Genomic DNA, 105,398 nt, shown 5'->3' on the forward strand with positions numbered 1-105,398 from the left:
TGCATCAAGACACTGACACGGATTGTCTACAGAATACCACTACTTATACCTTCGACACAGTTGCTCAAATATAGTACAATGCCCATCTTGGGTAGAATAGGATATTCTTGGTAAGGTCGTAAAAGTTATTCTGGTCATTCTTTGACATGTTTGTCAGACAGCCTCCAGACGTGATGGAGCCGCTGGAATATAGTCAGCAGAAAATTCATACTAACACTTATATTATATTTCTACTGCAAAAACCTGCTGGCATTTATTCCTTATTTCACTCTTAGTCCAGTAGTTTTAATTTAGCAGCATCTAGCAGAACAAACTCGGCAGAAATGTAATATATCATTCATACGTATGTTGTAATTAGTGTATAATCAATGGAAAATAATCAGTATTTCTTGAGCAGATGTTTTTGTACAGTGACAGAGTGAGAGTGTTGAATCAGTCTGTCTGTTGAAATGGCCATTTTAGGCAATGTGTCATTGATATTCAATAAACCTGTTAAAATGTCTTATTGATGACTAGTGGGGTTGGTTTTTTTTCTTCTTTTTTTGGACTGACGGGGGTTGTAGTAATGCACTGTCAGCGAGGGTGCATGCAAGGGAAAGCATGGATTGCATTCCTGGTAATGGTATTTGGATTACTAATGGGGCGCAAGAACAGTTTAGTGCTGACTGTAATCTGTTGCTGCAGTCAACACTGGTTGGCGTGAGTAGAGACTACAAACTATTGCCTTCAGGTGGTCATAATGTCGTCATATTTGCAACTTATTCTAATAAAGTGGCTTTTTTAAACTTTCTCACTGCATGTGATCCTTTTACTTTTTAAGGAACCAACATTTATTAAACTTTTATGAGCAAATCTTTCCTTCAGTTAGCTAAATGTAAATCATTGTCCAGGAGAGGTTACCCAGAAGCCCACTGACTGAAGCGGTGGGAGTAAACCTAATCTACTGTGATGATGGGATCCACTTCACACACAGGCAACTTGCAAGGCAGACTTTGATGAATGGCTGGAAGATAGCTGGTTGGCTCATTAGCAAGTGAAATCCACCCTTTGCAGTTGTGGGTAGAGCAGGCCTCATATATCCCCTAGAGGCCACTACACTGATGCACTATGGCACAGTGTTGCTGCTTTTTACGTCTGCATGGATCACTGCAAGAACTGACTTTAATGGCACACTGGAAATATGACACTGCCCGCCAAGATCATCTCTACTGGTGAGTTCCCAAACTGTCTACTTTGAATTTTGGCTTAGTACTGAGAGCAGCTGAAATTCAGTGATAAATGATAGGCAACATGATGCACTCCAGTCATAATAACACAGCATAACCACATCATAATGCATCCTCTATGGCTCGCTATTTGGCAGGACTTATTAAAAGCTCATCCCATGAAAGTAGACAGCCAGTGACTCCGATAGCGCCTCAGACAGAAAATCCATAGCTCCCTTTCTTACTGCAACTGGGAGATGGTACAAGCGAACTACCTTTCCTTAATGTGCTTTAGACGGGCCCTCAGAGAAGAGCTTTTGTCCAGCGCTGTTACTTTGATAGACAAGAACACTTAGATTTTGTATGGGCCTATGGGTTTTACACTCAGTGCTCTTAACCTATTTGTATGGTTTGTATTTATGTGCACCAGTTAACAGCAAATTCTCTGCCCAAGACTGCCTTGCTTTCAAAAGCAAGTAGCATGGATATTTAGTCCAAGCACTGAGGTGAAGCCTAGCGCGGAGAGGGAAAATATTCCAAAAGTGCAGCAGCATATCATTAGTGCAATTTATTGCCAAATACTGTAACTGGAAGTTCATTTCTGCCAGGAAAATAAAATAATTGGTGAGAAGTAAGTCATGAGAAAAAATAAATACTGTGACTTGACTTACTATACTTACAGATAGTGAGTCAAATGTTATGCTTGGTATCTCATTTAAAATCTTAAATACCCTTTTTTTACCTTTTCTCTTCTTTAAAGTGCCATCTAATAATTTTGACTTTTTTATTTCAATTGTTTGAGTTGCAATCTCATAAATATCTCAGCTATTGTCTTTTTGACTTAGTAAAATACCATTTTGACTTTTTATCTCAAAATCTGGATTTACTATCTCATAATTCTTGCACATACATGATCATTTTGACTTTCTATCTTATATTTTGACCCACCAATAGCATTTTTATTGTGTCCAATGTCATCTTTTTAAAAAAACCAAAACATTTATATTTGTATTGATGTTTGCTACAAACACAAATAATCTCTATATTAAGATAAGTATATACAATGACAATAAAAACATAGACATGAGAAAAACAACCAAGTAAAAAAAAGAATAAACTATTAACTTCCAAATTGTTTACTTTTCTCTTCCTGGTGAAGATGGACTAACACATTTAACACTTTTGGTGACTAAGCAGGAAAATGACATGAGATTCAATCGTTGTCTCACTCTTACAGAATAAAAATTGATTTTTAGGTCACCTGGAAATGTTAATGGCTTTTGACAAGAAATTGCATTTGCTTTAGCTCTGTGGGCAGAGCCTTGATAACACTTGCTTTAATCCTTACAGATTCATCCTAAACAATAAACAATAGAGTGAATTGAAATGCAAAAGGTGAAGGCAGTATCACTTTATGCAGCCTCTGGGCTTTCTTGTTAATGCCACTGTGGTTTAAGACTACTATTGTCATTCTAAGCCTTTTTTTAACATTACAAGCCAATTAACCTCTATTCACACAAATTTAGAGTCAGTGTTTGCAGTAAAGGATTTAACAGCATCAACAAGACTGCAGTAAGGCTAACAGATACATTTAAATAAACCAGACTGTGATGATCGGAAAAGAAATGTTAGTTAATGTATCATAATAGAATCTACCAATTTTGACAAATAATAAAAATAAAAATTAATTAAAGGGACAATAAACATGTTATAACTCACATATCCACTACAACCAAAACAGCCCAAAAAAGCAAATGAAATTGAAAATATAGATAACATCTTGTACAATTCCATATTTTCTTCTAGATGACATTAATGTACACTATTGTTAATAACATGTTGCCTGATAAGCTTTCTTTCTTCTTCAAATAAAAAATTAACTAAATACCAAATCAATAGTAGAGCAGTTTTTAGGACAGGACAGCACAAGTGTCATGCTGCAACTACTGTATTTATTTAAAAAAGGGCAAGTTCTACCATAAGCTCTATCATAAAATCTGATGGATGTGTTTCACTAATTGACCTTTCTTTAATTAAGCTTACTTCATACAGGCCAAGCAGACACAAACGTGTGTGTAAATGGCTCAGATAGCCTGTGCAAACAACAAAATCCCCATTTGTAGCTGTAAACTCAAAGGAAATCAGGGAAATAAGTCATGTGAGGCAGTCAAATGTAGCCCAGTTAATAAATATCTGTGACAATAATGCTGGCAAGTGAATGAAAGGGAGGGGTCATGCCTGCCATACCCCCAACAGGGACCTTTTTCAGTTGAGTTTATTTGATGTGTAAAGCAGGAGCATCATTATTTAAGCCTGTTAGAGTGCCTTTTGCAAGCATATCATGTATGCCCCAAATCTGGCTCACTCTGCAAGCAATTTCTGCATGACTTGACCCTAATACATTTTCCTGCTTTGTGCCTGGTTGTAGCTGCTGTATAAATTATTCAGGAAATGATTGTGGTGAAAGGAGAAGGGAATGTTTCATTCAAAGTAATGAGGATGCTGGATCAGATGTAGGACTGGGGCAGCATTGCAACTTCAGTTTCTCGTGTCCTCATCCCTTAAAGATGATTTTTTTTTTTGGGTCACAGTGGTCTCAAAAGAGATTGCGAGGATGAAGATTGTACCCTCTACAGAAATAGCCCCAGATCTGTACCCCCCCCCCCCCCCCCCACCACCACCACCACCCGTGTACAAACACACACACACACACACACACACACACACACACACACACACACACACACACACACACACACACACACACACAGATATAACTACCCCTCCTGCCATCTGCCATCCCTGACCCTGTCACTCTATGTCTAAGCAGCAGCACCCTCATGTTCTCATGTCACCCACATTACGCGTAAAGGAGACAGAAAAGTGGGAGAGAGATGGAGGGCGGGGCGATGGATGAAAGGTATCCCAGGTGATTAGGTGTAGAGGAGCTCTCCTCTCCTTACAGTCATTGGAAACCGGCTTAAAAACACACATTTGTTCGCTCACTCATACACGGAGAGACACATGCACACGCTGCTATCAATTCTTTTGCGAAAGACAGCCCATTGAAGGAGTGGGAGGAGGCAGAGAAGTAGGGAAGTGATACATAGAGACAGTGAGAGAGAGAGAGAGAGAGAGAGAGAGAGAGAGACGAAGGTGGGAGGGAGTGTGTGTGTGTGTGTGAGAGAGAGAGAGAGAGAGAGAGAGAGGGGGGGGGGGGGAGAGAGAGAGAGAGAGAGAGAGACAAGCCAGGGAAGAAGAGGGAGAGAGGGGGATGGAAGGAGCTGTATGGGGCCGTGATATTCTCTCCTCCTGGATGCTGCCTTTCCTCTTCATGGCTTTGTCCCTTCCTTTGTACGGTCACCCTGTGTCCCCGGGAAAAGGCACCGGTACACGGACCAGCACTCAGACACAGAGCCGGGGATGAATCAGCCCCAACAAAGAGCCTTTGAGATGGCAGTGTGCGCGTCCGCCTGGAGGGAGGAACGCATCAGGCTTTCCCAGGCAAGCAGCAGCCTGCAGTGCGCGCTTGCTTGAGAGACAGCCCTCCTCATCGTGGTGTGCATGAGAGAGAGAGAGAGAGAGGGAGAGAGAGAGAGAGAGAGAGAGAGAGAGAGAGAGAGAGAGAGAGAGAGAGAGAGGAGAAAGAGAGGAGAGAGAGAGAGAGAGAGAGAGAGAGAGCGTGTATGTCCGTGTGTGAGTGCTATGTGTGTGTGAATGTGAGCGTATAATAGTGTATGCGAGTGTTTATGTGCGCACTCTCGCTTCCAATCCTTCCCGGAGGAGAGAGGCTCTCCTCTTCACTGGACGGCAAGGTAAGGGGGATGACTGATTTGTTCTCTCTCTCTCTCCTATAACAATGATTTATCCCCTCCAAAGCCCAATTTCCTCTATCTACAGCGAAGGAGGGGGTGGTGGTGTGGGGGGTATAAAAAAAGGAGGCTTAACGTCATTGATAAAGAGCAGGCTAGTGTATGCCGTCGGTAGGCATCAGTCGTGGTGGAGGAAGAGATGGAGGAGGTGGTGGAGAGGCTGTGAGCAGAATGCAGTGCAGCCAGGTGTTGATGTGAGGGCTGAGAGCCAGAAAAAAGAGAAGAAAGGGGGAGACTGAGAATGTTTAGTGACTGCATCTCAAAAGAAGAGCCTTCACCTTCTGCTCACCCCTCCTCCTCAAAAATCCCTCACATCCTCTTTCCCTTTCTGTCTCTGTCGCTCCCTCTGTCCTCAACCTCTGCTTCAAGGAAAATGCCACAACAGTCCCTGAAACATAGAGGTCGTCTTTCTAGAGATGGACCACACTTCTGACAAATGCAGACTTGTGCCATCGCCATGGGCACTGTGGACAGAAGCTTCCTGTTTTTTAGTAATTGTGTGTGTGTCTGTGGTGTCTCTCTCTGTGTGTGTGTGTGTGTGTGTGTGTGTGTGTGTGTGTGTGTGTGTGTGTGTGTGTGTGTGTGTGTGTGTGTGTGTGTGTGTGTGTGTGTGTGTGTGTGTGTGTAGGCTGAGAGTTCTCAGGTGATCTTACTGGTCCTGCCAGTGCATGAGTATTTCAAGCTGCTGTGTACACACTTCAGTAGATGGATGCTGTGGGAAAACAGGCACAGGAGAGGAGACTGACCATGTGACATATTTTACTAAAAACATTTAAATTCAGTGAATTTAATAGCTGCAGAACCTGTTGTAAAATAGTTAGCATAAATGTGGGAGGCAATGTTTGAACTGTGTTCTGAATTTAAGGCATAAAGAAGCAAGAAGTCTGCTCAGTGTCCTAGAAAATAGGTTTGTAAAGTCTCTGCATTAGATGCAAAATCTTCAGCAAAAATCAATGTAAGGAAAAGGTGTTTTTAAGAAGTGTATAGATTTTAGTTTTAATCCAGTGCTTTCACATTGCTGATGCCCTCATTCTTTCAACAGCATCAAAAAATTCATGCACTTGCTACTAAAAACTACGCTTGACCCCCTGTTTTGAGTTGGGACTATTATCCGGGCATGTGCCCTATGAACGACACATCAGGGATTAAGTGCTTTTGACATATTTGTATCAGAACATTTTTCTGAAAGATTTGTTCATTTCATCACTCTGATGATGATGTAACTGAGGCTCTGCAAGTCTAAAACCACCATGTGTCTCAGGTTACTCATTGATATTCAAGGGGAAGGAGGAGGGAAAGGGTAGAGGAGGTGACAGAGAAGGTCTCTTTGGTGCATGCACACACAGTCCCAAAACACACACGCACACACAGCTGGACATCTGCTGAGGGTGATGTGTGCAGTCTTGTGTCCTCCCAAGTTATTTCATGTTGCCCATCTTCCCTGTTTGCGCACACAGGCTCACAGTGCAACTAAAACTGGTAGCAACATTCATATCTGTACTGGGACACTGACAGGAAGTGATCGGGGCCTCACATGAACGCAGCACGCAGGTATAGGCGGGACATAATTTTTCACATTCCTTGTTGTGTTCGTGATTGTGTCTTGTGTCATGTTCACGTCAGCCGAAGGAGGGGACAGTGTGCATTACCAGCTTAGCGCAGCCGACATCCGTGAGACGTCAAGCACTAAGGATTAAAACGGGCTCTGAGTCCAAATTAGGACAGCATGCCATGAGTCCTCACTCTGGGTTGAAACAGCACCCATGCTGGGTGACGGAGGAGGGCAGTCGAGTCGGTACAGATTGATACCACAAAGGAATCTCAGGTTAAAAATGGTTGCCGCTTTGTCCCTGGGAGAGACACGCTGAGGCCTGGGCTGAAAAAATATAAATCAAGGCTTTCATAAGCACATGCGTGTACAGTAAAGCTTGCACAGAGGCCCAGCACATCAATAAATTAGTCCCAAGAGAGAAGAGTTAGGCTCGTACCATTGGTTGAAGCTGATCATACGTCTCTATCAGCACAGCGTCAAATTGTTCAAAGCACTTGTGAAAGCCAAGAGGATCTTTAATTAAACAGAGTGTTGGTCAGTGCTGCATTTCCTTACTCTTCTGACTCTGGCCCTCAGCATACATATTGTTACACTGCACGGACAAGCGTTCCTCCTGAGTTAAGAGTGTGTTTTTCTAGTGATGTGTCAGCATCAGTAGAACATCCCATGAAGGCCCCCAGGACAGTGAAAGTGTTGCTTTTACAATGTCATTATGTTAAGGTATTTGGAGTAGATAGAGACTATAGCTTTTACTACACATTAATGTCCACGTTCCTCGCTGCAGTACAGAACCAACCGCGTTCTCATCCCCGAGAATCAGTGCCAATATGTCAGGTGACAGAATGATATATGCGCTCTGTTGATGCAATTGTCCTGTCCTCAAATTCCCTTTTACTGTGGCTTGTTTACTGCAGATAAAGCTGGCCAAAATGATGGAGAAAAGTGGTAACATCGCCAGAACGGAGAGGGCCAAACCATTGTGACACAAAAAGCATGTGGGACATTATTTGTAAGGACATTGATAGCTTCTTTTTTTTTTTTAAATTTAAACTTTTTCTGTCTCTACATCTGAGTGTCAAGACTCTGCTTTCATCCCTTCACTTGACCTCTTATTTCTTGTTTCCTCCTTTCAATATTAACACAGGACTGACGTGCACTCCTGCACAGATGTCTGGCCTTGAAGAACTCACAGCCCACATTGTTGGACGCAGACATCATATTTTACTACACATATCCCTAGGTCTCTTCTTACTCATTGAGCGCATGAGAAAATGACAGACAAGCTTTTCGATTGTTTACTTTCTCAGAATCGGATTGACCTGCATCTTGTAAACATTTCTGACTCGCACTACTTCATGTAAGGTTTGAGTTAAATCCTACACATGACGCATCACTATGAGTTATGTGACATTTGAAATACTCTAAGATATGTCACTATCAGTGAACTCACTGGATGAATATGGGTCATCCTAGCTCAATCTCCAAAGTTACAAGACTGAAAGAGAAATGCAGAATTTGGCAAGTTCACTGAATATTACTTGCCCCATATCATTTATTAACATAATCATTTGCACACTTTCTGCACTATAACTTCCTGTGGTACTTCACTTCTCATCAACTATATACTGAAAGTAGCCCATAACAGTCACTTCACATGCCCTTGGGTGTGCTCTGCATTGTGTCCTTACCTCTGAGTGGATCTTTTATTAGAGACACAAATTCATCAAAGACTGAGAAAGTTGTTTGACCACTTGAGAGGAAAACTGGCACAGTGCATCCTAACCTGCACTTTTCCCTTAACTCCTGAACCTCCGTTGCTTCTGAGCAGCTCAAATTCATGCATGTGCAATGTTTAGAATGACTTGTTTTTACAGTGTATGCTATTACAAAACCCTGCTTACGTCTGTACTCGCATTTTCACAATGTGTGACTTTACAGGAGTAGTGGAAGCGTGCCATTTTCCAACATGCCATATATTCCAAGCACTTTGGTGTGCATGATGTATCAGACCGCTAGCATGAAATATTCATGGAAGCAACGTGTTATTCCACGTCATTGAATGCAGCTTATTACATCACTTGTCGTCTCCTATTGACAATCCTTCTATGTTGGCAGAGGTGACTTCAAAGAGAAAGCAGACATCAACTTAAATCATAAACACTACTGCTATTGTACTGTCCGGTCACGTCCAGCACTTGTGTCCCTTTTTTGAATGCCCTCAGATGGTGTGTGTGTGTGTATGTGTATGTGTGTGTGTGTGTGTGTGTGTGTGTGTGTGTGTGTGTGTGTGTGTGTGTATGTGTGTGTTTTACAAAGCACAAAGAAAAGATGACCAACCAAGACCCCCCCTCCTCCCTCTTGAGAGGCAGTCTCATTACACTCAAAGGGCAAAACGGTCATCATAATGAAGCTGATAGAAGAGCAATCTCTAAGCCCTCACCGCTGCACTGCAGAGTCCAAAAACAGCAGTTAAGACCTTGATGCTATCTATGCCACTGTGAAATAGATGTGGCCCCTGTAATTCAGTATATCTGGATTATGCTCATACATGCATTGACAAACACAAAAAGAGGATTACCTCATTTTCCATCGTCTCCCACCCTCACCTCACTATTTGACATGAATCCTGTACAAATAAACACGTGTTTGGTGCTAGAGAGGGTGGGTGGGGGGGGGGGGGGGGGGGGGGGGGGGGGGGGGGTAGAGATGTGATGTGTCCTAAAATTAGATCAGTGAAGGACTGAACACCATACTAATCCTGCAAGCACAGTCACCTGCACACTCACTCCATTTCTGCATGCACGCCAACAAAAAAGATAGAAGCAGAAATCAGGGCAAATAGAAAAAAAAAATCATTCAACAGAGCTCGGAGCACTAACATCGAGCAAATCCAATATCTCTCTTATCTCTCGATCCCTCCCACTCATCCACAATTCCTGCTCGGGGTGATTTGAACATGAGAGGAAGGCGAACATGCCCTCCCCGTTTCTGTCATGTTGTCTGTGGGAAACATATGGATTGCCTGGTTGCATTTCTCCATGGCATGAGAGGCCTGCCAGGTGAAGAAGCTGTATCTGGTTGGGGGTAAGGCTGTGATTGGGCCTTTATTTTAGACTGGAGTAAGAATGGACTTCTGTGATTAAGTGGTGACTCTCTGTATGGGAATGGGATCTACTTGTTTTTCACAACTTGCTTGCTTAATTTTCTTTTTGTTTTGTTAGGTTTGTCAGACTATACAAGCAGACCTTTTACACGTGATTTTCTGTGATTGTGCAGTTTGTGCGTTTACAGATCATGCATTTGGATCTATTTCATTTTTTTGCTCCTGCACACAGTCGCAGAGATGGAAATACCCAATGTAGCACAATTTCGGAGTGACCTCATCCTCTTCATATCCCTGACAGCAGCTGGCTGAGTTTTGCCTCAGCACTTTGATAGATTCAAGACAAGCCACTGAGGCATAGGGTCAAGTCCCTGCAGTTTCGAGGGATGTGACCAGACAGCGTGATTATGCACTGTGTAAGTTCAGCTCTGTGCATATGTATTATACGGTGGGCTTAGAAATCAATAGCATATTGTTATCAAGACAGTCATAAGCTTGGCAGAGTCAGAGGGGTCAATATAAGTTGCATGTGATTAAAGCTTGTAAATCAATAATTGCATCAACTTTTCAATTCATTTCGCCTGGGCATGAATCAACAAAGTGTATGAGTGTGTGTTTCTACTTGCCTCTGGTATCACAGTGGTTAGTTTGTATTTCCAGAGTCTTCAGAGGGGAACAGTGGTCCAGAATGAATAATGAATACTGTGGTATGTTCTGTTCTCTGCTGCTTTGAACTGATGGAGCTTGATAAAGTAACAGACAAAGCAGTCATCCTATTTGTGTTGGTATTGCCCCATTATTGCTGGCAGTGGAGGACTGTAGCAGTTTGCATTTCACTCATGAGTAAATATTGATTGATCTGCTTGTAAAAGGATACATGAGCGCTATGTGTAAATATTTGTTCAGGCAATGCCAACATCTGCACGTTAAACAGCTATCTAAGCAGATAGTTTCTTGTGCAGCGGAAAAGATCATAATCTTCTGTTTTGCAGCTTGTTTTCTTAGGCGTCCGTTATCCAAAAAGCAGCCACAATCTTTGGTTAAAAGCCTTTCTGTGTCTGCAGAAAGGAAACTGGGTCCCTGTCTCTCTAATACATCCAGGTCTGACTGTAGTCTTGGCCACAGTCCCTCACTCCCCCACCTCCTGAGAGCCCTCACACCATAATGTCCCTGTCAGATAGAATTAAAGTCCTTCCCAGCACCACATTATGTACATAGGGAGAGCGCAGAGTGATACGCTTATGCAACACTTAACATATTAGCCTCGTGATTGAATTATCCTTGGAGGGTGACATGTCTCTCCAAGCAGTGTTTCTCCCTTCCCCATGTCCTAACCCCAACTTCCTTCAAAGAGGCAGGTATGGCTGATGTGACCGGTTGCCCTGATATCTTTTTACCCTCTGCTGATGTTGTGGGGCGCATGGCGTGGTTAGTCACCGATACAGCTCATAACAGGCGCCGCTGATGCCGATTAGAGCCATGCTGATCTGAGGGTGGAGGTGGGGAGAGGAGAGGCTGCCGGCGCAGTTGCCCGCTGAGCTGCGGACAGCTGCAAAACTCATTTCCTCAACTCCCACCATTTCACAGTGCATGATGGGAGATTGTATCTGGTCCTCTCAGGGCACCTTGTCAGCCTCTGCATTGGCTACATACAGTACGTGTTAGCTTTTTGGATGTTAGGTGGTTTCTTTATATTCTGCTAAAATGCGAGGGCACTCTCCATACCGTGAGCTACATGTAACAGTGCTAATACTAATGATGAGACTTAGATATTAGCGTTTATCTCCCAGTACAGCTGTGCAGCTGAGGAAATGAGATGTAATGTATTTAATTATTTCCCTGCACTTGAAAATAAAGCTGAACATACAGTAAACCCGAGTTAGTGGCTCGCCAAGCACAGGACCATCCATCCAAGGATTAAGTGGTTACCCTCCCTGCAATCAAGGGCACACAAGCTACTAATTAGGATGGAATATGAAAGGGCTGTAAAGGGGTTATGAAGGATATCCTACCATAGTGTATTTGTGTTTGTATATGTGTGTGTGTGTGTGTGAAAGATTGTGTGTTTACATGTTGTCCTGCTAATGCAGTGAAAGCCTGTGGGCGCTGGCCAGCCCTGCCTCGTGCTCATCAGTAAAAGGGCACAGTGAATGAATAAGCCTTAATTGACCAGATATCCTTCATTAGACATGTGCTTACAAATCCATCCACCCTTCTTGGAGCCTTCCTCTGAGTCATAAGCTCTGACAGCCGGTGAGGCAGCGTGTACATACACATCCCAAATATGAAACTGCTTTTAGGGGAGCCATTTGAACATTTTTGTACAGTGTTTCCATGTGAAAATATCATCTATAAGCAGATTTTATTGGAATACACCTGGTCATAAAGTGGAGGGTAAAGGAGACTCATCTGTTTGATCACTGGGGCAGAGGAACTTTGCTTATATTCAAATGTGAAGATTGCAGTTATTTCCACAAGTACTGCATATAATGTTGGGTGCAGTTGATTAAAGGCTGAATACATTTCTCTACAGGGACATTTTGAAGTGGGCAGGCTGCCGCCCTTGTGGACCTGAGAATGTTTCGCAAGAAGAAAAAGAAGAGGCCTGAGATATCAGCGCCCAAGAACTTTGAGCACCGTGTCCACACCTCGTTTGATGCCAAACGCGGCTGCTTTGTGGGCCTGCCGACCCAATGGCAAAGCCTGATAGAGAACCTGCGCAGGCCCAGACCCATGGTAGACCCCTCCAGGATCACAGAGGTGGAATTGAGGCCAAAGAAGGTATACCACACCTTCCATTCAACTCTTGATTGATTCTCTCACCCTACCTTAAACTAATCCACTAATGACTTCCACGCAATTTGACCAAGCCCTCAGTTAGCTGTCACAATAACTTTAATCTCAGAGAGATTGTGGCAAGATTGTTTTGATGCAGTGAAGGTGTCCCTCGGTGCTGCAGAGAGATCATGCTCTCTCAGAAGCTGCCAAAATCCAGTGATGACAACATAGAAGGCCTGCTCCCCTCCCCATCTATTTGCTTTCTTATCTATCATGGGGCTGGGCTAATGACCCTGCTGTGTACACTGGCTGTACAATGTTGAATACTCAGGGGGGCCACAAGATTTATTACTCCATGCAGGCAATTAATAACAGTCCATGTACCTTCCCATAGATGTCAAGCAGAAGGGATAAAAAAGTGCAGGTACAGCAAAGGAAATGCCAGTGAGTGATAAAGCCAGCAAATCTCAGGATTTCTACACTTCACCAAGCATATTGTCGGTGCTGTTTTGGCCCCTGAGGAAAAAAGTAAAGAAAAGACAAACTGTCCTGATGTGATTGGTGCTGTGCAATATGAGAACCACCATGCCAGCTTTTAGGTCTGATTAATGGTTTTAATAACGTCATCAAGATAAGTTTGGTGTTGCAAACAAAACTTCCCCTTGAAAAATCCCCTTCAGAGTTAAGATCAGCTCTGATTCTGACAGGAAAAGAGGGGAAAAGATGTTAGTCATTTCAAACTATTATTACAGCATCTTCTAAAATGGGTTATCTTACCGAGGCCATTATCACTTGCCACTCTCTCCTCTCCGAGAGGTGCTACTGTAGGTGAGATGTCATCTGACCTCTACCCCCTGTGCAGCTGTAATGGCACAGAACCAGAGAAATGAGAGAGGCTGTTGACTGGCTGTGAACTGAACATGGCTCTACCCTGAGACTGACTAATGAGCCACCATGCACTCTCTCTTAGTGTTGCCACAGTAAAACTCTATTCCGGCAAAACATCTGAAGTTTGTCTTATCATTTTCCATCAGGGCAGGTTTAGGCCCTTTGCCTTTACATGCCTGCTTAAAATGAATAATAGGTCAGAGAAGCTGTTCACTGTTACATATGAATTTGCAACATTGAAATAATTATAGAGGCTCTGCTTTGTAGTGTGTCTCCTGAGACATTTGCACAGTATATTTGTCAGTGTATTGTCAGAATACTAGGGAGATGATTTAAGTTGCTGTCTTTGAAGAATGACAAAGATGTCCTTTACAGATTCTCATGTCTAAATTTAACTTGGCTCTGAGCTATGATTATGTCACCCTCATTATTCCTTTCAGTCTGAAATCTTTCTATAGTTTGATCGTGGCATGTGCAATGACATAAAGATAAACGCCTTTCTCTTTCAGACTATTGTACGTGGGAGCATGATCGGTCACGGAGACTACATTGCAGCCATGATCAATGACATGAGCCGCCTGTCTGTGACCAGTTCTAACTCTTTGAGAAAGAGCAGCCCTTCAGCCAGGAAGAGGGCCCAGTCTCTGGGAAGGCTGGGAGAGGTCAACGAGGGAGACACCTACCAGTACGAGGGCCTGACCCAGGACGAGGAGGATGACGAGGATGTGGCTCAGGACCAGTGGAGGGACAAAGCCAGGAACATCCACAGCGAGACCAACACTCCCTATTTAGGCATGAAGAAGAGCATCACTCTGCAACTTAATGGGATCTTACCAAAGGCCAAGTCCACCTATGAAGTCAGCGTCAGCTCTCTGGAGGGACCCTCACAACCGGCTCAGCACCAGAACTTCCAGGTGCCGAGCCACGGCTCTTATATGAGCAGTGAGGTGGGCAGCCCTCAAGAGAGAGTGATATGGAAGAGAGATTTCCAGCTGCCCAGGGGAATGCCACCAAATCAAAGACCTATAGCGTGTTTCTACAGCCCAGCTATGACTGTACAACCACCACATGGAGATCAAGGCACAGTCACCACAGAGCTCCGGCCCAACGTACCGATGTACATGCACCCCCAGAACAGCCCAGGGAGGCCGTTCTCCTCCTATGACCTGAAAGTAAGACTGACATTACAAGAGTTTCTTTGCACATCTTTGTGGCCATTGAGTATATGCATATCTCTGCTAACGTTATGTCATATCATATCATATCATTAGTGCTCTGCCTGTTTCTGCATGAACTGTGAATCCATTAATTTCTTTGTCAAGAAATCATTGGGGATTATTTTCATGCTTAGGTTGTGGAAACTTTATAGAAGCAGCATATTGGTTGACTTTACACTAAAGGTGATTAAAGTTCTAGGTTTGGGTATTTTATCTAATTCTAGTGTTAAAGAATGAAATATGAGTTTATGGTGCCAGTGCAGTTGTTGTAAATGTTGAGAGATGGTGTGTTTGGCAAGATCTCAGTGGGACATTCGGGTCCCTATAGCAACATCTTTACATGGGTCATATCGGGTGAAGTGGATGCAGAGTGAGTGGGAAGGACTTGATTTACATTCAGTTTTAAAGGAGGTCTTGAACCCCAGGCAGGCAGCCAACTCCTTTTCATCTCTCTCTCTCTCTCTCTCTCTCTCTCTCTCTCTCTCTCTCTCTCTCTCTCTCTCTCTCTCTCTCTCTCTCTCTCTCTCTCTCTCTCTCTCTCTCTCTCTCTCTCTCTCCCTTTCTCTATGTTGCTCACCCTTTTCCTCTTATCGTGCAGGCAGAGTCGGTAGTGAGGTACCACTCCGGCTTCCTGCCCACTGGCACCAGCAGTCCTCTTGTGAGTGGCATCAGACCCCAGCGGACGGTGCGCTCTTCAGCTAGCTACACCCTTGGCCTGTCTCCTAACATGGGACTGAGACCCAATGGGCCGGACCCTTTCCTCAGACACTCTGGATGCCCCAATCCTCCTTACCCCCGGCAGGACAGCCCATCCCAACCTCGACCCTCCCCTACAGGCTCGCTGGCCACTAGTCCTCCAGGCACCTGTTCCCCTGCATTCAGACCTCCACAACACCCTTCACCCAGACCACCGCCAGACCCACCAAAGGTGACCCATGAACAGTTCAAAGCTGCCCTGCAGATGGTGGTAGACAAGGGCGATCCACGCTCTTACCTAGAGAACTTTGTGAAGATTGGGGAGGGTTCGACAGGAGTGGTGTGTATTGCTACAGAGAAGCACAGTGGCAGACAGGTGGCAGTGAAGATGATGGACCTGCGGCGGCAGCAGAGGAGGGAGTTGCTCTTTAATGAGGTATGGTATGCAACTCGGTACAAAAAAATACCAAACAAATAAACACAAACAACTCTAAAATATACATACAAACAATCCATGCTCACTTGTAAAAACATAACTGAGAGTTCAGGACTGTTATTATGTGTGGTTTAGTCTTACATTTACTCAGGAGGATCAGTTTACCTATCATAGGGACTACTTCTCTGTCAATGTAACAGTTATATGATGTCTTGTGTGGAAATGGAGGGAGCAAATAACTTTGATGATGTCATCAGAAACCCTGCATTTCTCACTAGGGGTGCTGAGTTTGAAAGACTTGATATTAATGTAATTTCTCTACACTGGTTTTAACCACTAACACTTCATAAAAGTGCAATAATAAATCAGTGGTGAACCCCTTCAGTGTTGCAGAACCTAAAATTGTGGACAAATGTTCGGTTATGTCTTTGGTCCCAACATGAATGTTTTCTGTGCTTCAGGTGGTAATCATGAGGGACTATCAGCACAGAAACGTGGTGGAAATGTTTAAGTCCGCCCTGGTGGAGGAGGAGCTCTGGGTTATCATGGAGTACCTGCAGGGTGGTGCGCTAACCAACATTGTGTCTGAGACCAGGTATGAACAGAAACCAAGAAAACTGCATGAGGTGCTTTTTGTCTGGTTATGAGATCATCTTTGATAACTAATTCAACCACAAGGGGGTAGTGTGGTATCGAGTGGTGAACGGTCAGTGTTGATCCAAGACTCACAAAGGCTGTCATTGCTCTTATCATTTTTCCAGGGGAAAATAATATTTCAACATTACCATATCAGTGCATGTTTAGATACAATGTGGAAAGTTAATCTTGGGTGAAAATATGATTTACCAACACTGTCACATTGTAAGCAGTGCATACATCAAAAATAAGGGAAACATGTTGGCCAACAGCATGGAGCTGAATTTTGTCAAGGTGTGTGTGTTTTGAGCTGTCAATGTATTTTATATTATCAACAGATGGCTGGCTCGAGCTCCATAGGATGATCCTTGGGTCAGATCTCCTGACCCAAAGGGATGAATAATTTTCTCTTGAACTAATTGAGCCAGCTGTCACAGCCACTGCTTGTTAAAAACTAATATAATCAATATATTGACAAGTCAATTAGGAATAAGATTCTTTTGCTTCATGGAATTTTTCTGGCTGCAATCTAGTGTCTTTTTTTTAACGTTTTAACATCTTCCTAAATTAAGAAACAGTGTGACCTAAAATGATGCAGGAAGATTTTTTTTCCAAATGTAGTTTAACAAGGTTTGTTTTTATCTATAATGAAAGTCATGTGCTGGAGAATATAGCAGTATGTTGAGTAATTGTTACCTTATGTCATTTTCTTCTCCAGTGAGCACCTGACCTTGCAAGCTGTTTGAAAATGGCTTTTTGTCTCCTGGCTGTTAATTTCTTTATGATGCACTTGTAAAATATAGAAGTCAGACAAACATTGTAGAGAAATTAACATGTTTTGTTAGTCATTTTGCTGTGTGGGAGTTGTTGTTTTTAACCCTTCAGCCTTTATCATTGCCTTTAATGTGCAGTGATTCATGGATTGCAACTTTGGGGGCTGTCGTAACTCGTAATGGAAAAGTGTGGCTACAAAATTATAAAATGTTAATTTACCATTTGTGCGTGTGTGTGTGTGTGTGTGTGTGTGTGTGTGTGTGTGTGTACGCTCATGCTTGTGTTGTCTTGCAGGCTGAGTGAAGAGCAGATTGCCACAGTGTGTGAAGCTGTTCTGCAAGCCCTGGCCTATCTCCATTCACAGGGTGTCATCCACAGAGACATCAAGAGTGACTCTATACTCCTCACATTAGACGGAAGGGTATGATATGTTATTAATGTCTTCATTTCTTCCATTCATTCATTTTCAAAGTTTTATCATTGCAATAAAGTGTCTCTCCTGTCCCTCTCAGGTCAAGCTTTCAGACTTTGGCTTCTGTGCCCAGATCAGTAAGGACATCCCCAAGAGGAAGTCTCTGGTGGGAACACCCTATTGGATGGCCCCAGAAGTCATTTCCAAATCACCATATGGCACTGAGGTGAGAAGATGCATGCTCAAATCCACTCACGCTGAATAACAGGGGTTATCTCTGTCACGCAGCGTCACTGCCAACAGTGGCAATCTGTGCTATAAGGACTTGTGAGAGCCACTTGGGTTTGGTGGTTTATGTTTTTGGAATGTTTAAATTTATGCCATAGTTAATCCACAGAATATGTACAGGTCAAGTTTATTTTGGAAATTATAGGTAACATTTTTGGTGTTTGTGACATTTGGTAATTTTATTTCATGTGCAATAATGCTGCTAGGAGGTAGACTAATCTGAAAATAAGTTTTAAACAAGACTTTATACAACATGTAACATATACAACGTGTATAGTTGTGTAAAATGTGTTAATGTGCACATCGAGATAGTCGGTGTGTCTTACAGTTAAGAATACAACATCAAGTCGGTAATGGCAATCCATTGGAACGAGTCAAAAATTAGCTTCTCTGCAGATTAAGTGGTGCAGGAACTCGGAACAACCACTATTGTCAACATTTTACTGTGTGATGGTGCACCAGGTGGATGTTTGGTCGATGGGTATCATGGTGGTGGAGATGGTGGATGGAGAGCCCCCGTACTTCAGTGAGACTCCTGTTGCAGCTATGAAAAGACTGAGGGATGAAGTGGCTCCTACTGTTCGAAATGTCAGCCAGGTACGTGAACACACAGGGGGTTAGGAGCAGATACACATTCACACTCCCAACATGTTCTTTCTTTAAAGGGTCAGTTCACCTAAATTACAAATAACATACTTTCTTACTTACCTTCTGTGGTAGGCATGCAGATGGTTTGGTTTAGTATTTATTTGCCTTTATTTTTAGGTATCATTTACACCCAGATATACAATGAAGATGAATGCATTTTTGTTTGTGGTGCTCACATCATTTTAAAGAGGATCACACTTTAAAAAATCACGACAGCAACATGTCTTTTCATAAACAGCATCCATCTTGCTCTGTAGATTCCAGACACCTCGCTGTTTCATTTATCACACAAAGTTTTCATTTAAACTTTTCTATATAAGAAATTGTCTCTCAGAAAACTGTTGACAGCATGATCTGTATTTAAGCATGGTAAAAAGAGACAATGTTGAGTTTTTTAATTTAATTTAACTTTTCATTGCCATGGGCACTATTGTATTTGGGTGGCAACAGACGTCTCAGGAATTATATCTCATAACCTGGTGCAAGTAAACCAAAAATGTCTGCATTATAGGTGTGTGAGAACATATGTTTAAAGTGTAATTTGGGTGAATTGACCTTTTAAGGATGTTTTGCTATAATCAGAATAACTGCTGCAACAATTTATAATGTGCCCATTGTCGCCCCAATCTTTTGTTAAGATCTCCCCAGTTCTAAAAGATTTCCTGGACCGTATGCTGACTCGGGACCCCCTGGAGCGGGCCAGTGCCACTGACCTGCTGGAGCACCCCTTCTTGCTGCAGAGTGGTTCACCTCAGTGCCTGGTCCCGCTGGTCGAGCAGTATCGTAAGCGCATGTCCCGCTGCTGACCCTGTGGGGCTCCCGGTCCCCAGCACCCACCTTCAGTTTGACCTGTCCAGGCCTCAGATGAGGACCAGCACCGGGGGTTTAACCCCTCTAACACCCTTGCCAATGGGCAATCAGCTTCAGAGAAGCAGACCCAGCCAGCATGTTGCCGCCAGAGTGATGGTGGCAATGAACGGCAAGTTTGGTTGACAGGCACCGCATGGTCTCGGGCATGAGAGAAGCACTTTAGGAGTGAGTTAAGGGCAGCATGCAATTCCTCACCTCTCAACTCGGTTTGATCCGAATATTGATTGGCTTCCTGTAACATTCAGTGGGATTCAACACAACACAACATTGTGCATATCAACTGAAAGTCAATATTTCACATAACTATATGTAATGCACATGTGCTACTCTGAGGATCCTTTCTAGTGTTCATAGTGGGCATTTTTGCTAGCCATGTAAAGCTTAAAGAGCTGGTGTTAAGCTTAAACCACAGTAGCTCATTGTGACAATATTAAGGAAGGATAAAGTTACCTCTGCACAGTCACACTCCCTGTCATGGAAACTGGACGGCAAACCTGTCAGAACCCTCAACAAACACAAACAGTCGACTCTTTGCATGGTCAAATGGAGGCACACCTGGCCTGATGTGAATGCTTGAATATGTACCAAACGGGGATGTGAAAGACAATTCTCCTTTATTAGCATAATAAATGGGTAGATGAAAGCCCAGCTGCTACTATTGGGCTATTGGAAAATGACCAGTACCATATTCCTCTTTTTCATGTTTATTCTTTATTTCCAAAAGGTGTTGTGGGTTGTTTGTATGATGTGAAATTGCAAATAAGGTTTAATTATTATTATGGACTTGAAGCATAAGCAGATAATTTAATAATGTAAATAAAAACACTGAATATTAGGTCCTTATACCTGCTGATCTATTGCAGTAAATTATATGAGATGAATTCCGAATTCTACTTTCTTTACTGAAATGTGAGTGTATAGTTGTGTGTGCGTGTGTGCGTGTGTGCGTGTATGTGTGTGCGTGTGTGTGTGTGCGTGTGTGTGTGTGTGTGTGTGTGTGTGTGTGTGTGTGTGTGTGTGTGAGCACCTGGGTGTGCGTGTGATGACATCTCAGTGTTTGCTTCTGATACAACCCTCTTTGTATTGTGAGACTTTTTTTAAAAATACCACAAGATGTGTGTGTTGCCCTTCATGATGTGTATGACTGTATTTGCATTTGTTTGCCTAGATAAAGCACACAGGCCTGGCATGTGATGCTGCAGGACGTCCACCTGCTGAGAAACACTTTGCACATAGTCTTTGTATTCTGACACGGATACATGTTGACATGTTTCATGTATTTCTATCTCTGTGTGGATCATTCATGAAAAAGAGAATTACACATTATTTTAATTTTGTATAAATTAATAAATGATGCACATTGAATTTCAGCTTGACAAGAATTCTTTTAATCCATTTTTACTCTCTCTCTCTCTCTCCCCCCTCTCTCTCTCTCTCTGTCTCTCTCTCTCACACACACACACACACACACACACACACACACAAACACACAAACACGCATGCATAAATACAGACTGAATAAGCTATTGTTGTAAGGCATTTATTAGGTATTTAGCATGAATTATACAGTGCACTGTCACTGAATATATTTAAGCAAAATACATCCATTATTTCTTATAAACACAGAAGCAATATCAAATACGATAATTTTTTGTACAATATAAATCTCATATATGTGAAACTATAACAATTATATTCAGTAGCTTGCAGGCTGATAGTTAATTTATAAATTATTTCAACGATAGAATAGCAAAATGATTGTATGCAACATAGCTTGAAACATTGAGATGAACATTGCAAATACCAATAAACTAAAACATAAGCAAAGTATTATTATTTCTGTTAGTATATAGAATTTATCATCAAATTATCAAACTGCATTGTCAGAAGTGTAAGTGCTGTAAAAGTGTCACTACCAGCCATTTCTGTTGCTTGACATTGTCCTTATTCTAATCGAGGGTGGACTGAGACGAGCAGCTTTCAAACTCACACTTCACCCCACTGATGCTGTCAACGCTTGGCTGGCTGTTGACCTGCTGATGTGTGTGAGAGAGAGGGAAGGTTTCGGAGCGGGACATCTGCCCTCTGCCATTTGAAGAGCCTGGTGAGCAGTCTATCACCATCCTCATGAACTCTGGTGCGGTGAATCGACGCAGCAGTCTGGTCCCCAGGCCCATGAACCCTGGCGTGCGGCTGGGGATCTTCTCTGACTCCATCTCCCCTCTTGCAAACAGCAGTTTGTTGTGTCTGCCGGTGGGGCCAAAGCTTCCCCTCTTGTGCTGCTCTCTCCTGCTTGATGCAACTATGTCATTAGCCTCTTCATTCTGTGATTTTGCATTCTCCTCAAGTGCTCTCACAGGCTGACTCTTGCCATTAAAAAGAGGTTTTGACACTGAGACAGTTTTGTCAGCAGTGTTTGTCAAGTCCCGGATGTTCCCTTGACATTCTATCTTGTCTATCAGGCATCTCTCATCCTGTAGTGAGGCTCTCTTTAATTTGCTGACTGACAGGCTAATGTCAAGCACATCACCCTGATAGGATTGCTTTCTGCTGCTCAGAAGGTCCAGGTTAAATGACTTTGCTTTTCCCCAGAAAGGAAAACTTTTTTCTTGGAGTCCAGTGTCTCGGTGGACATCTTTCTGGCTTGGCTCAGGCAGAGAGTTCAGTGTTTTAGCCCCTCTTACGTCTCTAAGCTGGCAGTTTTGCAGTTGTTTGGCAGTGAAGCTAACACTGTGATCCCCCTCGATCTGGCTTTTCTCAAGTTGAGTAGGCAGAGCCCAGCTTTGGTAATGGTTGTCCTCTTGAGACTGGCTCCTGGGACACCTGAAGCGGTTCCACATCCCACTGCTATCCCCAATCTTCAGCTGTCTCTGAAATACCCCAGGCAGTTGGTCATCATTGTTATTCATCTGCTTGGAGAACCTCTCCATGATGTGCCGAGGGAGCCTGTTGGGCAGCCGACACTCTCCGTCTCCACTGGTGCCTGCATGAGCAAGTGGATCATCAGTGCCCACGCTCCTTCTGCAAGGAAAGTTCAGAATCTGCACACACTGGTTGTGTCCAAAGAAGTTGGCCACCTCGATGGCTGAGTGACCGGCATTATTAGTTCTGTCTAGCCTCAGTCCCATTCTTTTGAAAGCCCGAACCAGGAACTCCAGAACCTGGCTGTGCCCAGAAAAGGCAGCATACATCAGTGCACTGTTACCCCAGGCGTCAGAGATGTCCGGATCTGCATTGAACTGAACTAGAAGTTTGACCACGTCCAGATGACCCATCTCACAAGCGTGACTCAGGGCTGTGCGACCATCCTCATCCTGACAGTTGACATGGGCCCCTTTTTCCAGCAGCAGCCGAGTGAACTTGGCCCTGGTCCCGGGGTCTTGTAGGCAGACAGCATAGATAAGTGGGGTTCGGCTGTTTTCTGTCTTAGAGTTGATGATGCGTCCATCCAAGGCATCTAGGATGAAGCGCGCGAGGTGAACTTTACCCCCATGCATGGCATCTAGGAAAGTCTTGGTGCCAGAGCCCTGCCGTAAATCTTTTGGTCGCATCATTCTTGAAAAGGTTCTACTGGAACTTAGCTTTCAAGTGGGTTGAAAAAGAAAGGTGGCAAACAGGGAGACAAAGTGTGTAGCAAGTTCTCCGAAGCTCTCTGTGTTGACAGCAAGTGCATTTACCTCAGAGTAAGACTCGGAGAGGAGCTGCCAGTGTTTTTATACCTCCCTCTCCACATGCCCTCCCCACGTTGCCTAGGAAACAAACGTCTGAGGACCATTCTGCAGTGGCAGCATCCATTCAATCCAAGCACTCTCTGCCTGGAGAGATATATATGCTATTTGAACAGAATAATTACTCAAGGAGAAAAACATGGCCAGTGTTTTTCATGTGTGGTCTGTGAGGTTAAGTTTAATGCGCCATTTTTACTTTTCTGCGATGCAAATTAACTAAATTAACAAATTCTTGCTGCTGATAAAATACTAAAAATAGAAACGGACAATCCAGCATTTTGTGAAATCTATGAATAGTGGATTGTGTTGAGTCCCATTTACATTCATGACCATATTTTTTTTATCAGGATTCTAACCAAAGGTTTGAGAGAAGATTGAAGTTGGTCTTTGAGACCTTGCTTCAAAGGGAGGGAGGGAAAATTAACATTTACATTTATTTTCTCCCCAATATGCCTTTTAAATGCTGCATCCATCAACCCTGTATATCTGCTCACAGTTTGCTTCAATCACAAATCATGATACAGTGCAACAAGTGAAAATGATGCTCTGCTATTGTGCCTTGACTCTCTCAAGGTTTTATAATAATGACTTTGCCTGATGTTTTTTTTTTCCATGGAAAATGGTAAATCCAATGAACACAAAAAAAGGTAGGGAAAGCCTTTTTTTATTAGCTCCTTGAATTGAAAAGCTAAAAACATTGCCCAGCTGATGTGGCCAGGCGGCTTTTCGTCTTCTCACTGACTTGGATGCCTTTAATCACTTAGATTTACAGACAAGACCACTATTTGTATGATAATATCTGCATGATTATCTGTTGCTTTCTGAAGCAACACAGAAAATAAATGTCAAATGCCCCTGTGATTATGGACTGTTCCTCTAAATATAACCGTTCACAGCATAACTCATTACAGCTCTGAAAATAGTAGCGTTCCTTCCTTCGCCTTGTTAAACACACAGGTAATTCTGCTCTATTACTGTGTTTTAAGGTTTAATTAAGTAATTAACATATCTTAAATTCACATAGACCCCTTATACATTTTTTTTTATTTACTAAATTTTCCAATATTGATGTAAAAAGCACCAAATTTAAACACTTTTCCCTCACATGCTTTGTACAAGACCAAAATTTAATTTTAATTGCTAATATATATCTCAGCAGGACCCAAACTGTGCCAAACAGTGGAGGTGAGAGAAACATTGCCACCTTTCTTGCTGTTCACCATCAGGCTTCATCAAACCCTCAGTCCTTTATACAAAAGCGAGCGCCTCATTTGCTCATCTAAACATGGAGGAAATTCATCAGCAGACTGACACATCCTCATGCGTGTCTTTCATTGGATGGGAGCTTTTGAACACAGACATATCTTTTTCAGCATAACGTCATATGATTGACACATATTTTTATAACAAGGTCATATCATGGCAACGTCTCAATAGGTTTAAGTTCTTATGATGCCAGAGATGCCACCTCCACAATACGCAGATCCACAGGTGTTATATCCTCAGGATTTACGCTCTTCCTTCATAGTGTATATATCATTAATGGAAAGGAAGTCATAACTCAGCTCAAACGATAAAACGAGGAAAATGAATTACTGATAGAAGGAGGCCTGCAAGTTGAATGAAACATAAAGCTTTGAATAAAGATTTATGAATTATATTTATATAAAATGGCCACTACTGGGATATAACTGCTCAGTTATAGCAACTCTTTTCTCCACATAATCTATTCCACAAGCGAGGCAGCATTTTTATAAATCCATTAGTAAATGTATTGCTTTGCATTTTTATACCATTTTCTGCTAAACATTCATACTGCATACTGTACCTTCCATGTTCATCTGAATTTAAATCTGCAGACTGAAAGATGTTGGAGTAAACTGAAATTACTATCATGTTCCATCTAGTAATGAGGACTTTAGTTAAATTGTGCATTTTCTTATTGAAAGTACACCTTTGAAAAATTATCAGAATAATAGACTTTGGCCTTGAAGGGATCCATGTATGCTGTACTGAGCTATACATCACCATGTAACTTCACAAAGATGGAGCCATATATTCATACTGGCAATGTCAAACTCTCACCCTGAGCTCCAGAATACCATAAGAGAAGTGTACGGATGTATTAAGGCAGAGCTCAGCAGTTAGGTTCAACCATGGGCAAGTTTTTGTCAGCCCACTATGTCGTACTATGAATTTATTCAATAATATAATTGATTTATGTAACAGTTTCATGGTTGTATGTAAGGGCAGATATTCCTGTTAGTCAGTAAATGAGGGCGAACAGAGTTACAGCAGTTTATTTTAATATTGATTTAGCAAAAAATGACTCACATAAACATACAGAGACTAGACATGTTATTAGGAAAGGGTTACAAAACAATTTCAAAAGAGTTTGGACTCCACCAGTCAACTATCAGGCATATTGTGTAGAAATGGAAGACATCCAACACCAGTGTTACCCTACCCAGAAGTGGTTGGACAACAAAGATCACACCAAGAGCAATACATGTAATAGTCTGGGAGGTCACATGGGACTCCGGGGACTCAAACATAAGAATCTCATCCCATCTGTGAAACATGGTGATAATAGTATCATGGTTTGGTCCCGCTTTGCTGCATCTGGACCAGGACAGCCTGCAATCATTGATTGAGCTTTGATCTCTGAGTTATACCAGCAAATTCTACATGACAATGTCAAGGTATCCATCCATGAACTGATGCTCAACAGAAAGTGTGTCATGAAAAAAGACAACAACAACAAACACACAAGTTGTTCTACCAAAACGATGGTTAAAGTAAAAGAAAAAAAAAAGTTTGTTTATAATATTTTGGAATGTCTGAGTCAAAGTCCTGGCCTTAATTCTACAGAAATGCTGTGGAATAACCTGAAGCAGGCAGTCCATGCCAAGAAGCCCAACAACATCTGTTCTGTAAGGAGGAATGAGCTAAACGATTTCCAAGCTGATGTGCAGGGATGACAAACAGTTACCAGAAATGTTTTGTTGAAGTTATTGCTGTGAAAGATGATCACACCAGTTATTGAAAGCAAGGATTCACATTATTTTGCCTCACATAAGTAGGAAAGATAGAAGAAGATTTTTAATCATTTTCCTCAATAAATAACTGAATACAGAGCGCCTTGGTAGCTGAGTGGTTAAGGCACATGCCATCCTTGGTTCGGTTCCGTCAAGGGACCTCTGCTGCCTATCATTCCCCCCTCTCTCTCCCTGTTTCCCGTCGGCCTCTATGCCACTTTCAAAGACAAATCAAAGAGACTTGTGTTTACATTGTTATCTACTGTGGATTTATGAAGAGTCCTGAAAAAGATTTGATTTAATCTACAAAAGGGAAGACTTCAGCTTTCTTCGGAGCAAGGAGCTACCAAAAAAGGAGGGTGGGTGTTGCCTTTCACACTAACTAGCTTAGACTTGACGCATGCACGCTTCAGCTAACATTTACTACTTGAGCTTAATTGTATTGACAGGGAACGTATCATAATTAAAATAATAATTAAATTAAAATAAAATTAAACCTATCAAATGTTATGACAATAGTCCAGCTCAGTGTTAGTCCTGACAGCAGCAGGTGAACGATTTGTCAATCACAGTCAATCAGTGTCCAGATGGCACACCAAGCCCAGTATAAGTCTTCAAATCTTTATTAAAAGGAGCAATAATTTCCTAAATGACTACCAGGACACTTCTTTGAGGGTCCAAAATAAGCAATTGGGACCATAAAGACTTGTTGAAAAAGATTATTGATTTAGTATTTTTGGAGAGAAGTTGCCGCTTTTTGAATGAGAGTCCATTGGTTAAGACTTTTTTGCTTCAGCCGTAAGCTTTGATTGCTGCTTAGCAGCATCCAGTAGTCCGTACAAGGAACATTTAACTCCTTAGTCTCAAGGGTTGTATTATAGAGGTGATGCGTTCCTTCATTTTTAAATATGCATGCAAGTGCAGTCAGGTTCTTGACTGTGACTGTGCAAATGTCTCTGGTCACCTTTCACCGATAATTAACTGTAGCACACTTCCCATGAGACCACACTGATGGCTATCTCTTTCTCTGCCTCCTACACAGTGAGCTTAATTTATTACATACATTTTCCAGTCTGTTGAACTCTACTATGTCGATACAATCACAAGACACAAGACTGTCAATAGAATACTAAAGATTCCACCATCAACTCAGTGCTGTAAGGCTGAACTATACAACAAATAAGAAGCCACCTTGGAGATAACACTTATGCTCTCTATAAGACCAGTTATCAGGTGTTCCAGTTTGAATGCTCTGAGACTTAAGCTGATTTTTTAGAGGACAGTTTGTCCAGAGATAGATTTGAGTCACCTGGACTGCAACCTTTCAGGCAGGCTGCAAGCTGTACTTGAGTTATTGTGTTGGCCCCAACACTTTTGGCTGCTGCTGATTATTTGTATGTGAGGTGAGAGTTTATTCTGGGGCAGTTATAAGACACAGAATAGAAAATAGAAAAATCTAGTTCTGATATACTTTAGTTCACAGGGTATATTTGTACAGAGTAATGTTGTAAGTTTAACCATATAAAAACAGAACAATCATATTTTGTAATGGATTCAATGTTTGGATTAAGTATTTTTCCATGCACCTTTGGGACAAGGGGCTGAGCATTCATTGTAGAGCACAAATTAAGTGATATTTATGCTTTTTCCATACTTTATTAAATGTATTAAACCCCAAAAGTGAATATTGGAAGAGATGAGTAAGAGTGCTTAGTCATTATCACAGCAGTAACAGCATATTGTCAAAGACCTATAGAAGTAATGATCAGTACACCTCTGTACATGGCATAAAAGCACTCTACTGTCCGTTCACACAATGTGAAAAATGAACTGAACAGAAATGAATGAAATGTGGATGAAATATTCAGAATGTGAATGAGTTGGTGCCATGAGACTTGCTAATTAGACAGATGTATGCAATAAAGCAGAGATGTCATGGTAAATACCCGATCTCCCATTCATTGCGGACCTGGCCCAGGCAGGACCCACTTTGAATGCCTGATTAGAAATTAAAGCTCGTGTCAAGTTAAGGTGTTATCTGCAGCCCTAAGTGTCTTAATTAGTCATTGGGGAGAATGCACTTTCAATGCAACAACACATCTCTCAAGGTTCTTCAAGAAAAACTTATAAATGGAAACAAACCACTGTGCTAAACTCCCTCGGTAATTCCAATTAGCTACTAACACCTGGGACTAAATTAGTGTATAAGCATAAGGTAGGAAGTGGAGTTCATGCAGGACTAGATTCAACAAGGTAAATTCATTGTAACTAAAAATGTTTCCTTACCAGTGACTCAACATGCCCTCATCCTCCATGGACTACTTCATCTTCTCTCTGTTAATTGAGCACACCTGAGAATGATGTGGTGAAGGCCTTGCACTGTGAAAAACAGCATTCAACTTGTGGTAACATTCGTTTTCCATTGCCCGAACAAATTTGGCAGCTCAGGCACAATTAAAATAATCAAGTTATAATCTCAAACCTGTGATGTCACCTTCCTAGAACAAGTCAACATTATTACAGACCTCTTTTCAGACTTCTTGTTTCCTCCTCATGTCCAAATATCAAATCATAACAAAACACAATCTGATTTTGTACCCTCGTGGTTACATAACACCTTAACATAGGTAGCTTTGTCATTTAAGCAGTGGGAGATAACAACTACTGCAGGGTCAAAAGCATTAAATGGATGCATTTGTACTAGCAAGAATTTGATTCGTCTAATGCCCTTTGATTTGATACAAGGACTAAGAAACCTTAGGTTGAATGGAGATTTCACACGCCTGCTATTCCAGGAAAAAGGCAGCAGCTGGCCCGCTGTCACAGTGTAACCATGGTGTGTTTGTATATTGTCTCTGTGGTTGAGGCAAGGTCACTGTGGTTGTCCCATAGAAAAGAACAAATGTCATGTTAAACAGCAGATTTTCTTTAAATGAACTCCCAACATCAATGAAAGTCACATTGTTGTTATACTCAGAATGTGTTTCCAAAGGATAAAAACATGCCAAAGCAGGACATATCAAGGCAGAGCAGAATAAGATAGGACAATTACACTGAGTTACAGGGTTGCAGCTGAAGTCTCTGACAGCACACCAGGAGCTGCCAGTCACTGGGGCCACTGATATGTTATTGGCCATGAGGCGGACCCCTCAGTGATTTTGCTCCCTCTGCTCTCATCAATTATCGCCCTGACTCAGACCTGCCAGGCTGCCACAGCCAGATGGTAAACAGTAGGCTGTTCTTTCAGCCTTTGGATCTAGGGGGCTCTAATATCAGTTCTCAGAAGGAGACATTTTGGACAAGGGAGAATTAGCACCTACAGTACACTGTGACTTGCCTGTGTTCTTTTGCCACAGCCCCAGGTGGATGACAATAGTTCAAGAAGGAAAAATCGTGACAGAATTTTTAGATCATAGATCAAACAATTAATGACTTATTGAAACAGAGTGTCTCCACAAGCACATGATCTGTTTTAGCCAAATGTACAGCAGGACTCTTAGAGAGACAATGACAGTCAGTCCCACCACTTTGGCCTATACATAAGTGTTTCTATTGGATTACCATGAAATTTTATACAGACAATTATGTTCCCCAGAGGATGAAGCCTAATGACATGACTTCCTCTTGGGATCCCCTTAATGTATCCCTACTGCCATCACCAGGTTAAAATTTCAATTTGTCATTACCATCAGCATCAACTTCAGTGTTGAGTGCAAACTAACATGCTAAATGTCAGCATGTTGGAAGAATATTTGACATTTTGGGAAACACGCTTGATAACATAAGATCAGTATCACTGTCATGTCTGTGTTAGTATTACCTTTGGCTTTGCAATAAAGAAAACAGTACAAATGGAAATGTTTCTGTACATTTTTTACATAAATGATGAGTTGTGGTTTTAGGGGGACGTTTCCTTCTAGGCTCTTTTTTCAAGTAAGCCATGCCAGCTGTTTTCCCTTGCTTACAGTCTTTGCTCTACACAAAGCTAATCAATTTCAGGCTGTTGTCAATGCACAGACACAAGAGTGGTATTGACCTTCCTTCTCATCTCAATCTTTGCAATAAAGACAATTAGCATATTTCCCAAAATGTCAAACTATACCTTCAACATTGTCATTGTGAAATTGTTAGGATGCAGATGTAAGTATTCAGCTCAAAGCTAAGCTCTGCCTAAATTTATAAAGAACCTGTTAATAAATATGTGTTTTATGATGTTTATCTGAAAACACACAACATGGCATGTCTGAGACGTCAGGTAATCACACTTGTCACTGGTTTAGTGTTGAACAAGAGGACTTGAATCTGTGTCAGCAATACCTTCTGCCATGCTGAGCCTCAGTACTGTTTCCCATGAGCCACCTGTGCCCCCCTCCTTAATCTATCAGGTCTGATGGAAATTCCTATCCTGCAATGATGCGGAAGAGATAGAGGGCCTGAGAGCTCCCTCTCCATCTCCCATCTGACAGGGCCTATTTGTGGCCTTGCAGGCCCACTCAACTCTGACGGCTCAATAAATTGTACAAATGGATAACAAATGTATTTGTTTGATGGCCACATTGTGAGGAGATGGGTAATACTCAGTCGCACCTGGAGTAAAGATCTGCCACACAGTCATATCCACAAAGAAAGCTGCAGCGAATGGCACGTTTGGCAGGGTCAGAGGAGAAATCAAAAAAGCACCAGGAGGCTTTAAGACAATAACAGATGCCAGGTTTCATTTCACATGATGTCTCGACTGCTGATGTGTCGCATCTCTTGTCCATAATGCCCTCAGTCCATCACTATAAACTCTTAAGTTTAAAGAAGACTTCAACTTCAACAACAGAACTTTATAAAATAATTTATTTAATGATCATTTTAATTTAAAAAAAAAAGAAGCAATTAACACATTTTATACAGAATGTTGAAGGATAACAACGTGAACAACAGAGGGCCATATCACTCAAATCTCACCTCAAGACACAAAAACTCTTTTAATGGCAACCCTCTATGCTCCCAGGAGGAACGTCACTTCTTTTTAAATGAACTAAAGGCCCTGAGGCCATGGCTATCCATTCTCTCCCCACATGCTCTGCCACTCACGTTGCTCAGCATCCACCTTCTAACTGCTAACACTGGCTCCTGTGGCTCTTTTTTTAGCCACTCGCAGTAGTAAATTTAGCTTTGAGTAAAAGCACAAGTTTCACATCATAATGAGTCCTAATCCTTTCAAAAGAGACACTTGGTGACTCATCTGTCATAACAAGTGCGTAACATAATGTATGTTGCCATGACATTGTGGGTGTTAGCTATTTCACACGCACCTGTCGGCAGCCGCTTCATCCAGGAAACAACGCAAAAAACTAACAAATGGGGAAATTAGTAGATGAGTCGGGCAAGCTTGAACTGTCGCTGCAACCACCTGTAGTAAAATAATAATAATAATGATAATACATTTGATTTTTACAGCGCTTTTCTGGGTACTCAAAGACATTTTACAGTAAGTAAAAATGATCATTGAAAACAATACACTAAAAAACATAAGACACACATCATCAATCACACATTAAAGCCAACTATAAAAAAGTTAATTTTCATTAGTGATTGTAACGTGGACAGATCAGTGCAGTCTCAGATGTGTTTGAAGAGAGCGTACCAAAAGGATGTGGCAGTTATGGAGACAGCTCTGTTGCCCTAGGTCCGGTGCTACGTCCTGAGTTGTGGAAACAGGAGGTTAGCATCAGAAGAGCAAAGGATGCAGGGAGGAAGTGCGATGGTGGAGTGGGTGAGCAGGTTTGGATGTATACTGGAGATTATAAAAAATGCTGTTGCAGTTGTAAGTCTGGATGTAATGAAAGCATAGATCAAAGTTTCAGCAGCAGAGAAGGAGAACCATGGGTGAAGACAAGCTATTTTTTTAGGTGGAAAAAAGTAGTTCTGGTGATTTGTTTGACGTGGTGTTCAAATGAGAGGTTGCCTTAAAAAATGACTCAGAGGTTGTGGATTTGTAGGGAGGGAGACAGGGTAGAGTTATTGATATTGAGGCAGAAGTTGTGAATGGATTTGGTGAGGGATTTTGGACCGATGATGATCATGTCTGATTTATCACAGTTTAGTTTGAGGACGTTGGCTTGCATGCATGAGTTAATTACAGTGAGGCAGTTGGATAGGGTGGAGTGAGTTGTAGCAGTGATGGATTTAGTGGAGATGTAGAGCTGCATGTCGTCAGCGTAGCAGTGGAAGTGGAGATCATGACAATTACAATACCGTGACATTACAATGACAATATTACCGTGATGGAGCATGTAGAGGATGAACAGGAGAGGACCAAGCACTGAGCTCTGGGGGACACCATGGGACAGAGGAGCGGTGGAGGATGTGCAGCTGTCGATATTAATAAACTGTTGTCTGTTTGTGAGATGTGACTTTAACTAGGAGAGGATAGTATCAATAATCTTAAGGGAGCATTCAAGGTGAAAGAGAAGGATAGTGCGGATGATAGTGTTGAAAGCTTCAGTGAGATCAAGGAAGATGAGAATGCTGAGGTGATCAGAGTCTGAGGAGAGAAGGATTTCATTGGTGACTTTGAGAGGGCTGTTTCATGGCTTTGCTGTGAGTGGAAACCGAATTGAAATGGTTCGAACGAGTCGTTGGAGATGAGGTGGGTTATGCATTGAGAGGTGACAAAATGTTCCAGTATTTTAGAGAGAAAGGAGATTGTAGATGGGCTGAAAATTACTCAAGATATCAGGGTTGGGGTTATCAGTTTTTTTGAGGATGGGGGTGACATCAACCAGTTTGAGTGTTTGGGGAACTGAATTGGAGCTGAAGAAGGAGTGAGGAGATACCTGGAAATCAGTCCTTGACTAGATTGGATGGGATGGGATCTCATTTCTGCCATAAAGTTGGACAAAATAAGTGACTTCATATATGTGTCAGTGCACTTTATAGGGTAGCCTCTCACAGAAAGAATGAATGCTGGTTCACTATCGACTAGGATTGCACATCTCTCTGTGATAAACGATTTGATATGAATCTAGACACACAGGTTACGAATCGATTCAAAAACGATATCCTTTTATTACAGACGGATTCGATACGAATCGATTCGATTCAATACAGTGTAAGAGCGATACGATTTGATTCTACGGTTAATATTTGTTGTAGATATTTTAGAAGCCAATTATCTCAACAATTGCTTAACACAGGGACAAGTGCTTTATGTAAAAAATTAGAGAAAATAAATACATATGTATAAAATAAATCAAACTGATGCTTTTTGACCTGGGAAAGGTAATCTGATCCAAAGTGCTGCCCTACATTTATATTCTCATATGCATACATCGCGCTAATAAGCGGTAACACAGAGCTAGCTGTGATGTCACACACAAGTCTTGCTCATAGGCCTGCACTTTAAAATCAGATTTTCAATAAGCAAAGAGAAACTTTCTGCTTTCAGCAGATTAATGTGAAAGCAGCCTTCCAGTGTCAAACTGCATATACATCTCTCTGTAGAGTGAGGCTCAAACATTCAACTGTATCAAAAAGAAGAGAAAACTAATTTTTGACTGGAGGGTGAGTTTAGTGCTTGAGTGCTTTAGTTATTTGATTACCAGCACTGGTGGATAACACATACATTTACTTCTCTGACTTTTCTCGCCATTTGTGGAAAATTCAACAGTCATATCTCACTTTACATCATACCATCAACTTAATGAACACGACAGAAAAAAATGAATTGTATCTATGATTCTGTAGTCATTTGCAGTTCAAATCAGGCATCTATACATTTACATAATGTCAGCTGCTAGTGTTTTGATGTCACTCTTGTTTCTCGAACCTCTTGAACTCACAGTAAGACAGATGCTCTCCCCTCAGAGTGGTTGGGTCTGTAATGGGGATATCACCAGGCAACAGTGATTCAAAATGATACTAGAGCCATACCAAGAGCAGAATAAATCAACCGACCTATGCCTGACAGCATGAATTTTAGCACCAAAAAAACAAAGGTGAACATTAGAAAATCAGAATTCAAGTAGCCATGAATGTGCTGTCTGGTGAAGGCTTATGTGGGTGTGTGTAATTGTATGCGTCTGTGTGACTGTGTTTGTCTAAATGTAAGCCCTGTATCCTCCTCACACGTAGGAAGTTATCATTTGCATCTCTGAGAAGGTAGAGGTGCCTCTCATGGGCTCTCAGTGCTCATGTGACACGCAGGAGAGGATGACTGACTGCAGGCAGATGAGCCTCCTGAAACACTCATTAAGCTGCTAATCCCATGCTATATTCAATGGTGGCATATAAAGTACAGTAAGTGGAACGGTCCAACACACACACACACACACACACACACACACACACACACACACACACACACACACACACACACACACACACACACACACACAGAGTATGTGACAGTACAGCCTCTTACAGCAGGTGGTGTATACATATGTGGGTGGTGTGGGGGCTCAATATTCATCCAGGATGGCACCCTCTTCAAGACAGGATGGACTATAGATGCTGACTCTCCACCGCCTGTGGTTCAAGCCCGATTCCTCACTCATGAAAGCAAGAATAGGAAAAGAAAAATACTACTACTCTTCAATAAGTGTCCTCATTTATGTGAATATCTGACAAAAAGTACACAATTTCTATATTCTGCATAATATACTTCTAATCTTGCATGGTAAACTAGAACATTGTGCAGAGCCTGAAATTGCAGTGTTTAGTTTCTTAGTTGTTGTGGGATTAAAATAGACCAACTGAACAGGCTGCAATACACAAAAGCTTGAACTGTCTTTTCAGCCCCTGCCAAGATTCAGTTGCACTGATGGTTGCCTTTAACAGCCTTTATGCTTTTCATTTGTGATATTTTCTCAAAGGAAAGTTTTTTCTGTTGAAATGAGATAAATATAAACTCATAACAGGTAAATTATATGGTAGAAAATGAACTCAAACTACATTTAATGTTTACAAAGCATTATATAACACAGTCATTTTCCATTTATTCTGTATTTTAACATGTAATGCATTATTTTGGCATGGTGTGTGTATGTGTGTGTGTGTGTGTGTGTGTGTGTGTGTGTGTGTGTGTGTGTGTGTGTGTGTGTGTGTGATCCATGGATGTGTGATCAAAAGCACTTCCTACTTCCTTTGTCTTTCTCTCTAGTGTCATTGAGCAGCCATGTGTAGACTGGTGGTTAAAGATCCTGCTCAGGCCATCCCTCTCCAGCTGGTATGAGACAGAGCCTCCGGAGTTGTTTTCTTATGTAAGATTATCAGCCCAGTGATTCAGGGCTGACTGGTTTCACACTCTCGAGCTCACAGTTCATCTGTGTTGTGCATGAAATGGCAGGACTCTCAGGCACAAACTGTGTCTCCGAGACATCCTCCAATTTTAAATGTCAATCATGCCATTTGATTCAGAAGAAGGGGTGTCACGAAAAAAGGAAGTAAGAGAAAGGGCCAGATTGGATGGTGAGTCATAGAAACGCTGTGTTTTCAATAATGAATGCATACACGTGTGAACACTTAAAGAAATAAGTGCCTCTTATTGATGTGTCAGATTGCCTGGTCCTTGTCATTTAATGAAATATATATAGAGCTGAAATTTTGTTGGAACATTTCTCAGTTTCTGAGAGATTTTAAACAATATTACCAGCATTTCCTCTGGTCCACGTGCCTGTATGATGGCTTTGTTTTAAAAAAGGGCACATGATCCATCACAGATCTCATGCTAGTTGGAGAGAAAAGACAATGCTATTAGGTGGTATTTATGAGTCAGTCACGCGAGAGAGAGAGAGAGAGAGAGAGAGAGAGAGAGAGAGAGAGAGAGAGAGAGAGAGAGAGAGAGAGAGAGAGAGAGAGAGAGGCTTGCTCCTCAGCAGTCATCATCAGTTTCCATGTATCAACGAACCTTTGTTCACATTTGAACTGCTGATTGAACCACTGTACACTGACAGTCTAGTTAAAAATAGTACTTTGTCCAGATTCTGCATCTCTTGCCTTCAGTTTTTTGTTTGTCAGTATGCGCTTTTTCAATATGTACCTACTTGCTGTGGCTTATCATTTAACACACTCACAAAGTACATTAAAGGAGTAACAAGATCATTTCCTGGACCAGGAAGGAAGAAAGAAAAAATAGTACTCTGCCACACAAAAATATGTTTTATTTTTCAGACTCCACGTTTTGCCTCTTCAGTCCTTAAATAGTTTGAACAATGAAAATCCTTCTGCATTTGTACTTGTCACATCTAAGACATGCACTATCTAAACAGGGGTTGCAAGTACAGTAGGCATTTGTCTGAATTAAAGGTTCACAAGCCTGAAAAAGGTTGGGGTAACAGTTTCATTAAAGGGTATGCATGTGTGTGAATATTAACAGGACAGTCATGAAAAAATAGCGTTTCTTTAAGAGAGTGTGTGTACATGCACATCATCCTGCTTATGATCAGGTTTTTAAAGCAATTCTTTCATATTTTGTGCATGTATAAATGATATTCTGGCTAGCTGCTGTACTCTGACAGAAACATGAAAGTTGTGGCATATAAACACCATATCCAGGTTTCGGATCATTCTTTGCTGTGCAAACAAGTGCATCCTAAACTCAAATGAAATATTATTGGGTAAAACAAAACAAAAAAGGATAGTAAACATGTAATTATGGTCTGTATGCTGATCTAAGAGTGAAAGTGTGACATGTAGAGGATATTGTTGTTGATATCTTCTGTTACTGATGTTTAGATGGAGAAACTAAATGTAGAAGAATGGTAAATCCAGCAGAGCCCAGGAGGGCAACTGCGGAGGCAACTCAGTTAGTACAGATATCGCAGATTTGTTGAATGTGACGGAGTCATAAAAGACACACCTGCTCGGATGTAGATGATCAGAAACATGGATTTTGTTATAATCATGTAAACAGTGCTATGAATAACTGGATATCACTGTAATCAATGTAAACAGCATATCCTGAATTGAACCAAACCCAGGATGCTAATGTGCATATAAATGTACTCAGAGAAACAAAGGGCGAGATACACATTAAAGAGTAAATTAAAAACTTTTCATCACAAGAGTAAATAACAAAAATCCTTACTGCAAAGGGAATATTAATGTATTGGTGTTGTGTGTTGTGTATTGCATGTATTATGCCTCCAGGGGACCTTTGTCCTACTTGAATGTACCTTTTATCCATTAAATCTCCTTTGCAATCACCACATATCTTAATATTAGTCTCTGAATCAATGCTCTGCTGTGGCTTTATGCAGCATCACAGAAGCATATTTAAGTTGAAGAAAGTGTGTTTCAATTCAGTCTGTACACTCTGTTAACTTGTTTTTAGTGCCATATTGTTCTTGCTAAATGTATTCCTATTTTTAACTGGAAGATATTTTAGGTGTATAGCCAAATTGAGGGTATCACTTTGTGTGTGATGAAAATAAACAGAAAGAGTCAAATAGAAAATAAAATAATTTCCAAATCGTCTAAACTTATCTCACTTATCTATTAAAACATTATTATAGCTTCAAACTCCATAAGAATACAATGAATAGCACCTCTAAATTAAAATTTCACACAATTTCCCTGATTGATTAATCTTCTACAAATATGGTCAGATTGCAGGTTATGTAAGAGGTTGAAACAAGATGGAAAAACAGCGAAACGTTTTTAAAAAAGTTGGGAAGGGGCTAAACCGAGGGTTCAGGGATACAAAGGCACACCTAACCCAAGAAGACATCTCCATAGAAGCCCACTGCTTCCACCTTATTGTCCCCAGCCTTGTCGACAAGTTCGGGGAAGTGAGACCCCACACAGGTATTGACAGCTTCCCTCACCTCCGCTGGCAGAGACCTCATTTTCTGCTCGTGCTCTTTCAGAGCCTCCTGATTGAGCTGCAGACACAGTAACCAAAGGTTAGTTTGAGGTTTAAGGCTTGTTGAAAGGACAGGTTGACATTTTTATTTTATTTTTTTTTCTGTCAGGTGATTATCATAATCTTTAGAGAATGGATTTATTCATTGGCACAAGTACAAATAAAGATCAATGTTAACCTTAAGATAGGTAACTGGCTTTATTATAAACAAGAGTTATAAAAAAAAGGGCTCAATACTAAATCAAGTTATACTATATATATTATATATTATAAGTGATGTTAAATATATCCTGCAAAGATTAACTTGCATGTTTAAAGCAATAAGTTATCCTCATTTGTCATATTATTTCTCAGCCCTTGCTTGAATTGCTGTTGCTGCCTCTCTCAATAAAAAAAACTGTATTTGTAAGTTAATACTACACATCATCCAACTGGCATTCACACGTCAACATCTGAAATATTTAACACCTCTTTTTTCCATATTAAATGGCAAGATTTGCCAAGGACAACAACGTGCATAATTTGGAGAGCCAAGATAGATGGTTTGAAAGAGGAGTGAAGGAGGTGATCTACATCAAAGTAGAGAAACCAGTCCTCAACAGTGAAGGAGGTCTATGACACCACTTATCCCCCACCCACAATGATGTCCTTTTATCCCTTCACAGGAGACTTAACAACCATTGCATGTGGCCCTGTGTAACAACACCAACGACTGTCACTTGGAGGTGACTCCCACAACTCTAATGACTGCTGTGACTACAGCCAGGAGCACTAACGAACCAAGTTGTGTCAATGAACTTGATAATTACCCTACAGAGGTTAGAACTGAAGAAGACCCTCAGATGAGAGGCAGAACTATCTGAAGTATCTACTACCAAGTCCAGTTGCCATTGTTTCAACCCTTCTTGGATGTTAGGATTTCACAAATTCAAAGCGAAGCATTGTCATAAAAAGTGCTCTGACATTATTTAAGCGATGGGAGCTTTGCCTCTACTTTATAAACAGGATGTGCAGTCACTAAACGGACAGATGGCCACATTTGACAGTGTAATTGAAAAACAGGGTATTTGTTGGCATCGAGTGCAGTGCAAATGCCTGTGTTTGATTGAGTTTACATGTTGTCTTGTATAAATCATGTTTGGGGACAAATGTCACATTGTCTGCCTTTTGGTTAAGGTTAGGGTAAAAGTTAGTAATAGGAATTGTTTGCTTATGGTTACAGATAGTGAAAGTCTCCAGGAATTAAATTTAAGTAGATGCAATATCCTCCCAAGTGTCAAAACCAAGTGTGTGTCCTGCTGTCAGTGTGTGTACCTGATTAGTCAGCGCCTTGATCTCCTCCAGTGTAGCAGCCTGTTTCTTCATCAGAGCCTCTTGCTGAGGGCTGTAATCTGAAGACTGTAACAATACAAAGGGATACAACATGTAAAAGTGCAATAAAACATGTAGCCACTCAAAAACACTATCGATTTGTAGGCTATAAGCAGTTCATCTGCTCATGTTTCTCTCTGAGAGGCCCTATGTGTGTATATCTAGAGAGGAATGCACCCATGGGATGCAACCTGAGCGGGAGAATCAATACAGTTAAATCGCAGCAGGTTAAGCTTGTCCTGTTTAGTTACACAGCCCTTATTGCACCAGGCTATTCATTACTGAGGCTGTGCTGATTAAACAACTGATTGTATTATAAATAGTTGCTGTAATTAATGGGAAAACGCTGATTAAGTAGACCAAAATGAGCTGCAATGTGACCCTAATGTGTCGAGGGATGAGGGCGTTTGCTGCCATGCAGACAGTCGATCGTAGAGGAGCAGACTGAAATGGTCAGGTCTTTAACCCAGATACAACAGGTCTGAATCTTGATGAGCCAACAGAGGAACAAGAGCAGAGCTCAGTGAGTCATCGACCACGCATGGATTAGCTCGTAAACAGCCTCTGAGTAATGGTCAAGCATGGCCTATGGTCAGGGCCCACTACGCTTTACTCAGTGGGTAAAAGGGTGTGTGTGCATGTATGTAAGTGGTTTGTGGTTGAATGGGTGTGCGTACTCACGTGTGTGTGGGTGCACTTATAGCTCAACACTGTATGTGTGTGCTTGTATATCAGAAAGCTACATGTGGGTGTATCTGAACGTGTGCAGATGTATGAAAGGAGAGCGCTGTTACATGCCTAAGGTGATATTTCTTTCATGTCTGTTCAAATATTTCGACATTTTCTGCCTCTTTGTAACCATAGTTACTCTGTGTAATATAATATGTGTTGGACAGACCAGTGGAAGTTGAATGTGAGCTGTGAAATTAATACTATTATAGGTACACGTGTACATGCAATAATACACAAGTGTGTAGCTTCAGATATAATTCAAATTGAGACGAGGATTTTCATGTGAATTGCAATTTCCTTCAAATGAAAAATTGTTGGAAATATGCCTAGAGTGAGAAGAGAAGTTTGAAACCTTTCTTATAATATGTGAGCACAAAATCCGCAAACAGTTAGCCTTTATGGGCTTTAATTAGTCTCAAAACCTGCGCACATAAAAAACAGGTGTGCACGATACGGGTGCAAAGACATGCTGACATGGTTTTTCCCACAATGACCAACACTAAAGTCCAGCCTACATACTTTGAAAAAAAAAGGCTGTTTGCTAACATGATTTTTTGTCAAAAATGGGAAAAGTGTCCCCAGGTATTTAAATATTTACACTGAGGGTTTTTTGTTATTTTTTTGGCTGGTGTCTCAACTATTTCATTAAGGTACAGTTACTGAGGTCCACCTTTTAACAAGCTTATGAAAACATCATGTTAATAAAGTCATCCTGTATTAAAAGATCTGTAAGTCCTTTTATAGCATGTTTCAATCTTGTGCTTTGACTTTTGATCGTGGGTATGATGTTTTAATAAGTCTCTGGAGTCTTCTTGGTAATCTAGTCCAGATTTGACAAGTTCGTTCATGTTCTAGACCTGGTCCAATGTGGCCTAGTTGGTGAAATATCAGTGAAATCACCATTTATTCTGTTTTCATACGCAAAATAAACGTTTCATAAATGTGAATTAATTAACAGTAATTAAGCAAATATTAAGCAAATAAGCTTATTTCACAATATATCAAACTACTCCCTTGATTGTACATACATCCTTAAAAATGTTTTTATTCACCACTTTGAATGGGATCAAAAGAAACTGGGTTTATACTTACTCCACCATCAGACTGACTAGTCTCATCCAGCAGCTCTGTGCTCGCTGCCTTTTTCAGCCTGAGAACATAATTATAATTTTCAATTAGACCTCTTATACATAATGTTTCAAATTCATCAAATCAAACTTGTCTTAACGTGCAATGCCATGTGGCAGAGGAGTAAGATGCTGAGTTGCTCATCATATTTTGTCCTCTCACATGTCTTTTCATTTTGGACAAAACACTGTAACTCAGAGAGAAGAAAAGCAATGAATGGAAACACACAAAGTAACCGAAGGCAAGGTCCTCCTTTGAACTCACTTTGCTTTCTGCGAGGATGAGCATTTTGAGAGAGTTTTCTTCTTATTTTCTTTGGTTTCACTGCAAATAAGACAAAGATAGAGAGTAAGGATCCCTACCTGATTAAAAATTTTAAAATGAAAAATGACCCCATAAAAAACCTTTTTCCTTTAAACAAGCGCTGGAGGGCTGCGTGTGTCTGATGTGACCTTTTCTTTACAGTGAAACGAAGGCTTAAATGTGATGTTATAGTGTCTGTGTGGACAGGTAGATGACCGGGGTTGCCTTCGCTTCCCCACTGCTGTTTAAACACCTGTTGGATAATGGTTGTCCTGAGCTAACCATCTGCCAGCTGGGGACTTGGGATAACACACATACACAGACTCAGAACGCCATAAGCCAGCCAAAGGACACTGGATGACCCGCACATTGAGGTGATTCATTCATTATTTGAGGTATTCTCTTTGCAAAATGTCATATGACACACACAGAGGCAGTGTCACACAAAAAAAGCCCTCTGCACTCTCAGTGTGTACAGCATGTGCTAAATGAGTTGTATGTGTGGTCACACCTCTCCAGGGTCTTCAATTCACTGACGTGTCTCTCTGTGGCCATCTCCAACAGTTTGGCCAGTCTCTGTCACATTGAAAGAGGAAGTAACATCACAACTATATCACAATCAAAAAAGAGACTTAAATGGCTCTCAGTAATAATGTTGAATTCAGTGGTCTGTTGTTAATTTGCATGAATTCTGGCTTTACATTTGATCAGAGTACTTGGCTGTATGTAAGATGCTGTCACCCCCTCCATAGCACTTCTACTGCACGGTTATCACTCTGTGTAGTGAGGTGGCAACCTCTGAAAAATAACCTGATTGACCTCTCAGTCTCATGCAGATTCAAAGCTTATAGTAGAGCACCCCAGAGCGCCTGGGTCTGATATATAATCAATAGGGTCTGGCTGCTCGCCCATGATCACAGACCCAGACAAAATTAGACACTCTATTGGAGATGTGAATGCACCCTGAGCCATGGAAATGAATCTATTTTGGGGGATGAATCATTAGATTTAATAAAAACAGCCAAGAGATAGAAAGTGTGGAGTGACAGTTGGATAAGCACATGGGAACAGGTTGTAATAGGACAAGGAGCAGATCTTGATTTTCAGGTACTTTCTTTCCCAACCGGTCAAAGCAGATGGTCGCCCACCTAGAGCCTGATTCTGCTTGAGGTTTCTTTGTTAAAGCTAAGTTTTTCCATGCAGGTACTTGCTCATAGGGGAATGTTGGATCTCTGTAAATTAAAGAGTATCGTCTAGACCTGCTCTATGTGAAAAGTGTCTTGAGATAACTTCTATGGTGATTTGGCACTATGAATAAATTTACTTGACAGTTGGTTCATCACACAAGACATTGTTATTTGATACATTAATATGAAAACCATCAATTATAGCTGCTTTAAAGTAAATGTAATGATCTGCTTTTCACCATTGATGTCTGGTTTCTGTTTTTTTAAAATAGGAAACTACATTTAAATGATCCACCTTTAAGTGCAGTTTTAACCATGAATCTGGATTCTACCAACCTCTGTAGCACACTGCTCTTTCCTCTTCTTCAGCTGATCACACTGCTCTCGCCACAAAGCTTGCAGCTCAACCTGCATTTTTTCCTTGTGCTCCTGCACCCGCTCCGTCTTCACACTGCACTCAGACGTGTTGCCCTCTCCCCTGGAAGTAACGCAACACAATTCAAACACAATAGGACATGTGCAAGGGGAAGAGTTTATCGACTAACAGTCACTGTCCCTTGATGTACAGAAATGTGAAAAAAGCGGGTAGTTACAGGAAATCATACAGCAATGTTCACTTGGCCTTGACTAACATGTGTTTTGTCCTGAGAGCTTAGTGAGGACTGTAAAAAGCACTACAGCCTGTATTAATTTACTTGATCTCTTCATCCTCTAATATTCAGCTTCAGCTAGAAAAACACATTAACCGAGAAATACTCTCTGTGCGTCTAGATATTATGTCATTAATGACACTGATCAAAACAACAACAACTTGTTTAGGGTCAGTATTAACATGCTGTACTCTGAAATGATTACGCTAACCACTTTTGTACTGTAAAACATTTTTTCCTCCTATATTTCAGCTAGATACTGACTCTAAAATGAATAATGACAACAAATAGAGGAAAATTAAACCGCCTTACTCTTTTTTCTTCAATGAGGCCTTCTTCTTGATGGCCTTGAAGGAGTCCGAGTATTTCTGAATCAGATCCTCTCCTTTTTTCTGATATTTCTTCTCTGCTTCTTTCGTCTCTTTTTCCTGACGCTTGATGACCTTCAGATAGTTCTTGTTCTGTATCAGTTCTTCAGTAGTCACAGTCGAAGGTTCTGTAGCATGAACACACAGGGCTTTGTTGTGAGATTCTTCTGCTTGTGTCGGCAGAGGATATGCATTTATAATAAATCTACTAAAAAAAAACAACCTCTGAATTGGTCTTTATTTTCCATCTCAGGGTCCTTTAACTACTGTGTAATGACAAAAAGGAAAGCTGTGTTGAGTGCAGCACATGAAGCACTTCAGTATTACCTTCGCTACTTGTCGGCGGCTGAGATAAGTCATCTAATCCTGCAGGCTCAGCTGATGCACTTGCTGGACAGGGCACGGCCACAGCAGCGGGCTCCTCTTGAACCTCCTCAGCAGTGCTGGGAGCTTCTGAAACAGGCTCAGGATTTGCACTGGAGTTGGTGCTATGCTCCTCTTTGTCTTCGGGAGTTGCCTCAGGCTCTGGGAGTGCTTCCTCCACAGAGGGAACTTCTTCAGGAGATTCAGGGGGAGTTTCAGATGTGGTGTTTCCTGCATCCTGTGCTGCATCTTCAGCAGGAGGAGTATCAGGAGTTTCAGTAGGCTCTGTTGTAGGTTTTGGAGTCTCTGATGTGCTCTCTTCTGTAGCTTCTTCTGTACTTGTTTCAGGTGGAGACTGCAGTGATTGTTCGTTGGCCTCAGTGGGTGGTGTAGGTTCAGATGATGCCTTTTCTAGAAATGCGGAAAGCTCAGCAAATCAGCTAAGTCTCTAAACCCAGACGTGAAGCTGCATTTCAGGAACTTACTACAAGAGTAATTTCAAAGCTCAAAATCTTTCCTGTCACAAGCATTATTACCTGTAGTGAGGTCTTCATTTTCCTTAGCCTTCACAGTGGGGGTTTGGACCACAAGGGGCATCTCATAAGGAGAAATATAGTCTGAAGATGACTGCGTGGGCACAAAAAGGACAGGAACATCACAATATAGCAAGGCTGGTTGTCTTCCAGGAAATTAATTGACGCTATTAAGGTTTTATGGGTGAACTGGGGACATTGCTGATGTATCATTATCAGTAGATGATTGGATCATGGTCGTGGTGGAAAGTAACTAAGTACATTTACTCAAGTACTGTACTTTAAGTACAATTATGTGTTACTGTATTTTACTTGAGTATTTCCATTTGATGTTACTTTATACTTCCACTCCACCATTTTCAGAGGGAAATTGTAAAGGTAAGGGCAATTGTACTTTCTACTCCACTATATTTATTTGACAGTTTTAGTTACTTTTCAGAACATCTGACACAATAGATAATATAACAAGCTTTTAAAATATGACACATTGTTTAAGATTAAACCAGTGGTTTCCTACCTTTTTGGCTTTTGACATCTTACAAAAAGCAGTGTGTAGTCAGGGTCACATTTCAGATGTCTATGGGCTGTTAACAGCTCCACCAAATAGTGATTTTTCCCTCTAAACTTCTCACATGGTTTCATTTCAATAAATCTTCAAATTATCCAATATTTCAGCAAAAATCAAAGATTAAACAAAAATTCCAAAAACTTTGTCATCTCACAACCCCTCAGATTTATCTGGTGACCCTTTGGAGGGGCCTGACCCCTAGGTTTGGAACCACTTGACTAAACTAGCTAAGAGTATATTAAGTAGTTGAAACTAGCTCCACCTCCAGCAGCTACTGTAACATGCTGCTTACATACTGATGCTTCAGTATTAATAATCTAATGATGTCATATATAATATCAGTCAGAGGGACCAAACCACTACTTTTACTGCAATACTTTAACTACATTTTACTTTTAATTAGGATTTTTTTGTAGGATTTTTAATGTAGGACTTTTACTTGTAGCGAAGTATTTTTTCATTGCCGTATTGATACTTCTACTTAAACAAAGGATCTGAGTACTTTTTGAGGTTGAATGTAGACTCCCACCAGTGCTCATGGTTAAGTTTCCTTTAGCTGCTCTTTGTTACCTCCTTTGGGGTCTTTGCTGTCTTCTCTGTGCCCTTTGTTGGGTTAAATAAGGCATCTGTGAAATCTGAGATATAACCCAATGTCAGTGCACAGTAATTCAGAATAAAACTTTCAACAAATTAAAATGTGTGAGAAAACTATGCTACCAAGCTCCCCACATTCCACCTAAATCACAGTCTTTTCCCTGACTGTCACTCTAGCAAAATGGATTCAACTGCAGCAGTTTTTTTTTTCAAAATCAAAAAATGAAAAGCCAAGCACCTGCGAAGGCAGCAGGGATGTAGTCCTTGACCTCAATGTACACAAAGAGAGCAGGCAGAGTGAGCAGCATGTTGCTCTCACTGCGCAGGCAGATGTGTTGGAAGCCTGCGGGGCATAAAACCTCTGTGAATTAAAAACCATGCAGCAGCTTCCCTGATCGACAAGCTGGCTAAAACAGGTTAGCAAACATCCTGAGGCCTTGGATGACTCAGTGATGTTTTAAATTATGTAAATGATGAAGCATGTAGGGTTTTTTTCTCCATGTTAATTACCTGATTGGATAGCATCAAGAGGGATAATCCGGTGTCCCAGGAATTTACCGTTTTCTTCATGGACTACAATTCTCAAAGAGGCCATTTCTGGGAGGAGAATCTATCATTGACAACAACAACAACAGATATATGAAGACCAACAGCAGCAGCAGCACAGCAGGTCATTAAAGAAATAAGCTCACGCAAACACATTCACTCTCTTATGTACTTGTGCGTAATTGAACGTGTTTGGTGCACTGACACACACCTTTTCAAAGACAAAAGGCTCCTCATTCCACACAGGGTTGATGGCGTTCGGAGTGGGGGACCACTTGGTGCGATATTTCTTCTTGGGGTCCCCTGGCAACCCAATCACCTCCACCTCAACCCCTGTTTTGACACTCTTGTCAGACAGAAACTGGCCCGAATAGATCTGGTGAGACAGGTGAGCAAGACTTGATGACCTACATGTACGAACTGATCAACAGAATGGACGTGCTCTGTGGATCCATGTTCAGGACACAGTGGATAAAAATAGAGCTCAGTTTTTCACTCATGCAGAGTCTCCTGAATACCAGGAACCGTATATCAGTCGCAGCAGGAATCTTGTATTATTACGGACTCTGCATCCAAACTAGGAGGACAAGCAAACGTGGCTTCACATAAACAGAGACTTTCCAAGGCTGTGTAGGCTAATTTATTGCTCACTTTCAAAGAGCAAATATGCCATAAATTATAAAGCTTTAATATGTGAAACCTGCAGCTTACAAGGGGTCATTTTCACCTTTATTCTTATTTTCTTTTTGTTTTCAGATATCATAGATACTGGCACCCTGATGTTCAGTAATATTAAGGCAGTGAACCTGCCTTTATGGTCAACGTGCTCGCCACAACAGTGTCAATCCTGTCACAGAAAGGGTCAAACTTCTTGTCACTGCGACGCAGAACATCATGCTTGAGCAGGTAGCCCGTTCTCCCGTTGAATTCAAACAGAGACATGTTCAGCTGCATGGGGAAATCTGAAAGTAAACACAGCCCATTCATGCCTCCAAGCCCTCTCCTCCTCAGCACAAGGAGGAGCAGTGAGCATTTGGGATGCAAGGCACAGACAGCAGAGGCCGGTGCTCCTCTAAAAGGTGCAACACTGACCTGCTGTGGTGAAAAACAGAAGCTCAGGTTTAAAAAATACAACAGCACATTGAACATGTTAAATTTAAATTGTAACTAAACAGCTACTGTGAATTGTTACATCCTTGCAGTCATGTTGTATTTTATGTTACTGAAAGAGGTTATCAGTGTGCATGTCTACTTATACCCATGGTCTGGTAGTTGAGCGCCACCATCTGGCAGCCTGCATTCCAAAACTGCTGTGGGTTGTAATTGGATGAGTCCATTCTTGTTCCTTTGGGGTAAATCCTACTCATCTGCCTTTTGTTGTATCTGGGAGAGATTGCTAAGGAAGCATGGATTTATATCACTGTATTTATATGTGTCTCAGTATACCTTTCTGACTGTGTAAGACAACATATTTTGGATGAATTTAGGTTGCTTTTTGAACATGTTCACCCCACTTAAACACAGGTTGCCATGTATTGCAGGATGACAACATCTGCAGCGCTCTTAAAGGATACTCGACAAATTCAACAGCAGTCTTGGAAATCATGGTCTCCCCTTTGGTCTCCACAAAAGATGAGATGACATAACTCTTGTTTTTCTCTGTGAAGGGAGAGAATAATAAAAAAGATTGCATAACTCACACTGATTTTGATTGAAGTACATGTGAAATGTTTGGGGTTAAATTTAGGAAGCAAAGATGTACTTCTGGCATTGTCAAAAGAGATGAATTTTTGAGGTTGAATGTAGTTGACCAGAGCTGACATTTCCTCATACGCTGTTACTTCTTGTCCAGCTGTGCCCTGTGGGGGATTGACAGGAAGTGTATTAATGTCTGAACTGTTCTTGCTGGACACAGATGATGTAAGGCCATAAAACTGTCACCACAATTGTCATTCTTCCACCTCATCGGATGTCTTCATTTTCTCCTCATCCTGTTCGTCCATTTCCTCTTGCTCCTCGTTGTCCTCCACAGCTGCGTCCCCCTCTGATTAAACATATAAACATAATGTCAGTAACACCTAAAATGACTAAACAAGCCTATTTTTGGAACGTAATCAGATTTGGCTTGAGTTTCATCTTATCGCCTTGGTTCTCCTGGGTGCTGGGTGCTGCTGGGTTAGCAGGATCCTGGGATGTGGTATTTGGGTCCGGGGTGGGTGCGGCTGTGGTCTGGTCGCTGACTGCTGTGCTGTTTTTCTTAGTCTGGCTTGGCTTCTCATGGCTGCCCTTTTTGTTTTTGATTAGGATCTTTCCCATGAGCTCAGACGGGCTGGGGATCTGCTGGCCTGGTTTCAGCTAAATATTTAAGAAAAATAGGAGAACTACCAACAACTAACTCAGGGTAAAAAGTGAATAAACAAAACTTGAGCACAACAAAGTCATGGTGTTTGTGAGAGTGGGCGTTTAAATGACCTCAGGAGGCCTTTACATTGTACAATTAAACACAAATTACACATGGTAGCTTTTAGGCTGATTTTGATATTTCTGACTCAAAATATTTAAAGGTTATTTTCAGGTTAAATTAAATCTTACTAACAGATGTTTAAATAATTATGCTTGAACTTTGAGGCAAAGATGTAGGCAAAGTAGATACTTAAAAAAAAAAAAAAGTCAGAATTAAAAATGTACTATTTCTTTACCAGAACTGTATTCCTTACATTGTGGAGGGGGCTTTAAAACATTTATATTCAATTTACAAAAGAATACTAATTTAATAGTTATCAACCCCTAAAGTCCTTGTTTATAGAAAATTACCTGGCAACTCAATCCCTCTAACACTGTCAAGGTATTTGATTAAAAACCTCAACATGGTGATAAAAAGTCAGGAGGTCACCCAAAGTAAATTGGCCTAATGAATAAAGGTCTGCACCAAATTTCATGGCAATTTGTCTGACAGTTGCTGAGAATATTTCAGGATTGACCAAAAAAAACAATAAGAAATAAAATGTGTTTGCCGGCTTGTCAGAAGTGTCTTAGGTGTGGAGGGTTAGGGGAATTTTAGCTCATGACATCAAATCTAAGCTACAGCTCTGATATTGTTTGAGACGATTAAACATCTGCTCTCTCTGCCTCAGGAATACAAACACACACCCCACCAACACACACAAATACAGAGCACACACAGCACACATACAACACAAACAACTGAGAGGAAGAGAACAGACGTTGGCTTTTGATATAAATCAGTTAGATTGGTACGGGAGCCTATGAGGATCATGTCTAGCACAGATAAGAAAAAGGACAAACGGGAAACTTGAACTTTGCAATCTATTCCCTTCATGCTAATGTGGTTAGACTGCAGATGTCAACTGAGTCACACGGGATGATAATCCTTTATTTAATTTATCAGACAAATTGTTCTGTTTAAATACAAATCCACCTCATATAAACTTTATCTAACTCTATTATTTCGACGGGGAGCTGTGTTGTGGCAGTGTACTCACAGGGTATTTGTCCAGCGGGTCTGTCAGCAGGGCATCACCAAATATGGTTTTGCAGTAGTTGGCCATCTTTTCCTGCTGTTTCACCCTGGAACAAAGCACCGTAACACCTGTTACTGTCCGCTATTGCTGCCACAACAAAATATTAAAATACATCCTCAATCTGTTCCATCAATATACCATTTGGGATGATGGCATTACAACATCATTACATTGCATTAATAGCATTACATGGCATGAGTTAATGGAAAAGCTCAGTCTTACGAGTCAACATGGTTCTCGAATGAGAGGATAACAGGGTACTGTGAGGTCTTGAAGGCACTCTCAGCAATGGCCTCAATCACATCCTGTCACACATCACACACAAAGACACAGGCATTTTTCTTTTGATGTATGTATTTAACCAGATTTTTAGTTTGATTGGGATTAGAGAAGAAGAGAAGCAACAGAAAACAATAATGAGGGAATGACGCAACAGCAAAGAGCATGATATACAGTACATATACTGACATACATACGCTCACATGTTTTATACTCTTATCCATTACCATTGCTTCTTTGTTCTAATGTTTTTTTTCTCTTACTGCATTGTCGAGAAGCTGAAACCTAACATTTTTATTCTCTTTTGCTTGTGTAATGAGTCATTAAATCATGAAAATCACCAAAACAAAACAAAAAGCTTGAGACCAACAGACTGAGCCAGTCATGACACTTCTCCCAAAACATGAAGAGAAACAACATGACAAACAGCAGAGCTATTGCCTGCATGCAGAGGCCATGCAGTCCGCTCCAAACTTATCACATCTGGAGGCTGACAGTAAACTGAACTGAGGTGTTCTGTCTGGGCCCTTGGGAGTGCAAAGCTCTGGCTGCCCTTAAATGGAAGTGTTGAGTGCAAGAGGATGACAGGGGTGCCTGCCTGTGTGTGTGTATGTGTGTGTGTGTGTGTGTGTGTGTGTGTGTGTGTGTGTGTGTGTGTGTGTGTGTGTGTGTGTGTGTGTGTGTGTGTGTGTGTGTGTGTGTGTGTGTGTGTGTGTGTGTGTGTGTGTGTGTGTGTGTTTCTCTGTACTTTTAAGCCTTCACGTTCCTTTGCTCTTTGATGCTAATGTGCATGAGTGTGAATTAATGGTTATCAGTTAATTTGTCTTATTGTGATGCTTACACTCTGGAGTCAGCTACTGGCAAGTGTGTACATGTAGATGTCATTTTGAGACAATGCAAACTGTGCTCACAGGAAGCTAGGGGATGTCCAATTACTAGAAAAGGCAAGAGATTTATGATAGATGACAGCAAGGAAATATTTACCGGACATGGGGGCTTAAGTCGGGAGCTGTTGGAGATTACCTGTACTGCTTTCTTTTCTGGCTTGAATAGTTTTCTACTATCATATTTTAATGAATCCTCAAAGGTATATTTGTAAGTAAAGCTGTCCAGGAATTACATTCATGACAACACATTGTACCCATTTTACCAGAATTAATCAAATAAAAAAGCATTTTTTGTATTTGAACACCACCTTGAAAAAAAAGTTTTAAAGTTTTAAGTCTGCATATTTCCGAGTGAAACAGGATAGACAGGCATAATTTTGGGAGGAGTTTGATTTGATGGTTAAAAAGTGGGCATGTCATAATTAATCTTAGCTCTGTGCTGCTAACAGTTGAAGATTGATTGATGGGTGAATGTCATGACATTATTGGTTGAAATTAGTTATTTCAAACCTATATAAGCACACGTCATATTTAGATTTAAAGCGGGGGGAAATGTTTTATATAACAACAAACTTTTACAAAGAAATTGTTATTTTTTGGCATATCAATTTAAATGAATATCCAGGGATGTGATCTAGACGGGTTAAAAAGACATTTTTCATTTAATCTTGATTTTAGTTAAAAGCTGTGAAACTGGTGGTCCAGTTGGAAATGGATAGTGGAAATAGAGCAGTGGGAGTCAAAATAGTATTAGGGCATAAAGCATGACTTTCTTTAAAAAGTGGAGGTCATTTATAGAAAAGGAGGATGTCCAGATGAATGTCAAGTTGGTTTGATAGATAGAAATTTAGTGAACTATTGACAAAAAAACTTCTCTTGGTCTGTTGGCATACACTTTTGAGGCAGTTCCTAACTTCAACTGGTCAGCTTTTGAAAGGATGGTATTCATGCAATGGGGGCAGGTTGAATGGGGCCTCAGAAGGTGTTTCCAAAACTATATGTAACAACCTTGAAAAGGATCTCAGTTGTCATGGTGAAGCCGTGGGTGATAATAGGCTCTTCATCTGGAGGTTTTCCCTTCCAGCAGTCCAGCTCCAGACACCGGCAGCCAGACAGCAGACACTGACGGTACATCTCTGGAGAAGACACGCCAGAAAACTGACCAGCTGCAGGGGGAAAGACAAGTGCTGATGAGTCTTGTCAGTACGTAATGGTGATCAGGTATGAGAATGTGTGAGCTAAAATCAAAGTTATGTGACCTGTCAGGTATGTGTTGTGGGAGGACTTGACGAAGTAGTGGGGTATGGGCTGGGTCATGTCCTGACACTTTGCCAGCCTGTCCTGAATGACTAGTGAGGTCTCTGGCCCCATCAGGAAGCATAAAAGGCCTTCTGGAGAAATCAGACCTGCAGATGAACAAGAAAAATACACATTGAAGGATTCTGACAAAAGTACAAGTCAAGTTTGTCAGTGCTCCATATAACTGAACTTCACCTCTGTTACAATTATTGGAGCAAGGTTCATATTTGTCAATTAAAGCCTTGATCTGGTCCTGCCGCAGACGTGGAAACAGCTCCTCATTGAGGCGGGAGTCCCTCTGTTTCTCATTGAGGAACTTGGTGAAGTTCTCCTTCGTCATGGTGGGTTTGTTGGAGCTGGAGGGCACAGTGAGGCGTGACAATCACATTGCTACTGCACGTTATGTTACTCGTGCCCATGATGGCCATATTTGCCACCTGAGCCCATGTGAGACAGCTAATGCATGAACTGAAGGTTCAGACTGGCCAAGCATGAAGTGTCTCTGGCTTCATGCCAACAAATTAGAGTATGCATAGAAACATGTTTCTGGCTTCATAACCATAAGATACAAAATTAACTTTTACATTATGATAGTTAGATGGAAGGGTTCACAACAAAGAGAAAAATTATGATGATGAAGACAACAATTACAAAATTGAACAATTTTTTCCCCTTAATACTCTACAATTGTCTTAATATCAAGTAGAAGTGATCCCAAAGAGGTATGATAACTATTATATGGAAAACTACTAATTATAAATTAACGATAAATCATATAAGGAGGTGATAAAGGAAGCATAGAAGAGGCTGACTCACTAAGAAGTGAAGATCTCATAGATCTCAGGTCGAGGGCAGAGATTTGAAAGGAAGGCCTTGAAGGCGGCCTCAGTGAAGACATCAGGCTTTATGGTATCATACTGAAATATGAACACATGATATTCACTTCAGATCATTTTCACAAAACATAAGCACAAACTAGGACCTTTTCACTGAGATACAACAACAGTCAAGGGTCACAGCACACACCAAGTGATAGCTAAAGGGAAGAAGTAATAAGAACACAGACATTTCAAAATGACCACCAAACAGCCAAAAGGTCTCATTTCTAACCTTTCCTTTGGGAAGATTTGCTGATGCTAGAGCACTGTCCACCCTCTTCTTATCCGCAGGGAACATCTTGTAAATACTGAGAAATGCACAGTGAAATATTGAGAAGGATATTTGGAAATCTACTTTACAAACAAACAACTGCATTCCAGCCAACACATTCAGATGGTTGCAACCTACTTTTTCACAGGGATCTTGCCGTCCTTGTTGGTCTGAAGAGAAATCCGGATGTATCTATGAGATTAAATGCGCACAAGCTCACCATTAAGACATATTAATCCAGTACTGTCACAATCAAATAAATTGGTATTGTGTTCACTCAGACATGATGTCATGATCTCCACTTACATTTTTTCCAGGAAGACTTGTCTGCATGCGTTGTTTCTTGCAGCGTTGTAGGCAATTGCAAGAATGTCATTTGCCCAGTTCTGGTGTGCATTAAATTACAAATACAAATGTTATATTCAGTGTCAACCTGAAACGTAATTACCCTCAAAACCATTTTACACAAACTCACCACTAGGGGCTTTAATACAATAGGAGCAGGAAATGACAGTAGTGCATATTGAGTTTGAACAAAGCACAATTGTGATTTCATTGCAGCTGATTTAATCCGGATATTGGAGTCATGAAGTCTAATAAAGACTAAAAGGGGGAGAGAGGGCACCTCATTGGAGGAAGCAAAGGCTCATTGTGTATGGCTAATGGCCTGTGGGCTGTGTTTGAACAATCAGAGGGGATCAGTGACATAAAGGGAGAATTTTAAACAACTAGAGGAAGGACGCAATGCTAGTAACACACAGTCAGTGTGTACAGTACAGTGGTTTATTACCTGTGTCACTTTCTCTTTGGATGCAAAGAAGTTATGATAGGTCAGATTCACTGTGTCTGGACCTGATACAATGGTCAGGATTTTGGCGAGGTGGTTGCTGTCCGGGAAATCCAGATTGAACACATTGCGGACCTTTGGGTGCTGTGGAAAGCAAAGCAAGAATGAGAGTCATGTGAAATATGTCGACCATATGTTTCATAAGCAGTTAGATTGCTCTGGCATGTGCAATTTTAACTTTTGTCAAAAACTTACTTGATCATTTTTTGTTTTTAATCTTTATTTTCTTCCTTTTTTGCGTAAATAGGAAAATATTCATGTCTGCAGCTCTTGTTCTCTGCCCTGATTGGACACCTGGGACCACAAGCTTTTTCAACATATGCAAATTGTTGACAAGAACATGCAAACATGTGCACATACACACTGAGACTCGTGTTCTCTCTCTGTCTGTCTCTCCCGCTCCCTCTCTGTCTGTCTGTCTGTCTGTCTGTCTGTCTGTCTGTCTGTCTTTCTGTCTGTCTGTCTGTCTGTCTGTCTGTCTGTCTGTCTGTCTGTCTGTCTGTCTGTCTGTCTGTCTGTTTGTATGTCTGTCTGCCTCACACACACACCTACACAAACCTACACACACACACACACACACACACACACACACACACACACCTAACCCCAAACGCTGACCCAAAAATTAACATTTTATCAATTGGGGGCACTGATTTTGTCCCCAGTTGCACAAGCCATCCCCAATAAATTGGTTTCTCAAATGTGTCCCCAAAAGTAGCTTATGACAGACAGACACACATACACACACACTAATACACAAACAGAGGCTTTCATATGCAGCACAAACTGTATATGAAAGAGAACCCATGCAGATACCTTCCTGTATCGGCTATCCTACAATCAATCACTTCTATGCTACATTGAGAATTGCAGAGCTGACACCAGCACTCAGACCAGCTTCCCAAAACTCCTCAGGGACTCGAGAGTAGGATGTGCTGGCTTCCAACAGCCCCCCAACTGGGATGATGCAGTGCTCTGCGCTCTCCCTGAGGGGAACAGATTTCAGATTTCACCTCTGAACCCTCACTGAGAGATGATGATGTGTGCATACTGCAACTCTCTGTGGAGGCCAGTGAGGAGTGGAAAAGAACTGAAACTACAACTGTCAGCTCTCCCTATGAAAAAACAAACACAGGCTCGCTCACAGAAATCTCAGATCATGACTCAGTGTGTGGTGTGGCGTGTTTATGTTTGTTTGTGTTTGTGTTCATCTGTTTGTTTCTGTAGTGGGGGAGTAGCCTGGGTACATGTGTCCACTGCCATTTTTGCAATGCAAATATGCCTCTCATGCTAATGGGCAAACTAAGCGCTTGACTCTATTTGCATGCCTGCTGAGATTCTTGCACAACAAACTCACCAGCCTGGCTTAATTGGATCAGAGAGGGGTTACTACATTAAACAATAACACTGCACTCACTTTGGGAAGTTTTGCATATTTTCCTATTCTGGTATCTCTGATGGTAGCAACATCCAGGAACGTTGTCTCCTAGAAACAAGAAGCAGATAATCATCTCCAAAACTGAATTCAACATGTAGGCTCCAAACCAAATATGGATCGAGATACAAGTCATCCTTTGGCAAAGAGCATAAACTTTGTTAGTGAGAAGAATTTTTGACAACATTGTATTTGAACATCTTGTTGCTTTTTCATTTAAAATGCACATGAGCATTTCATAATCCTCAACAGCATGATTGAGCCCAGACACATATGCTGTAGCCTTCACCAGTTTTCTGATGTGGAAAAAAGCAAACCAGAAGGTGCCTCTTTGAGAGAGGGAGAGAGAGAGAGATGGATAGATAGATAGATGGATAGAGAGAGTGTGCATCACAGTTCAGCTGCTCAGTGCAGTAGGATGATGAGCCCACATCAGCACCAATCAATAATCTCCCAAAGCTGCTGAGAGTGGAAGATGTTCTTAGTAATCCCACAGCTTTGAAAGATCCTAATTACATGCACATTACACACACACACACACACACACACACACACACACACACACACACACACACACACACACACACACACATGCAACCTGACTGTGGATGTGATTCACTGAAACATGACTTTCTCTTTTTGTTTTAATCTGTCAGGTTGTGTTTGTCTGATGAAAGAAAAGCCATGCCATCTCTATTACCAGTTGCATGCTAGTCAACACTGCTCCACACCTATGAAATATTGAGCAACTATATTTTTTTCTCTCACAGACTCTTGATATTGATTACCTTGCTTTGGTTGATCCAGTAGAGGTAAAACCCTTTCTGATCCATCTTCATAGTGACAGGATAAGTCTTTGTTGAATCCTTGATGGAGACAAGGGAATTGGCATTCACACATTTTGGACTGTTTAAATCTCTGAAACAGAGCTGCCTGATAGTGATGTGTTCATGTTTAATTAGATCATTTCTACTAAATGACTAGTGTATGAATTGAACGTCAGAAGTTAAAGTTGATCAAATATTGTTATAATGGTATTTAAATTAATTTCCCATATTGCGCATCCGACAAAAAAATCTTAGAATTGCACATATTTGAATATCTGAATATATATCAGTATTTCCTTTCACCTGATGTTAAATAATCACCAGTTCTGAATTTACTGAAATATTCACTCACCTCTGACCACTTGGTAAATCTTTCTCCTTTGAGGAGGTAGTCTTTGATCTCAGGAGGATCCAGAAAGTACCTTTTCTTATTCATTTTGCCCTTTTTTCCAATAACATCAAAGTTGATATATATCCACTGTCTACATGTACACCATGGTTGTGGCCATTGACTGGTTTAACCCTCCAACTGTATCCAAAAGAGGCACAAAACTGAAGTTTAGCTGATAGATCCTGCCAGTCCTCAGGAGGACGCACCCCAAGAAATATGCATTGCAAATGAAGTTGACAAAAAAAACATGTAACATGAGTGAAGGTGAGTGTGCTGATGTCAAAGTGTCTCCAGTCAGAGCTCCAGATTGAAAAGACTGAATGAAAAAAAAGATTGATTGAAAAAAAGGTTGGTTCACCTAAATAAAACTCTCACACTTAGTGAACTTGTGCATATTTGTGCATTGGCCGAGGACTTATGATATGTGTGTCTGCTGCTGCATTTGTATCACATACCTCCATTGTACGGAAGTGAAAGCAGAAATAATTTTGTTCTTATAATAATGTCACCTTATTTGGTTTTTCAAGAGTCTTCAGCCATATCTTTTAACATTCATCACATCACCTAAGTATAGAATCATGAAAACTACTATCTCCATAACAACAGAGCAACTCCACTCGCTGATAAAGGTGACGGGATGAAGCTGAAAGCTCTGGAAAATAAGAAGTAAACTGACCTTGTGATAAGATTTTTGTTATTGTTGTTGTAATTTGGGTGAACTGAACCTTTAAGAAGGGATGTATCATAGGTGATTTTCACGCATTAATTCAGAGCTGTCGTTTGCTATCAGCATATGAGTTTTAGGTTTATAGCTGCAGAATTAAACATTAAGATAACTAAACTAATGCAGTACAGTCCAGATGCAGGCCTTTGACTGAAACTACTTACTACTGCACTACTAACTGTGAAAGTTCATTTAGTTACTTTGATTGTTTTAATTGTACAATGTAACTAAAGGGCTCCACTTGGATAATAACTTACATTAAAAGCAAATCACCTGGAATTCATTTGTTCATCAACTGATTTGTTTATCAAATTATGTAACAACCACCTGTCCAGGGTAATAATGTGGTGCCATTTATTACTTGGGACAGGACACTGGCGGCTGTTTCAACAAAGAATTCCCAGTCATTTGGATATCATCATCATCACCATCATCATCATCAAATAAACCTTCAAACCATGCAATATCTATCGCAAACGTTCAGCTGGGTAGCAGCCAGAGGAGTGACATCTGGGAAATCACCGCAGGGTCAGTTTGAAAATGAAAAGAGACAAGAACACTGCACTGTCAATACAGGAACAACTGGCAGAAAACCCAAATCCCAAATCAATCTTCCTCCTGACATTATGGACAATTAAATATAAACCATGTATTGCTTTTAGCCATCCTCTTTGTGAAGTTGTTCCAACATAGTCATGCTATTTATATTTTATATGGATTTTGTGATACTGGAGACTCAACATGATACATAATGATCCAGCAGTTGGATGGTTAGATGCAGTGAGGGATGGTAAACTCATTTACAAATAAAAGATTTTTCATTCAATTTTAGGAAATTATAATGAAATGAATGATGAAAACCTACATGTAGGCTATATGCATAAAGTGAAATATTTCAAAGCTGTGATAGGATAGGATAGGTAGGATAAATGTTTGAATAAGAAAAGTTTATGCTTTGGATGTGAGATTTATGTTCATCAGCACCAAGAGGTCATGGTTTACTACTTTTTAATCTTCTGTCTTCACCTTTTCACCTCATCAGTCTCCCAGAGCACATGAACAATAATAACCCTGTCGCTGTCCGTTGTGCTGAAATGACGCGCTCCAAATCAACCCGCCAACAGGTAAGATGAAGTCAAAACTGATCCCAAATTAAGCACGTGTCTGTGACAGGCTCTTGGTTTCGGTTAATAGTTCATTAACAAATTGGGTAAACATAACATAATTCATAAATTTCGGTCAAGATACCTTAATAAGGACTTTCTTGGCTCATGTATCTGACATGCATTCTTTCCACTTGGGTGTGCACAGTGTAAGGTAAACACTTCACAGCGTCACTTGGACAACACTCTTTCATCCCACCCTACAACATCCTGCTTCCATGTGCAACACAAGTGTCCTGGTATGGAGGTGATGTGTGGGTTTTCCTTTTTTTTTTTTTTTTCTTCTCGGGCTGCTGCACAGCTGCTGCTGCTTCTTTAAGAGCCACCGCCCGCCCCCTCTCCTGTATTTTTAGCTGAGCCAGCCACTTCATTTGCTGGATAAGACAGACAGTTGTGTGCCGTATGATCTCACTTAATCGTTTTAATAAATGACATCAAATCTTATACTGCGGATTCGCCACCGGCCTGCAACCAGCTGTTCCCTGGAAATGTCGTATAGGGTTGACATTTGTCCCGTCGCCGTCGGATGCTGAAACGCGCAATTACTCTGTGGATGCTTGATGTCTATTATGAAACGCAATGCTGTACTGGGTACCGAATATTAGGCGCAGTGATTTGGAGATCAAATAAATTACAAGAAATCAATTTAACAAAACAATCCTGCGGTGCGGACGGTTCAAGGTGGTTCAGCATCTTTCTCCTCAGCCCGCTGCTTCCTGTCTTCTCTTGGATTGTGGATAACAAGAAGCCTTCAAGACGGAGGGGGTGGTGGAGCATCGAGGAAAAAATAGGGGCAATATGAGAGAGCGGGACTTCATGCCCAATATGGAGAGGGGCAAACCTGCTACTTATACGGGGGACAAAAAGGCTAAGATGGCTGCTAAGACTAACAAGAAGTGGGTGAGACTAGCCACTGTTTTTGCATATGTATTGTCCGTGTCCTTAGCAGCCATTATTCTGGCAATTTACTACAGCCTGATCTGGAAACCGACCAGTGCATCCTCTTCTGCCGGGAGGCCGGGGGTGCCTGGAGAGGTCACCCCCAACGCAACCATCTCAACTAATATTTCCACAATCAGCAACGTCTCAGAGTGGAACTCTACACAGACAGGGCTACCTTTCAATCAGACAAGGCAGGGCACAACCCCGGACCCCGGAACCACGTTTCAGTGGGTCGACAGAGCCGAGAATGTGGCTGTCTCCCCGCGCAGTGTTGGAGGAGAAATTGCGCTCTCGCAGCAGGAGGAAGGACTCTACGCATCTTCCCACGGTCACACAAGCAAAGGAGCCACGGGGAGATCTGGCACTTTGGTTAGAGAGACACATGCGTCTCAACCTAGAGTGAGCCACCACATGCCGTCAAGCTCCGGGGAGTCCGGCGCTGCGCTTAATGAGGACGGCACGGGGATGGAGGCGCACAGACAGGGCGACGGGGGGACTGACAAACGCAACCCCGAACAGAAGGCTGCAGATGCTGCCACAGTTCCTCCAACATCCCCGACGAGCCGGGCTGGCCAGAGAGGAGACTGATAGGGCCTCATCCCCTTCACCCCCTCCCCCCCCCTGACACACACACACACACATACACACACACTGATCCAACAAGTAGTGTTTTACAGACTCAGTGCCGCAGGTCGGATAAAACACATCTATTTTGCAGAGCCCCTTATGGATGTTGAACTGAACACATGAACTGACATCTTTCTCTGAGGAGACCTCGCTCTATTCCCCCTCAATACTAACTAGGCTAAGCTGTTTTTTTGTTTGTTTCTTTTAGGCCATTTGTATGCCTTAAATCCATGTGTGTCTACTTTACCTCGGACAGCTTTTGAGGCCACTAACCCGCCTGTACGTGTGGACAACACTGATATTTTGTTATATTAATCGGACACAGCCTCCAGAGATGCTTCTTGCTTGCAAGACATAAACATGTCTCACAGGCATACAGCGCTTTACATCATTGCCATTCATGGGCTGGTCTAAATCAATACTGCATTATCGCATTTTAACATAGGCTGTGTTTTCTGTCATGGATCAAACCTGGATTCCGAGTAGAAGAACCTGCATTATTGAGTTATGCTCAGGTATGTGCATATAACCATGTAAATGTATTGTGTATTTGGTTATGTACATATAGGGCAGGCATACATCTTTTTGGCCCTTGATGAACTTTTAGTGTAATTAGATGATTTTTATTAAAGGTACAGTATGTATAATAGGTATAACTATATCACAAGGTACAAATAAACACCCTTAGAAAATGATTCATTTCTATTGTTTTATAATAGATTTCTGTAAATCATGATTTAATCACTGCCATGTTACTGTATGTTAATAATATTTTATTTATTCAGAGTAACAATATATATTCAAATAAATGTTAGGTTTTTTCTTACATCTCGAATTTTGTTTCCATAAAAAAAATCAGATGTAAATGAAGTCTTGCTCACTTAAGATGATTAGAGAGAGTGACTATAACATGCAAAGCCCATATTGATTGATATGAAGAAGCAGGTTCAACAAAAAATAATTAGCCAGTACAAAGAGCACTCAGTTTATGGTCAGTCTTTTGATATGGGCACTTAATCAAATCAAAATAATTACAGCAGAAAACCTGTGTGGACTGTCCAGCGTGTGACCAGTCTGTCTGCTGCTCATTGAAAGAGAAGCACTCATGTCCCAGTCTGCCCCAGTTCAGCTGCTGCAGCTCTCACTGAAACCTTTTCACACAGTCACATGTGGTGAAGTATGAAGTGGAAATAAGACCAACCACCCCGTGCGCTTCCTCAGCAGCATGTGAGGGAGGTGTATCGATTCGAGAGCTCTGTTGTTGCGCTGTACAAAACAGAGAAGAACACATTACACAATACCACTTGGTGCTATTTTGATCCAGCTCTCTCTGAGCAGGACTGTTTGGCTGAAAGGTTTGGTTCTTATACAGGTGGTGGCAAACGTCATTCATTATCACACTGAAAATGAAACCATTTGATTTCCGCTGAGCAGCCACAGCACCTCAGTAATGTTACACCATAATGTAGATGGTGATCACTGTTGTGTTAGGTGAAAGATTTTCAGAAGCAAAGCCAAGGTATGTGTCTGCTGTACTAAACAGGAAATCCATCCATCAGGGAGGACAGCACAAGAGACAAACATCCCCCATCGGAAAAATGTAATACAGAGAGCGCATAACACAATGACAAGCCTGTCAATGCTGCAGCGGCCTCTGTATTAAAGGACAGCCTTGACGATGTGTCCCCAGTACCACTTATGGCTTCCTTTGATATATGAGAGGATAATGGTCAAGCTATTGATGAAGGAGTTCATCAGTACTGACAGTTATTGCTGAGAGCTCAGGACATAGGATCTGACCTTATGACTTTTGAACCCAGTCACACAGGCAGATTATATTATTTAATGTGAAATCACTTATATGTTACATTAGAGTTCAGTATGAGATTCATTAGGTTTGTAGCTTCAGGCAATAGATCACATGCTATTTTTAAACAGTAACAACTTTAAAATATATTATATTTATCAAAGCATAACAAAATATAAAAGCTAGCTTTCATAACTTCTCATGCTGGCCTTTTCATATTACAATTTCTCTTTATCTTTGTATGGTGGGAATTGCAGCTGTACTGGTCACTTATATGCTAAATTTGTCTCAGTTTGGATGCATAAAGAAGATTATAATCCAGATGTATTATCTGAAATGTTAATCACAAATTTACATAGAATTAACATGAGACAAACTGTAGAGAAAGGCTTATCAGGAATAATATGACATTTTATCAATCACTGGATAAAATATACATAAAGACGATTAAAGTTCTGCTTTCAAGAAACTGAGGGTTACACACAAAAAACAATGAGGCACTTCCACCAAAGCTGGAGGAATTAAAGGCCGTTCAATATAGCATTGTTTGAGCAAAATACTGTCACAAAAGATACCAAATATTAACATGTAATCCTGCAATACAGCCGACCAGCACAAAGGCAGGCAACAATAGGTTTTTCAGTGAGTAAAAGGGCAGAGGTAAATGGACTGATGCACAATGAAACAAAGGAGGAAATATGTGTATAGATAGGCACTGTGTTGTTAGTTTAATAATAATTTAGTTTTATTCTTCTTTTTTTTTAAATACATGGCAACCAGTTCCAATCATTGCTGTTACTATAGCACAGAAACACTCATGTTGAGGTGACAGACACCTGATAGCTGTGTATTTCTCAGATACTGGGTTGCAGATGTTCAAGATTGATCTATAAGCACACAGATATGTCAAAGAATAAAGCCACATTATCACATGGGATCCTAAATTAAACTAGATTGAGAACATTAAGTCTTTCTATCAAGGTCAACAGGTCAATAAATGGGCCCAAACTGGAACACGTGTCTAAAGCTATATTGTGTATCTGAGAGGCATGATATTATGCCTCAGGACATTTTCAAGCACCTACTGATTAAAATTTACTTCATTAACAAAATTAGGTCACAAGCTAGCTGCAATTTAGCTTTTGACATGCTTTGGAATGGGATTATTAAATAATTCGAACAAATAGGACTAACACCAGATCAATATGGCAGACAGCACATGGACGCCATGTCAGTCCAGCTTCTTGTCTCCAGGCCAGAGGAAGAAAGAGAAAGGGGGGGGGGAGCACAGTCTAAGGTGCGGTTGTTACATCCTGAATCATGACAGGAGCAGGGGGAATGACGCACACGCTCAGTGGGGAATGCCGACCTGTCTGTGTGAGGTTGTGGATAGGTAGCAGAGCCGGGGCAGATTTCGCCTCCACTTAACCTACATCCATCAGGTGTAATGAAACACCTCAAGTGCCTCCGACTGTTACCTTGCTGTGTTTAAATCATGGCTAATAGAATTTAGCATCACAAACCCAAGTAGGACTTGTGGGTTTGACTTAAACTAATGGTTTACCACAGCAGCCAGGTGTCATAGCTTAAAGGTCATTTTATGAGCCATAGCCATAGCTAAGTCATACTGCACTCAAAAGTTAATATTAACCTTAACCTGAATTTATTGACAGTATTTTGGGGTATGGATGTGAGAGAGAACTTCAATCCACGCATTTTAAACCCAACATTCAAACAAAAAGCCTGTTGTTGAACACAAAGACAGATACGGGTCTGTGATCTGTGATGAAAGACCAAAGCACCACCTTGCTTGCACCAATTTCTGAACTATTTTTTAAATGTTTTCCTCAGGAAGGCATGCTTCTAAAGCTGCTCTCTGCTGCATTATGTCAGCTGCTCTCAGTGCAGCTGACATAATCCTACACTGCACTTCAATCCTCTAATACAGCCTACAGGACTTATTTCCATAATATCAACACCCCCACTGTGGTGTACTCTTGCGTCAGACCCTTCAAACGAATAGCTTAGCTTAGCACCAAAGTGATCCAGGAGTGTTATGGACTGAAATGTTGGGTTTTATCTTCTCATTTGGAGGAATCAAAAACTTTCAGGCTTGCATTAAAAAAAAAAACTTTGTCAGTTCATTTTAAAAGAGAGATGCTGTGCACACTGTAGAGCAAGTCTGTGGCCTCAGTGACAGAAGACTGCCATGGAGATTGCCTTGAGAGGAGATAATTAAAATAGTAGCACCTATGGGAGGTCCCACCTGTAGGACTGAGAGGGAGCCGTTTCCAATTCACCAGCTCTGCAGAGAGCTCATCTGAAATTAATCAAATCTATCATAATCCATCATCATCCGTCACTGGACCGAGGTCAAAAGTCATGGGCTGTTGATGCCGCAATGTGCTCTACATGTATGTCACATCTGCGCCCTTTCTCTCTGAGACTCACTACAGTGACCTTGTGTTTTTTTTTCATCTGGAAACATAAAACCTCTCCAGAGATGAGATCCATATACATCTGTGGTGTTATCGCAGGCACATCAGTCAGTAGGGAAGGGAGAGGGTAAGAAAGAGTAAGATTAGAGTCTGTAAATACAGAAAAAACTTTATTGATGTTCTGTATGCTTCCTTTCAAATGGTTCTACAGTAGGTTCGGCTATTTTGCACACAGATTCAAATTAGCATGAGCACTCTGAACAGTAAAAAGCTGAGATCACACCTTGACATACACACACTCATACACAGGCACACACAATTATTCCTTCCTTATGAGTGCGGACAGCAACATGGAGGACAGCAGTGGACATCCAGAAGCAAAGTGATAATGTCTAACAACTAAATGAACAAGTGCAGATAGAGGACAAACTGCTCTATGATTGTAGGTCATTCTAAATGTCTAAATGTCATTTCACTATCTTGAATCCCACAGGGAAGTTTAAATGTTTCAGAGGTTAACTGTTTGGCCTACTTTTCAAACAGATGCCTCATTTACCATTAATTCAAATTCCATATATAATATAGAATACAGAATAAGGCAACCTACTCAAAAACACATTTTCTGTCTTGATTTCCCCAGTGTGCTTCTGCTTCCTGATGAATTGTGTTTTATGTAACCGCAGTTGAAGCCAACAGGACCCTGCTGCTCAGAGCATGTCCACTAAATTCTCTAGTAATGGTTACATAACTGTTTACTACACTGTAGCATAAACAAAAGCCAAAACATCTTTGAGGACAGAGTTCTTGTAAGGCTTCTTATTGTAGTTGTCACTTGATACCAAAAACGAAATAATAGAATGGCAATAAATTAAAAAAAATCCATATATGTCACATAGGGAAAAAAACAGCTGCTATAATTCACACAAACATTATTTTAAAACAGTTTTAGATTTGCAAAATCTTCCTAGTTAACATTCTGTTGTCCAACCAGAGAGGCAAATAAATACAATCAATACTGATGCTGCACTGTTAGTTTAGTACATGCAGTGTAACACTATGTTATGATACAAACCATGAAATAAAGGTACAACTTCAATATCTGAAGAGGCCAATATGCAAGGCACAACAACTTATAGGATTCTCGAAGATGCTTTTTAAAAGTATGAGTTGTCTTTTACAATTACATGGAACATGGAACAAATTCAATTCAACAAAACTGAATTACAGCTGAATCCCAGTATTGTTGACTAAGTGCTGAACCCTCATGGACCTGGATGATGTATTTTCAACATTTCAAGTCAGTTGATCCCGAAGGTGCCATAAACCTCCATGGAGAAAAGTGTAGGAGACTGCTCCACCCTTCTGTACCAGGATTGTTAACACTGGCTGTTTAAATACAGCAATAACTAACTATAAAAACACATCCGTTTTTCAAAATTGTTTTTTGCTGCTTGTCCATTGCTTACGTTTGTAATGTTACGGTTTCATATTATGTGCCCAAGATCACTTGATGAGTGGCCAAAAGAGTCCGAGGAAGACCAGATAACTGGGATTCAGCTGTAACCTGTGCTGACTTTAGAGAACATAATAACCATGTGTTTGTTAAAGGGCACATTTGAGATTTTAGTGAAACTGTAAGTGATCACTTGTCAAAATTTCTTTTATTTCTCTTTCTTTTGAAACATCTTAAAGTTTTCATGTGTCTTTTGCTGTAACACGCTGCTACCAGAGGTCCATTAAACCAAATCTGCAACATGTAAAGTGCAATTTTCAATACCTTCTCGCTTAGTTTGTCAAGTTTCACTAAACACAACAAGCATCATACTTAAAACAGATGCATGAGCATGCCAGAGCCCTGTAGGATTTGCACATTTGTGCAGTTTCCACATGACGTGATGCTGTCACATTTTGCTATTTGTGCGTAAGCAGTGCTCCCAAAATCTTAATTGTTTAGATTATCTCAAAGATTATCAAAAACCATAGACAGTACCAGTCAAAAGTTTGGACACATTTTTGACTGATACTACATATGTCAGAGGTTACATCTTGGAAATGTAACAGTGCCTTGATCAGTTGCCAAAAACAGTAATTCTCAAATGTGCCCTTTAATACTGTACTTGTATTTATTTATGGTTCATAAAAGGCCATTGACTGATGCTGGAAGCAGTTAATAAATAATATCTAATCACACAGTTTTGAGTGTAGAAATACAAACTCTACTGTAGGTCTACTGTATCATCATATAATACAGACTTTATTCCATTATTGAAAATACCTCAAAGGCAGACTCAGGCACTAAATAATTGGACTGTGGCTGAAGTTTACTGTCAAGGTCTCAGATAACTAAGTTAAACTAGCTAAGTCAAACCGATCAGCTAGCCTCCTGATATGTACCTTGAAAATTTCATACAAATGTAAACATTCAATGATATTGCACTCAAGCAGCATACTAAGATACTGAATAATGTGTCAGTACACATGCTTTTATACTCATAAAGTGCTTGGATGTAAAAAAATAAATAAAAATAAAATTAAAAAAAATAAAATAAAAAAAAGAAAAGGATTTGAACAAGAAAAATGTTTTGAAATGCTCCTCACCATTTGTATGTCCAATTTTAGATAAAACTTCACCAGGTGGGACATGCCACATCAAAATGAAACCATGGTTTTGTGTGTAAGCCATAAACGTGGTATCTCGAATGAGCTACCTGAAGCGAAACAACACATCCAAATACAAAGAGGCCAGGCTCTGTGTCGCTGTGTTTTGGTTTCGGTATTTACATCCTGAAAATGTCAAACAATCTTCCCATGCTCTCTTGCCTGCAAAAAAAAAGAAAAAAGACAAAATGTATAGTTATAACTGTGATTTCTTTTCTATAATTTGCATTGCAAATTTACATATCTCAAGCATACTACTTTTCTACAGTATATGACCAGTATAAGTAGGCGGTCACATATTATCACAAAGTTCCAGTTGTGGATGAGATGAAGAGGGTTTTTCTCATGAGACTATTTTTCCTGCACTCCAACAGGCCTCAGAGGCGGTGCATATACTTAAACTGAAATTGGATATTGCACCGCTGCAGTGCAGATACACTGCCGATCTGCCTCTTCATCCATTTAACTCATCATCCATTTGCACTTTCCTCCATCAGTCCATTTACACAGCTATTGATTCCTCCATCCCTCTTCCTGTCTCTCACACTGACCTTGTCACTGCTGGTGGAGTGTGCTGGGTGTGTTTCTCCTGACTCCAGGCTCAGGACAGACAGACCCGAGTCTATTAGTTCCTCTGTGAAAAAAAAGCAATATTAGCTCAATATACCATCTAGATATAGTGTCAGGAAAACTAGACACTGCAGCCATAGCATACCTGTGTTTGTGTTGCTAATGTTGCACTTGGCAAGCTCTACAGGCTGGACAGAGTTCTCCTGTAGAGAGGCACAGGCTTTTTCAGCAGGGGGGGAGCTGAGAGCAGTGGGGTGGGTGCTGTCTTTTTTAGTACATTCAGTTTCAGAAGCCTGCTGCTGGGCAACGGGAGTAAAAGGACCATCTCCCTGATCCTGAGGACTACCACAATCCTCCTTGGCACTTTCAAGAGGCTGCTGTGGCCCCTCCACCTCACACTTGATTTCGTTAGGTGTGGAAGCTTTTAAGGAGCTTGGACTTGATGCTGAGCTGGCAGTCTCCTGAGAGCTTGTGATTTGTCTTGTATGAGCGCACTGGATGAGGTCCTCTGAGAAGCGTACTTTTTTCTCCGAACCCCGAGGGGGAGCGGCATCTGTCTTCCCCTGAATGGGGGTGTCCTTTCTCGAGCTAGCAGCTGACACAGAATCTGTGGATCCACTCACTTCCTCAGATGTATTCAGAGAATCTGGGCTGGGTGATAACTTCATTTTTGAGTCCTGATCTTTCTGATCTTCCGCCTCTGCATCTGTAAGAGCATCAAGCTCCTCCAGGAATTCCTCCAATGTTGTGTCAGAGGACTAGGAAATGAGATGAGGAGAAATAATCAGGTGTTTTTACTTCTTTAGTGACATTTACCAACCAATGCATGATTCATATTCACAGCACAACTCTGATTTGACCTCTCACCTGTTGGTTATCTCCTTCTTCATTTTCTTGCCACCTGAAAAATGAAGGAACTTAATAAAAAAAAATCTGTAACAATGTAGAAACCGTGGATGGCCAACGTGTTATTATTTTGCTCTTTACAAAGTGCAACTTACAGTGAATTCTTCTGAGAGCATTAACCTTTTGGGAAATACTTGCTGAGAGTTAAATTAAACTCTCATGTTTGTACGGTAAATATGAAGCTACAATTAGCTTAGCTTAACATAAAGACCGGAGACAGGGAAACAGGTAGCCTGGTTCTGTCTAAAGGTAAGGAAATCTGCCCACCAAAACCTCTAAAGCTCACTGAATAACACATTATAGCTCACTTGTTTCATCTATACAAAAACCAAGGAAGGAGGTCACTGCATCCAGCCCGCAAATAATGCCCCACAGAAAAACGAGGATTAAACAAACAAGATATAACTAGTGAGCTAAAGAGATGCTAATAATGGATTTTGTTTCCTTTGAACAGACATAGAGACAGAAAGTCATTTAGCATTTTACACTTTCAAATTCACTCTCACTTACATTTGTGGTTTTATGGCTTTTTGAGATCATTATCACTTATGTAACAACACACCCTGAAAGCCTCCTCAGCACTCAACACAGGAGCTTTTTTCATAACAGAGGATAATTGAAGAAAAATGAAGGCAGTGAGACATCAATGAGGCCTTCTGGGTTATTTAGTCAGCTGCCACAATTTCTAAATCAAGTCTCATGACATCTAGGGGGAATTTGTACATTAGGGCACAGAGCAGGAAAACAACATGCGTTCCCACATCCGTTTTACGTCTTTCATTAGTCACAGCGCGTTTTCTCGTAACACTTAATTGAGCCTGTGGTGAGGCACATTCAGCATCCTATTGGTTGAATCAACTTTTAATGTCAGGCTGTTGTGTGTGTGGTATGAAACTAGATAAATGTTTAGCTGTTACTGACCTCCTGGCTCTCCCAGTCAGACGATCTTTGCCTTTTGCTTTACTGCTCATCACTAACACGTTTTTAGCTCCCTTGTCTTTTCCTCGCTTCTCATGACCTAGAACAGAAAAAATACAGAAGGTTAAAGTCACAATTAAAATGACATTTTACATAAAAAGCGGTTCAAACTGTTACTATCAAGAAGAAAAACGTGTTCTTCCAAAACAACAGTGTATCTCTATAGGGGTACTCCAGTGATTTAGTATTTCACTTCTAGACTTTTATCCCCTTGTCATGTATATGTCAAGATCCAAAAGCACTGGACCCTACCATAATGCAAATAACAATCCAAGTACAATAGTGTCACTTTGTTAAACCCTCCCTGCTTGAAAATAGGTCATATCTGTCCAAATCAAAAAGTTAAGATTACAAATATTTATTGTAACTCAGGCTTTTTGTTATTAATTTGTAGTTTCCATGACCAAGCTGAGATGACCCCAATGACATCATCAGGGTTATTTCTTCAGACTCGTAAGAGCTCCTTCAGAGCCACAACAGACTTCATACAGCTGTTTTCACAGGCTAAGCAATACTTCTCATGAATAATAACCTGACCTTGATGTGTAAAATAAAAGTTCCCCTTTAAGTCAAGTCAAGATATTTTTTCTTGTGTAACCCAATAACACAAATCATAAATTTGCCTCAGGGGGTTTTACTATCTGTTCAGCAATATAACATTCTCTGTCCTTTGACCCTTGATTCAGATAAGGAAAAACTCCCCTCTTAAAGTTACAATAGATGTTGTGTATACTGAATGGACCAATATAGAAACATTAAAGAAAAACTTGATATATGATACTGAATTGCTGGAGTATCCTCCCCCTTAATCTTTTGCTTAAGATTTACCAATAAGATTAATAATCCCCCTCAGCCCCTACGCCAAACTACACTCCACACAATATCTTGTGACAAAAATGCATAAAATTATGGAGTCAAGATTTTCCAAAAATCCAATATTGGAAAAAAAATTAGAGTTTAGAAAATTAAATATTTAACTAATATTTAAATTTTAATGTGTAGTGAGTTCAAGGCACTGAACTGATTAAAATATGTGTGTAAAACCTTGAGAGATACCTCTTGAGTCAGCACTTGACCTGGGTTGTCCTCTTCTGGCATTTCGTCCACCTGGAAATAAACAAAATAAAAAAGAATAAATATAAGAACAGAGGACAAGATACTAATGAAATCCATTATAATTGGTATCATAATGTTTTATTGTATCCAGTCTCACCTCTGTTGGGAGGTCCCCACTCTTTGTCTGGGACAGATTTGTCTGAGAACCTGAAAGCAGAAATTCAGTTTAGACAGGAACATAAACCAACACAGGCAGTGTTTTCCAAAAACAAGAGTGCCAGCAGATTATGTCTTGGTCAATGGAGATCATTTATATACACTTATGTTACCTAACAGCACATCTACATCCCATTAACAGGCCATTTAGAAATTCATCATTGTGCGTTCAATATTGGCCAGAATTTTGAAGAAGTTATGCTCCATGTTTCACACCCTAAAATTTCACATCCACTGAAACGGTCTCAATTGTTGAATCAAAAACACATTTCCTTTCTATTCTTACTGGACGGCCTTGTTTAAGCCTCACCAAATAAGGAAAGGCATTTCGTCGCTTATCCCTGGCTAAAAATAGCTGCTCCTCCCTTGTCTCTTTACATTTTGATGTTTCCTTAAACAGCACATTAATTTACTCTGCAACTTAGTCACTCTGAGCACCACAGCTGGCCTTATTTGAAATTTAGCAAACACACTAAAGATGAATGGGCTATTTTTCCCCTCGGAGCAGTTTGGATCTTATATATATATAAGATATTGTGTGATTTGACTCAGCAGTGTGACAGCATGCTTTCAGATCATAAAGTGTGTTCAGTATGATGCTTATTTTAAAACAAACCAGTTAATTTTAAAAGTAGAGGAAAGTGTGATCCAGATTTGAGTCAAACACACCCTCACATACTGCTTATACAATGATACAATTTGTCTGACAAATGATTATTTGGTGATGCAGTTATTTTAAAACATCCTGTGATCTAATAAGATTTAGTCTTGGGATCATCATCGAATGGATTCTTCCACTGAATAATCTAACTACAAAGCTGTTCTCCAAAGGTATTTTCTCATCTTAACTGCATCGGCACCTCAAGAGAAAAGATACATTCACACTGGAACTGGACAGTCTGGAGGCAGTGGCAGAGAAGAGGAAGAGGAATGAGATCAGTGCCATATTTGACATCCCCTCTCACTCACTTTATGGCCAACTCGGGCAAATGGGCAGCTCATTCAGTCACTGACTAATTCTACCAAAAACAAGACCGAGTGCTTCAGGCGCTCATTTGTGCCCACTGACATCAGACTGTACAAGAGCTGTGACAACATGATAAAACAGCTGTGAAGGCCCACCACCACCACCATATCCAGCCAAACCACACACTCCTCCATCCTATGTATATCCTTTGTATGTGTATGTATTGTGTATATGTGTGTGGATGTGTGTGGATGTGTATGTCTGTGTGTATGTATGGTGTTGGTCCGAGATTTGAATACTCTTTCTTATTCAAAAATATGTACTTTTGACTGGTTCTATAAATACAGTATATACTGTATATAGGCATATTTAATTTATTTTGTGTCCATTACTTCACCTCTATGACATATATATATTTATAGCCATCTACCATTTTTTCTGCACATTTTACACAACCTTTCTATTTTTACATCCATAAGTCAAGTAATGCAGCCTCAGTATTGTAATGTGCATTATTTTTATAATATGTATAGATTGAATTCAATTTACGTGACTGTTTATTTTGTTATGTTTTACTACTCCTAGTTCTCATCTGTTTCCTTATTTCCAGCACTGCTGTAACATGCATATTTCCCCTGTGGGGATTAATAAAGTCTTATCTCTTTAGAAGTAAAACAGGACAAAAAAACAAAGTAGTTTAGGACTAGCAGGTGATTTGCTAATTTTCTAGTAAAACAGCAGAAAACATTACAATAAAGTTACTATGTTTACTAAACGTCTGATTATAACATATTTTAAGAGAAAGACTTTAAAAGAATAGCTCAACATTTTAGGAAATGTAATTTTCTTGCCGAGAGTAGTGAATAGATTGATCCCACTTTCAAGTCTGTCCAGTAAATATGAAGCAAGACCCAGGAGATGATTATCTTAGCTTGACCTAAAGACTGGAAGTGAGAAATTATCAGCCTGGCTCAATTGCCAATATCAGCATTACTATAGATCACAAGACATTATATATAATTTGTTTAACTCTAAAAACAACAATATGTGGTTTGACAGAGAGGCACTAGAGCAGTCTCCTGACTGGGTGCAGTGACTTCCTGGTTTCTACCATCAACAACAGAAGGAAGTCATTAGTCCCACCAGGAAATAGTTCCTGCACACATATCACACTAAAAACACAAATCACCATTTTTAGATTTCTGTTTGTGTACAGATAAAGTAATCAACATACATAACGTGTAAATTAGTTACTACAAACAACACCCTACTCTCCTTCACTGAGGACAACCAAGTGGCCCTCAATAAGTGTTCATCACCCTCTGCTCAGCGGCTAATGGAAGAATAAGTGTGACGGTGTGTAATGCAATGCTTGAGAAGAATGACTATGTTCAAACAACACTCCTTTTTAAGCTAACTATAAATGAGTTCTCCCATGTGAAACAGGACACAGAGGGAGCCAATGAAATACCAAGTGGAGCAGCAGCAGACAACGTGCATCAAGAAGGGTTCAGTGGTAAAAAGTCTTACATGTTCTCAGTTTTGTCCATGTCCCACGCCCGCCTCCACTGGCCCTTGGCATTCTTGTGACGTGCCACTCTCTCCCTGTCGATCTGCTCGCGCTCTTTTTTCCACCGCAGGTACTCCTCCTGCTCCTCTCTCGACGTGGGGATGTTGAGGTCTGTGCTGGCCTGCGGGCTCTCAGGCTCCTTGGCAGACACAAAAGAATCCAGTGTGTTTTAATACACAAAAACAAGAAGCCTCCTTTACATCAGGGTGGTCTCTATAATGGAGTACTGGCTTTGAAACATGATTAAATTAAACACTCGCACCATTTGTGTCACGTTATAATACATTTAAAGCATCACTCTACACTCTAATCAGAGCAGTGCTGGGAACCAGCTCAACATTAAACATGGGTGGTCATAAACAAGAACAGCTCCTCATCTCTAAATGACTAAATAGCAACAGGATGATATACAGATTAGTAGGGTTCAAAGGAAAGGGAACAAACAAGGATTTTTTGGGGGTATTTTCATGCACAAGGCATTAATGTATGCCAATGGCTGCCTCACCGTAAATATTAATGGTGTCAGCTCATTCCACTCAGCTCCCATTTGATCACAAAAAGCTTGTTGTATGTGTGCCAGGATGACGGTGAGGCAACACAATCAAATTCTTTGAGATAATATTTTCCGGACAAGAGCAGCGTACAGTAAACGCAATTATGTCCCTTTCCTTCATTCCCCTCATAACCTGTTTATTGATTACTGTGATGAGAGCAGAAAGGCTTTGCTAGCTAATACAAAAGGGAGATCTGATGCAGGCTCTTTAACACATCAAAGAGGACAGAGGCTGTGTGCTCTTGTTACACAGCCCTGGAGCGAACCAGGGCAACAAACAGCACTGTGATCCGCGGGAAATCACGTAAAAGCAATCTCTGCGCGAAAGTGCTTGTGTTTTTTTTACAAAGCACGAGGGAGGGAGTGTTTCTGTTTGGAGAAAATTTAAAATGGTGTGAGGGGGAATCTATGTGCTGAATGGCATATAGTTTCTCACAGCAACATTAAAAACAGTTGGATTTAGAGAAACAGCACAGTCTTAGTAAGAAACTATGATGGATGATGTTTTCCCCTCAGGTGTGTACCAATCAGAGCCAAGTAAACATGTTGCCTTGCTGGGTACAATTATTGGAGAACATGACATCTGTGTTCAGCCTTCTGTTTTCCAACTCCTCTCCCCTTCCTCTCCTCTGGCCCCCGGAGGACACTAGGGGCCACAAGGGAAGGCACTTCTCACATGTTCCAACAGGCCATCTCCTGCTGCCACCCCAGCCGCCCTACTAATTAGCACTTTTCAATTTCTCGCCTCCACAAGGCTTCGGAGAGTGCATTGTCATAGGCTAAAGCAGGTAGGACGGATGTTACACAGTGCTGAGAGAAAGTCTTAGTCTCAAACTGGGCATGCAAATTTAGATTATAGAATGAAAGATAAATAGTGAAAAAAAAGATTGATTATGTCTTGTTTCTGGAGTGCTGAGCTGCTATTCCTCATCCTCAAGATCCTCTTTCAGGCCTGAAATGCCTGAAGAGGTTTACAGTATATTTGTTAACCAAAACAGTTAACAAAGCTGAAGTCTGTCTGACCTTCAACCATTATGCAACAGCACCAAAAAAAAAAAAAAGAAAAGAAAAAAAACTGTCCTAGGGCACTCACTGGGCCCAGACACCAAAGCAGGCACAGTACAGAGGGGCAGAGAGTCATGAGCATGAGCAGCATCACTTGAGATGTGATGTATTCGGCGGGCCTTTGAAGCCCGTTGTCCCTGCCTCCCAAGTCAGCCTGTTTATCACACGCCTTATCTGTGAGACAGTTCTGAGCTACTCCAGCAACGTTAACACGCAAGCCAGCAGGAGACAGATGAGGGAAAGCACGGGAAAAAGGGTGTGTGCATGGCAACGTGTCGTGCCTGCCTGCATGTGAGTGTTTGTGATGAGGGCGTGAGGCATATGGGCATTTCTCCACGTTTTTGTGTGCTCACATAGTGCCACTGTCAAATGGAAACCCTGTATTTTAAATTTCTGCAAATCATGTGGTCCTTGGGCTTACAAGTTTTCCTAAAACTTTGAGAAGATATAGTGACAACATGTGTGTTAATGGTGATGAGCGTTAATGTAGATATGTGCCTGTCAACTAAGGTAAAGTACCTTGCAATGCTCTGAAAGCCAGTGGTGCTCCTCGGTCTGCTTCTGTCCTTGTTTAACCTCATCCTGTTAAAGAGAAAGAAAAAAAGGAAGGTGGACACAACAACAATAAGGGTGACACAGCAACTTGTTGTCAGCCAATTAAACATGGCTGTAAAGAGTCACATTATTACTGCCATAAATAGTACAAGCAAATCAAGCCAGTGCACAGACTCATCCACTGAGAAAGATTTAGAGGCCTACACTGCCGCCAAGGGGACTAATAGTGCTATAGCATGACTTAGCAATGGAGGCTTAATTATAAATGTCCACTGCAATAGGGTCAACAGAGCTGCATGCAATTTGCAGATGGTAGATTGTTGATGATGATGAAATTTTGTGTGAATTTTGGTCTTGGTGTATTTCTGACTGCAGGTTATGCTCTGGTGAACTCAGTCGATGAGTCATGTTGCCATTAACAGCAACACTTGCATGAATAGCCAGGGGGGAAATACAATAAACGCTGGACAGAGTGTGCACCCACTGACAATGACACCCACATACACACTCTCCTACCCACCACCAAATGCAGTCTGACACATACACAAACACAAAAGAATCTTGACTACATTGCCTCTTTTCTTATTTCTCCTCTCTCTTCTGTCTCACACTTCTTCTTCCTCCTCTCCCTCTCTCTGACCCTCTCCTGGCACATTGCCAGGCCTGTCTCTTTGGCAGCATAATGAGCCTTTTCAGAGTGAGAAGGCAGCCGAATGTTAATTAGATCGAATCGGCCCTTTCAGGATGGTGGGAATGGCAAAACAATCGTGCCAGAGGAGAGCAGACTACTTAAGGTTTCAGGGAGGAGAGGCTGGAAACAGACGGTGAGCTGCCAGGAGTCTCCCCCTTTACTCCCCTGTTTTTTTTCTCTTCTCTCCCTCATTCTCCATTTCCTTTCTCCTGTCTCTCTCTCTCATGAGTGTGAACTGACAGTCTAGTCATGGGGTGCTTCTGCTACCAGGCATTACAATCTGCCTGGTATACTGCCCGATAACCACACCCCTCTAACAGACTCATTATTTATTTCCCCACACACACACATGCGCATTAGAAAAATATTTTAGAGGCAAGGCAAAGCTACAGTATTGTGCAGTAAGTCATGGCCTGTTTTACATACAAATAATTTTCGAACATTTGCCAGATAGATACGAGACATTTTCTCCTCCCTGAACACCCCGTTGCAGTGTTTTCCCTGCTGCTTTTGTTAAATGATACCAGTTATGTAAACAGCGACCACATGGAAACCAGGTCTCAGTGATTCACAGTTGACTGGTGCACTGGAGCGCTGGCTACTGTTCAAGTGCTGATTCAGTCCACATGATAAATAAAGGGGACAGACCAAGCGGGGCCAGAAATAAAGGCAGGAGAACAGCATGTTCAGCCCATATATATAGTGCACATTAACTCAGACAGGCCAGTGAGCAGCACCCAGTGTATCAGCCAATCATTTGTGTACATATAAATACATATTTAGACTGAGCCTCGACTGCTAGTTTCCCCTGGTTTTGTGTCCAGAGACCCCTTGCGCGATCAGACTGTGTCTGTGTTTACAGTAGTGAGGATCAGCTGTCTGTGTTGTGCGTCAGCGTATTGATTGGGCAGCTTATGAGTGTGTCTCTATGTGTGTGTGTGGTTGTGTGTGTGTGTGTGTGTGTGTGTGTGTGTGTGTGTGTGTGTGTGTGTGTGTGTGTGTGTGTGTGTGTGAGTGTGTGTGTGTCAGGCTTCAGACTGAGGCAGAGCAGCTGTTTCAGAGTTTCTACATACTTGGGGGTTGGGGGGGGGGGGGGGGGGGGGGTAAGGTCAGTGACAGTGTGGCATTTCACAGCCTGCTGCATGTGTATATGTGTCTCTGCCTATCTGCATTAAATATGAAATCGCACACCCACAACTATTAGCTATTCATGTTAAATGTGATATTTCCTCTATCTTTATATTATTGATAATCAGGCTTTTTGTTCAGACAGGAGTGTTTCAGCACCTATCTATCTTTTACAGCCCCAGAGGGACTCTGTGAACTTTACAGCCTCTTCCACGTGACCAAAGGCATCTATACCCGGAGGTGGAGGGATTTCTCTTTTGCTTAAAATAAAACAAAAGCTCCTCAGAGGGAGAAAATAAGATAAATAACTGTCAAACCTGAGTTGGATTACACTAAGAAAAGTCCAGGCCATTTGAAGAGTCTCAGTTTGTTGAATTTCGGCTGTACAGAGCATCTACTCAGCCAACAGCTCTATTACAGGCCCCCTCCCCTAATCCCACAGCAGTCAGTCACAGCCCTGGTCCACCTCCTGTCCGCCAGCCTTTGTGCTCCATCAGTGGAGGGGTGTGGCCGGTCCACATGTCTGACATCTATGTAAAACAGCTCGGTTCAGCACGAGAGGGGAAACAAAGGGGGATGTGAGACTGGAAGCAGACAGGACGGAGCCCTTAAATGCATCAGTGTATGATCACCATAGTGTTTAGTGGGTCTTATCCAAACCTGAGCTGCTGTGTCTTTCTTGGTCGTGTGAGGTGGCTTCTTCCCCCTCCCAGATGACTCCACGCGCCTCGTCTGTCCCTCATCAGCAGGGCTCTTGACATCAGCCGGGCCCGGCCTCCTCTCAGGCCTCTCACTCACCACCCTCTTACCCTGGGAAGACAGTTATTTAAATTGGAGTACCACAAGTGCAGCAAGGTGCATTGCAATATAGAGAGCCAGTACCTATCATGTCCGAATTGTACACGATAATTATTGACTTGAGGGTATAAATTCATATTATGAAATAATAATGTTAATGAATGTGCACAAACTATTAAAACATTTACCCCTGCCGGTCTCTGTACAGACCATTCATGGATAGCAGGCTTTCTGACTGAAAAAGACAACATATTCTACCTCACACAGCTGCACATTTTTAGTGAAATATCTAAACAGCTATTGGATGGATTGCTGTGCACAAAGGGATGTATCCTAGTGACTTTTGGTGATCCTTGGATTTTTCATCTATCATCACATATCTGCTTTTGCAGGTATTTGGTCATAAACCTATTGCACAAATTGAAATTTTATCCTGATGATGGTGGTGGACTGAATGGCTGACTAACATTACCATCCCCAGAGCTGCATCCTGCTAGCCTGGCGTAAAAGTTGTAATCTAAATTCACTAAATATTAAATTTCATTTTTGTAAAGATGAGGTAAGTAACCTGAACTTCAGAAGCTCTGACTCTGGAATATAAATTATCTAATAGTGGCAAAAACTTTTCAACTATAAATCTGATACACATAGAGGTTCTATGAATAGTTTGTATTATAAAATGACTGCAATATTTCCTATTCACTGGCCTCAAAGTTTGTCTGTTATCTGACCTATTGTAGCTCTGAAAGAAGGCCAAAACATCAGCTAATGGAATAAAGTCTACACTGAAAATTCATCACTCTAAAGAGTTTCTTATTTCTTTGCCAGGTATTACAGTGCACTTGTTTCCAGCTGAAAGCCTTTTAGTTGAAAGTTTATCATATTGCTTTCAGTTAGTTTTTCTTATTGATTTGATAGAGTAATTGCTTTGTGTCTGTTTTTCTTTCATTAGAATGAAACTACAGGGGTTTTCGTTCCACCAATATTTTCCCTCCCTTGTCTTTTAATTTGGAAATGGATACCTCATAAACCCTGCCGTGCATTTACCTTTTTGCCAGCCATGGTGACCATCAGCTGCTTCTTGTGGCCTTTGCCAGTGCCTGGTGGAGGACCCTCTCCCCCTTGGTCAGGCCCAGCCTCCTGCTGTCCTTTCCCAGCTGGTGAATTACCGCTGAATGACTTAGTCACCACCACTCGACTGTCCTGCTCCAAAGAAAAGAGCTTGTTATAAAATATTCATAGAGCTTATAGCATCATTTTATGAGAAAAAATACTGTATGTGCTATCAGCAGTACTGACAGTACTTTAGGTTGTTTGTTAGTCTGCTGATAAACATTAAAATAAAGTTAGCCTCACATTGTAGACACTCACACTGGTGGACTTGCTGATTGTGATACTAAGGTCATCAGCTTTGCCCTTGCGGCTCTGCAGAGCCATTCCGTCCTCTTCTGCCTTTTTCTTGTCCTCCTCCACCTCCTAAATGCAACTCAAGGAAAACAGAGAGCTAATCAGGAGGCGTGTAAGAGTTCCAAGCTCTCAAAGGAAAGAGACATTCCCCAGACATCAAGTATTACTAATCCTGATAATAGCCAGAGCCCACTCTGCCTGCAGGCACTTGTTCTTACCTTGTACCTCTTCATGAGTGCTTCATTCTTCCTGCGGAGTGCCTCTATCTTCTTGTCCAGCTCCACGTCCCGCTCATGATCCCTTTTGGGCATCATGTCACTGTCGGTCTGTGAGGAGACACATCAGATCATAAATCAAGTTGTGTACTGTTTTTCTTCAGTGGTTTAGCCAAAACATTTTAGTTAATTTTCAGCTATACCCAGCTGTCTGGGTATCCTCAGTTGAGCACTTCTCTGGACATGCTGCAGTTTGCTATCCTCAGGTTGGTGTTGACAATTTATTTATTGTATTATTTATATTTGAGTTAGTCTATTTAATCACTGTACAGAATTTAGGATTTAATTGTATTTGTTTCTTTTAGCTACCTTAATGTTTTTTCATTTATATCAACCAGCTGCTGTAAAACTTTAATCTAATTTTAATCTATCTATCTATCTATCTATCTATCTATCTATCTATCTATCTATCTATCTATCTATCTATCTATCTATCTATCTATCTATCTATCTATCTATCTATCTATCTATCTATCAGAGCTGATAGTTACTTTTTAGTAATATTTTTTAATAACTTGCTTTGAGAAATCTTTTTTCAACAAAACTATTTTAAAATTTAAATATCTGATCAAATAATACATTAACAAGATTACAAATCTTGAGTTTAATTACCTATAGAGTAGATAACAAATATTCATAAATCATCTATAAATGCAATAGTGAACTTATATTGAATGTAGTTCACTTTTAAACAGAGTATAATCTATGACAAAGAGGGGATCTACTAATCGCTGATGGATGGACAACCAGAATGGAAATGCTCATGTGTCCACACCACTGCATCTGCTGAGATAACACTCAACGTTTTAGCACGCCTTCACACCAACAGATGGAGGATTCATTACACAGCTCAGTTACAAAGGGGGAATACATATGCAGAACATCCTTAACATCTCGATGTGGTCAGCAGGGCACGCCTCCTCACACGACAAGAGGCACCATACCGAAAACTTCCACGTGCTCTAATGGAAGAGTGAGTATGCCATCACTTCCTTGCAAGAAAATCCCTATTTAATCTGCTATGCCAACTGCAAACATGCACAAGAGAGCTGTTGAGTTGAAGAAAACTCAAATGTTCAAAGCATGCAAAATTGCAATAGTATTTCATATTGATATTGAGGCTCCATCGACCATTTACATCACAAATCTCGACAGTAACTTAACGGTCCCTCTCTGATCGTGTCCATCTGGTCTTTCTTGAGGTGAGGGCAAGTGTGAGTGGTCAAACCGCAGTTTCTGTAACTGGCTGCAGAGCAAACTAAAGGGTGAAAGTACCAGAAGGCTAGTGAGTAAGGGATATCCTCTCTGCAGCAAGAGGGATATAGAAGCATACTGCCTTCTTAACCCCCATCCTACCAACATATTTAACATACAAGGACTATTGACTGGGGACCCTGGGGAGGGTAAGAATAAACAATTGTAAGAAGCAACCATCATAGTAAAATGTTAATTCATTTCTTCTCAAAACATTATGTGATAATAATAAAAACATGAACTCAGTAAATTGTTCAGTGTATTAAAACTGCATAAGCAGAATTGGGTGTTTTTGACTGAGGTCCCCCAGGACCCTAATTCATTGGTATTTTGAAAAAGCACTAATTAAAACAGAAACAGAAAACAATGCTTTATTATAAAGCACCTGTAAGATATGACACAAAGTATATCCCTGGGGTCTGCAGGTACCCCAGTTGGTAGTATTAAGCAGTAGATCACTAGGTCAGCTGCAAAGAACACAACTGTAGCATGTCACATTTGCAAACTGCAAATAATCATTAATAATCTGTATCTTAAAGTCAGTTGGCACTGCAATAAAACAGTTATATAGGCTGTTTGAAGTAACTTTCTTGCCAAGAAGTATATGTGAAGATACTCTCATAAGTGTGGTATCCATCTTCTTATCTAACTGTCTGCAAGAAAGGAAAAGATACATTCCCTAAAATGTCAAACTATTTATTTCAATCCATGCACCAAGCCATCACGAGGACTGCTCATAAGGCAGCTCCTGCTCCATATGAAAAGTAACATATTGTTTTAAATATGTGCTCTGGGCAAATGAGATGATACTAAAAGAAAAAGAAACTTAACTGTAAGAAAAATCTTGGATTCATGACAGAAAGATGGTGGCATACACAAATATGTGCCACATCTCTCATTGTTCCTTTATTATTTTCTAACTGCAGATCAGCACCTTACTAGAAGAGGTGTGGGAGTTTTGCTTTCTTCTTATCCTCAGTCAGACTTCATTCAGCACAGAAACAAGAGCGCTCAGACAATGCTCAATGAAAGACAGTTATTGCCAAAAGAAAAAAAAGGGAGCCCTCAGCTCAATTAGCGAAAACAAGTGTTTCCCCAATTTGATTCAGTGCTGGCATCATCTTCGGTTCACAGCTGAAGAGTACTTATAACCCCAAACAAGTAGAACAGTTGTTGCTGCAGCATGTTGAAACTGAAAAAAAACATAATTCATCCTGAAGTATCCTATTCTCCACACTCTGAATAAATTATTCGGAGGGGTCAAACCTTGTGGACGGAGACAGGAAGCAGACGCGCAAAAGCATCCATAAGTCAGTCATCTTCTACTGATGCCCCAGTGACGACAAGAGAGTCGTGGTTGCTTTGATATGATATTACCGGCACAGAGTGATGACTCACAACACCATCACATTGGGATCGCAAGAAATTCTTCCTTGCATTTTTTCCAGTGCTGTTACGCATGCAAAGAATGGCTGCCACAGAGATGCTGTTGAGCAGTCCACTATCACTTTAGTTTTCTGTAAGGTGTCAGTCAGCAAAGCACAAATAACAAACATCCTGATATCCAGCTGTGACTCCAACCTGTGTCAAACCTTTGCAATTACGCACGAGAAAAAGTTGGGACTCACTCAGAAAGGCGGCAGGCTGGAAAGTGGTTACCTCACAGCTCCTAGTTGTCAGGGTATCCAAACACAACACACCATGAGGACATACCACCAAGAATAGGCGCAAGAGAGAGAGAGGCGCGCTGCCGACTCTGAATCTCAGCAAGGCCAATGTCGGAGACTGAAGAACACCGGCTTTCATAAAACCAAAGTGGGGGAGACTCTGTGTGGGGCGCTACCCCTCTGGGTTTGGCCACGCAGTTCTGTGATTGTGCAGCAGCAAGGCAAACATGCACACAATCACAAAACACACAGAGACGTTGTGGGTCTGCCAGCGGACGGCACCCATACCCGGACAGGCAGGCAGGCAGGGAGAAGGGGAGGGGGGCCTGCAGAGAGAGCGGTGCCAAAGCTTCCTCCCTAACCCAGCGTTCCTGCCACCTACAGGAGCTACAAACAGGGGGGGGGGGGGAGAGAGCCAGAGACACAACTGTAGTGCTGCATGTAGCTACGGCTAAATCTGCGACAGAGCAGAACCTAATACCAGAGAGAGCCGGGGAGAGTGTGGGATGAGAGGAGAGAGGGAGGTGGAGAAGGCACTCACGGGTCTTTCCATGTCAGCGGTGAGAGCTGGGCTGGGTCCAGGCGTGAGGCAGCCGAGGCGGCAGAGAGGGCTGCCTGGAGTCGACGATCATGCCTTGATTACAATGAGCCAAGTTGGGCAAGCAGCCAAGACGTCTAACAAATGCACAGAGCTCCCCTGTTAACGGATTTCACAGCACCCACCCACTTGTCCTCCCTCTCTCCCTCTCTCTCTCCCTCACTGTCTCCCTCTTCCTCTCTCCCTCTCTCTCCCTCTCTCTCACTCTGTCTCCCTTTCCCACCTCTTCTCTCTCCCTCTGCTTCTCCTCTCTCACTCTGTCTCCCTCTCTCTCTCCCTCTCCTTGTCCTTCTCCCTCTCGCCAGCCCTCCCACCCTCCTGCAAATATATATGCTCTCTCACTCCCTCTCTCCCTCATTAAAGCACTTGCTCTTTCCCCTCCTCATTTACCCTCTGCTTAAAGCATGGTACTTAAATCGGTCACCCACCCTTCAGACACTGAATTGAATTTTAAAGTAAATTAGCACTTTTGCTCAATTGAGTAAACATTTTTTTTTAAATCACACAATTGTTTTTTCTATTTGTAAATATACTGTATATTACCATATTTGGCAGCCAGAGCAGATATTTACTTTTATTTTTTTTTCATGTTTAAAATGATGGGTTGCAATATAATAGATAATGTAATTTATTCTTTGTTTCTCATCTGCAGCCACGTGGTTTATAGGTGTACAAGGTTGCAGAAGTTTGAGAAGGTGGCTGTTGGCTTTGGGTCTGCATTTGTGTTGATTGTTTTCTCTGATTTCAATATTGCAAAGATTTGCAAAAGCAATGTGTTTATGTTTGTTGCTGATTAAAATGTCAGCATTAATTAAATTATGGAGTGAAGTTCTCTGTATGTTATTAAATCAGTTTTGTGTTGTGTGTGTGTGTGTGTGGGGGGGGGGGGGGGGGGGGGGGGCATTGGTCGTTAAACTACATCAGTGAAAAGTTTCTTGAATCACTCCCATTCTGAGTGTCTCGTTCACATCTGAGTGTGCCACTATAGAAATCCAGACATCACAAATGAGATGCATGTCTTGTTTGTTCCTGCAGTGATTTCAACAGCTGCATTGCCTAAAGCTCCAGACTACATGTTTAGAGTACTAAAGAACATATAAGGCTGAGAGCTAATGGCATGCATCAAACAGACAGCCTGGCAGACAAATGCCACAGGGAGCAGCAGCAGTGAAGTCAGTCACTTGAGACTCGCTGTCAGTGCTCTGCAATTTCCAGAGAATTATGGAAACAAACACATCATTGAAAGTTAGCAGTCTGAGCTACATTTTTAGCATACTGGAGGCCACATAGCATACATTCTACATGGAATAATCCTGCTAACGAGCAAAAGCTCTCAACATAATATTAGCAGAAGACTAGAAGCACTTTACTTGGTTTTTAGGATTAACATAAAATATCTCCAGACATGCTGTGCAGGCCCCTAACATGTTAATATGCTGTAATGTTTATGATCAGCTATGAATTCAGCAGTTCAGGCTATCATCTGCTATCAAAATGACAATGAAAAGAGTAAGGTTTAAGTGAATGCTTATGATATGAATACACATAACTTAATGATCATTTCATCAATAAATGAATTTTAAATTATTGTATTCTTCACACAAATGCAGTGCATGCATGAATTGTACAGACACAGCATATAATACAGGGAAACAGTTTCCAGGTGAACCATGTCTGCAGGAGCACCTGGAGGAAACCAGCAGAGACATGCAGAAAGGCCTCAGCCAAACTAAGGACCTTCAGTGAGGCAACAACACTGGTTCAATATGCAGCCATGTCCTCCAGATGTCGCCACTGCTGCAGAAGTTGCATTTGGTAAAAAAACACTGCAATGATTCAGATTTTGAAAAGGTGCTCAAAGAAGGATCAAAGAAGATTTGAGTCATTTTTGGAGTAAATCCAGTGTGTGTGATTTGGGAATCCAACACCTATTCAATTTCAGTGCCACAAAACTTTTAAAAACTTATTTTCAGTGTCCACAGTAACTCAAAATACTCAACAAGACAAGATATTCATTCTCAAGGTTCTTTGAGAAATTGCAACTATTTAATTTAGTCAATAAGATTATGAGAATAAACTGGTAGCAAAAATGCTGCTACTACAGACGAGCTAGGAGAACAAGTAACAAGTAACATTAGTGTTTCTATTGAGAAAAAGCCCAGGTACAGATGAAAGTTATAGACTTGATATGAACCTTTGCCACAATGGCTATACTTTAAATTACAACGTGTACTTTGAGATGCATCAAGTCAGCAGAGAACAGAAAAAACAAAATGAATGTTCTTCTCAATACACAGTATGATATAATATCTACACAAGAATTAAGACTGACAACACAGGAGGATATAGCGTATGTAACTGTTATATGGACAAAAGGTACATCTATCATCTATATTGGTTGTGACAAAGCTGACGGAATTGGTATATATTTTTAAATAAATTAAGCTGAAATGATCAAAAGTAGAGAAATTATTATTTTTATGACAGTCAGACTTTGGAGGAGTATATCTAACCCAATATTTGGTGTAGAAAGATATGTCCATTAGGTGTCGCCATGTCCTTTGCAAACAAAGAAGTGCTGCTGGATGTATAATATGAACTATATAGCCTTTAGATCCATGGTAGGTAACTTGTACCTGCTTAATCACACTTTGACTTGGTTTGTCCACAACCAAGAAGGAACTTTGAAGCTTTAACTATAAAGCTTCTTTTTTTTTTTAAACAATATTTATGTAAAAATATTTAGTTTATCACAACATCAGGGGTGTAGAGCATATGTACTTAAATCAAATATAGACTGATTGGTTGTTTTTTTTAACTCAGAAAAAAAAATAATATTGATTGTTTCTTTTTACTCAGAAAAAACTAATATAAAACAATATTTTATATGTGTATATATATTTATATATAAATTAATATTAATAATACATAGAGCAATATTTGTGTTATATTATCATGTAAAACATAGGTACACATATTTCCAATATTACAACTTTATATTCATTTTCAGAATTAAAATCTGCTGGGGGAAAAATTGGAAAATTTTAAGCAACAATTTAATTATTTTAATTTTAATTTTAAATAGCTTAAGAGAAAAATGAAAGTGAAGAAGGAAAGGAATTAACAAAAGACAATGAGGCTGTGATATATTCCGATAATGTTTGTTTTGTAAGCATTGTGAGGTGTCACTATCATATATAATTATTCATTAAAAGGCTTTTGTAGTTTTTATTTATTTATTCTTTCCACCTGCTATAATCTGTGACCCTGAGCAGTCCTCACCACGACAAGACTGGGATGATCAGTGTCATCATGCAGCAGAAAACCAAGCAAGTTTTGATTGGAAAATAAAATAAATAAAAAGACAATCTAATCTATGACTACTTTTTCTTTTTCTTTTTTTTTCTTCTTTTTTTTAAGCAAAACAACTTAAATTATTCTAGAAAGGATTGCTTGCTTGGGAAATTTGAAATCTCAGCAGCCATAGTGGTCACAGTGGAGGGATTAACAATGATAAACAGCAGCTGTGAGACACTTTCATCAGTTTATTTCACAACCGGATTTGTTGAGTCACAAAACTGCAATTATGTACATTATGAAACAGGCTACAGCTTTAAAAGTGATGCTATGCTGCATATTCAGTGTCCTGCACTGTGCTTATTAGCCCATAAATTCATATAGATTGAGCGTTTTTGAAGATAAATTACATTCAAGATTGCGTATGTTCAGATAGAGACAACATGAGACATGTCCTAACCTAACCCTCTTCCCAAACAACACATATGAGCCTATATTAGCCAATGTTTGTTGACTTTCAGCCCACAGTTAAACTTTGTTTCTGATCATCAGGTTTGACATGATGATATTAAGACTCACATCAACAATATTGACAAGATTGTGGTCACATCCATAATGCACAATGATTTTGATGTGTCCTGGTACATTCCCCTTCAGTCATCTGACATAAGACGTCTGTTTATCTGTCTTTGAGTGCACCACCTGGATCACCTGATGTATAAGAACTAGTTTGTAGAAATGCCTGAAGACAGTGAAAGGTGGTTACTGTAAATAGACAGACTTTGAAGGTGGTGTTACGACTGTTGCAATGTGATGTGGTGGTGACTGGTTAAGAACAAAAGACATATGTATACCCGTGCCAAAATTACCTCAATCTTTTATGAGGGAGACTTGGCCAAGATGTCATCACAGTAACATTGAATATTATGATTTTACATGCAAAATATATGATCAGTTTATGAAATGTGATACCATATTAGCTCTCCTATAACCAGCTTAACATTAAAATGCTGCTCACAAAGTCATGCAACCTTCATAATAACCCAACACTATGACACACTACTTCATGATTTTGGTACTTCTTCCATCTCTCCTGTTCAGTGAGGATTTGCAGATGAGATGCAACATTGTGCTGCCAATGCAGATGCAGTTGGATAAGGCTTCTGTGCCCTGCAGAACCTGTTCAGATGAAATGAGACTGCTATGAGTCATAATCATATAACTGCATCCATAATGATCCCTCACTAGTAACATGTAAAAATAATACCTGGAATGAATAGCTCACAGTGCAAACTGCTCTTATACAGGATCTAATCAGAAAATGTATGCAACATGTCAACATTATGAAGAAAATGTACATATCCTCTGAGGAATTTAAGTGCAAACACATGTACAGTAACCCGTAGTGGCAGCTTACCTTCACTAGCACCTTCACCACCAGTGCAAACCACCAGAAGACCCTGATGATGACGATGTTTAAAAGGTGAAGGAAAAAGTAATAGTGGTTTATTTCAATGTTGAAGATTAAGATTTGTTATTCCTTCCTCATACTAGAAATTGCGACTTGTAAAAAACTGACTTTTGAGGGGGAAACAAAATACAACCTTGATCTTTTTTTAATCTTAACTGAGACATTTCAGTTGCTTAACCTGAATCATGTTACTGAAATAAACAGAAAAAACTATATGTTCAGATTTTTGCTGGATATTTTGATATAAAATGTGATCCAGACAGCGTGATATTGATGGTATGTTTACCTACTAAAACATATCGTACTCAGCTGGAAAACGGTTGGGTGGTTAAGGTGAAAAGCTTTACTAATTCAGAGTAGAACAACACATAGCCAGCAAGTTAATAGTGGAACATTTCAACCAGGCATTTCTAAAATGTCTGCAGGTGTCCTTAGTTTAAAGTTGTGAAGTGGAACTCTAAATCATTCTCAGATGGAAAACACTGTCAGGTGTCAAACCTGTCCTATCAAACGACCAAACCCACACCCACATTCTTCATCACATACAGTATGGTGCCTATAAATACAGACTGAACACACACATTAGACACTAGAGCTTCTTATTTCTTCACCAGGTATGTAGTGGGTTTTGTTGTATTATTTATAATATTTTAATATTGTGATTCAAAATGTAAAATCCTTGTTTCGTTTCCCTCCAGGAAAATATTTTTTAGTGAACTTGCCGAGACATGAGTGACGGTAAGTCTTTTTAATGAATGGATGAGCTTTGGTGCAAATAGTGCAATGCTGAGGGTACTTTGTACTTGTGTGCACACATTTTGACTTGTATTATATTACTTGATCTTGTATTAGAGTTGAACTGCACATAGTCATTTACAATTTTAATGAATTTCTTCAGTTTTCAATTCTATGCATAAAAGGTAAACCAAAGGGTGCACATATATTTGTGCAAACGCAGCTCATATTTGTAGAATTTTGGCTTCAAAGCATTCAAAATACTTCACACAACAACTAATTTGCAAGTATTGTGTTGTTTGCTAAAGATGATTTAAATGCCTATCCTTATCCTCATTTTAACTTTTTCTTTCTTTTTTTGGTTTCCCACCACAGAGGACAGATTGGTGAGTCTGTTTATTTCCCTACAGCACTGTAGGCCTGTGACTAACAGCATGAAACAATGTACTTAAGAAGATGTTTTACTCTTTTAGGATGAGATGTCAATGATCCCACCGGATGAGGAATGGGGCCCTGAAGTAAGGCATCTTCCGAATATGTGCTTTATACTGCATTGCTTCACTGGCAGATTCAGAATTTTTTTCTCTTTTCATATTCATTCATTGTTGTTGTGATCATTAACAGGGAGGAAAAGGGCCTGGAGGCGAACCCGGAATGGGACCTGGACCTGACCCTAAAGACAGAAGTGGACCTGACCCTAAAGACAGAAGTAGACCTGAACCTGGACAAAAAGGAGGAAAAGAAAAAGGTTCTGGTCCCAAATGAATAATGAAGAAATCCTTGCTGTGAAAATGAATGTGCAGCATGAAATATATCCCCAATAAACCAATGGAGAAAAACAAAAGACTGTTTTTTTGTTTATTCACATCACTTAAAAGTCAGTGGATGTCTTCATATTAACACATTTTTCCATAACATATACATGTCATCTCGTATAGATAACTACATATGTAGGTCAGTGTTGTTCTCAGGAATATGATGATGTGGGTTTGTTATGAATATCTCAGCCATGATATCAACATCAAACTAAGACAGAAAACAAATACTATCTCCTTAATTTCAAGGACCTCTGCATGTGGTGCACAAATTGAGTGGGTGAAATGAAATGCTATTAAAACAAATAAACAACATGAATATTTGGAAAAAAAAATCCCATAAACTTACTGTTAAGTGGCTACAGCAGTAAGTGTGCTAGTGTTTGACTTAATATGTAATGATGGGATAAAGATATTGTTTTTGCTAACTGAATTGAAAAATGGTATGGTAACATTCATCACTAAAGCACATCAACTAAACTGATGAAGAGCCTCAAGGTGGTTTCTGCTTTATTTTCAAATCTTATGGCCTCCTGTGAAAATAAAGTCAAAATCGAGTTTTAAAGGAAAAGTGCAACATTTTGGGAAATGTACTTTTTTTTACCTTTGTGCTGAGAGTTAGATGACAAAATAACATGAGGCTGGAGCAGACAGTTAGCTTAGCTTAGCTTAGCATAACGATTGGGAATAGAGGAAAACAGTAGCCTGACTAAAAGGTAACAAAATCAGTCTAAAAACCCCTCTAAATCTCACTAATTAAAACATATCTTGTTGGTTTCATCTGTACAAAACTATGTGCCAGCACGTAACTGCCGTAAAATGGAAATAGCTGTTTTCACACTTTAAACATTGTAACTTCTGGACATGTGTCAGTGATCAGTGGAAGCTATTTACTTGTGCTGCACACCTTAATGTAAATATTCTTTTCATTACTTTACTTTCCAGTCATAAGGTGCACCTCCCTCTGGTCAGTGTTGGCGATCCAGATGGGGAGCAGTAGCCAGCAGTTCGTCTTCAAACTGTTTCAGGGCAGTTTTTATAGCAACTTTTCTCACACTGTTGCTTAGCATTATGCTCACAACTGTCATCCGACATGTTAATGTCTACATTTTTCATAATGGCAACATTTTCTGTCACAGTGCCTGGTGTTATTGTGTTTCCCATTGGGCCTATGGCATTCTCTGCAACAGCCTTTTGATGAATTGAGTGTGAGTCACTGTTGAATGCTGCATGAAGTCTGATCTCATTACTAACTGTTGGATATTCTGACGCAGTTCTCTCTGAGATGACTTTAGGGGTGTTTATGCTTTGTTGTTCATGTACATTGGCCAAACAATGGCCAAAATCCTGATTCACCACGCTATTCTGAGCAATGCAGGACTCTTCAGAAGAATGTAGGATAATCTGAAGATCTCCACCCATCACACCCTCACCACCATTTCCTTGAGGTCCTGCCATCACATTCATGATATCCCTTGAATGTGATGTTTCCAAAGCTTTGCTGTGTTCATTGCTCGTCTCTGATGTTATATCTGTCACATCTACACTCACAGTCAGCACATCAGGACATTTTACCTCATTTTCCGGGCATGTGCTCAGGCTCATGCAGTCATCAGTGTGTTCATTAGCCAGCACTATCATATCCACTGGGATGCACTCCTTACTTTCTCCAATACCCTCCTTGAAGAAAGGATAAAGCTTTTTTGGTCTCCAACATGTTGTCAGCTGCAAAGAATTTTCTGGGTGTGAAGACTTTGCTTTTGACTTCAGTTTAGGAACAATAATGAGTGAATTGAAGAGTTTGAATGTTTTGCTTTTAATTGCTTCCCCCTCTCCCGCACATGACTTGTATTCTGCAGTGATGCATTGTTGTAATTCCCTAGCTGAAATGCCATCAACAGCTGGCTGAGTTTTTAGATCCACAGAGTCTCTGGTGTGTGTGTTGAAGATTGTTACTGCACGATATTCATCTTCATCATGGTTGGATTTTGAGTTGCATGTGAAGCAGTCGACTGAGAAAATTCGCTTTAAAGCAGATAGTTTTTGTACAAACTGATTTTGGTCCAGTTGGTCAGCTTCAGCATTCATGGAGGGTGTTTGTCTCTGATGTTCTGTTTGAATTTCTTCACTGATTTTCTCTTCACAGCTTTGCACTGAAATTTCAATCTTATTACATCTGTAGTTTATGTCACAGTATTTTCCAGTTTTCTCTGTCAGTTTTCTCCTGAGCACTTTCTTAACCAAACTACCAGTTTGAGCTTCTTTCACTGACATGGTACTTCTCAGATTGTCTTCCAACTGTTTTCCTGCTGATAGAAGAGCATTTGTTTATTCAAATAAGTACCCCGAAATATCAAAAGATGCAATTCATGTGCACTTTTCAGTCTGCCACACTGTTATACCATCCATTATTGTTTCACAGCAGCCAGTCTGTGCATCGGTGAGTCACTCTGTCGGTCAAAATGCTGATTAGACCTTTCTCAACACTGATATCTGATTTTACTTCATCTGTTCATTAATATTAATACTAATACATATATGCTTTTAATAAAACATATCCCCAAACAGTCCAATGTAGCCTGTAGGTCTTTTCAATAACATACATGAATTAATCACATTCAGTTTCATGAGAAAATATGCAAATCCAAAAAAATGTAGTTTCTACCAATCAACATATTTTTGCTGAGCATATTAAGATCAGTTGATAAACTGAATGCAAAATTGTTCTTTACCTGTCAGTCCTGTCCATTGATTCCTCTTATTCCATCACATAATACCGCATGTGGCACTTCTTCGAATGTGCCTTTGCCGTCGCAACAAAGCTCTAACAGCAACATGGCTCACACGTTTCCATAGTGATGCAATGAGTGACATGTTGTCAACCACCCCCCACCCCCCCTACACAAAGACGGAAATAGGATATTGATTAACAAAATATTACACCATCATAATGTCATCATGTGAAATGCATTTTAGAAACAATTTCATGATTCATTTGCAAATTTGATTTGGCATCAACTTCATTTCAAATCAGCAGGCATCACTTATCACTTATATCACCACAGGTATACAGTAACTACATTCAGTCTATCACATGTCCTACCAAACATACTGATAATAACTGTAGAGAAAAAGATGACTAAAGATTTCTAAGAGCAGGGACAATAAATACAGTAGGAATACATGTTTTAAAAAAAATAGAGAGACAGAGATCGATGTGTGGGTTTCCATCAAGGAGATTTAATTCCCAGGAAAGTGAAAACAACTGATTTACAACATTAAGACAATGTATTTTCACATCAGTGCTGATTGGCTCAAAGTTATACATGTTAGAAATATTTAATTAGGATTGATGACAGGGAAAAATCAGACATTTGACAGGTAATTAGACAAGATCGCACAAAAAAATTACAAAACATTTTCTAAAGGCAGCATTAATTTTGTGTTACGATTTATTTTATAACCGTGAATTTATCTCAAAAGGCACAATTTATTCAGTTGATTACTAATGACAGTGGACTGAATTCAATGCTCCTGATGTAATGCACGCTAGTGGTTAATACATGAGTCCATATCTAAAACTTAAGAGTCATTGGGGGTTCTGGGATGTGAAAACATAAACAGGGCTAATGTTTTTGTGCAGCCAGCAATGTAACTGAATGAAATTCAACAGGACACATAGTTCCCCCCCTTGCAAAACGCCTTTCACAGATTTGCAATGTCAGGATGATAAACAATTCTGTGACTAAGTTCCTTGATTTACCCATCAACAGCCTTCTGGGCAAAGAAAATCAATTATTTACAGATGTCAGTGGCTGAGTGAAAAAAAACAACAAACAAAAACAGCCCCAGCAGATGATCCAGATCCAGTTATTACAGTAGTCCATCACATTTCATAAAGACTTGGTAGCTGGGCCTGCTCTCTACACTGAGACAAAAGAAACAAAAAGGTAACATATTAATAGTCATCATATATTCCTGCCAACTCCTGTGTGAGAAGTCTTAGCAGCTCTTCTTACCATGCTACAGAGCAGAGCCTTGTTTTAAAAGAGCCCATTGACCTGCTCAGTCTCAGGATCCAGGTCAATATCATAGAAACATGGCCTGGTGGGCAGACCAGGGATTGTGGGCATCTAGAAGGAAGACACACAGGGACAATTTATAGTGATTACAAATTATTGACAGTAAATTAAACAGTATGTGATGTAAATGTAGGCCTTTCATGCACTAATATACTGTACACATCTCTGGTGACATGGAGACTCATTTGACTATCATTGCGTTTAAATTAAGAAATAAGCCATCTCTCCCACAGTAATATTAGAACACACTACTAGTTTATTTCAACAGTAGCAGGTGAATCTCTAACAATCACAGTTGGTGACAAATTACACAAATGCATAAGAAAACCAGCCATTTACTGCACAGACTGATTACCACAGTAAGTGCCTGCAATACAGCTGGGTTGAGTAGTAGTAGTCGTGCTTTGTTTTTGTCAGGGGGATACATCCTGTAAGGATCACAGATGAATGTAGAAAGTCAAGTTGTGTGATGGTGCAGAGCAGTAAAGAATTACACCCTTGGCTCTCGGAGATAACAACCTGTGTCAATTCTGTGACAAGGAACTGTTTGTTCTATGCAATTAAAAACTCTTACCGTCCCAACCAGCGGGAAGAGAAAGCCAGCGCCTACACTAGCACGGATGTCTCTGATTGGCAGGATGAACCCAGTGGGCACACCCTTCTTGTCTGCCTCGTGAGAGAGCGACAGGTGTGTTTTTGCCATGCACATTGGCAGATTGCCGAAACCCTGAAGGTAGACACGTAGATCAAAAAGTTAATTTACTGGATCTTTTACAAACATTCGTTAATTACACCTCAAGGGACAGCAGCAAGCAATAAACAAGTCTAACAGGACAGTGAGAAACGTATAGACTAGAAGACGTACCTGTTTGGTGTAGAGCTCAACCTTGCGTTGGGCCTCCGGGAGAAGCTCAATATCATCAGCTCCGTAGATTTTCTGGGCGATGATTCGAATCTTATCAGCAATAGGGAGCTACAATGGAATTGGAAATATACACACGACCGTCAGTGTAGTCCTTCAGTTGATATGCATGTACATGAATGCCAAACAGACAAAACCAGTACATATGCAGTTCCTGATTTGAGTTTACATGAGGTTATTTGTAATTATCTTTACTTCCTTGTGGATAAGGACATTATTATTATCTTAAGGTAGATGGCTGATAGTATTATTGACAGTAAAGTTGTTGGTAAAGTTGAGGGCACGTACCTCTAAATCATAGAGGAATTTGAAGCTGTTGGGAGCCTCAGAGGCCCTCTGGACGGCCTGACCCAGGGCCACTGCGCCAGCTCCACCCTCGGCCCAGTGGGAGCAACTCACAGCATCAAAGGCTCCGGCAGCTTTGGCCATTCGGCAGACCAAATCCAGCTCGGCCTCGGTGTCGGTCCTGCAGGATGGGTCAACACAAGTGAAAGCATGAGAGATAAACAGGGAGAATATTCCCATACATGAGGGTCAAGGGAAATAAACAGGCTTTTAAGAAAGCAGGAAGAGGTTATTTAAGGAAAATACAAGAAGAACGTGACAATTCATTTCTATCACTACTTTTTGCCTCATCTATTTATTTACACAATTTCTTTCTGACTCAAACAAGGGAACTATTTTTGAGATACTGATGAATCAGTAAATGTTGCCATTCAGCATAATACATTCAAATATGTGTGAAAAATGATTAAAGAGAAAACTGATTCACAATCACAGAAAATTACGATTTAAACCATTCATTGATTTTCTTGGGCCATTTGGAAGCACATCAAGCTATAAAAATGACATTGATTAATTATCTGTGGTTTGTCAATACAAATGGCCCGTTTTTATCCTTTGTTAATATAAAAACATGAATTAATGCAACTTGAAGTGGAATAAATTTCTCTTTATCGTCATTTGTTGTTGCGGTTGTCTTTTTAGTCCATTTGCTACCATGCCATCATCCTTCACTTACTTGAAACCATTGACAGCAACCACCACAGGCACGCCAAAGTGTTTTGCATTCTCTATCTGCTTCCTCATGTTGCTGCAACCCTTCTCCAGCAGCTCCAGGTTCTACACGTAGGTACGCAAACACACTTTTAGATTAACTTGTGAGAAAGTATTCATGAGCAGTAATTCTGAGTCCATAGAAAAGTTTTATGTTGATGATTATAATGTTTACTGCATGCTTAAACACACACAAAGCTGTTAAACTTGAGTTGCTGTTCTGTGCTACATGTAATGCACATTTGACCAAACGTTAATCAGCAGCTAATCAACAGAAAAAGTCATTTTTTGACATTTGGCTCTTCTTCATTACCTGCTCGATATATTCCTTAGGCAGTGGCATCCCAGCAGTCACCTGAGCAAAAAATAATAAGTACAAGAGTGAGCTCATCAAATCTTACACAACAGAGACCATTCACATGGGTTTTTTTCACTCAATTGTTTGCTTCAGGATTATTAAGAAGCAGTGTGAAAATAGGACAGTATGAATAAGTTATTTGCTCTGTGACATCCACTCAGCAGGAAATGTAATTACACTCCCAGCAGTGCAATGTCATTCACTGCAGGGCATGCACAGGGAGAATTTATTGTGATTGTGTGAATGCTGATGTTCAGAATTTACAGTGGGGAAATGTGAAAGTAATGCAGAAAGTCTCTTATGTAATTATCTTGTCATTTGGAAGTAGTGGAAAACTCGGAAAACTCACAGTTGGTCCTCCTCCGTGCATCTTCAGGGCTCGGACAGTGGCCACCAACACCACCACATGGGGTCTCAGGCCTGAGTAGCGGCACTTGATGTTGAAGAACTTCTCCATGCCAATGTCAGCGCCAAAGCCAGCCTCTGTCACTGTATGGCACAATCCACAACAGTTGTGAGACAAAGTGAACAGGAACAGAATCACAGCTTTAATATCTGCTACTCACAATCAACACAAACAATACAAGCCAATTATTTACTGCAGCACTGCAGTGCTAGCCCAGGCACAAATAAATAAACATCAATAAAATAAAAGGTACCATTAAGCGATTCTTTTCAACTCTACTCACCTACAAAGCCCTCGGGTCCAACAAGCTTCAAAGCAATTTTATCGGCTATGATGGAGGAGTTGCCATGGGCGATGTTGGCAAAGGGGCCCGCGTGGACAAAAACAGGATTTCCCTGTGGATTTAGATGACTTACATGTGACACAATGTAATTTCTCTAGCGGACACTTAGGTTTGGGTAACAAAAGATTGAGAGAAAATTAAAACTTTGACAGCAAACTTTGGAGCATGTGTGTTGAATTTAACTAACCTCCAGAGTCTGCATCAGGTTTGGCTTGATGGCATCTTTCATTAGCACAGTCAGAGCACCACACACACCCTGTAAAGAAAAACATTTTATCGCACAGACAGCTTCATTGCAAGTGGAATAACATATACAGTTTATGAGTCCTTAGAGCACTGACCAGATCCTCAGTGGTGATGGGCTGTCCACTGCGGCTGGTGGCCACGACCATCTTGGCTAGACGCTCACGCATGTTCTCCAGGCTGCTGGTGAGGGCGAGCACTGCCATGATTTCACTGGCCACTGTGATGTCAAACTGGGCCTGGAAGACAAGGAGGACACCACAAAGTTATATTCCTTCATAAGTTACAGAATAGTTGCTCATGTTAGGCCTCTGCAATATCTTCATATTCGAGACTAGATATCATCTTTGGATATTGTAACACTGTGATATGTCTTACGTGTTTTCTTTTCCTGGTTTTATAGGCTGCATTACAGTAAAATGATGTACTTTCCTGAACTAACCAGACCAGTTTTAGCTGTTCTATTATTTATCTTTACCCAAATTACTGATATTTATATAATCAATAATTGTGCAAATATTTTGTGAAAGCACCAGTAATTATCACTACAATATTGTCATTATCAATATCTATATCAATATTGAGGTATTTGGTCAAAAATGTGATATTTGATTTTGTCCATATCACCCAGCCCTAATGTTTATTTTGTATCATTATAGTAACAGAAGCAAAACTTCTGTGGAATTTTGCAGCAAACTCCTCAAAATTCTGTCTGGTTCCTTATTTTAATGCAATGCTTAAACTAACTAAGAGCAGAATTTTTGTTTGATTATGGCATCTTTCAAATGTTGTGACCTGTCACAGTGTGTTTTTGATGTACCACTGGTGGGCGCCAAAGTTAGATATTGACTATGGTGTACATGTAACGGACTAAAGAAACCCCTTTGTGGATCTTTTCTGTTACCTCTCTAGTGTATCCCTTCTCAGTAGGTGCCTGGCCAATTGTGATCTTCCTCAGGAATCGATCATTGGTATCCAACACTGAAATGGCACACAACAAAAATATTTTACAAAACATAAACAAAGCCTGATCGATATACTCACATAAGTACAGCAGATCTACAGCAGATGTTCCTACCTCTCTGCCAGGTGACAGAGCTTGGGTCAATGTCCAGACGGGCAAAGCGGGTGATCTCTTCCTCAGTCAAAGTAGCAGGATCTGTCTTCTCTATTCCCAGTTTCTTAAAAAGTAGAAAATCTAAATGTCAGAGGTGCTCTGTACCATAGATTGTGAGTTGAGTCAAACCTATAACTCTATGAAGTGATCACTTACTTTAAGTCTGTTTATCTGGATGGGGGAGAACTTCCTCTCTCCTCCACTAAGAGGAACCAAGCGATTGTACAGAGCCTAAAAGATGTACACAGAGGCTGATCATGATTACCTTGTAAAAAGTGTAATTTTTTAAAGAAACTGCTGACTAAAGAGAGTACTCACCTTGTCAGTTTGTGTGGACTCGTGGAACATGCGGGCGTCGATGGCAGCAGCCGCTAAGTTGTTGGCAGCCGTGATGGCGTGAATGTCACCAGTGAGATGGAGGTTGAACTAAAATGAACCGACTTGTTAATTCAATGCAAATATCTCTTTGCATTTTTATAATGAAAGTACAGTATAGTGTCTAACTTGAACCAGCAGTGCAGTACCTCTTCCATTGGAATGACTTGTGAATATCCACCTCCTGCAGCACCACCTGCAGACACAAGAAAAAATATAATGAAGATAAATATACCAGTACAGACCTAAAGTTTAGATTACAGCAGTTTGTAACATGAGCATCCTGTCACTGAGTGTACATTTTTACCTTTAATGCCGAAGGTGGGTCCCTGTGAAGGCTGTCGGACACAAGCGAACACATTGAGCTTCATGTGGGCTCCAAGTGCCTGGACCAGGCCGATGGTGGTGGTGCTCTTTCCCTCCCCCAGAGGAGTGGGTGTAATGCTGCAGACAGATTCTTGTCATTACTGCACATATTTACTAGTAGGGTCCAAAATGTGGCACTAGATGTGCAACTTAAACTGAGTATGTGGTGAGAGGTACACATAAAAATGGTCTTTTGCAATTTTGAGTTCTGGTGGATGACAAATGAGAAAACTTGACCACTGTATAAACTGACTGAACAATAAGAAAAATGATTACATGATTCTGGCTCAGTATTATTAGTCTGAGTGCTAGTATTAGTATTATTATTAGTATTTAACAGCTAGTGTGAAAAAAAATCCTATTGAATAATCAAATTATTTGAACGGAATTGACCTGCAAGATAAAATTAGGTCAAGTATCATATTGTGAGAAATTATCTGCACCATTATTAGTAATTTTTGCCATTAATTGGAAACACCAAATTGCTTATCCTAATAACTTTAAACTAATTTCTTTGTTATAATGTGATTATTTTGAAAGATAAGAAACAATGCTAGAAATTTTTCCAAGAAATAAGCAACTGACTTATTTAAATGAATTGTGTAATAACATTACTCTTGTTGAGTAATTTCTATAACTCAAACAGTTCTTGGCAGGTCAGAAAAATGATTTCAAACACTATTGGTATATTATTAACTTAAAACAAAGTCTAAAATGTAGGGAACAACCAAAAAAAAAAACACCCAGAAAAACAAACAGTACACTGACAACATACCCAGTGACCACCACATATTTGCCATCCGGTTGGCTCTGGAGGCGTTTCATGATGTTGAGTTGGACCTTGGCCTTGGTTTTGCCAAAGAGCTCCACTTCATCAGAGAGCAGGCCTACCTCCTTTGCTAGCCGGCCAATGGGCTTGGGCACACAGGAGCGAGAAATCACGATGTCACTGTTGGAATAACACAAAATCACTATTTCATCTGAGCAAAGGAGTTAAGAGCAGGGACTGTAAAACAAGGATTACATTACAATTTTCCCAACGTGAAGCAAATAATTAAAACTAGCTCCTCTCACATGTTGGTTATTGAATTTAACAAACCTTTCATGAGAAGTTAAATGTGCACACTATTAAGAGAGGGGGAATGTGATGCAGGAGGCGGAGGAGACAGACCTTGGCACAGGCTTCTGGAGATTGAGTTTGGTGTACGAAATGTTCCATTTCCCTGGTTGATGGCTTTCCAGGAAATGCTTTGCACTCAGCACTGTGTTCTACACACACACACACACACACACACACAGAGCGTCATTCTTTTATTAGCCAGATTACATGGAACAAAAAGAAGAGTCAATTGTTAACCTAACATACAACTCCCACCTAACATACTTATGCTAGCACTTAAATTACAAACTAAAAAGAATAGTTCAGTTGCAAAAAAATGTTGTTATTAGAACATTGCAGTAAATCAATACACAAAAGCATATGAAAGAGCAGGTATGTCCTATGTCCTGCAGGTTCAATTAACAGTTTAAAAAAAAAAAACACTGATAAAGCTTGTCTGATGATCACTGTGGCATATTCAACAAATACCTGACACTGTCAGGGAAATTCTACTTGAATGAATACTAAGGTGATGTAAAGTTCAAGATTCACAAATGGACCTTACCGCCATCAGCATGGCCACAGTCATGGGTCCCACACCACCAGGCACTGGGGTGATGAAGCCAGCCTGCTCCTTAGCTGAAGCATATTCGACATCACCCACCACCCGCTTCCCACTCGGTTTAGTCGCATCTGGACGACACACAGAAAGAAAATTTGAGATAAATAACACACAATTACATATGAAAAAACGACTGGAAAAAGACTAAACTCGATGAAAAAGTAAGAGGAAGCAAACCTGGAACATGGTTGATGCCACAGTCGATGACCACTGCTCCCTTCTTGATCCACTCTCCTTTTACCATCTCTGCTTTCCCAATGCCAACAACCAGAATATCTGCTTTGCCCACCTGGACAAAAACAACGATGGAAATGAGTTAATTCTTACTGAAAAAGACAATATCACAGATTCTGTGTTTGGCAGATATTACTTCTTACAATACTAAATAGCAATGGCCTAAATATCATACATGCTATTATAGTTTCTACCACTTGGGGGCTGCAAAGATCTATAAGATATGTCCTCACTAACCAGTTGTTTATGGAGCATGTGGAACGTTTCATCAATAATGTCTGCTAATTTGTCAGTATATTCAACAGATGGATTTGTTTATGAGTAACTACATTATCATGAATATGTTCCATGTGATTTTGTACACTCAAAGTATAGAGTTGTGATTCCAAAGATTAAACCAACATCTCACACTGGGATTTTGAGTAGCTGATATTTGCTTTATAGAAAACTGTGGAGAGCTGGTTGCTTGTAAAATGACACAAACCAGATAAGTGGTTAAAGTGTACATGTTAAAGTGTAAACATTTGTACCTCCCCAGCTAGATCAGCGGTTTTAGAGTGACAGGTGGTGACGGTAGCGTGGTTCCACAGCAGCAGGTCGTGCATCGGTGCTCCCACAATCTTGCTGCGACCAATAACCACCGCTCTCTTCCCTGCCACAGACACACCTGTAGAGAAGCGGTTGACGCATTCAGACCATATTCAAAAAGCACAGACTCATTTTACTCGGTGATGCAGCTTTGAGGATATCAAATTGTTGTGTTTACCAGCCTGTCTGATCAGTTCCATGCAGCCATTTGGTGTGCAGGGGATGAAGCAATCGCCCAGGTCTCCACGAGACAGCTTCCCTGCATTTATGCTGGTCAGTCTGTAAATGGACCAAAACACACAAGAGAATTAATTATAAATTAATGATATCAAGGAATCTAAAAAGAGAACTAAAGGAGGTAGAGAGACACATCAGCTACATTCAAAAGAGGTGTAAGCAAACCTTCAAATGAAGCTGATCCTTAGCTTATGTCTTGCTTACCCGTCTACATCCTTCTCTGGGGCCACTGCGTTGGTGACCTTCTCTGTGTCGATCTTGTGGACTGAGTCTAAGGGCAGCTGGACGATGAGGCCATGGAGAGATGAGTTCTCATTCACCTCTGTGATGCTGTGAAGAATCTACAGTCAAACAGACAGATGCATTTACACATTTGTCATTTACTGTGTTCTCCTAGTTTAAAAAAAAAATCAACCTCCTCCTCACCTCCTCCTCTGTTGCAGTCTTGGGAAGTCTCATATGTGTGGCGTTTATTCCAATCTGTACACAAAAAGATTAGAACTTAGAAGTGACTGAAAACAATTTATAGTAGAGGTTAAGTGACGATCAGAAAAATATTTTGTTTACCTCTGCTGCAGCCTTCAACTTCATGCTGATGTAGAGATTTGAATCATCACGGTCTCCAACCTGCAAAGACAAATAGCATCACCCTGCCTGCCTGTATTACAGACATGTGTCCAAAATGGAGACATTAGTAGACACTACTAGTAGTAAACATAAACTCTGTATGCATGCAACAACACACAATGGTGCAAAGTAAAGGACACACACTAAATCCAAAACCTTACCTGCCGACCATCTCCAGGAGCAAGCCATGAGAGAGTACATGGCAAAATAAGCCAATATGAAACACCCAAAAATGTGCTTTTACCCTTTTACGTGATAGTTCTCGAACTTTGCAACTTGCTCTCACCTGTAAAACCACCAGACCAGGTCTGAAGTTGGGGTCCTGCTGCTTCATCTGCTCAACCTCATTCTTCAAGCGCTGCCTCACCTGCCTGAGAAAACACAACAACAGAATAAAGTTTTAAATCTCAGTGCAGTGACTGTTGTACCATACATGCAGTATTACTGCATGGAAAAAGCTAGGATCATATGGTATTAACACCAGAGGTCCAACCTGTTCCATTTCCTTGTAGTGGTTACAGATTTTATGGACATGCCATCTGGCTATCTCATTGTTAAATTGGTAATCATTTTCCAGTCCTCAGTCATCAATCCTGGCTCCAAATGTAAAGCCAGTCCATCAGAATCATTCCAGGATAAACATCTTATCTTCGGTATTTGTCTTTGTTTTATCTTTATGTGTTTAATGGTGGGGAGAATGGGAAACATTCCAGTATTTTATGTTGAACAGATAAGCCACATCTGAGACAAAGATTAGCTCAACTGAACAAATCAAAGAAAGGACATGTAGCAGTGACTCTGAATTACCTGGACTTCAGCTCAGAGCAATTAAAAGAAATCTGAAGAGCCACCGTGTGCCCGACAAAAGCAATAGCCTGATTGCATTTCTTTTGTATTGTTTTAACACAATAACCCACATATCTAATCTACTTTGTTGAGCTGGGTCACTCAAAAAGATGTAAAGCTTGACTGTTGTTTAAATCCTACAAAAGAGATTTAGATTGGGCTTGCAGTGTCTCTGTGCATCACGTGAACTTAGAAATACACCCATGTGATTCCTATTGATTATAGCTGCATGACACAATGGCGTGACACCAATTTGAGCTACCTTTCAAGCAACCTCAGAGTGTTTTTGCCCAAGTGATCCTGCACAAAAGAGCTATCTCGAAGGTTTTGTTTTTTTCAAAAGTCCATAGGGTGCAGCATTAGTCTTGATCCAAAACCATGGATTATCTCAAGGTCTACAAGCCCCATTTATAACACCAGGCATCCCAAGGGCATAATATTAGCCTCTCTAAAGGCTACAGTGAAAAAGGAAGCAATTATACAATACATATTTTAAACAATTTAGTGCAACTAATAGAACAAATTTAACCTGCCTTTGCGGTTTTGTTTTTTAAGCAAACAATCCATATGACCTAAGGGCAGATTGATAAAGAGCAAGATCTGCTTTAGAATTATCAACTCAGAAGAAGAGAGAAAGTAAGTATATATATATATATATATATATATATATCTCCAATGATTACATATTGCATCATAACAAGAATCTTATTCACAATGACAACTGAACAGCCTTTGATACTGGTTACTGATCAACCAAGGCCATATTCCTATAAAAAAGGCTTCCATAAAATATTAATTACTGATATTGATACTCCTGAATCCATAAAGGCCACTTGTCCAGCACAGTCAATGGCATACAAGCTTCAGAGATAATGAATATAAATCCTCCAACTGAAGGAACTGCAAATCTGTGCAGGGGCTGTACAGCCCCTTTGTGTTGCATGAAATAATTACCTAATGAGTTCTGTGAGGGGCAGTTAACAGGGTGCAGGCTGTCATGTCTTGTGACAGACACATGCAACTAAATGTCCTACACTTTGTTGAATTCAGTCAAACTTTGAACTTATAAAAACACAATTTGCAGACTGTACTCAAATGTTAAAAATAATGACACAAGGTTTTTAAACAGACAAGTTTGTTTTCTGAGTGTCATTCCAGGTGTTAGTCAGCCTCACAATCTGAGTTCACTTGAGGGCAACAGGACAAAGATCATATCACTCCAACACAAATACTTACATAATACTGCATGATTTGCAATCATTAATGCCACAGATTTCAATCATTGAAAACTAATGGATTCCCTCCAAACTGCTGACAGTAACTCAAAAAGTAGTATTGCACATTTATTCATTCTAACCTGCATAGCTGTCAGGTAACACATATCAAATGCACCTGTGATTTCTCAGTTGATCTATCTAATATTTATCTAATATTAACCAGGACTATTGTTGGCACACTTCATTCACGTGGCCAGCACCACGTACAATCAATTCATACTAAGTTATTATCAAACGTCTTCCTGCTGCCTGCACCGGGAAGAGCAGTCCCCTGAAATATACAACAGCTGCATGTAAAATGTGCAGAAGACTGACAGACTGCACAAAAGTTGCTTTAAACTAACTCAGTTGACTAGTTAGCTGCCTTGTTAGCCAGCGCAGAGATCCATGCTTCAGGCAAGTTGCGTCTATCTGAATATCTGTGCATTCATTGACGTGCTGAATACAATCTTACTACTTACGCTGAAACCTCTTTCCCGCTTATGATTTGAGCTGGCATCTTTTGGCCTGACAGTCCGTGTTCAAATGGTGTTCGTCCCTGCTGCACACTCAGTACCTGACAACAAGAGAGAGACCGCAGTAGCCACCAAAAACTGAAGTTTATTCAATAACCCGTCAGAAGTTCAAGGGGTGGTGGCGTAGGCTGCATTTACAAATACAGCACTGACGCAAAAA

At 40.6% G+C, this 105,398-nt stretch overlaps 6 protein-coding genes across 7 annotated transcripts; 2 read left to right on the forward strand and 4 right to left on the reverse strand.

Moving 5' to 3' along the window:
- The first annotated feature begins 12,309 nt into the window (after positions 1-12,309).
- Positions 12,310-19,311, forward strand: LOC134000854 (serine/threonine-protein kinase PAK 6). The gene is made up of 8 exons (XM_062440355.1): positions 12,310-12,513; positions 13,908-14,570; positions 15,214-15,747; positions 16,209-16,342; positions 17,452-17,578; positions 17,670-17,795; positions 18,320-18,454; positions 19,144-19,311. Exons 1-8 carry the CDS (start codon positions 12,310-12,312, stop codon positions 19,309-19,311), a joined length of 2,091 nt encoding a protein of 696 aa, XP_062296339.1.
- Positions 19,312-21,324: 2,013 nt separating this feature from the next.
- On the reverse strand, positions 21,325-22,929 carry LOC134000855 (uncharacterized). The gene has a single exon (XM_062440356.1). The coding sequence runs from the start codon at positions 22,927-22,929 to the stop codon at positions 21,325-21,327; it is 1,605 nt and encodes a 534-aa protein (XP_062296340.1).
- Positions 22,930-37,843: 14,914 nt separating this feature from the next.
- plcb2 (phospholipase C, beta 2) lies at positions 37,844-57,039 on the reverse strand. The gene is made up of 32 exons (XM_062439779.1): positions 56,956-57,039; positions 56,565-56,642; positions 55,759-55,827; positions 54,285-54,425; positions 53,801-53,880; positions 53,633-53,686; positions 53,456-53,531; positions 53,162-53,262; positions 52,541-52,701; positions 52,306-52,452; positions 52,055-52,212; positions 50,103-50,185; positions 49,842-49,926; positions 48,483-48,693; positions 48,300-48,385; positions 48,101-48,197; positions 47,913-47,997; positions 47,597-47,721; positions 47,149-47,300; positions 46,550-46,714; positions 46,303-46,402; positions 46,031-46,135; positions 45,769-45,833; positions 44,634-44,724; positions 44,062-44,508; positions 43,679-43,862; positions 43,053-43,194; positions 42,041-42,105; positions 41,491-41,550; positions 41,191-41,248; positions 39,310-39,393; positions 37,844-38,014 (listed from the first exon to the last, which is right to left on the reverse strand). Exons 1-32 carry the CDS (start codon positions 57,037-57,039, stop codon positions 37,844-37,846), a joined length of 3,810 nt encoding a protein of 1,269 aa, XP_062295763.1.
- A 2,640-nt stretch (positions 57,040-59,679) lies between these two features.
- LOC134000439 (uncharacterized) lies at positions 59,680-60,411 on the forward strand. The gene has a single exon (XM_062439780.1). The coding sequence runs from the start codon at positions 59,680-59,682 to the stop codon at positions 60,409-60,411; it is 732 nt and encodes a 243-aa protein (XP_062295764.1).
- A 7,077-nt stretch (positions 60,412-67,488) lies between these two features.
- Positions 67,489-83,612, reverse strand: LOC134000440 (coiled-coil domain-containing protein 9B). The gene is made up of 14 exons (XM_062439781.1): positions 83,551-83,612; positions 80,032-80,139; positions 79,778-79,882; positions 79,454-79,609; positions 78,269-78,418; positions 75,754-75,816; positions 73,577-73,755; positions 71,021-71,070; positions 70,864-70,923; positions 69,751-69,847; positions 68,791-68,824; positions 68,069-68,681; positions 67,905-67,987; positions 67,489-67,515 (listed from the first exon to the last, which is right to left on the reverse strand). The coding sequence occupies exons 1-14, from the start codon at positions 83,560-83,562 to the stop codon at positions 67,489-67,491; spliced, it is 1,737 nt and encodes a 578-aa protein (XP_062295765.1). The 5' UTR covers positions 83,563-83,612.
- A 9,531-nt stretch (positions 83,613-93,143) lies between these two features.
- Positions 93,144-105,381, reverse strand: mthfd1b (methylenetetrahydrofolate dehydrogenase (NADP+ dependent) 1b). 2 transcript variants are annotated; one of them, XM_062439708.1, is made up of 28 exons: positions 105,185-105,381; positions 102,887-102,971; positions 102,541-102,600; positions 102,400-102,453; positions 102,178-102,314; positions 101,915-102,015; positions 101,679-101,815; positions 101,092-101,203; positions 100,858-100,985; positions 100,365-100,462; positions 99,969-100,142; positions 99,135-99,271; positions 98,977-99,023; positions 98,771-98,878; positions 98,609-98,683; positions 98,414-98,516; positions 98,240-98,316; positions 97,434-97,574; positions 97,280-97,348; positions 97,033-97,144; positions 96,693-96,832; positions 96,299-96,340; positions 95,951-96,051; positions 95,218-95,395; positions 94,873-94,980; positions 94,582-94,734; positions 93,945-94,058; positions 93,144-93,848 (listed from the first exon to the last, which is right to left on the reverse strand). In XM_062439708.1, exons 1-27 carry the CDS (start codon positions 105,220-105,222, stop codon positions 93,969-93,971), a joined length of 2,805 nt encoding a protein of 934 aa, XP_062295692.1. In that variant the 5' UTR covers positions 105,223-105,381; the 3' UTR covers positions 93,144-93,848; positions 93,945-93,968. The 2 variants fall into 2 exon arrangements, with proteins under 2 accessions (XP_062295692.1, XP_062295691.1); XM_062439707.1 differs by having other exon boundaries at positions 93,144-93,853; positions 105,185-105,380.
- Between the last annotated feature and the right edge of the window lie 17 nt (positions 105,382-105,398).

This window comes from Scomber scombrus, chromosome 19 (assembly GCF_963691925.1).
Source record: "Scomber scombrus chromosome 19, fScoSco1.1, whole genome shotgun sequence".
Classification (NCBI taxonomy): Eukaryota; Metazoa; Chordata; class Actinopteri; order Scombriformes; family Scombridae; genus Scomber; species Scomber scombrus.

Coding starts and splice junctions, on each gene's coding strand:
- LOC134000855 (XM_062440356.1), bottom strand. CDS start 22,929: ATGATGCGACCAAAAGATTTACGGCAGGGCTCTGGCACCAAGACTTTC.
- mthfd1b (XM_062439708.1), bottom strand. CDS start 105,222: ATGCCAGCTCAAATCATAAGCGGGAAAGAGGTTTCAGC. Junction 100,986..101,091: donor TGGCATCAACCATGTTCCAG/GTTTGCTTCCTC, acceptor TGTGTCGTCCAG/ATGCGACTAAACCGAGTGGG. Junction 97,349..97,433: donor CCATCACCACTGAGGATCTG/GTCAGTGCTCTA, acceptor TTTTCTTTACAG/GGTGTGTGTGGTGCTCTGAC.
- LOC134000440 (XM_062439781.1), bottom strand. Junction 68,825..69,750: donor CTGACTGGGAGAGCCAGGAG/GTCAGTAACAGC, acceptor TTCATTTTTCAG/GTGGCAAGAAAATGAAGAAG. Junction 67,516..67,904: donor ACTCCACCAGCAGTGACAAG/GTCAGTGTGAGA, acceptor TTTTTTTTGCAG/GCAAGAGAGCATGGGAAGAT.
- LOC134000854 (XM_062440355.1), top strand. CDS start 12,310: ATGTTTCGCAAGAAGAAAAAGAAGAGGCCTGAGATATCAGCGCCCAAG. Junction 12,514..13,907: donor TGGAATTGAGGCCAAAGAAG/GTATACCACACC, acceptor TTTCTCTTTCAG/ACTATTGTACGTGGGAGCAT. Junction 14,571..15,213: donor TCTCCTCCTATGACCTGAAA/GTAAGACTGACA, acceptor CTTATCGTGCAG/GCAGAGTCGGTAGTGAGGTA.
- plcb2 (XM_062439779.1), bottom strand. CDS start 57,039: ATGAATAAGAAAAGGTACTTTCTGGATCCTCCTGAGATCAAAGACTAC. Junction 56,643..56,955: donor GATTTACCAAGTGGTCAGAG/GTGAGTGAATAT, acceptor GTCTCCATCAAG/GATTCAACAAAGACTTATCC. Junction 43,195..43,678: donor GCCTCATTGAAGAAAAAAGA/GTAAGGCGGTTT, acceptor CGTTACTTCCAG/GGGAGAGGGCAACACGTCTG.
- LOC134000439 (XM_062439780.1), top strand. CDS start 59,680: ATGAGAGAGCGGGACTTCATGCCCAATATGGAGAGGGGCAAACCTGCT.